At 44.5% G+C, this 144,179-nt stretch overlaps 1 protein-coding gene across 4 annotated transcripts; it reads right to left on the bottom strand.

Moving 5' to 3' along the window:
- Positions 1-73,314: 73,314 nt before the first annotated feature.
- On the bottom strand, positions 73,315-126,986 carry MAPK6 (mitogen-activated protein kinase 6). 4 transcript variants are annotated; one of them, XM_044979434.1, is made up of 7 exons: positions 126,692-126,986; positions 125,995-126,098; positions 85,752-86,957; positions 84,161-84,305; positions 77,995-78,159; positions 76,393-76,594; positions 73,315-75,568 (listed from the first exon to the last, which is right to left on the bottom strand). In XM_044979434.1, the coding sequence occupies exons 3-7, from the start codon at positions 86,304-86,306 to the stop codon at positions 74,470-74,472; spliced, it is 2,166 nt and encodes a 721-aa protein (XP_044835369.1). In that variant the 5' UTR covers positions 86,307-86,957; positions 125,995-126,098; positions 126,692-126,986; the 3' UTR covers positions 73,315-74,469. The 4 variants fall into 4 exon arrangements, with proteins under 4 accessions (XP_044835369.1, XP_044835368.1, XP_044835370.1 ...); XM_044979433.1 differs by lacking the exons at positions 125,995-126,098; positions 126,692-126,986 and adding an exon at positions 96,121-96,265; XM_044979435.1 differs by lacking the exons at positions 125,995-126,098; positions 126,692-126,986 and adding an exon at positions 95,920-95,991.
- Between the last annotated feature and the right edge of the window lie 17,193 nt (positions 126,987-144,179).

Genomic DNA, 144,179 nt, shown 5'->3' with positions numbered 1-144,179 from the left:
ATGCTGAGAATTTGGAAATCAGTTAAAGTACGGGATGGCCTTCTTTAACCTAGACCATCACACAACCCCTCTTAGTTTCCTTTCTTGCCATTACCCTAAGCCCTCTGATGTGACCTCTAACCATCTTAGGCCTGATTTACACATCAAGTTTTGCTAGCATAGCTATGTAGGCTAGGAGTGTTAAAAAATAATAGTAATCATGCACCCCAACCAACCCCCAGTGTAGACACAGCTGTCAGCATAACTATATCATGCGAGGAGGTTGTTTTATTATGCAAGCAGAACTCTGCCTTCTGTTGTGTCTGTGGCAGCACAGGCTGTGTGGTGTAAATATGGCTTTAGACTCCTTTATGTACTCAGATATCATAGTAGTGAGAACAATATAAGAACCTGAATAGAATTTAGACTTCTTTACGCTCAGATTCAGCAGCCTGATTTTGAACTCATTTACAGTGTTTCAGCATTGGTGAAATGCCATTGGCTTCTATGGAATTATTCCAATTTACACGAGTGCCAGTTAAATCAGAAAGGGGGCGTAAAGTCCGTATTCAGAGATAATGCATAAAGGTGGCTTTAAGTCTAAATGAGTCTAGAGATGGAGTTGTATTGATGTGGAATGCATGCTGATAGGATCAGAAGAATGGGTACATTGTACCAATTTACTGTCCTTTCAGTTCACTTAGATTCACCTCTGAAGTTGTCTCACTGGCCTCCTCCCCTACCTAATTGCACCCTGTGAGAACAGTGGAGACCATGTTCTGCGCTACCCCAGAGTTACTTTCCTAGAAAATAACAGGTCAGGTTACCAAAGAGCACTAAGTGAATGAGTCCTGGGACAGGAGAAAGCAGCACTCCTCAAGAGGTAAGAAGTTTTTAGCATATGTATTTTAAATAAATAAAGTGATAGCACCAAAGAGATGCCCGTCAATATAATTACATCCCACACACAGACCTTCACACACTTCACACACATGCTGAGGGCCCAGTCCAACTCTCAATATCATGAATATAAATTTGGAGTAATTCCCCTAACTTCAATGGAGTTGCTCTGGGTGAACATGGAATCAGACCCATGAGGCTACATTCAGCCCTGGGTGTAAGTTGGTGCAAGTTATGGCAAGGCTTCAGTCTGGGCTTAACTGAGATCAAGGACTGTCTACTTCATTGGAAAGGTTCATTGGGAAATGTTTGATGTTAGCCCATGACCATAGGTTTTGCAGGTCAGCTCTACCACAAGGAAACACTGAGATGAAAATACATCTGAGATGGCTGGACTCACTTTTAAGTTGGGAAAAAAATGGAAAAACACCCAAAAAGGATTCCCAGTGTGAACTAAAGGCCCTGGGACAGGGGACCCTTGATGTTGAAATATGAACGATGTGCAGAGTAAGAAAAGCTATGCTGATGTTCACCTTTCTGAATACAAATGATCTTCTCTTCTTTCAGGAAGTATATAACAGATTACAGTGGGCCAGATTGTGCCCTTACATATACCCTGTGCAACCCAACTGGCTTTAATGGGGTTGCATGGGGCGAAAGTAAAGGCAGAACTTGGTTTTCTTTATCTTTTATAGCTTGTCATCTCTCCATCATCGCTGATCATACATAGCACCAGCATGGCAATAGCAGGAAAGAGGCACAAGTAGAAAGAAATCCTAGTGATGTTCTCCCAAATTACCCATTAAAACCAGGTCAGGCCAGTTTTCTTGTTTCCTCCCCACATGGAAAATAAGTAACAAGAGAGTGAATCCAGTAATCAGGATGAGAACTCTATGTCCTGCAGCCCACTATTGTTAGCTTACTGGTCTTATTATTTTCTCTTGGATATATGGCAAAGCTGGAGGACTGAAATTCACCCCTTTGCAGAAGACCAGCCAGAGGCCTACATGCTACTTCAGGCCTCAGATTAGGGCCTAAATGGAGCACAGAGCTTATACAGGGGTGAATGTCATCCTAACTCAGGGTTTCCAAAGCATGGGAGGAGCTGCCCCATTGTGCAAGAAGGTACAAAGGTGCAGAAAATGTGTAAATGACGGGGCAGAGGCAGACTTTAACAACACACAGTGGGGTGGAGGTTGGGTGCGTGTGTCATTTCCATTTCCCGGAAAGGGTGCTCAGCTTCCAAAGTTTGGGAAATGTCCAGAGTGAAGGCTTTGGCTGTTTACATGTGTGAGACAGGCAAACAGCAACCATCACCTGAGACATTTAGCACAATTCTGACTAGCTTGGCTGAGTAAGGGGGCTTCCTCATTTTACAGTGCGTGGCGTCCACCGGGCACGTTGATCTAACTTGCCTGTGCCATGCTCAGGTACTACAGTGGAGGGGGCTAGAGAAAAGCAATAGACAACGAAGGGGGTCTGCTCCTGAGTCTTTGCTATGGTACTGTGCAGAAATCACAGAGGGCCAATGTTCTGGGCTAAGTTAAACCACATGTCATTGGAAGTCAATGGGGTTTAAGATGGCATGGTATATGGCTCAGATTGTTCAGCCAACCATTCTGCTACGTGGTTAACTCTACTCAACTCTTGGGTCAGTATAGGTGTGTCTGCATCCCCTCGTAAACCTGGTCTGTGGGACTGGGTGTTTCCAAGCCTGTGCTTGAGCATCCATACTTCACTGTAAACCTGGTCTTACAACTGCTTGACCCATGCTAACACGTCCATACTGCACTCTGCAGATCTTCTGACCTGGCCCCGCAGCCTGAGCTGCCTCCACAAAGCAAAATGACAGGACCTGGACCCAAGTCGCAGTGGGACTCTGGCTTTGACCCACATTCCTACCGGGTGCTTGGAGACCCACGTCAGGCTGATTTGTTTGGACAGAAGAGGGGCTCAAGCTCAAACCTGTGTGTGTGTGTTTGTGTGTGTGTGTGCGCGCGCGCGCATGCAGATTAGGCATAGCCCAAGTTAACTGGCCCTAAATTAGAGGAACACAGCAACAAAAATCCTACAGCACTTTGAATATATATGTTATATAAAGTTGATTGGATAGGGTTGATTGCACTAGTGAAATGAAATTGCCTCTGGGGTACAAAGGGACTGATGATTAGTAGACAAAATATGAAGAATACACCGTCCAGTTGGAACCTCAGGGCAAATTGCAGATATAATTACCCAAATGGAATTTGTCCAGCTGAGCACTCAGAGTAGATAGGGTTGGTCTTCCAGAATGGCAATATCTTATCACATTTGTTTTTCACAACACCAAGATGAGATATTGGAGCGCTGGAGATTGCAAGCCCAGAAAGCCTGTTGAATTTTGTTTGCCTTAGATGGTTGATCCCAACAGATACAGGAGGATACTGAAAGGTGAACTCTTTGTAATTTTCCATAATCTTACCTGAAGCCCTCAAAGTGACCTAGACATTCATCAGGTGGTTATACTAAAAGACAAAAACATAATTTAACAGCATTACTTTATGAAGTTGCAGACTTGGGGGAGCAATAAGAGTTTCCTGGGGGGTTGCGGGTGACCCCATTTGTCAGGAATGGGCAGCAAAGGAAACTGAATACTCCACTCACCCTGTTTGAGAAGCTAGAGAGATGTCATCAACTTACCATTTACCCTTCTGCCTGAACATTTTTTACCCACCACTGTTACCAGGAACATCTAAGACTGCTACCACTGAATGAGATTTGAGGAGGAAAAAAGTATTTTTCTCTTTTTTTTTTCAGTATTCTTCCTTTGTGCATGAGACAGCATTTCGCATGTAGTCAATTTCTTGGTTTCCCCTGTGTTGTTACTGTGTTTTTTGCTCTAGTTTGTGTAGTTTTTTTGCAGGGCTATGGGAAACAGTGAAACATTTTAAAAATAGGAAAATGTTTATAAATCTACAAAAGTTGGCAGCGAGAGATAGGGGTGGAGCTAGAACCTGCACCTGCTTTTGGTTTGTTTCTTTCAAATGATTGGCTTTCAGCTTGAGAGTCTCTCTTTAAAATAATGGAAACAAATTCTACAGAGGCAAATTTTCTGTTACATGCAGCCTAGAGACTTCTTACTGAAAGTGAACTTAAAGAAAAATCTCATCCCAAGGTGCCTGTTAGAACCCCTACTTACTGGCTGGAAGTGCATGGAAGGGCTGATGAAGATGTGATTCTGGACCTTAAAAACTGCTGATCTGGCTAAGAACTGAACAAAAATGGTACAATGGCAGCAGGACACGTAAATTCAGCTCTCAGAGAACTTGAAGGGAAAATTACATGTGCTGGAAGCTACAGCTGAGTCCAGCCTAAATAACATGAGGCAGACATAACTATGTAGAGTTCCTAGAAGCTTTGCATCTCTTTATCACTATATCATACCTGCTGCATTCAACAGTAGAGCCCCAACTCCTGCCAGGAGACACCATCTTTGTGCTGGTCCACCTGAGCTTGTCCTTAGATGGCCCTGCTTTGGAATGTAGTTTGTGAGACTTTCAGGAACACATTCAAAGTTCCTGAGACACAAAACTTTGTCATCAGGGTATAAAACTGGATCCACCAGTGTCCAGACCTGCCGGAAGAAAGTACTGCACTTTAATTAGTCCTCACCAAAGAATGTATTTTGTGCATATGTCGTGGACTAGTAAACTTCCTTGAGTGACAGGTTTCCTTTCAAATACGTTAGGTGACAATTTTCAGGTGCCAATTGCTTTTTGTCATGCATGTTTTTATATTGTCCTGAAAAGCCAAGAATGACCTTTTTTTTTTTTTTTTTTAAAGCTATGAGCCGTTTTAAAGGTATATGCAGATAAGATTATGGCAGAAGAGGGATGTAGCCACCCAGGTGTAAGCTAGTGCGAGTTAAAGCCATCTGCCATACAGATGTGTGCTGCGGTTGTCGTACAATGACCTACTGGAGGCTCAGATTGTGATTATCTCACATTTTGTTTAGCTACAGTTTAAATGAGAACAAGAATTATGGCAACATTTCCATTAAAAATAGATCAGACATTTCAGGTGTCCCCAGACATACAATGTGGTTTTAATTGATCTGATTATAAAAGACTTTACATATAGGCCGATAATTGATCACACCATCTGTAATAGTTTGGTTGGTTGGAGCAGCTGAATAGATTGTGCTGTCACCTGTTGGACATTTTGAAGCTTCAGTTGCTCAGGCTGACAAATCCTTGCAGGAAGGGCAGTGGTCAATATCACTCTGATCACACAAGCCCTTTGTTACCTGAAATTGGGCCAGCTAGTAAACTTAGGGAGGACTAATGACCCGCCAGAGTTTGGCAGAAAGCAACACGTTTATTATACTGATCGCTAAGCTCAAAAGCAGGGGGAAGTCACATTCACACTTTCATACTCACGCTCCCAGGACAGGCACGGCACTGGAGATGTCAGGATCCTTCAAGGTAAGTGTCCCCCAGCACAGCAATGGATGGTGCGATGACGGTAAGTCTTCCCGAGGCAAGATGGAATGCAACGCAGCAAATCACTGGCCAGGCAGTCTGGGCGAAGGGCCTTCATGGGAGGTACAAACTTATGAGTGCACTCCTGAGCACATGGCCCCTTCCCCTTTTAAGGACCTTCTCCTCATGGCCTGTGACTAGAGATAACTTGGCCGTGTCTGGTTGGTCACACTCCACCTCCGGCAGTGTCCATGCATTGGGTGTGTGATCACTGCTTAATTAGAGTCCCAGACACCTTGTCTACCTGGGAGCTCTTCTGATCTTCCAGCTGTTCAACCAGCCCACTCATCCCACAAGGAGGGGGAGGGGGAAAGCCACTTCACAGGTATTCAAAGAAGGAGAGAAGACAAAAGGGGGGGCGGAGTGTAACATCTTTTGAGCATACAGTTTATACATAGCATAGTCATACAGAGCATACAGATCACTGCTGCTCCTACAACACCCTTTGGGTCGTTTTCATATCTTTTTTCCCCACAGAAAATATAGGCTTCTCCACGCACTTCAGCAAGTCAAGGAGTGGAATAATGCCACTGCTGTAAGGCCTATGAAGCCTTAAACCTTTTTCCTAATTATTTAATCAGGAAACACAGTTGGGGAAAGGACTAAGAACAAACCCTAAAGATTCCTACTATGTGATTTCATAGATTATAAGGCTGGAAAGGACCTCCTGCATAATATACTATAGGACTTCCCCAAATTAATTCCTGTTTGAACTACAGCATGTCTTTTAGAAAATCATCTGATCTTGGTTTTAATATGTTGAGTGGTGGAAAATCCAGCACAGACCTTGGTAAGTTGCTCCAATGGTTACTTACCCTTATTGTTAAAAAGTTTGCACCTTATTTCTAGTCTAAATTTGTCCACATTCAAGATTCTGCTGTTATTACATCCAAGAGCTAAATGAGCTTGTTTGGCCCTCCCAATCTTTGTGTCATCTGCAAACTTCATCAGAAATTATTTTGTTTTCTTCAGGTCAGTGATAAATAGCATAGGACCAAGAACTGATCCCAATGGGACCCCACTACAGACTTACTTGCTCAGTGATGATTCTCCATTTATAATTGTATTTATATCTATCAGTTAGCCAGTTTTGATTCAATTGAATGTGTGCCATGTTGATTTTGAATCGTTCTCAGTTCTTAATCAAAATGTCATGTCGTGTTAACAAGTCAAATGCCTTGTGGAAGTCTAGTCCTATTGCCTGTATCAACAAAATTTGTAATCACCTTTTTTAAAAAAAGGTGATCAGGCTAGTTTGACAAGATCTATTTTCCTGTTGATTGGCATTAATTATATTACCCTCCATTAATTCTTTATTAATCTAGTCCTGTATCATTATTTAGCCCAGGACTGACATCAGGCTGACCGGCCTATAATTATCTGGGTCACTCCATTGACCTTTTAAAAATATTGGCACAACATTAGCTTTCTTCAAATCTTATGGAACTTCCCCAGTGTTCCAAGACACTGAAAATCAACATTAATTGTTGAGCAAGTTCCTCAGACAACTTTTTTAAAAGTCTTGGATGCAAATTATCAAGACCTGCTGATTTGAAAATGTCTGACATAAGTCGCTGCTGCTTAACATCCTCCTGAGTGACTTTTGTAATGGAAAGCATTTCATCATGATATCAGGAGTGTTGGAACAATTTGTATTATGGGGGTTGGTGAGAGTCATTGAACTGAACTGTAAACCTTGTATATGGTGGAAACCACTTCAAACCAAGAGGTGCGGCTGCACCTCCAGCATCCTTTGTTCCAGCACCTATGCATATGATATGAATATATCATCTGGCTTTTTCCCAACCACAGAACCAAAACATTTATTGTACACTTCTGCCTTATCTGCATTATTATGACAATTTTTCCCTTTCCATCTAGTAACAGGACCAATACCATTGTTAGGATTCCTTGTGGTCTTAAAATACTTTAACGGCTCCTTATTGTCCTTAACACTGCTGGCCACAGCTTTCTCCTTGTGTTATTTTACTTTACTTGTCTATTTTCTACAATCTCTAGCTTTTAATTTATATTCATTATTATCAACTTTCCCTTTTTTTCCTGTTGGTTATATATTGTTTATTTTTTATAGTTGCTTTCACTTCCCTTTGAGCCAGGTTGTTCGTTTGTTTTTTTTAAACCAGTGTAGCTCTTTGTCTTGATTTTGAGTGTGTGGCTTTTGGGGCATCTAATAAGGTGTTCTTAAACAGTTCCCAGTGATCGCTCACATTTTTCTGTGGCAATTCAACCCATCACATCAGTTCTTCTAATTCGCAAAGCCATTTTAGACTGGTGCTCAATGTGGTTAAAAGTCAAGCAATGAGGGCTTTAAAAATCACAGAATTGGCTTTAACAAATGAAGGTAGGGTGTATGACTGCTTATACACACATTACCTGATGCCATTTCCCATGACAAGGTGTAATCAGTAAATCATGTGCATGATAAGTTATACTGCAGGCTAAAGTATTAGTTTTGTATCTCACTGGACAGGTAGTTGCAGGATGTTTGTGCATTTCTATTGTTGTACCTTTCCTTTCTTTACACCAATTTATGAGCCACTCACTAAGCACTTAGTGTGAAGTAAACAAACTACTTTCTTGTTAAGAATTTTGCATTATTTGCTTGTCAGTGGAAAGGGTCAGATTGAACCGAAGCCACTTTTAACTTCTCCTGATCCTAAACAGTTGATTAGCATAGGGCGAGTCCAGATCAATTCAACAGAAGAAATTCTTTTCAAGGGACAACTAAATAGACACAAATAATATTATTAGGATGCTGCAAGATGCAGAAAATCCATAACTCTAATTGACTGCAGTGAGATATGTGGCTAGGTGCCAGGCCTCAGGATTAGGCCCATGATATATACAAGTTCATCTACAGATACTTTAGAATAACAGTTCTCAAGTGGGGGTCCGCAAGCCCTTTCGGGGGGGGCATGGAGCCCTGCCACTGAAACCCAGTGCCCAGAGCCCCAGTGCCCCCCATGGGTCTGGAGCAGGGCGTGGTGTGGGGCTGAGGCCCCGAGCCCTAGCATCTCTGTGGGCTAAAGCTGGGAGCAGTATGGGGCTGAAACCCCAAACCCCCCCCTCCTGCAGACGGGAGCAGTGTGGGGCTGAAACAGAAATAGAAGTCAACCTACACCTATGCCCCAGGGTCCCACCCCTGGCCCAGAGGGCTCCCCTTCACCCCCACCTGCCTGCTGGCCCCTGGAGTTTTTCTAGCATGTTGAGGTGGGGGCCTCAGAAAGAAAAGGTTGAGAGCCCCTGCCTTAGCATACATACGTCTTTATGTACAATGGTCTTAAAGGATTTGAACGACAACTACTCAATTGTTTTGTCCATTGCACTGACTATGGTCTGGCTGCTGATGCGGGGTTTGAACCAGAGTTCAGTCTGGGGGTTATTATAGTACAAAGATGGGAGCAAAGATTGAGTGAGACAGGAAAGCAAAAGGCCTTACCTAATGTGAACAGTCTGGAGTCAGAATGGGAAAACAGCTTAGCAAGCCTGGTCAAGTATCAGCCTTACCATTTGCTCTGACATCATTCATTCCAGCTTGGTTCACAAGATCAAAGAACATGTGCCTTAAAGAAGCAGGACTCAGTACAAAACGCAGACAGTAAACACACATGAATGCAGGCTAGGGTGCGTGCACCTGGCTGCCTGACATATCTGCCCTCCCCCACACCAGTGGAAATCCATTACTTTCTGTGGGGATACTCCTGATTTACAGGCATGTAAGATCAGAATCAAGCCCTTTGAATTGCACAGGGAAAGTAAGGGAAATCCTTCATTTTAAACAATATCACATTTCTTCTTGTCAGTATGTGAAACAGATTCATGATGCATGCTCTGCTCTGTCATGTGGAATTGAAAAACCACTCCTGGCAGATGTTTCTTTTTTCCTTCAGAAAAATTATACAAGGTCATAAAGTACTTGGGGTTGGGGGAGTTTTTTCAGTCGCTTAGTAGCAGTGACTAAATCATCCCCTAGTACTCCAAACTATTTTACCAGAGCTAATAATGTTAACATGTGTGGATAAAACAATAGACTGGAGGGTTATTTCTATGTGTGGTTGTGCAATTTAAAACAAGATGCTAGAGTTTTAAACAATAGTCCACCAAAGGTAGAATTCAGTGTCACACAGGCAAGCTGTGAAAAGCTAGAGGAAGAGAAAAGACAAGACATTTAAAAGAGATGAAAATGTGAGTTAATATTCTTCCAGGTAATCCAGTCCAGAAGGTACGGCATAAGACTCAGGAGCCCCGATTTCTATCCCCGCCTCTGCTGTGTAACTTTGGCTAGTTATTTAACCTCTCCATGGCTCAGATTTTCCAGCTGTAAAGTGGGGATAATGATACGTACATAGCTTTGTAAAGCATTTTGGGCCAGAGGAGGAATGAGAATGACCCTACAGCCTAGTGGATAGGGCCCTCATCTGAGATACCTAGGGTCTAGTCCTGCGCCAATGAATATTTATCTGTGGGGCAGATAAGAAGTATTCAACCCATCAAGCAGATGAGCAAGCTGAAGCACCCAGCAGTTTGAAATCAGTAAGCCAGTCTGATACAGTCACGCTCTCCTCTTCTTCCTGACCCCAGACAGACCAGGTGTCAGGGCAAAATGTGGAGGAGCAGAGCGCATAGCATGCTGCTAATCCTGGGCAACACAGAGAGCGCTGGGGAAAACCACTTCAGCCAGTGTATTTTAGAGTAGCCCTTAGGCTGCTCTAATTTAAGACAGGGGCCATTTTGATTGGCGGAGTGGAAAGCTGGCTCCCCTCGCACTCTCCACAGCTGTACCGAGTCCAAACTGGCAGCCCTTGTGTATTTAAGGACTTTATGGTCTGATTAGGAAAAACTGCTGACTGACTCAGAAGCAAAGGCTGTAGAATTAAATGGCAATGGCTATCAATCAACATCTGTTGCGGTGCTCAGAGGATTCTAGACAGTCTTGCCACTGACACTCTTTCATCTGGTATAAGCCTGAGCCCTTGGGAACATGGGTTTGGTAGCTGTATTAACTTTACCACAAACTAAGAATGCAAGCAGAGACCAAGGTGCCTCAAGTAGCAGCGCTCCATGTGCTTCTAACACCCAGTGAGTTCATCCAAAAATAACAATCACACGCAGAGGTCATAAAATGAAAAGAACTCTCACTCTGCCGGAGATAAGCTGGCATGAGGGAATGCGAGATATGTCTTCTACCAATTTTGTTTCTTTCTGTGGTGACTGTTACTGCTATTTCCTTATCTCTGATGGAGCAAGAGCTGCATTCAGACCTCGGGGATACATTTAGACAAGGGTCTAACTGCCACACACACAGTAGGCATAAACCAAACAACTGAACCCAAGCAGTGGTGGATCACCAATATAGGGGCCCGGCAGAAGCACCTGGAACTTTGGCCCTGTCCCCCTTCTCCTCCTCTCCCCGCTCCTCTTCCCCCTGGCCCTGCCTCCAGCTCAGCCCGCAGGCTGTGGAAAGGTGGTGAGCGACACATAGTCCCACTGCCCCCAGGCAGAGCTGGCTGCGCTGCTCACCTGAGCCCCACACTGAGCTAAATCTGACCCCCCCTCCCCCGCCCAACACCAGACTGAGGCCCCTCTTGCCCGTACTGGACTGAGACCTAGGAGCCAGAGCGGGGACATGCTGTGGGAGGGGTTGGGGGCAGCTGAAGGGTTCAGTGTGGGAGGGGACTCATGACTGGCATGTGGGGGGGATGAGGGCTGTGTCTGGGTGCAGGCTCGGGTGGGGATGGGGGGGTTCAGGCTGCTAGAGGGGACTCAGGGCTGAGGCAGAGGGTTGGATGCAGGTGGTGAGGGCTCTGGCTAGGGGTGAAAACTGTTGGGTGGGGCCAGGGATGGGGGGTCTGGGAGTGCAGGCTGTCCCAGGGCTGCAGTGGGGAGAGAGGCCTCTCCCACCCCAGCCCTCTCTCACCGCAGAAGCTCAGGGCCAGGGGAGAGGTGCCTCTCCCTCACTTCAGTGGAGTGATGCCAGTTTACATCAGCTGAAGCTGTTTCCTCAGTTTATAAACTCTTAGCTGTTCAAGACGTCTGGGCCTGAGTTTATGGGCACACAAGCTTTAATGTTACTGTTAATTTTATACATGCAGAGAGAGAGAGAGAGATGAAACCTTTTAACATGGAATAGCATGCTAGTCACCAGCTGACTTCCTCAGTCTCTGGCATAATGCACTCCAAGAGGAATGGCATCTCAGCGAACACTTCACATGTGCAAACACTTCAAATGGCAGAAAACCTTGGTTACTTTCACTAGAACAGTGAAGATCTTTCACTAGAACAGTGTCTTGGTCAAACTCATTAGCTGGATGGCCTTTTGCTAAAACCAGATGGTCATCAACTGGTTGAAAGAATAAAGCACCATGCTGGGTAATTACATCACAACTACCTCCCTTACACATAGGGAGCAAGGTCATCAGAGTCCCAGGGAAAGGGAACATATTTAAAAATAGTGAGAAACTATGCAGAACAAATCTCAGTAGAAATATATAAGGTACCTGACTATATAGTAAGAGACCTAACAGTAAGAAGTGTACTATAAAAATACACTAGATAGTCTTTCTAGAGTTAAAGTAGTATATGCACTGCCTCTCAGCTAGGCCTTGCAAGTCTAGAGAAATTTAATGAAAGTTAAATTAGCAGGCAATCAAATATCTTCCAATCACAAATACTTCCTTATAACCCCACAACCTGCTTTACAGAAGCATCACTTCCAGAAATGCCATGACAGCGCCAGTGAACTGGCATTTCCACCACTGATGGGGCTCACCTTAGTCACACTGAGTAAGATGGACACCTGCAAGCAGCATCATGTGAGTTAGCACTACTTAGCATGAGAAGGGTGGAAGAACTGTTATCCCACTTTCTGCTGTGATCCTATCAGATATTACCAGTCAGGCTGTCAGATTGTGGATGGCAGACCTTTAAGGAAGTCTTGGAGGAAGCTGCGTTAGCTGTGTAGGTGATAACAATGGGTAGCACTGTTCCCTCTGCATCCATCTTGAATCAGCACCCTATAGCTGTTAGGGGTGATCTGCTGGTGGTGCTAAAACCCAGGTTCTGGCTGTTTGTGGTCATGTAGCCAGTAGTGCGATTCATAAGAATAGGGGGATTAGCACTGATGTCCTGGCCAAATTCAAATTTGGGTAAATATATTTAGCACACACAGATTCATAGGACTTAGTGAGCCATGACACAGTGTGTCCTTTATTCCCATAGCATTAATGGACATTACACAGATACAGCCAAAGGCTAATAGATGGTGTTTGTTCCTACGTAAGGGCTGCACAGGCTCAGGATATTAACTGACTGTTGTAACTCTGGTGGAGGTAGCATTTTATTGCACTTGTTTACAACTTCATTTTCTTCCTAGAAAGATAATACCTGACAATTATTGACCATTCATTCCATGTGTGCTGCACTTAGCATTTCCTAGCTGCTGTTTAAAAACTATGCTGAATTATTAAGCTAAACCCTAGTGGTTAGTTAACCCATGCTGCATTTTTATATAGTGGTAATTGCCTGACCAGCTCACTTCACCTTTGCCGGAGCCTTATACAGTTATCCATAGCTGAGGATGCTGAGCCTTTGATGAAACAGTCTGCATCTGTGCTACTTGCACAGAAAGAAGGCTGCGATGCAAAGGTCAAAGCTATTTGCACTGCATGGCTGCAAATGATTGTCACCACAGGAGCACTAGGTGTATTTGTGGAGAAGGGAGTTGGTTACAATACCTGAACAAACATTTAACGACAGGGTGCACCTTACAGATTACTGAAACAGTCCCATTTATGTTTAACTTCACATATAAGGACCTAGAGATAGTCTGTCATGAAACTGGCCCGTAGGGTGAACAGACACACCCTGTAACACAGGCGGCAGTGTGATCTGGTGGTGAGAGCAGGGGGTGTCTAGAAGTCAGTACAGCTGGGTTCCAAACCAGTGGCTCACTGTGATTTAACCTCATGGCTGTCTCCCTGACTGGCGTCTCCACAGTACTCAATTACAGCACAGTGGTTTCCTGATCCAAGGTACTCATGCTTTGGTCTTGTGGATGGGTCCTAACCACGGGCCAGCCTGTGGAGCCTTCCCCTGTGGCAGCTTTCCAGGTGGTTCAGGCCACTCTCAGGAGAGAAGGTAGCTGACCCCACCCCTTTGTGTGTGAAGGATGAGCTGCACCAGATCCCTTCCATGTTCTAATCCAATGGCTCTCAAACTTTTTTACTGTGCCCTCTTTCACATAGCAAGTCTCTGAGTCTGATCCGCCCCCTTATGAATTAAAAACACGTGTTTATATATTTAACACCATTATAAATGCTGGAGGCAAAGTGGGGTTTGGGGTGGAGATTGACAGCTTGCAACCACCCATGTAAGAACCTTGTGACCCCCTGAGGGGTCCCAACCCCCAGTTTGAGAATCTCTGCTCTAATCCTAGGGAGGCCACATCCCTGATCAGCGTTACAGCCCTGCTCTGTCCAAGGCCACAGCATGGAAAGGGAGAAGAGTTAAAACAGTTTCATTCCAACGACACAGCAAGACCAAACCATGCTGATGGACGGCCAGGCTATAACCTAGTCTACTGACACAATACAGTGCTTCCAACTGTTGTGATTTCATCACAAAGCCAGCTCCAGGAGTCAAGTGACTATGTAAAAAATCCAATCTGTCAGCTGGGGGCAGATAGTACTTATTTCACAGGGGTGTTGTGAGTGTTCAGCACTTTGGGGGGCAGAAGACATGCAGTATTATTGGTACCTATATTGGTAGGAAAAGCAGTTCTAAGGAGAGGCTCTACCACACAACACAGTCTGTTGCTGATACTCTGTTGTGTTTCGTACTTAACGGGATGGGTTTCTGCAAGGCTGGCATAGTGAAGCTGAACATTAAGGGCCTGATTACACTAGTGTTAGAGTTTCAGTTAAGAATTGGGCTTTAGGGTCATGTAACTGAATCAGACTACAGGGTATATCAGGTTAGATTCCCCCCTCCGCTCCCCAAGAGTTTTGATTTTGTCTATTATTCCAGTTTCAGGGTTTTCTAGTCTTTACACTGGGAAGTCAGATTTATGTGACTCGTAACACTTGACATTATTGTAATTGGCACCATTTGCAACGAACTCCAGTGCTATGATTTGCATTGTGTTTTAAAGTATAAAGTCTACAGCGAACCGTGCAATCTTTGGTGCTGATCTTGCTAAATTAGCCACGTCTCACCCTGCTATCTGAAACTTTGTTTTCAGTAGCCACTATTTGAACTGCTTGACTAGATCCACATTACATGCGGTGTAAACAATCCTATCTTCTAATTCTGCCCTGACACAATCATTAATACATGAACGGAGGACTTATCATTAAAGTGCATCTTTTCTGTTCCCATTGGACTATGTCACCCTGCTCATCAGTTGTATGGCAGCAGAATTAAATGATTAGTATATTTCATTTCAGTGCTTATAGAGACAATTCAAGGAGTTGCTTAATGGTAGATTAATAAGATTTTAAACACCTCGCCTGTTATTTCAAATTCCCAGGGCTGATCAGCCTTTTATTCTCAGAAGGCAGATAACATTGTTCTGTACTATCTACTGTGCATGGGGCTTTGGATGAGACCTTAAAAGCCTAAGTCTTGGCTGCTCTGCAATGTAACACATTTCTAGCTGGATAAGTAGAAGAAAAAAATCCCTCTTTCTAGGCACTTCTGCCCTCATGTGGTAGATCAGGATGATGCCACTCCAAGAAGCAGACGTTTGAGGTACACCAACATAACTAACTTTAATGGCCTGGCTGTTAATATGCCTACAGAATACATTCTTAATTTTCTATGGCAAATTTTATATTTGTTTCCATAGATTAAATCAGTGGCCTTTCCTAGACCCAGTGTTCTTAAAATCTGAAACCCTACTGTTCATAGGGTGACCAGATGTCCCGATTTTATAGGGACAGTCCCGATTTTTGGGACTTTTTCTTATATAGGCTCCTATTACCCCCACCCCCTGTCCCGATTTTTCACATTTGCTGTCTGGTCACCCTAACTGTTCATCTTTTTCATCCTCCGTTGACTAGCTCTTGGAACCTAGCAGTAGATGGAATTAACTATAAAGGCAGAACCCGCAAAATACTTTGCGGTTGATTCTCTTCTCACTCACACTAGTTTTATCGCTGTATAACTCCCCTGATTTCAGTGGGTTACTTCTGATGTTTACTGTGTATATTTTAACATGTGATATTGACAATTTGTGTTTTAACAGTTATTAATAATTATTGTCTGAAATCCCCACATACAGTGTCTGGCCTGCCCCATAATTTCCTGCAACTGTGAATATATATATATATACTGATAATTTTGCATAACTGTAAAAATTGTAATTGATAATAATCTACAAAAGCTTTAAAATAAACATTGATATTAACTTTCAAAATGATCAAGAATCAAATGCTGCCAACCCTAAATATTTGCTAGCAACAATAGAATTTTTTGGCCACCAACAGGTGTCACTGTTGGCTGAAATAATCTTTCAAAGACTGCTGGGTTTAGAGGTCATTATAACTATACACCAAGCATAAAACTATGATTAACAAGCAGTTACAGTCAGGCCAATTCCTGCTGGCATTGAGATCAATAGGAGCTCGCCTTTTCTTTCAATGGGAGCAGATTTGGCCCCTACGTTTAAACAATGTGAAGGGTGTGACACAAACATACAAAGCCAGGGACTTCAAACTGAGGCTGACTGCCTTTCGCTCTGTTATCATGGGGAAAGGGCCTAATAACCTCAAGTAAAGCCAGCATAAGAGATTTCTAATGCCATTCCCTGCCTAGGAGTGAACTGTTTCCTGTTGGAACCTTACATATCAGTTTCACTTTTAAGGTTACTGACTATGTTTGTTTGTAGCACTAAAGAAAAGTAGGGGGGGAATATTAGGAGGAGATTTAAAAAGAATGAGGGGAAACATGCAGAGAAGGGAAGGCTCAATCCTGACAGGTGCAGAGTGCTGTCACCTCCCACTGAAGGTGCTCAGTAGCTCATGGGTGATGACTCCTGCTCAGGAGCAGGCGCTCAGTACGTGGGCCCATTCAGCCAGCATTCAGTGTGGCTTTTGCTTGACTCAGGTTTTCAGGCGTAGCTCTCTGTATATTATTTGTTGGAGGGTTGGAGCAGAGTTGGGTGCAATCCTACAGTTCTTGTGCATCCAATGAGGGCCGCAGCCATCATTCCAGTCCCTTGAGTAAATAATGGAGTCTAATGTCACTCAGTTATTTCAAAATTCAGAACTGTAATCAGCCTTTCAGGGCAATGACAGTCACCGTGGGCCAGACCGTGCTCCCCTTACTCACACTGCCTAGCTCTTCACGCCGCACGGCCGTCAGTGGGATTACTGAGGCTGCCAGGTGATATTCAGCAGGGGGAAGGGCAGCACAATCTAGCGCAGGAGCTAATGTTAAAATGATATAATACACAGGTTGAGAAAAGTGTGTCTGTACATCTGGGTATAGCACTTAGATTATCCACAAATATAAAAGTTCGTTTAAAAACTCATAAAATACATTTAGTACATAATCTGGTACTACAGCATCTCCTTAGCCTTGTTTACCAAGGTGGAAAACAAATGACTTTCCGTCTTCAATGGACAGTTTTAAACTGGAATACCCCGACGACGGATTATGAATAGAGCTGGGCAACATTTTTTTTGGTGAATAGTACATTTGTGAAGAATGCATTTTGGGGGGCACTGAAACTATTTGTGTATTTGGGTCAAATTGCAAAGGTCTGATCCTTTAGTAAATGTGGTAAGAACCTGCTGGGGCAGAGCAGAGGTCAGGCAGGAACTGGAGAAGACAAAAGTTAGAGGTAAATAACAGTGATGCAAAGAGGGTGGAGCATGGAGAAGCGTAGTGTCTATGTTTGGCAGATGGGATCTTCCAGAGAGGTGGATGTGCGCAGAGGGGAACGAAACCAAGAGGGAATCAGTTCAGAGCAGCTGAGGACAGAAAGAAAGATAAAGGAGAACAGTCTGGTTGCATCGGGAGGTCAGAGGCTGGGACAAGGCACTGACATACGGCATGAGGAGGAAAAAGCCCAAACCTAACCTAACAAACAACACTGCTTTCAGCTGTTATATAAAGATCCTTCCCATCTTTTCTTTCCCAGCTGGGTATCAGTGTTTAACACAGCACTTTCAAAGGCAAAGCTTCTTAACATTACAAGATCTAAATTGAGGCATCCACTGGTAAATCAGATGGACAAAAAATATACCTGGGCCCAGGGCAACTGTCTGTAACACTGTGCTGGAGAGTGAGGCAAAGAATCGCTGCAAGAAAGTACCGCTGTAAAATTTCTTCTTCCTGTTAATGAAAGAAAGGTCAAGGCCAAAACCTTCCAGTCACTCAGGCTAATATGCCTCTCCTGAGAAATTACTAATCTTTATGCAGCTTGACCTTTCTCAATACAGAAATTCAGCAAATTACAAAGCTCCACTCTAATTATTAACCCTGAAAGATCAGAGATTACTCAGAGTGTACACTGCAAATTCAAGCTGAACATGACACACAAAGTTCAGATGCAAACCTGTGACCAGATGCTGAGACAAACTTTCCCAAAGATCCAGGATTTTGGTGCAGCCTGTCTCTGTTACTACTGTGCCGCCCCGCCCAAATCCAGCCATCTCTATACAGAATTAGAAATGCTTCCACTGGTGATGAAACTGTCTCACTCTTCCAACTCTAGTTGCTCTGCAGCTAAAAACCAGCTTCCCTGGCAGTCATTTTTATGTGGTATCTATATCCCTGTGAGCACCTCAGCTAGAAGGCCTTGCCTGAGCACCCTTTTCTAGCCTTCCAACCATGATTATAGGCCTGATCTAATGTACGCGGAATTCACTGGAGAGACCACTGCTGACTTCAATGAGCTTCGGCTTAGGCCCCAGTTGTGCATGTGGCATGGAGGTCCCTTTCTGCGTGTAGTCGCTACAAGCTTTTGTTCTAGCTTGTAGGCAGAAATTAAATGAGCTTGGAAGCCAGAGCACTGACGCAGCACAGCTCAGTTTGAAACTGTTTTTTAATTTAATGTGTTCCCACCCAGCCACATTGTCAGAAGTGGCCACCAGCTGTGGGTACCTCAGCCTTTGGGTACCCAATCTGAGCTGCCAAAAGCCTGGTTTGCAGGGCTGCAGCTGAACCAAGCTCCCATTGACTTTGGTTAGGTTCAGCTATTGGCCTCATGAGGCATCACTCTTCTCCACCAAAGACCTCAGCATGATCTTCCTGCAAAAAGAAGGACTAATATTCCGCTTGGTTTCCTACCTTCACGATATCAACCATATCAAGTTCTCACTGTTAGGCTAGATATAGTAAATAAAACGAGAAGACTCTTTTTTAAACATTGAGACTATTTTTATAAGTACTTAAAAGGAAGAAACTCCTTTTTCATATAGTTCAGTGCCCTACTAGGTGACCTTGGGCAAATAACAGCATTTAAACAAGACTTTGACAGGCACTGAAATAGATGAACTACACAGACACATCCAAAATATACAATCAACTCAACTGGTATAGACTCATAGGACTGGAAGGGACCTCGAAAGGGCTTCTAGTCCAATCCCCTACACTCAAGGCAGGACTAAGTATTAGCTAGACCATCCCTGACAGGTCTAGCTATCTTGCTATTAAAATCTCCAATGACAGAGATTCCACAACTTCCCTAAACAATTTATTCCAGTGCTTAACCACCCTGACAGTTAGGAAGTTTTTCCTAATGTCCAACCTAAACTGCCCTTGCTGCAATTTAAGCCCATTGCTTCTTGTCCTATCCTCAGAGATTAAGAAGAACAATTTTTCTCCCGCCTCCTTGTAACAACCTTTTATGTGCTTGAAAACTGTTATCATGTCCCCCCTCAGTCTTCTCATCTCCAGACTAACAAACCCAATTTTGTTTTTAATGGAATGGGCATAACCAGCGCCCTTCATGTAAGACAATTGTAAGAAGCCATTAAGTTCCTTTATGGCACCAGGTAGCTGAAATAATAAGAGCTTGCACCCAAAACACAGGCATATGTCATGACCAAACAAAGACACAAACGAGGGATGTGTGCACAGTGGGGTTTTGCTGGGGATAGTTTTAGTAGGCAGGGGGAAGGAGGGAGATAGAGAGACTGAAGCAGAGGGAAACATCACAGAGAAAGAGGGAAAGGGAGCAGAAATCCAAGGCCACACCTACAGAAGCTTTGACAATGAGCTAAGAGTTTTTGGGCTGCAAGCTGACTAGAAAAAGAACTTGGACCTGTGAGCAAAGACTCTGTCTCTTGCTGGGACTGTGTATATTCTTTGTAAATAAATAGGGTTGCATTAAACGTTCTTGACTCAGTCACCAATTTGTGCTCCTGACTGAAAAAAACCACACAACCTGAATTTTTGGCTAACTGCTTGAGTTAAAAGGGGTAACAATACTATAGAGAACACATCTGTACTGGCAGGTGAATGGACAAAGTGACCTGAGAGAGCTTTTTCATTTTCAAGTCATATGATCCCCACAAAATGATACTAATCACTGAACATAGCTCCTGGACAAGGAGTTTGCTCTCTTATAGGCAGGAGGTCTACATCAAAAATGAATTTTCCCCAGGAATTCATTAACACAACCTGATTCATCAATCAATCAATCAAGATTAGGCCAGATCTACATCATCATGGCTTACTAAGTCAATGGAGATGACTACTAAGTCAATGAGAATCTGGTTCTAAAAGCTTACTTCAGTTTCTAGGGACCAATGTCTCTGCAGAGTTCTCTTCTAAAGGGTCAGCTGAAGTTTGAGATTTTTTTAAGCACTTGAAAGCTGGAGCACGTCGCCCCCTGAACGGCAGTATTGAAAATTCCATGTGAACATTTTACGAGACATGACCTTGTGCAAAGCAGGTCTGCAAACAATTTTCACATGTGAGAAGGAATAATGCAAAGGGTATAATTAATGCACTGTTTCTCCCAGTGACAGAATTCTGAGACAAATCCCTTAAGCCTAAGGAGTGTGAATCACTGGACTGAATTAAAGGTTTCAGAAAGCTCTTAAATTGTGCCGCATAGTGAATACATTGCTTCTCCCTTGATGGGATTTAATCTTAATGCAACTCATTAGCCCTAATGGTGGAAGTCCTGAACCTGCTGGTGCCACAGGATTAATTTAAATCTAAATTCCCTCAGGTCTAGAATCACGGAATGAGAGCTGGAGGTGGCTTAGTGAAGCATGCACATTAACTCCATCTCACCTGAAATGCCATTTTGCTCTCCTGCTAGGAAACCAGACTAATAGTCTCAGGTTAGGTCTTACTGGCCAACACACAGGGTAAAATCCAAGCCCCACTGAAGCTGATGGCCAAATGCCTATTGTTTGCAGTGCGGCCAGGATTTCACTCCGGGAGCCTAATCCTGCTGTTTACATAGAGACCTCTCATAGAAATCAATGAAAGCTCTAGGCCAGGAGGACTTGAGAGTGAAAATGAGCCTGCAGGGAAAATCTTAGGAACAGGCAAGTTCAGGAGAAAGTTCAGGCTTGGGGGTTTTGGTTTGTTTGTTTTTGCTGATATTTAAATTGACAATAAAGGCAAACTCCAGCAAGCGAGTAAGTTTGGACAAAATGCAGTGGGTGGGTGCGTTGTTAGCAGAGGTTGGGAAAGCCACCTCTTTACAGAAGCATAACTGCAACAGCTCAGCATCAAGGTGCACAATGTAGAAAACAAGATACAATGCAGCTCCTAAATTTCACAACGAAGAGCCTTCTGGCGTGACACGGCCTGACTGTGTCCCTCCTTAACAGGTAACCTGGACACAGCCATCCTAGATCAAAGTCCTTGGAGCACCTGGCCAATCTAAGACCTGTGAAAGCAAGGTCTCTCTTTTTCCCTTCCAGGGGGTGAGGGGCAAGGGCAGAACAGGATAATCATGTTTGCTTCTGTTTTACTGTGCCCCATGGTAACATAAAGTCCAGCAGGTATGTTCAGTCCAATTCTTTGTTAATTATGCCTACTCTCATTTGATGTTTTAGATCTGAATAAATAATATAAAACACAAAGCAAGGAATAATTTGAACAGGAAATTAACTCCTGGGAATATCCAGCAGAACTGAAAGATTAATTGACTGGAGTATCTCATGGTCGAGGGTGCAAAGTGAGCCAGGTTCTGCCCTCCTTTACACTAGTGTAAATCCAAAGCTCATTGGGTTCGATTGCCCTCTGCCTTTCATGGTCGTTTACACCAGTGCAAAGTGGATGTAAGTGCTACCATTCCCACATGGCAGTGCTTTACACCCACTTTGCACTGGTGTAAACAAGTACACAAGGTGTAGAGCAACTGAGCGTCAGGCCCATTGACATCAGTGGTGTTACTCCAGATTTGCACTGGTGTGGCTAGGATCACAATCTGGCCAATTAATATTTACAGAATCTATTGTACATTTGTTATGTTCCGTCTGGTCTTATGTACCTAAAGGGCAAGACAATAAACTGGCTGTGTGTCCAGTAATCAGCTTTAGTGCTCTATCCTGCACTTACCTGGATATCATGCTAATGGGAAAAACAGGGGTAGATGGCTGGGCTGCAATGTTTTTGGCTACTGTGTCTTTTAAACCAATGATAAATTGGGATTCCTTGTTAGGCCACAAGGTGGTATATGACTGAGTTATAGGGGAAATTCCAACAAAGCTATAGGCCTTTTGCTCAACCCAGCTGTTTGGCTGTTCACAAGAGCTGAAGCATTAGTCACCACGACCATGAAATAAACCCTGAAATGATCTGTGGGTGCAGGATCAAGCTCAAACGTTTTAGTTGCAAATATTAAGGGGGATTTGCAGCTGAGCTGGTGCCCAGTCTCCCTGTCTGTGGGCACAAGTCTGAGTAGCAATAGCTCTATCTGGTGCCTGCAACTGGCTAGTCACAGGCAGATTTGCTCCAATGGTTTCATTGTGGGGATAAATTCTGTGGGCACAACCTGTGTCTGCTCCAGGGAGACCACCTTTCTGGCCACGTGGATGAATATTTCTGTCCTGTTTTTTGTATGCAGGTGATTGCACCTGCAAATCAGCCACACACTCCTTTGGCTTCCTCTCATACAGGGATGTGAATTCCAACCCGGGGCCAGCTTGCCTGTCTACTACTCTGTGTTTGTACAGTGCCTAGCACAGGGGTCTCAAACTCAAATGACCCCGAGGGCCGCATGAGGATTAGTGCATTGGCCCGAGGGCCGCATCACTGACACGCCCCCTTGCTGCCCCTGGCCCCACCCCCAATCCACCCCTTCCATGAGGCCCCGCCCCTACCCTGTCTCTTCTCCACCTCCTCCCCTAAGCGCGCGGCTCCCCGCTCCTCCCCCCTCCCTCCTGGAAAGTGCTAAGCGCCACCAACAGCTGTTTGGCGGCTTGGCGGCAGGAAGCGCCTGGAGGTAGGCAGAAAAAAAAATGAAGAGTAATATAGTAGTATAGTATTAAAATATAGTATGCTATTAAAAGTTAATTTATTAACTTTTTTATTAACTTCTTTAACTGTAATGTGAAACGTCAGTGCTAATTTTGACAGTCATTTCATTTTTGGCCACTTAGCTGGCAGCGTTTTGCATCAACCAGAGCATCAATATTAGGTTTGATATCCTGAGACGAAACCAATCTCAGTGTTGTTTGCAAATGTTCATCAGTGAGCCTTGACCTTAACACAGATTTGTTAATCTTCATGGAAGAGAAAAACTGTTCACATATATATGTACTTCCAAACATTGCCATTATCCTTGCAGAAGCAGAGAATAACATGGGAAATCTTTCTTGTGAAAGAAACCTGTAGAATTCTGGAATTCCAACATCTGTATACTTCTGCTTCAAAATCGTGTCACACTGAAGCTCCATTAACTCCATCTGCATTTCCTCTGCAACATTGTCAATTTCAACAGCAAATGGTGTGGAAAAAAGTTGAAAATGTGGTTCAAGTGCCTTGAAATCTTTAAACCGCACATCAAACTGTTTGTGTAAGTTAGAAATGAACTCTGCATATTCTTTCAAGGATTAAGGAATTCAGAGTTGAGAAATGGACCAAATTTCCAGCAGTCAGCTGTTTCCCCCATAAAGTAAGCTTGACTTTGAATGACTTAATACTGTCATACATCTGTGTTATCACCTGTTTTCTACCCTGAAATTTCAAGTTCAGTGCATTCAGGTGATCAGTTACATCTGTTAGAAAAGCAAGGTTGCAGATAAAAGTGGAATCAGCAAGCTGTGGAACCTCCTTGTTTTTCATTTTCATGAAGGAATCAATCTCCTCTTTAAGTGCAAAAAAACGCTTCAAAACATTTCCACGACTCAGCCATCTAACTTGAGTGTGATACAGAAGTTCCCCATATTCACTGTCCATACTTGCTAGAAAAGAAGTGAACTGTCTGTGATTCAGCCCTCGTGCACGTATAAAATTAACAGTTTTAACAATTACATCCATAACTTCTTTCATTTGTAGACTTTTACTACACAGGGCTTCTTGGTGCAAAATACAATGTATACTGGTGAAGCTAATTCCTGGTATATTGAGGCTGTTCAGTTTGGTCTTCAATAATCCAACCACACCAATGTTTTCAGAGCACACTGATGGCGCACCGTCCGTAGCCAAAGATACGAGTTTGTTCCATGGCAGCGCAGCTTTTTCAATGCACTCTTCCAATCCTTGAAATATGTCCCGTCCCGTTGTGGTACCCTTCAGTGGCATTAAGTCTAGCAATTCTTCAGTTATATTCAAATTGCAGTCCACACCTCTAATGAACACTGCACACTGTGCGGTATCTGATACATCTGTACTCTCATCAAGAGCAATTGAAAATACTTCAAAGTCTTTTGCCATTTGAATCAATTGTTTTTGCACATTATCAGCTAAATCCGTTATCCTGCAGGCAACTGTATTTGCAGACAAGCTTATGCCTTCAAAAACTTTCTTCCTATCAGGACATAAAATTTCACTGGCCTTCATAAGACATTCTTTTATGAATAAGCCTTCTGTAAAAGGTCGCGATGATTTAGCTATCATTTCGCTTATCACAAAACTTGCTCTTACTGAATCTTCGCTAGACTTGTTAATCCCTGAAAATAAATTTCTTTGCTTGGCAAATGCTGCTTTAAGTTGCTGAACTTTTTCCTCTCGGATTTTTCCGGTGAATGCATCATATTTTTCACGGTGCATCGTGTCATAGTGCCGACGCACGTTATACTCCTTGGGAACAGCAATCGTTTGCTGACAAATAAGGCATTGAATTTTATCTTTTACCTCTGTGAAAAAATATAAATTCTCCCATTTGTCTTGGAAAACTCTCTTTTCTTCCATGAGTGTTCTTTTTTTTGACGAAGTCATTTCCAAGCAGTTTTAATAAATATATACACTCAGTAATGCACCTCACTCAAAGGACAAAACACGCACTTAGATTTACTGCCTAAGGCTCTGGGAGGGAGTTTGGGTGGGGGAGGGGGTCTGGAGTACAGGCCCTGGGCTGGAGTTTGGGTGGGGGAGGGGGTCTGGAGTGCAGGCTCTGTGCTCGGTGCAGGCTCCAGGCTGCGGCAGGGGGTGGAGTTGCAGGCTTTGGGACGGAGTTTGGGGATAGGAGGGGGTGCAGGGGTGAGGGCTGTGGGGCTGAGGGTGAGGGGTTTGAGGCATTGGAGAGGCTCGGGGCATTGGAGAGTCTCAGGACTAGGGCAGAAGGGCAGGGGAAGGGCAGCCTGCCCTGGCCCTAGTGCAGGGGGGCGCTAGGACCCTGCGGCAGCAGGTGATGCCGGAAGCCGGCATAGCGGAGGAGTGGAGTCAGCGTGAGCTCCCGGGCAGGCTCCCGGGCGGTGAGGGGGCAGCAAGTGGGGGCCGGGAGACACTGAGGGGAGGCGTGTGGGGGCGGCAGGTGGGGCCAGGGGAGAGACCAGGCCCCAAACATTGGGGAGCAGCGCGCGGGGAGCTTAGGCACAGAAAATAACTCGGGGAGGGGGGCGGGGGTGAGGGGAGTTTGGCGGCGACAGGAAGTAACTGGGGGAGCTCCGCGGGCCGCAGGGAAGAGCTCCGAGGGCCGCATGTTTGAGACCCCTGGCCTAGCACAATGGGGCCGTGATCTTGGCTGGCCCTAGGCACTACCATAGGAAACATGATTAATTAAGGGGGTGGGGGGCTCTGGTTAGGGTATTATACATTGGCAATGTAGTGACTGCTTTGCAGTGAAGGAATGTAAGAAGGAGGGTTAGTTCATTTCCAGCTATCTCCATTTTGCCAGCCCGCTCTCCTGGACACTGCAGAAGGTAAGTCAGACCATTTGCTATTTTAATCCTGAGCCTTTCCAGCGCGGAGACGGTTCCTCAAGACAAATTGAGTAGAATGGTCTGGTAACGCAGCTGGGCACGTGTATATGTAGAGAGCTGCAGCGTTGCAGCTATCCTGCTGCAGTGCATGTAGTGAAGACACTCTATGCTGACAAGAGAGAGCTCTCCCATTAGCAAAATAAAACTGTCTCAGCGAGTGGCAGAAGCTATGTCGGTGGGAGAAGCGCTCCCACCGATATAGCACTGTGCATACGAGCGCTTATGTCACTGTAACTTATGTCACTGTGGGAGTAGTTTATTCCCACCCCTGAGCGACATAAGTTACGCCGACACAGGCTGTAGTGTAGACCAGTGGTTCTCAAAGCTGGTCCGGGAAAGCCCCTGGCGGGCCGGGACGGTTTGTTTACCTGCTGCGTCCGCAGGTTCGGCCAATCGCAGCTCCCACTGGCCGCGGTTCGCTGCTCCAGGCCAATGGGGGCTGCTGGAAGCAGAGAGGGCCGAGGGAAGTGCTGGCCGCCCTTTCCGCAGCCCCCATTGGCCTGGAGCAGCGAACCGCGGCCAGTGGGAGCCGCGATCGGCCGAACCTGCAGACGCGGCAGGTAAACAAACCATCCCGGCCCACCAGGGGCTTTCCCTGAACAAGTGTCGGCCCTAGTTTGAGAACCACTGGTGTAGACATAGCCTCGTCTTTATGCTGAGATCAACTTGGTACAATGCCATCTAATGTTTTTACATTTGAACATAGTGTTCTTTGTACTGTGTGCTCTGCAGAGTTCAGACACAAGCCCCTACCAAAGTGCATGTGTTACTGTATTAACTGAGCATGCATCAGCTGCATGTGCCTTACAGACACTTATGGGGATTGGCCGTTGCTAAGGCGTAGCAACAGGGTGCTCTCCAACATAAACGCGTGCAGGAGCCCCAGAAAGCACTAGCTGTTGTAATACCACATTATTCTATGTGAATATTGTGTTGGCTTTAAAGCTTGAGGAACAACCTCCCTGAGAGACTCTGAAACCTCTGCGTTCACCTGCATGACATGTGCTGGCAGATGCCCCTAATGTGCCATCAACTGCTACAGCAGCTTCTCCTTGAATCTGACTCAGCTGCCATTCTATTCGGTGAGAGCTGGGGAGGTTGGTTAGTTACAAAAATAAGCCACTAAGGAAACAGAAAAAATGATCATGTGACTTATGCATTAGCTAACATAGCACAGACTGAGACTTTTACCATTCTAAATTCACTGTGGGTGAATAGTCAAGCGTTCAAGCTAAACATTTGCTTTTCCAAGCTGTCTGTGCTAGCTAAGCTCCACCACACCCTTGAATATCTGCGGAAAGTGAACACCAAAGGGCGCTGCTGGAAACGCAGCTGAACAGAAATTCACTTTGTAATTCAAATGAATATTTGCAGAATATTTTCCCGCACCATTCACTCAGCTCTGTACAGCACGTTTGCTATTTCACCTATAGCACAGCACATGAAATGTTTGGGGTACATTGTATGAAGGGCAGTATAGACATAAACTGCATTTCATTACTTAATAAGCTCAAACCCTATTGAAACAAACACAGGCAGGGTTCTGAGAAATTTTCTTCTCCTAAAATTATTCAACTTTGTCTTACCAAGCACTGACACATATCCAGGACTGCAGACCACATGTTGCCACATTTCCAGAGGTAATTATTGCTGCTTGTTATTGCAAGAGAAACATGCAACTCAGTCCTCTTGCAAAGAGTTTATCCCTAAACAGGGGTCACCTCCCTCTGCAGCTCTCTTGTATTCAGCAGAGCTGTGTGTCTCCGGAACCTTGCTGTCAGTCCTTCCCGGGCACTAAATTTGGATTTCATAGTACAGTCAGAACACATTGTTACAAAGTAGTGTGCATTCCAAATCATATATTAAAGATCTCATAGCACCCTTTTATTTTGTGCATGCAAACTACATTTGCATCTAAATATGCACAAACAAAAGTGGGAGTCCACTTACCTCTTTTGTGCTTGCAGATGCTACATGGGTTCAGGTGCCATTTTGCAAATACAAACACATGTATGTGCAATGTTGCTGACACAAAAAATGAAGTCCACAGCAGGAAACTTTGTCCTAGTAGGAAACAACGAAAAGGTTGGGACAAGTTCTAGGTAACATACAGGTTTATTTATTTGTGATGATCAGGTCGCACAACACCCTTGAGAGAAAGGAGGAAAGAGAGATCTGAAAGCGAAAGAGCTATTTGAAAATTTTGGTTTTCCACATTTAAAATGAACGTAGCACAAAGTCTTCTAAGAGATAGTAAACCGCTGTGACAAGTATCATGCCCATTACTAAGAATTTGGAGAGCTGTGGCAGCTTCCCTTGTTAAATTTGTCTCAGCAGGATCTAGAATTGCCAATGGTGCCGTGTAATTTGTATCATGGGATGGAATGTGAGCTGACAGGATTCAATACTGTATGTGTGATTCATCAGTAGTGCCTGGTCGCCACATGGAAGGAAGCAATGCTTATGTTTGACCTAATCACCCAAAGATAGCCTGAACTCTGCCATTACTCCCTTCTGACACATCTTTAACATTATTGTGCAAAGACAACGGCCTGATTCCAAATTCACTGAAGTCAATGGAGCTACAGCAATGTAAATCTGATGTAAGAGAGAAGAGAATTAAGCTGTCTAAAGCTTTCATGCCATGCATGAGTATAGCTCCTATTAACATTAATCAGAATTACAGGGGCACATGTTAAGGGCGAATCGACCCTTCTAATGGAACCACTGGAAGACTGGTTGTCATTATTGATAATGCTCTGAATGTAAAGTGTCCAAAATGTTTTGCTGATTTAGGGCCTGCTCTTGAGAGGTGCAAAGCACTCTCGATTCCTACCGGGTTTTGGGTACCCAGCACTTCCCCGGAGACAACCAGCACATTGCAGGATTGAAGCAGTATGAGTTTCTTGCAATGGCACCTTTGTGCTGCTTAAATGCCAAATGGGAGGTTGCCATTTAAAGAAACAAATGCAATATTGAGACGCGTTACAGAAAATGACGACGTAACCACGTAAGCCATGGAATTGTGTCAAGCTACAAATATATGGGGAAAATAGACAAAGGATGAACTATTGGCACTGGATGAAAATTCTCCCCTGCAGTCAAGGACTGTTCTCTTGGGTAACCTTCCTAAGAGAACTCTACTTCTTTTCACAGAATTTCTGTATATATTTTTGTCTTGTGCACTTTTCTGTATCCAGCGAGATCCCTATGCTATGTGAATGGATTTCAGAAATTTCACATTGTGACATCAGTGAAGAACTAGTTTGCAGCCTGAGAACTAATCAGATTTCTAAGGGATTTGGAATCCTTAGTTAGATGCTGTGTTTTGAAGAGACTAGTGCCTTAATTATATTTCCTCTGGGCACGATCGTGCAACTGTAACCCACACACCTGCTGGGTGTGGTGTTTTGTCCAATCTAGTGACACTGAGACCACTTAGAGGGTGAGATAAAATGAGTCTGCTCTATAGCCTTAGTTACAAGTTAGTGGATTTTCAGCTCATGCAGGAGTGGCTTATGCACTAAGCTCTAGAGGTCCCAAGTTCAATCCCACCGTCTGGGGTCTGTTGCTGTTACACAACTACATATACATAATTTTACTTTAGGGTGTAAAATCACACGTATGTGCAAGCATTTGTAGGCTAAGAGCCCACGTTTGTAAAAACTGAGGCTTTCCTAGCTATAGCAAGAATCCCTGTGATACTCCTCGTACCCATTCATTTCAAAAACAAAAAGAAGTGGATTGCTTTGGTCTTGTGCTTAAAATGCACAGACATATTTCTGAGTTTCTCCTCTCTCCTTCTCTAGCCCTATTAGAGCGCGTATAATTAAGCAAAAGGGACACTCAGGACCATGGTGTTGTCATGATTAATATCCTGAAAAAAGAGGCATGGGGCTTTTGATTTTGTGAGCACAGGTCCATAAACAAACCATTTACTTCAATAAAGCACAGCTCTAATTTGACTACAGGAAGTGCCTGTGGTTTTAAAAAAGAAATATAAAATGATATTCAGCTGATCAGCCACTTCAAATTCCAAGCAATGGCTATATCAACAGAGAGTGTGGGGTAGTGGTTAGAGTAGGGAAACACTGTTAGGCATTTGGAGAGGTTGAATTAGGTAAGCCTTGTAAAGTACTTAATAAATAATAATAATATGGTGCATCTTCCATATAAGGCTTTCAAAACCCTTCATCACAAACAACTGATTATGTCTCTAACATCCCCGCAATTTACATAAACATTATTATCCCCATTTGGAAACTGAGGCACGGTGAAGACGAGTGACTTGTCCGAGATAGTTACAAATCAGTGTCAGAGCTGGCCTGGAATCCTGGTCTCCTGACGCTGAGTTCTTTGTTCTAACCATAAAACCAAACTGGCTCCTTATGATAGACGGACCATTTGCAGGCAGCGCTATTTGAGCAAATACTCAATTATCAAACTGAGCTGAAGGTTGAGTACAGACACTGAAATGGCTCACCCCACGCAGCTGTAAAATCGTAGCTACACTGACACTCTGTTGAACCTGCAGACTTATCACAGGTCATTACTCTCCAGTGTGCACAAGGATGCTCTAGAACACAATCTCCATGGATGGCAGAAATGTCTTCCTGGTTCCAGACCTCCTTTCCCACAGTCCCACTCCTTGCTACTCCTCCTCCTCGGTGCCAGACAACTCCGCCCACATCCTCCGCTTCTTCTTGCAATCTCTCCCTGGTGCAAAACTCCCCACCCATTCGCTCCCAGCGTCCCTCCACTACTCCTTCCCCATGCTAAAGTTCTCCCAATCCCCACCACTCATCTTTATGTTCCTACTCAGTATTAGTTAAGTACTGCAGTAAAATATCCAGTGCACACCCAAAAAGATGGCCTTGCCTTGCCACCTCCCTAGCTGAGATTCTTGGATGAAAGGCGCTACAGGAAGAGGGTAAATTCTTATGAGAAGTATTTGCAGCTTGGAGCCAACAGCAAATATGTCCATGCCCTCTCCTTGTAAAATCAGGGGGCTGCTTGTTTTATCAGCACTAAGCTCATCCTGGGAGTAGTTACACTGTCTAATCTCACTACATCTAAGGCGGAAACCTCACACCTCGCACTCCATCCTACCACAAGTGCAGCAATATTAAATGCCATCACTCCTGGAAGCAGCGATGCTAAGTACATACAATTACTGTGAGGACCAAGACAGCAAAAGCAGTAGACATGCAGCTGTATTGAGAGGAACATGAACAGCACGGTGAAGCATTGTGGGGTGGTCCACTGTTTCCCTCCATTGTTTGGCTCTATGCACTAGAGGGCCTGCTAGCATCACTGTCCTGAGGGGAACACTGCATGAGCTAGTACTGACAGGGTTAGGGTGCGCAATATTATGGAGAGGGATCCTCCCTAGGGCCTTGAACCCTGGTACTCCAAGGAGCTGTCACTTGTCCCCCACATTGTACCACACAGAAAGGGGTGATAGCACCATGTAATGGGCACTTCTGTGCCTCTGGGTCCCCGTCCCTCACACACGCAGAGAGGACAATCCAGGCCAAAAAGAAGATTTTGTTTTCTCTAGTCTGTTAACCTACTTTAGAGGATGACTCTGCAGTGCTGTTAATCTACTTGCAGCCTGCAGTTCATTAACATGGCAACTGTGCTCCCAAGTCCCTGAACTCCTTCCACTCAGCTTGCAAAGACTGAGATTTTAATATAGATTTATAATATCTTGGGTACTCAGCCCAACAGTGCTGCCTTTGTTGTCCGAAGTAACACTCGTTCAGACCCAGTGCCTCACAGCCTGCCAAGCATTTCAGCTTTCAATACCAGACATGCAAACTCTGAGCTAGAATAGCCTTCAGCTGTTATAGACCATTTAACCTTCCATGCTACTGGTATACAGGGCATCAGCTAAGCAAGTAGCTAATCTAAAATGTGCATGTGAATTCAGTGACTTTTTTACTGCCTATGATGAAAAGAAGAGCTGTAGAGCACTTGGCTAGAGCTGGACACAGGACACACCGGAGCAAGGCGAGCTTCCTCACAGCATTGGCCAGTCCTTACCTCTCATTCTTTTCTGTTCCAGTTTCATGGTCCCCTGAGCAATCATGCCAAGTGTGTGGGAGGGCAATACAAACCAACCTACAATACCTATTGGCCTGAGACTAGCAGCCAAGGTGCAATCCAGATTTGAAATCAGGGGCTAAGGTGAACAGCTGTTTCATGAATTCACGGGGACACTTCACCTTTAGGCAGTATAAATAGGGAAATAAACCAAAATAAGTTAATGGCCAGGCAACACCCTAAATTTCCTCCGAAAAACTTGTAGGGCTAGTTGTGTGTAGATAGGGTTTTACTTACAAAGTGCTGGGTGTTACGATACATCACTAAATGAATGGCTCGACGCCCCAAACTGATAGATGCACGTGAACGTGTAAAAGAATGAATTAGAAATGCAATGGCCCTGATCCTCAGGGCTGCAGGGATCAGTTATATGTGCCAGCTGGTAACAGTCCCCAAGGGGCTCTGTTGCCAGCTGAGGACTTCTGGAGCAACAGCCGTGCTCTGGCCACACTCCTCCCTGGCACCCCCCACGTCAGCAGGGGCGGATCTAAGAATTTGGCCGCCCCCAAGCAGGGCGGCATGCCGCAGGGGGTGCGCTGCCGGTCCCGCGGCTGCGGGGGACCTCTTGCAGACACGCCTGCGGAGGGTGCACTGGGAGGGCGGCAGGCGGTTCCGGCGGACCTTCCGCAGTCATGCCTGCGGGAGGTCCACCCGAGCCGCGGGACCAGCGAACCCTCCGCAGTCGTGCCTGCGGGAGGTCCGCTGGTCTGGCGGCTCCGGTGGACCTCCCGCAGGCATGACTGCGGAAGGTCCGCTGGAACCGCCTGCCGCCCTGCCGGCAAAATGCCGCCCCAAGCACGCGCTTGGCGCGCTGGGGTCTGGAGCCGGCCCTGCACGTCAGAGGGACTTCATTCTGTGCCAGCTAAAGGTTCCTCCATCCCAGCTGCCCAATTAGGCCATAGGCCCAGAATCTGGCCCTATATGTCTATTTTTTATGGTTTTGTTTGTATTTCATAGGAGTATTTTAATAGGTAAGTACGCATGTAAATATTCACATAAATGCCTTGTCCAGCATTGTTCTACTTGGTTAGGTAGCAACACAGGGGTGAAATATACAACATTGATAGGCACCTAGGCGTTACATGCAGTGTTTTTAGACACAGTTACATAACTGGGACCAAATCCTGCTTGCTATATTTAGACAAAGCTCTCTTTGACCATGCCTGGTGAGTAAGAAAAGCAGGATTCAGCCCCGGTTACAGAAGTGCAGTATACAGATATCCATTCATCATACAAACAACATCTTGCTGGCTATTGTTTAGTATAGATTTTTGCCTGAGGATGTTGTTTGTCTTTGCTTTGCTGTAAGCAACCTGGTGCAAGCTATGATCGTAGAACCATAGAATATCAGGGTTGGAAGGGACCTCAGGAGGTCATCTAGTCCAACCCTCTGCTCAAAGCAGGGCCAATCAATCCCCCCGCCCAAGATCTGTTAGGTATCCCAAGATTGCTCACGTTTTGTTTAGCCACATTGTAATACCAAGGTTTTCTGTTGTGGTAATACATTTCCTTGAACAGCTGTTATTGATATTCTGAATAACTCTCTTTGTGGGGTTAGGCTGGGTTTTTAATCAAACGTTGAGCGAGAGGTTTTCTGCAAGCCTTCATAGCTGTATGTGGGTGGTGAATTACAGGCCCATATCCTCTTCAGCAGAGGATGAGGCTCTACAGGGTCGTTTCATTGATGGTAACTGGTCAGTAGAAGCAGCATGTGATTACTCTTCATCAGAATTTTCTCCATGCTGGGGAGGAGGCAGAGTCTGTAATGTACTTCTGTACCAAATATGGACTGGCAACATAGCTTGCGTTCATCATAAGATCCCTTAACTCTCTGCCAGGTATAGATGAGGTTAGCGTAAATACAGTATTTCACACTGTTCAGCCACTAGGTGGAGCTGTGTATAAAATAGTTTAACAGTCCATTACATCTTCCCCTTTAAGTTACACATTTCTACCCTTTATGATATTTACATTATCACACACTGTCTTTGAGGTTCAGTCTGCTAAGTGTCTCTGAATCTTACTGGCTTTCTCATTACATGACCTGAACGCATAACAGCTTGGTCATCTGGCTGTCAATCAGTTGCAACAACTGGCTCTGGCTGGCTTGAAATCCTTGAGTCGTCTCTTCTTGTTCTGTATCTGCCATCTGTAGAGTTTGCTCTGTTGATTGTGCTTTCTGAGGAACAAACTGTAAACGTAGACAATTTCTGTGGAACTCTCCATTGTTGGTCTATATCACATACGATCTGGGTGCTGATTTTTTTTTTCTTTATGACAGCTGGAGTTGTCCATTCTTTTTCTCCGTCCAATTTGACATGAACAAAGTCACCAGGGTCTAGAGCTGACATCTCACAGCTAATTGAGTGATGTCTGTTGTGAAAGTGTTCATAAGCTCTTTTAGCTTTTGTATCTGATTTGGCTACTTTCTTCATGTCTGACCACTGTGGAAATAGCTTCTTTTCCAAAGCTGGAACCAGGGCCAGCTCCAGGCACCAGCACAGCAAGCAGGTGCTTGGGACGGCCAAGGGGAAGGGGCGTCACATCGGTCTCTTCGGTGGCAATTCAGCGGCGGGTCCCTCGGTCCCTCTCGGAGGGAAGGACCTGCCGTGAAATTGCTGCCAAAGAAGAAAGCAGCGTGGTGGAGCTGCTACCGATCGCGATTGCGGCTTTTTTTTTTTCTCCGCTGCTTGGGGTGGCAAAAACCCTGGAGCTGGCCCTGGCTGGAACAGTAGTTCTGAGTTGTCTTCCCGTCATAGCTGTACTGGACAATATTCAAAAGCCATTACTGGCGTTGATCTGAAACTCAGACGAGCAAGGAATGGATCTCCCTTTTGCAGATTTTCTTGTCCGTCCGTACAGCTCTCTGAGTGTCTCTATTTGCTTGTGCATAATGTGGGCTGCTAGTAATATGATCAAAATCATATTTATTCAGAATGACTTAATTCTGCTGCAGTGAACTATGGTCCGTTGTCTCTCATTCGTTTTGGAATACTAAAGTGAGCAAAAATGCACTTTAGTTTCTCAATAACATTGCAACGTGTTATGTCTTTCAAGTACATTATTTCTATATACCTGGAAAAATAGTCCATAATGACCAGGTAATGATGTCCTCTGAATTTGCATACATCTGCGGCTAGTCTCTTCCAAGGTATGTCTGCTAGAGGCATTGTTAGCAAAAGTTCTTTGTGTTGTGTTGGTCTATTAGTTCTGCAATGTTCACATGCAGATACTATGTTCTCTATGTCCTGGCTGATGCCTGGCCACCGTTCTGAGTGGTTGGCCTATTCATGGCATTTAGTTAATCCTTGGTGTCCTTCATGGATGAGGTTTAGGATTTCTCCTCTCATTTCATTTGGAATTACAATGTAATTACCTTTAATCATGAGTCCATTTGACTTGTTTAATTGTACATGCACCACAAAGTAGTAGTCTCTTGTCATTTCCTTAGTATCCTCTAGATACTTGGGCCAGTTACCCTTAATGTAACTTAGAACTTCCTGAAGGTACGTGTCTGTCAAGGTTGTTTATTATAGCTGGAGTAAGTCTCTTTTCTGACACTGGTCTGTATGTGTCTACAGCATTCATGTGTGCCTTTATGTCATCTTCGCAGGGCCGGCTCTAACTTTTTTGCTGCCCCAAGCAAAAAAGAAGAGTGCCGCCCCGCCGTACCCACCCCCGCGAGCGCTGTGCCGCCGAACCCCCCCCAGTGCCACGGCGCCCGAAGACCCCGCCCCCCCGAGCACCATACCAAGCTCCCGCCCCCCCCAAGCGCCACACCACGCCAAGCTCCCACCCCCCCTCCGAGCGCTGTGCCGTGCAAGCCCCCACCCCCCCACTGAAGTCCTCGCCCCCCTGAGCACCATGCAAGCCCCTGCCCCCCCAGCGCCACGCTGCCTGAAGACCCCGCCCCCCCGAGCACTGCACCAAGCTCCCGCCCCCCCGAGCGCCACTCCGCCCGAAGCCCCTGACCCCCTCCAAGTGCCACGCCGCCGAAACAATAAAAAACCCCTCCAGCGCTGCCCCAACGAACCAAAAAAACCCAAACAAACCCGAGCGCCGCCCCACCCCAAGGTGCTGCCCCAAGCACGTGCTTGGTGGGCTGGTGCCTCTACATCTTCGAACCCGCAGATAGTTGAGTGTGATGCTGGGCTCCATTTTTCCCAGGAAAATATAAAGCAATTGGGTTAAATTGCATTAACCTGAGCAATAGACGTTGCCATCTCAGCGGTGCTCACTCCACGTCTTTTCCACTGATGAGGGTTACAAGCAGTTTATAGCCTGTTATCACTGTAAATGAATCCAGTTCATGTTGTGTAGGTGATGCCAGCAAAAAACTAAATTATTAAATTGGTGACAATCTAATCCTTTACGAGTAAAAACTGGGCACATAAATAAAATACAACAGTGAAAAGAGAAGCATATTGAATTGTAAGGGCTGGTTTTCAGTGATGGCTTCTTTTTATGGAAGGTCAGGGGGAATAACTGTCCTTGCAGATTTGCGTCTCTCATGAATTGTAGGTGTGAAGATTAGGAATTGGACATCTAGCATATGTGATTATGATATTTGGTAGGTGAAAAAACAGCCGCCATCAAATTAGAGGCTAGGCTGATGTCCTGCTAAATACCAGGCCCTAAATGTCACCAGACCCTTCAAACTATTTTTATAAATGATTGCTAAGGCCCTACCAAATTCACAGTCATGAAAATGTGTCGCAGACCGTGAAATCTGGCCTGCCCCTTGAAATCTGGTCTTTTGTGTACTTTTACCCTACACTATACACATTTCATGGGGGTAGGGTGACCAGATGTCCTGATTTTATAGGGACAGTCCCGATATTCAGGGCTTTTTCTTATATAGGCGGCTATTACCCTCCACCCCCTCTCCCGCTTTTTCACATTTGCTATCTGATCACCCTACATGGGGGAGACCTCAAATTGGGGGTCCCAACCCAAAAGGGAGTTGCTGGGAGAGTCACATTGTAGGGGGTTGTGATATTGCCACCCTTACTTCTGTGGTGCCTTCAGAGTTGAGTGGCTAGAGAGCAGCGGGTGCTGGCCAGGCGCCCAGGTCTGAAGGCAGCAGAACAGAAGTAAGGGTGGCAATACTATACCAGGCCATCCTTCTGCGCTGGTGCTGGCGGTGGCGCTGCCTTCGGAGCTGGGCTCCCAGCCAGCAGCTGCCGCTTTCCAGCTGCCCAGCTCTGAAGGCAGCGCGGCCGCCAGCAGCAGCACAGAAGTAAGAGTGGCAATACCGCAACCTCCCTACCATAACCTTGCGATGCCTCACCCCCCTAAAAGAAGCACCCTTTTGGGCCAGGACCCCCACCATTACAATACCATAAATTTCAGATTTAAATATCTGAAATCATGAAATATTTACTATTTTTACAATTCTATGACTATGAAATTGACCAAAATGAACCGTGAATTTGGTAGGGCCCTAACAATGGCATACCCAGGAATTAGGGCTGTCAATTAACTGCCGTTAACGCCTGCGATTAACGCACAGCACAATTAACATGCTAATTTTTTTAACACACGTTAATTGCAGACCCTCTGGGGGAGAGGGCAGCATGAACTGCTCGAAAAACCTGTCTGGTCAGGCGCAGTAACACGAGCCGCCACCAGAGGGCAGGAAAAGAAGCGGCCCCCACACACACTAGGGTGACCAGACAGCAAGTATGAAACATTCGGGACAGAGTGTGGGGGGTACTAGGAGCCTATATACGAAAAATGCCCAAATATCAGGACTGTCCCTGTAACATCGGGACATCTGGTCACCCTAACACACACACCCTGTGCCGCCTGCATCTGGGGCTTGGGTTGCCTCCCCCCAAGCTCCACAATGTCCAGGGGCTGGGGCTGACCCCCCTTCCCAAGCCCTGTGCCATCTGCAGCTGGGGCTCCCCCCCCCCGAGCCCCATGTGGCCTGGGGCTGACCCCTCCCCACCCCCCGAGCCCCACGCTGCCTGGTGATGACCCCTCCCCACCCCTGATCCCCGTGCTGCCTGCAGCTCAGGCTCCCCCACCCCCCGCCATGACACCCATGGCTGGGACTGACCCCCCCACCCCCCGAGCCTCATGCTGCCCTCAGCTGGGGCTGATCCCTACTCTCCAGCTCTGCACTGTCCACGGCTGGGGCTCAGTCCCCGCCCCCCCTCGTCCCCAGTCCTGTGTCGCCCACAGCTGAGGTTGATCTCCCTGCCCCCTGCTCTGTGCCTCCCCTGGCTGAGACCGATCCCCCTCCACCCCCGTCAGCTCTGCACTGCCCAGGGGTCAGCTCTGAAGCCAGCTCTGCCTGCCAACAGCAAATTTCTCCACTTTCCCCAGGCAGCAGCCGCCTCTCTCTGCTCTGCCTTGCATCTGGGACAAATGCCCAGTTTTGGTGACGAAGTAGGGACGGCCGGGGCAGAACTGAAAAAGGGGAGTGTCCTGGCCAAAATGGGACGTATCGTCACCCTAGCCAGCCGGGGCCCTACTGTTCCCGGCCAGCCCCTCACTCCCGGGACCAACGCCCCAGAGTCGTGCCCCATTGCCCCTAGTCGGCCACTCACTGCAGAGGTACCCCACAGACAACATGGGCCTGGCGCCTCCCTGCACCAGCCTCTCCTCACCTGCAGTATGACGAGACCCTGAGGTAAAATCTACCCTCCCTTGCAAACAGGGGCTCACTCAGCTGAAGGGAGCCCACCTAGCTCAGTAAAAGGCGGAGAGACTGGCGAGCCCAGTACTAGAAACCACCCTTCCAGGAGCAGCAGCAGGACACCTCCCTCACCCTCCTCCTGCACCAGTTATTGCATGCTCCTCCCAGTGTCACCCCCTGTCCTCCCAGGCCCGCCTCCTGCACAAGTCATTGCTTACTTCCCTCCTCCCCTGTCGTCCCCCAACACTGAATGCTTGTTTGTCCGAGTGATTGGCTGAATGAGAAATAGGACTGAGTGGACTTGTAGGCTCTAAAGTTTTACATTGTTTTATTGTTAAGTGCAGTTATTCTTTTTTACATAATTCTACAATTGTAAGTTCAACTTTCATGACAAAGAGATTGCACTACAGTACTTCAGTGAGGTAAATTGAAGTTTCTTTTTTACAGTGCAAATGTTTGTAATAAAAAATGAGAACTGCACTCTTTGCATTCTGTGTTGTAATTGAAATCAATATATTTGAAAACATAGAAAACATCCAAAAATATTTAAATAAGTGGTATTCTGTTATGGTTTAACAGCGCAATTAATCGCGATTCATTTTTTTAATCGCTTGACAGCCCTACCAGGAATCATTTCACATACCTCAGAAATGCAGCAGCCACCTCTGGAATGGACCTCAGCAGCTGTTTAACAGGGCCTGGTGCTACTACAAAACAATCTTAGGCAGGAAGTGAGAAAGAATACTATATCCAATTGACACCGAAAGGAAAAATGACATTAGAAAGAAAGAAATATCTTCCCTAAAAGGAGCTCTTGAAATCTGCTATTCTCTATGTCTCTGTCTACAGTACTTAGAGTCTTGATACACCGCACCACGCTCACAATACAGCTGCTTCCTTCTTCATGGTTTCATAATGAAGGAGTTTAGAAAGCGATCATTAAAATACATAATTATTAGTGCAGAAGTTTTCCATAGGCTCCAGTGTTTGAAAGGCACTGTAGCTTTCATTGCAATTTTCCTATACTTAAGAATTAGTGCTGAAAGCCCAAGACTGATTGGCACTAGCAATGCTACAGCCTTTTAACACTGATGATAAGCGGCTGCTGCCCATAGGACTAGGAAGTGCTGTGGCCTAGCATCATACTGGTACATTTCATCATTACTTTTTGCAAGAAAGTGCTTCTTGTTGTTAAGATCAAAATCACTAGGAAACCTCATAATGTGTGTAAGCTGACATGCCTCACAGCTGTGAGTGCCGATCAAGCTTTTCCGCTCTGTCCCCTCTGCCACGCTGCTACATGTTACACATAATGAACCAGAACACCCTAGTCAAGGCAGAAGTTTAGCTCATGGCACATAAGATGGCAAGAATCTTGCACCTAGCAGATGCTTTAAGCTGCAGCAGGCCTGACTAATAAACAGGAGAAGGGTCAACTCTTTTTTAATGCCTGGACTTAGAGCCAAATCCTGGTTGCATTGTCATCAATGGGAATTTTGCCACAGACTTGAACTGGACCATGATTTGGCCTTTGGAGCCCTGGACTAGTTACTCTAAGGCCTGGCTATACACAGGTGCGTACTGATATAGCTAGTTTGGTTGGGGTGTGATTTTTTTTTTTTACCAGTATAGTTATATCAGTACAAGCCCTCGCATGGACTCAGTTATACTTGTATAAAGGTGCTTCATACCAGTATAGTTTATTCCCTGCATCATACAGGAATGAGTTATACCAGGATAAGCACATTTGCACTAGTATGACTGTGCCCACACTGAGTGGAGGAGGGAGAGGTTGTGCCAGTAAAGCTATACAACTTTGTGAGGACACACGTTCTAGCACAATTGCTAAAAATTTGACCTAAGGGTTTGAATGCTGATGTGGGGACTTCCTGTCTCAGCTTGCATTGCCTTTGGGAGACTGCTTGTGCTGAGTGTGTGGCTGTATCACTAGGAAACAGAGAAGCTGTTTTATACAGCCCCTTATAAAGAAAGCATAGCGTTCGCTCTATGTATAGCCAAAGAACATTAAGCCTATTTGTCTACACTAAATGACTTAGATGCAGTTGCATAATAGAGTACTAGACTTAGAACAGTGAGTTTAAAAGCCAGCAGATTGCACCCTCAGACCTTCGTAATAACCTAGCAAAGGATTCTTGTATATTTCAGAAGGTTAAACTCATTAGTTTCAACACCAGATGTCTCAGGCTATGCTCTCTGCCACATTGTCCCAGGCTATATTGTGGCAGCAGCAGCTGAGAATATGAAGATACCAGTTACCACGGTATCAGAAATGAGAGTCTCATGGGCACAAGTGTGGTAAATGACTTTGGGGCAGTGTGAAGTGATGACACCAGTCTGTCTCTGTACTCTAAGCACAGTCAGCGGCAAAAGGTGATGAAGGATAAAGTAAGAAGTAGACAGGCACAGTCAAATTTGGGGCTCCGAGTTTGTTAAGGGGTGAGATTAGAAATTGCTGCTGTTCTGTTGCCCATTTTAAAACAACAAAGCACTCTGGGCCAATTCACCACAGCCAGCACGTAACAATGGCAATATTCTGGGCCTGGTGTTCCTCTGCCTTGCACCTTGCAGAGTCACGTATACCCGCATAAAGTTAAACACCTGCTTAAGTGCTTTGCTGGCTCCTGGGCTATATGACTACACAAGGCAGTGCAATATGAAGCATATGGGCCCAAAGGAAGTTGTAAGCATGATCTTATTACTGCCAAGGCACTTCTGAGGTAGGCAGGAGCCCCATTTTAAATAGAGGCACTGCTGCACAGATAGGTGAAATGAAAGGTCTCACAGTGAGTCAGTGAACAGCCAGGGCTGAAGGCAGGAGCAGCTGTGTGACATGGTGAAAAAAAGTTTAATAAACACTGGAGTCAAATTGTCCAGAACTTTGTTGTGCCCATTTTTATATTGCTGAAACGTCGTGGTTTTGAGAAAGGCTGTGAAAAGATGTTAATTTGGCTTGAAAACCATATGAAATGGTGAAGTCTCATGTCTCACAGTGCACCATCACCTTGATATCAGCCAGGGCCTATTGCTATATTGGCTCCATCCCAGCAGGAACGAATAAGGGTGAGCCAGTGCTGGTAAGTTGTGGGTAAAGCAGGCACTTGCCCCTTTGTGGATCTGTTTCATATCAGCAAGGGTTTTACAAAGAGAAAATGTATTGTGTGACTCTTTCACAGGCTGACTTTTTAAGGGGGAAAAATAACACCAAAGAAAAGAGTTTGCTTATAAACGGCTGTATGGTCTCCCCAGCTCTTTGGTGCAGGTCTAAATAGCAGTGAGATGAGTTATGCTTTTTTTGATCCAGGTCTTTCCACAGCATTCTAGAGAGCATTTTCCATTAGTGGAAGTGAGCATAATATAGACACGGATGAACGGTTCATTTCCATGCAAACAGACTTTTATTAAAAATTGGATTTGGAACACAGCCTAAAGCCAAAAAGGCAAAGGTCACCTTTGGCAACCAGTGTTTAAAGGTCATAAATAAAATTTGGTTTTGGCATGTTCACCTTTTGTGACTGGCAAAAGCCACTTAGATTATGTGTCTTCCACGAGGCCTATATTAAAAGGAAAGTAACATTATCCAGAGAAATGACAGGCCCTACAGGACACAATGTGAGCTGCTGACAGTTCTAGCTATCACAATAAAAAGCATATTATTGAATCACTAAAAGAAAATCTTCTAGATAGGACTAGAGAAGCATTTATTTATTAGAGAATTGTAATTGCTCACAGAGGTAAATCTTATTGCTTCATTGCAAAAATATACTTTGAATTAAATATGTATTCTTGGGGTATGTCTATGCTTAAAATATGCTACAACAGCGCAGGGGCAGTACTACAGCTGTGCTGATGTAGCGCTTCAGTGTAGACACTACCTACGGTGATGGAAGGGGTTCTCCAACCTCTCCCTCCTCTGCATAGGTAATCTACCTCCCTGAAATGTGGTAGGATTCTTCTGTTGACCTAGTGCTGTCTACAGTGGGGGTTAGGCTGGCTTAACTACCCCGCTCACAGCTGTGGATTTTTCACACCCGTGAGCGATGTAGTTCAAGTTAATTTTCTAGTGTAGGCCAGGCCTTGTATCAGATATGTATTAGACACGTATATGTAACTTAAAATGTTTAGCTCTCAGAAGCTCTCAGGAAGAATAAACATTTGTTATGATGTACCGTGTAACTGTTGTGCAAGTTCTTGCCAAAAATGTTTTATAAACATGACAGCTGTAACTTGGCAACCATTGTTTAATGCACAGCAGCGAATCTCTTACAGATAGTTGTCAATGGACTTAATAACATCTACCACTATGGCTCTTGAATGAATATGTAAGCAAGAAAACAGGCCCTGAGACTTTACTCAAGGGGAAATTTGACAGAGCTGGACATCAAAGAGATAGCAATCACAGAAAAAGAGGTACATTTAATGCTTTGAACACACTTTGGAAAGACATGATTATTGTATGCTTAAAAACAAATGTTAATCTTGTTACCAGATGCTAACATGTTCAAAACTCCTTTCTGTCATTGAAACCTGGCTACATTTAGTGAAAGCGATTATCACTTGTGGAAAGGTTTGCATCACATTTCATACAGAACCTGAAAAATTCTGCTTTGAGTCTCAGGAAGATTTTCAAAGCAGAGAGAAGAAGAACGCCTGTATGTCTTTATATGCTGTATATACAACCAAGTGTATTGGCAGAATGTAGGATTCTAGTTTTTAGCTTTCTAACGAGTGGATACAATAGCACTATTTATTTAAGAGGCAAGGTTTCTACCAAATTAAACCAAAGTGACTGGGTTTTCAGCATTCAGACATTCATCCTGCAGGATCAATTGTACAAACAATACAAATTATGGGCCAAATTCCATTCTCCTTACTCACACAGAGCCTGATTCTGCCGCCATGTCTTATTCTGAGGAGCAGCCTTCTCCATGAATAGCCCCACTGATTTCAGGGTAAGATACTGCCCAGTGGGAGAGCTGGCTCACAGTTAGCCCCTTGATGCTGCTGGGAGTACTCACATGAATAAGGTGTATTTCTTGTGTACAGCAGAGCATCGACTAGCACTCAAGGTGGCAGCCAACAAGCGCAAAGCCTGCTGCATGGGTGTGCGGGGAAAATGTGGCCAAGGACACAGGAATAAACCCCTACTTGTAAGAAAATTGCCACAGAACGTTGACTATCCCTGCAGGTCTAATAGGTCCTCAGTTTGGTAAGCCTCACCTGAAAGACATGCAAACTTATCTCCTTTATCCTGGGCGAATGGGCAAAGGGGGGAGTTGCCTCTGCCAGGATTTTGTACTTTAGATATTTCAATCTGATTGATGCCAAGACCATTAAGCTACCTCCTCTGGCTAAATCACACAAGGCCACATCATGCCTCCCACAGGAAAAAACTGCAGGGCAGGATTCTAGGTCAGGGCAAAGAAAATTCTGTGATGTTTCCCTCCACATTCTGTCCACTCAGGCCTTGGTTGAGACTGTTCATCTGCAGGCCAATTGTGAGGGCAATTCCTGACATGGCTACCTGCCAACTGGACAGCACAGTCAGAGAATGCACCGCAGCACACAGAAGGAGCAACATGTGTATCAGGAAAAATTAAACAGCCTTTTCCTGCAGACAGAGAGGAGGAACAGCTGAGGAGCAGCAACACCCCTCCTGGAGAGGAGTGTGCTGCTGGGCTGTGCATAGGCAATCTTCCTAGAGCAGCAGCAAGCCTGGCTGGCACCACCTGCTGCTGTGACAGCGGAGAGTCAGCAAGTGACAAGTCATCTGGCAGGGGACGTCATCACGAGAGGGATCCTGAGTACCAGCAACAAGGGAGGGGGAGAAAGGGCAAAGAAAAGGGCTGTGGGGAGGAGAAAAATGGGGCCCAGAGACCAGTGTGGGAGAGAAACAGGGGTGGGGGACTGGAGAGGGTGAGAGAAGAGGGAAGGAAAACAAGACAGACAGGGGCAGGTGGCTGTGTGGTAGAATCCCTGACAAGATGCAAAGGCACGTACCATAATTCATGCAGTAAGAGAAGTAACTGGTGTACTCCCTGTCCTTTCTATCATGACTGCTCCAGCCTGGGGAGGTTGTACTACACAGAGAAGTGTCAAACACCAGCTGTGTGGAGTTGAGGGAGATTTGCCAATGGAAAAGAGTGAAACAGGAAGGCGAAAAAAGCCTCTGTCTCGACTTTGAATAGTCTGGGGAAAATATATATAAAAAATAATAAAGTAAATGATTTTCTTTTCTTTACTCAATAATGCTCTCTGGGCTGGGCATTTCCTGTTAGTTAATGAACCAAGCCAGCCATTAGCTGCCAGGAAATGCCCAACCCAGTGGTCGTTACTGCTACATTAAATCATTAAATGGAAACATTACCTTGAAAAGTGAAAAGTTGCCAACCATCCATTGTTCTCTTTACAGCACTAACTGTCAACTGCTACTGCAGTAACCAATAGGAATTCAGGACTTCAGACTCCATGTTCCACTGGATTTATAATTATTATTAAAATTGATTAATTTAGTGAACTATTTATTTCTACTCTAGAGCCCCCTTCTCCCCTCAGGACACCTATTCTTGCAGCAGCATCACATTCCAACAGAAAAACCTTATGTCTTTAGATATTGATACAAATATACCTTCCAATAATATATAAATATATGTAAATAAAAACTTGCAATAATCTTGAATCACTACCATGGTCCTAGGGAAGAGACTGATAGATGCCGCTCTTATTTTTATGGTCAGAGATTTCTTAAATGATGAGCGCATTAGACGAGTATCCATATATGATTACATAAGAGAAAAAGCACTTTATATAAGACCGTTCTGCCTTCACATTATTTATACTTAGAATAACTATTCAAACTGAGAACATAAGAAAACATATTATGTAAGATCCCTTTAAAATCCTTTGGTTTTAAGTCGGTTTAAAAAAACAGTACATTTGAACTATGTTCTAGAAGCAAATCCTTAATATATTCTCAGTGTCTGGTTGCATAAGCCTTTTGACTCCATCCAAAAATACAGGGACGAGAAAAGAATGCTTAGCTACAGGGCAATTCTAAACTGACTTGATGTTACTTTCATGTTCTGAGCTTTTCATTTGTAATGCTCTGGATGCTTGGCCAACATACCAGAGATTGCCAGGCAGTACTGAGGTATGAACTTCTTAAAGTATGTAATATTACAACAATTGGAAATGCTACTGAGATTGCTCAGATAACGTAGATATAGACCAAAATCTATTGTACATTTGGAAAACTCCTGCCCGAAACAGGCATTATTTACCAGTCAAAGGACAAAGAAAGGAGCTGATTTACCTCTTCATATATTTAACACATCGGGTTTTTTGGCAAATAAATTTCCCCCCAAGCCCTCGTGAAGCCCTATGAATAAGCAAAAGAAGGTGAAAAATGAAATAAAATTATGTAATTCCACCACGTCAGTTGCGCTACTTTGGATTTACATCAGAGGAATTCGGGCTCTGGCCTGTATTGCAATTCTGTAACATAGTTAGAAAAAGATTCACTTCCAGCCACACTAAAAAACAACAGTTTTATGACATGGCTAAGGCTCTCCTGTGTTGTATCACACTGTCCCATCATGGTAAAATCTGTGATTACATGGACCCATTGCCTACATTATGCTTTTATATCAACATCTCTCAGGGAAAATATCCTTGTCCACCCCAGTCAGAGAAACTTTGGTGGCAGCTGTTAGCAACAATGGGTACACCATTGTTGTAAGCATATCTCCAACCACAACGTGTCCAGGGTTCATTCTGTATTATTTGCATTATGATAGGGCATAAAAGCTGCATTTAATGACTTGGATCACATTGTGCCAGGCTGTGTACAAACAGAACAAAAAGACGGCCCTTGCCCCAAGAAGCTTACAATGAGAAAGGGGCGGGTTGGTTCAGTATGTTCTTTCTAATGTCCATAACTAAGACAGTGGAAACAAAACTTTAATAAAATCAGATTCAGTGATTTTTTTTCACCTCTCTTATTATTAAGACCCAAATTAGACCCTGAGTTCCTTTATAGTTCTCCAGCTTGTAACTAAAGCAAGGTAATAAATCACTTCAATTATGTAACCAAAGAAAAGAAACAGACCAGCAGCTGTCTACAGCAAAGTGCTGGACAGAGGTCTAGTAATGTCACAAAGAAAATAGTGAGCAATCTTGGTAAACACCGCTATGAAAGTACTCATTCACTTGGGTTCTGGCACGGTCACAGAAAGGTGTCAGTTTCAAGAAGGATAGGTGCCTGCAGTCTGCTCTGCTCAAACGTCAGTATCCACCGGGACTTGATTTATTAAACTTTCTCTTCCTCTTTCTCGGACGCACAGTGAGAATGCCAATATTTTCATATTTTTCTCTCTTTTTTCTTTGCTGCTTCAGCATGTTCCCTGCCCTCTGTCTAGCAGCTAAGTGCAGAAACAGAGACAAAGCTTAAAAGGCACATTTCCTCTCTCTGAATGGGTCACTGGGCATTTGGTTATAGCAGAGGCAGCAGGTTTCCTAACTCACTTAAACAGTGCATTCCAAACAAAACTCCCTCCAAGTTACCATGCTCCGGTTGATACCGTAAGGTGTCTGGGATGATGAATAATGTTCTGGCTGGATACATGCATGGACTCTGACACAGTAGCACCAATACACTGTAACAATTCTCGCTTGTGAGCCTTGAACATAACTGGCTAAACAAGAAAGCACTGTTATATTAATCATAGAACTGGACGGGACTTCAAGAGGTCATCTAGTCCAGTCCCCTGAACTCAAGGCAGGACTAAGTATTATCTAGACTATTCCTGACAGGTGTTTGTCTAACCTGCTATTAAAATCTCCAATGATGGAGATTCCACAGCCTCCCTAAGCAATTTATTCCAGTGCTTAACCACCCTGACAGTTAGGAAGTTTTTCCTAATGTCCAACCTAAACCGCCCTTGCTGCAATTTAAGCCCATTGCTTCTTGTCCTATCCTCAGAGGTTAAGAACAATTTTTCTCCCTCCTCCTTGTAACAACCTTTTATGTGCTTGAAAACTGGTATGTCCCTTCTCAGTCTTCTCTGCTCCAAACTAAACAAACCCAATTTTTTCAATCTTCTCTCATAGGTCATGTTTTATAGACCTTTAATCATTTTTGTTGCTCTCCTCTGGACTTCTTCAATTTGTCTACGTCCTTCCTGAAATGTGGCACTCAGAACTGGACACAATACTCCAGTTGAGGCCTAATCAGCGCAGAGTAGAACGGAATAATTTCTTCTTGTGTCTTGCTTACAACACTCCTGCTAATACAGCCCACAATGATATTTACTTTCTTTGCAACAATGTTACCCTGTTGACTCATATTTAGTTTGTGATCCACTATGACTCCCAGATCCTAATCCTTAAGGCCTGGTCTACACTAGGGAGGGGGGTCGATCTAAGGTACGCAACTTCAGCTACGTGAATAGCGTAGCTGAAGTCGAAGTACCTTAGCTCGAATTACTTACCGTCCTCATGGCGCGGGATCGACGTCTGCGGCTCCCCATGTCGACTCCGTACCGCCATTCGCGTTGGTGGAGTTCCGGAGTCGACGGGAGCACGTTTGGGGTTCGATATATCGCGTCTAGATGAGACGCGATATATCGAACTCCAAGAAATGGATTGCTACCCGCCGATCCGGTGGGTAGTGAAGACGTACCCTAAGAAAACATGCTAGTTTCCAGGGGAGAAATACCTGGAATCTAGCTGTCACCACTAGAGAGATGGGGGTGCAAATGTATGTAATTATTGGGGTTGCTCAGTACACCACACCGCTAGTGAGTCAGTAGCACCACAACTCAGAGCCAAGCACTGTAGGTGCTTTAGCACTTAGACCTTGTTGGCACAGGCCCTGCTATGTCTCAATAACCACTCAGATCTATGGCTAAAGTGAAAGGGGATTTTACTAGCACTAGCAAGAAGGGGAAGGTTGCAAGTATGGCGGTTTAAACAGTGATAGTACAATGTGAGTGACGGGGTAAGCGACTAGGCTCCTGGGGCAGTCCAGCTGAGAGTCAGCGCTCTTCAGGCCTGGTGCCTGGGCTGCCCTCTCCAGTCCAGCCTCTCTTCCAAGTACACCTCTACCCCGCTATAACGCAACCCGATATAACACAGGTTCGCATCTAGCACGATAGCAGCAGGGCTCCAGAGGTGCTTTAGAGGGTCAGGGACTCCGGCTGCTGTGGGGAGCCCAGGGCCCTTTAAATCACCACTGGAGCCCTGCCGCTGCTACCCTGGGGCTGCGGCAGCGGGGCTTCACTGGCAATTTAAGGGGCTTGGGGCTTTCCGAGGCTGGAGCCCTGCTGCTGCTACCCCGATATAACAGCGTTTCACCGATAACGCGGTAGGGATTTTTGGCTCCCCACGACTGCGTTATATTGGGGTAGAGGTGTAAACATTTGTGGATTTCCAAGACAGGTTCCATTATTGTCTGTCATTGAAGCCCCTCAGCACTGGCTCCCTGCCCAGCCACTGCTGCTCCCCCTAAGTCCCACAGAGCTGTAATGTCTGACACTCAGCCTGTTCCACATGTGTCTCTGTCCACAGTTCCTAGGGCTTCTCTCCAGCTCCCTGCTTGCCATGTGGCTCCTGTTTCACCCTCTCTGCAGCTCCTAGCTCTCCATGCAGCCACCACACCACGAAGCCTGGCAACGTCCTGTGCAGGAGGACTTTCCCTCTAACCTGGCAAGGGAAAGAGACGTGCAGTGGGAGGGAGCTGATGGGTGATGTAGTCCCCTGCTAAGCAGATCCATCTACAAGTAAATCGGTGACAGGTTCTTGCAGCAGGAAGGTGCGTGAATTAGAACTCTTGCCTCTGCTTCCCTGCAGCTGGAAACATTCACTGACATCCAGCCAGCTTTCCCCACCCAGCCAGCTTCCTGGCTGCCAGCCCACTACCTGGAAATCAATGGAGGTTAAGTGGACTGCCTTAGAATACATGTCTGTGGTTATCAGGAAGTGATCCACCTAGGAGGCAAAGTGAGGCTGTGTCCTGGTGGCAGAGGAAGGAAATCAGCCTAGTCTCATCTTTCTACTGCAGTGGGGTTTTGTTGGCTTTTATGAGTTTTCACATACACCAGAATCCTGATCTTATAGAAAATTGGCCAGTGCTTTAACTGAAAGAATTATGTATAATACGAAGTATTTGGAACAAAGTTTGTGTTGTATCATTTCAAGCTGGTATAAAATTCTCATTTTAAAAACCAGAGCTAAAATTCTAAGGCAGACAGAGGTGAAGGGGAAATGGCACAGATGCAGATAAAGAGCAGGAGGAGGAGGGGAAGAAACAGGTTTTCAGCGGAACTTTGGGAGTATGCTGGGACAATTAGTGTTGGCAGAGCATAACCAGGGCCAAAAAACACTGGCAGGGTGGAGTGGAGCAGGCAGACAGCCAATGTTAGCAGCAAATGTTCACACAGCTATTAGGTATAAAAAAAAAGGGAGGGAGAGCACTGGTGGAAGTCATACAGGTCTAGGACAGTGCAACAGACTTGCATTTTCACTTAGCACAGGAATCATTGCACAACAGGAGTCACTATCTGTCCCCAAAATACTTTGCATACACAAGCTTTCAAGGTTCTTGAATATCAGCTTCTCATGTGGATTTGCTCTCCACTGTTCTGATAGTGTCTCTTGACAGATGGCTAACATGGATCGTCATACTCCCTGTCAGTACCTGGCCCAAGCAAGGGAAGCTACTGAACCAACCAGGGGACCAAATTTGGTGATGAATCCTGGTAAGGTGCCATCTGAAGCATGTTGCGCATATGCTAAGAGACTAGCAGTGGGGTGACCATTAGCACTGATGTAGGGATCTTGAGCCAATTGCTGATTATACTAAACTCACCTCCTTGCAGTTACACAGTTAGTATCCTTGCTGCCTACTACATCCTACCCTATCATCTGTAAGCTCAAACAGCTGTCCTTAGTGCTTAGCCTTCCAGAGCCGTAATTAGCATTTCCCCACAAGATCAAAAAATTAAATCAGACGATCTGACCTTTTTATTTTTAATTCTCGTCCCCAAGCCACACTTCACAATTATTTTTACTTTGTGAACCTACCCTGCAGAACCATCATTATTGTAGCGCCTAGTCATGGGCCAGGAGCTCATTGTGTGAGGTTCTGTACAAACATGGAGCAAGACAGTCCCTGCCGCAACGTACTTACAATATAAGTATAAGACAAGAAAAAACAGATATATACTGACAGATAGATGGGGTAGTCTTGAGAAGACTGCAAAGGGGTCTAAAGTGCACCTTGTCCTGTGACTGTGACATCTTGTCTAATGGTATCAGTGCTAATTCACTTCTAACTATTATGATGGTGCTCACTTATCAGCAAACAAGCTTTTGGATGGACTCCACCAATTATAGCATGGCTTTCTGAAGATCTCACACTATGCTCTAAGAGGGAATCATCTCTAATTTAGTGCTCCTGGCTCATCTTATGCACAACCCATGGAGCAGCAATAACCAGACATGCCAAACCTGTGGTGGGGGAGAAGGCAGAAATTGGGCTTGTTTTTGGCTTAATTGGTTTGTGAGTTGCTTGTTGGCTAGTTATTGGCTTGTAACTTGTTGCTTATTGGGCTCGTAGCTTGTTGCTTCTTTTTTTTTTATTGGCCCCCAGCAAGCAGGGGCAAGGAGGGGGGCAAGGGGCAAGCAGCGGAGAGAGTCAGGGGTGCACAGCAGGCCCACCACAGTCCCAGACTGCACACTGGGGGGAATCTAGTCACATAGAGTGTTGGGGTTCTTAGGGATTGGCTTGTTTTGGCCTTGTTTTGAAATGGGATTAGCTTGATTTTTGCCTATTGTGAAAGTCAGGGTGCTTATTTACTGCATGAAGGTTGGCAACCGTGGTAATAACCCTTGCAGAAGACACCAATCTCCTTCCTCAGTCCCCTTCCTCATACCCACTGTGGTCTCCTGAATCAAGTACTGGAGATATTCCAGGCACATTAGGTCTTTCTGCTCATTCCCCGGCACTCCACTTTTAATCAAACTTGTAATTTCAATCCTCTCTGCTGCTATTCTCTAATCAAATGACATGGTTCATTAGATGCTATTAAATGACCAAAGCCTCTCGCCTGGGAAGTTTTTAGGGACCAGAGACATACATAAGCCATAGATGATCTTGTTGTGGATGCCCCATGACTTGCTCTGTGGTGTTGGTCAAGTCACTGAGGCCCAAAATTCCAAAAGTAGCCTCTGATTTTGGGTGCCCCACTCGAGATATCTTGGTTTCAATTTCAGAAGTATTGAGCACCCGCAACTCCAGCTGAGTCAAAGGCAGCTGCTGGTCTCAACACCTCTGAAAATCAAGCCCAAGGTCACTTAAGCTGAGCACCAGAACTTGAGGTATCCAGAATCAAAGGCCTCCTTTGAAAATTTGAGCTTTAATCTTTCTCTGCTTCAGCTTATCCAATTGTAAAATGGGGATAAATCCTCACCAGGGTGTGGTGAGAATCAATTAACGTTTGAAAAGACACATACACGCGCGCGCACACACACACAGAGCGAGAAAGAGAGCACGTGCTAGCTGAAAACAGTTAGCATCCAAAAACCTTGCAAATGCTTTGTCAAGAAGCTTTCACTGGACTGAGAAATTTCAGCATCATCTATTACAAATGATGTTCAAGAACTGTGCTAGGAGTCAAGTGCTGCTGGCGCGTGACTGAAGATGGGTTTGTTAGGCTTTCGTGTGGTTACACGACTGTGTGGAAATCTTCATTTTGGAGAAGACAAACACGGATAGTATAAATCAGCTCCAGGTATGAGCTTTGAGCTGTCCAGATTTCTTGCATCTGATTTTCTGTGGACTCGTTTTTTTCAAATGACAAATGTGGAAATGTGTGAATGTTTTAATTTGCCATCCAGCTGTCATTCTGGCTTGATGTTCCCTGTTTTTAGATGGGTCACCGCAGCCAATGTGCTGTGAGGGTTATGTGTGCTATTGTATGATGTTTTCCAAGGCACTAATGCCACACATGGCACAGCCCACAAGCATGCGCTTTCAGAGTTAATCCATTCCCAGCCATTAGCCAGCCGAGCTGACCTTGGGCTCATAGTTTTGTGGCCTCAGTCAGGAGGGTTTTCTGGCTCAGTGCCACTCTTCTGTCATGCCCTAATGCACAAGTCCCCATCACTTCACATCCTGGATCAAATAGCTTCAGAGCATTCTTGTCATACTTCACTGAGCCAGACCATTGTAAATTGGATCAGAGTGGTGCCGGAAGATATTTCTGGAGCCAAATATTTTTAACTAACTTTACTTTTAACTATTTTATCACTTTTACTGGGAATGCACATGTCCCCTCCCCACATGTTCAGCGGGCTCATGCAACTTTCACAAATGTTTGAAGCCAGTTCTGATTAAGATGACATAATATTTAGCATCTACAGATGACTCAACCCTAAAAGGCACCGGTATTTGCAAAGTAACTGAGGCTACTTCAAAATGTCAGCAGTGCACGGGGGCGTTTGACCTAGTTCCATCTTTATTGAACCCTTCTCTGATGTGAGCATGTGCAGGTTCCATCACAAACCCCTTTCAAATCAGGACAGGGCACCTGTTACATATGGTCACACTGGAAGTGCACACTTCTCTGACATACTAGGTGTGAGATGCTCTGTCCTTGCCTTCCACTGATTTGAATGGATGTTCATCTATTAAAACTGGTGCCAGGACTCATTGGCAGTCCCGCAATAACCTCGCCTTCCCTGCCAGCTGACGTACCTTCTGAGCCTGATTTTCTGTGGTGCTCAGCACCCACAGTTCCAAATGAATTCAATGGGAGCTGCAGGTGAAAGGCTTAAACTGCCTGAACTTATGGAGAGGTAAAGTTGCTGACACTAGCTAACCATTTTATCTTTAGATAGAGCAACACTATAGCATATTTTAATAGTACATTGTATTCCTCACTTGTCATAAAAATCAAGTGATCTAGTCAACATCTGTAGAGTACCTTGACTGTTTTATCGACTTGGAGCACAGTGTTGTCATACTATGTTAACATGGCACCTGTTAAACTGTTAGCATGACACCTGGATGAAATATTGATAATAGCTGCCTTTCGAGAATCAAAACTTCCACTGTCAGAAAGCTACTTAGAAAAGTAACTTTTGCCTAGGAAAAACACTAGAAAGAGCTGCTTCTCAAATAATTCATAGAATCATAAAATATCAGGGTTGGAAGGAACCTCAGGAGGTCATTTAGTCCAACCCCCTGCTCAAAGCAGGACCAAACCCCAATGAAATCATCCAAATTCAATAATGTCTGATAGCACTGGGGAGGAGATAGACATTTATTGAACATTTTTCTTTCCCATTCATATGATATAATCAGGGAATATTCTGTATATGGACACTGAATATTCCTTTTTAATCTGTAATTAGGGAGGACAAGATGACCATGAGTGAATTTGCACTATGCTGTAGTTAATGAAGCAAAACTATGCATTATATTAGCATATTGCACTATATTATAGTTATTAAAGAAAAATGCACAGCATATCACCACCAAAATATGAAGCCCTCTCCTGAGACATGTGCTAACCTTGGAGTGGACAACAGTGCATTGCAACATACAGCAAGGCAACATGCTCAATCATACGGGTTTGATCTGTGTGAGACGATACAAATGTCCTTTGAGAATGGAGATCTAAGAGGTATGTAGGATGGAATCAAGAAAGCAATAGGCCTTCAGCCAAGAAGACTGCCCCACTCAAATCTCTTAATGGAGATACTATCACTGACTGAAGCAAACAGATGGAACACTGGGTGGAACACAATCATGAACTCTATTAGTGTGGAAACCACTGTTTCTGACGCAGCTGACGCAGATTTGATGCAGATCCCCAAACTATCAAAGAGCTTGATACAGAACCATGTATATGTGAGCTTGAAAAGGCAATCACCTGCCTAGCACAAGAAAAGGCTACAGGAAAAGACAGAATTCCAGCTGAAGTACTGAAACAAGGAGGACAGGTGGTCTCTTAAACATATTCACAGTGTCTCGCTTGCCTGCTGGAGGGAAAGCAAGATACCACAAGACATGAAGGATGCCAGCATCATAATGTTGTATAAAAACAAAGGAGATTGGAGTAATTGCAATAACTACAGAGGAATCTCTCTCCTTGTGTTGCTGGCAAGGCATTCACGTGGGTCATTCTCCAAAGACTGCAAGTTCTTGCTGAACATGTAGATCCAGAGAGTCAATGCAGCTTCCTTACTGACATAGGCAGCAGGTTTGTATAATTTTTGGTGGTGCCCAAAATGGTGGTCGTACTCCCCCGCTCTCACCCTGTAAGCCGATATAAAATGAAGCTACAACGTGTCGGCACCACAAGATTACAAGGGTCAATTAAAAGTGGAAAGTCAGAAGCAGCACTTGCCTGCTTCAATATACGGTATTAAATTTTGTTGCACCTGTTGTGACAAAGTGGGAATGTTCTTAATGTTTTCTCTGAATACTATGTGGGTGCCTCAGTTTCCCCTGTAAGGTGCCAACTGACGGTGTTGGGAACAAAAAGATTAGGTGGCCTCCTTGTCCGGAAGAGACACAAAGGCCAGAGGAGGGAGTGTCAGTTTGGAGCTGGCTGGGGAAATGGGGAGAGGCCCAGAACTTGGGTCTAGGCTCCCCACCCTCCAAGATGGACCTGACTGAGGGGTCGTGTTTTCTGTACCTACAAGCTCTGTTTTAGACTGTGATCCTGTCATCTAATAAACCTTCTGTTTTTACCAGCTGGCTGAGAGTCACGTCTGACTGCAGAGTTGGGGTGCAGGGACCTCTGGTTGCCCCAGGACTTGCCTGGGCACACTTGCTGTGGAAAGCGCATGGTGTGGAAGGGCATGCTGAATGCTCCGAGGTCAGACCCAGGAAGGTGTAAGCCTCTTGCCCTGGAGACAGTCTGCTCAGAGAGAGGAGGCGCCCCCAGAGTCCTGACTGGCTTTGTATGGAGTAGTTCCAAAGCATCCCAGCATCCCCTTCCACACCATGTGCTTCCCGGAAGTCCGCACAGGCACTGACACTCCCTCCTCTGGCCTTTGTCTCTTTTCCAGGAATTAGGAGGCCACCTGATCTCTTTGTTCTCCAACACCTTCAGTTGGCACCTTGCAGGAGAGTGGCCCAGGCCATCAGTTGCCCGGAGACAGGGTTTTGGCCATTCTCTGTGCAGAAGGCATCACACTGGCATTCTAGGGCTCTACAACAATCACACCCCCTTATCCCACCATCTAGATCATTGAGAAATGCATAGAGGAAACTGAGGCACCCACACAGTATTCAGAGAAAACATTAAGAACATTCCCACTTTGTAACACCTGTATACGACTAGTTATATACTTTAAAGGGGTGTAAAATAATCAAGTATTGTGCTAAACACAATGATACTCCAAACTGACCACCAAACTGACCACCAAATTTAAGTTGCACGTTTTTCCCCTCAGGTGAGGGCTCTGGGGTGGGGCTGGGGATGAGGGGTTCACAGTGCAGGAGGGTGCTCAGGGTTGGGGTGCTGGGGGCACAGGCTCTGGGGTGGGGCAGGGCTGGGGATAAGGAACTTGGGATGCAGACAGGCTGCCCCAGGGCTATGGCCAGAGAGGACTCCCCCACCCCCACCCCGTTACCGGCAGCAGCAAGCTCCAGGGGAGGGACCCCTCCTCTCCCCCCTCCTCCCACCCCGCAGCACACTCACTCTGCACCACAGTCACTGCACATGCTCCTAGGGACTCTCTCAGGTCCAGAAAGCCCACTCGCCTCCCCTATGGTGGGTACCGGGTGTCACAGAGTCACCGGGCGATGCTCTGGAACTGCTCCCCACCAAGCCAGTCAGGACTTTGGGGAGCCTCCTCTCCCTTGGAGCAGACTGTCTGCAGGGCAAGAAGCTCACACGGCTTCACCTCCTGGGTCTCTCCTTGGAGCATTCAGCATCCTCTGCCCCTCCGTGCCCTTCCCACAGTGAGCCTGCCCTGGCGTTGTCCTGGAGAAGCCACAGGGTCCTGCCCCCCCACTTTGCAGTCAGACGTGACTCTCAGCCAGCCAGTGACACTGAGGTTTATTCGATGACAGGAACATGGTCTAAAACAGAGCTTGTAGGTACAGTGAACCGGACCCCTCAGCCGGGTCCATTCTGGGGGCAGTGAGCCAGACCCCCCCGTCTGCACTTCACTCCTCATCCCCAGCCAGCTCCAGACTCCCAAACCCCCTCCAGCCCTGCCCCCTCTCTGCTCAGTTCCTTTCCCGGGCCAGGAGGTCACCTGACCTCTTTGTCTCCAACACCTTCAGTTGGCACCTTTGCAGAGGAGGGGCCCAGGCCATCAGTTGCTAGGAGACAGTGTCAGGCATTTAGGTGCACCGGCCCTTTGCTCTGTAGCAATCACACACCCTGATCCACCACCTAGATACTTAAGAACTGCATAGGGGACACTGAGGCACCAACACAGTATTCAGAGAAAACATTAAGAACATTCCCAGTTCGTCACACCGGGGTAGGGGGTTGCCATCACGTGTGGCCTCCCCACCCCTGCTGCTGCCCCTGGGTGCCAGGGGCGGGGGAGAGAGCTCCCAAGCACCTGTGTGCCTCCTTCCTCCTCCTCTCTCCCTCTTCCCCTCCCCTGGTGCTCCAAGAGGCTGCCGGCTGCTGATCTCTATAGCTTTAGGCAGAAGCAGCACAAACAAAGGAGAGAGGCACTGGCTGTTTTCTTTCAGGCAGGGAAGCTCTGAGGTGGGGGCAGGGGAGAAAACCAGCTCCAAATATTGGTGGAGCAGAGCCTTCAGCCTTGAATATTCCTGGTGCTTAAGCACCTCGAGCTCATATAAGATGCCGCCCCTGCTTGCTGATAGATCACATATTGACACACTTTGGTCTTCGCACTAAGGCAACTACAGGAAAAGTATCAGGCTTCATCCTTTGGCCCTGTCCTTGTGCCTGCACTATCTGTGGCAAGGACTGTTGCTCAAGAATTGGATTTTTTAGCCACAGATCCCGACTTTCCAAAGTGCCAGGGGGTGCTTGACCCCTGGCTCTGCCCCAGACCCTGCCCCCACTCCACCCCTTCTCCCAAGGCCCCACACCACTTCTTCCCGTCCAGTTCCACCCCTTCCCCCGAGTGCCCCACATCCTTGCACCCCCGCTTCCTCCAGAGCCTCCAGCATGCCGCAAAACAGCTGATTGTGGCAGGCAGGAGGAGTGGATCTGCGGAGCCCACTGGTGGGCGGAAGGCGCTGTGGGGGAGTTCATGAGGGGCTGCTGGTGGGTGCTAAGCACCCACCATTTTTTCCCCATGGGTGCTCCAACCCTGGAGCACCCACAAAGTCGGTGTCTATGTTTTTAGCTACTTGAGATACTGCAGCAAGTATAGTAACTGAACTGCTTTAGGGCTTCCTGTCACGCTGTCTGGAGTGACTCAAGTCCATGCATGCCAACCTCAGGGCAGCCTGTCAAAAGGCAGGGCAGAAACCCTAAACTGGGTTTATGTTCTACAGTTAGGTTTCACCAACCCAGTAATAAGTGTGAACACCTAAAGCATTATAACAGCCTTATCATGGAGTCACAGACAGTCCCCCTGCAAGGCAAGCTGGACTATGTGGTAGAGGGTCACTTTATACCAAAAATCCTAACAATATTCAGGATACTCCCAGTCCCAGAGGACCAGTCACTTACTCCAAGTCAATTGTACTCAGATCTCACACCAAATACAATGCCCGTTGCCAATCCTGTAATAAACTAATTAAAGATTTAACAACTGAGGGCTTGGCTACACTTGAAAGTTGCAGCGCTGGGAGTTACAGCGCTGGTCGTGCAGCTGTGCAGGGCCAGCGCTGGTGTGTGGCCACACTCACAGCTACCAGCGCTGGTGTGTGGCCACATTTGCAGCATTTACAGCGCTGTTGGGAGTGCTGCATTATGGGCAGCTATCCCAGCATTCAAGTGGCAACAACGTGCTTTTCAAAAGAGGGGGGTGGAGGGTGGTGGACTGTGACAGGGAGCGGGGAAGATAGAGTGAGTGGATTTTTGGAGCCAACACTGTGTGTTAGCTTCCTGGATTTAAAAATCACAAAATGTTCGCGAACCCTTAGTCTTAATTGCAAACAGCCTGCATCCAACGCTGTTTCTCTGTCAAGCAAACTGCTTGCCTCTCATTTGATCGTTCACAGCCAGGTACAGATAGCTCCTGTTTGCTGTGATCAGTGTTTGTTTTTTAGATAAGCAGTTCAACAGAGCTCCGATCAGAGTTCACAACAAAACAAAGAGAGGCTGCATAACAAAACAAAGAGAGTAATTTAGTTAAAAGCATTCTGGGATATCTCCTTATTCCCTGGAGGCCAATAAAAGCGCTGGTGTGTGTCCACACTTGATGAGCAGCGCTGGATCACCAGCGCTGCAATCGCTACACCCCAACCTGGCCAGGTGTACAGCCAGCGCTGCAGCCAGGGAGTTGCAGCGCTGGATGTGCCTTGCAGGTGTGGACGGTTACTAATTGCAGCGCTGGAAAGCCTCTACCAGCGCTGCAACTTGCAAGTGTAGCCAAGCCCTAAGAAAAAAAATGAGAGTTCTTTATAAGATCAAAACAGGACACATACATACACAAATGAGTTACAGTCTTGGATTTAAAAAGGTAATATAAGCTTCTAAAATAAGCAGCTGTATATGTCCTTTAGGGCTGGCCCATGCCAAGCAGCACAGAATCATGGAATATCAGGGTTGGAAGGGACCTCAGGAGATCATCTAGTCCAATGGCCTGCTCAAAGCAGGACCAATCCCCAGACAGATTTTTACCCCAGATCCCTAAATGACCACCCCCCAAGGACTGACCTCACAAGCCTAGGTTTAGCAAGCCAATGCTCAAACCACTGAGCTATCCCTCCCCCGTCATGGGGATCTCTTGCTTATGTATAGGAATCTTTGCCCTTCAGAGTCCAGAGCGCATTAAAGATCCAGTTTCTCCTTGTCAGGGATTTTTATCCCCTCTCCCCCAGAATCCAAGCTGATGGGACAAGGGCTCAACACCTCTTCATGGGTGAGGGGAGCAATTGACAAAGTCTTTATTCCACAATGGCCCATTTGGGTTCAAGCCTCCTTCCTGATGAGCAGGAAATAACATCTCTTGGGGTAAACTAATATTTCTCACTTGGTAATGCTTCTCCCTGACTCTGGGGAATTTACAGTCTTAAACATTTTTATAGTTACAGAGCAAACATTTAAACCTTACCTTATAACATGGGGCTACAGATATTGTAAGCAGGATTAATACATGAAGCATCCTACAAGTGTCCCATAAAGTTTAAACACTAAACACATTGTTATAACTGTAATGTCTATTCTGATAATGCTAACACACAGGTGAGCAAGACTGGTTTCCAGCTATGCATTTGTAAGTGTTCAGCGAGGCCTAGGGACCTTGGCATGAGCTGGCACCTTGTCTACCATTGTCTTTTAAGACACAGTTGCCATTCCTATAGTTAATAGGTGGAATAAAAAGAAATATTTATTCCCCACTCATGGAATATTTTGCTTCTATCTTTTTCTGAATTTTATTGTGAAACTTTCTGCTAACAGACCGTAGATTGCAAGTAAAATTTGACTGTACTGCTTATATAAGTAAATTTAGTAGTTACAATTTGCATTGCTGGAAAGCTAGCTGTTATTACACAAGATAAAATAATATCCATTTGTTTTTGGACATCAGAACTTTCAGAATTTTAGGAACATGAGTCTGATTCTTAGCCTAAGAAAAGTTTATTTTCCTGTTGCACACAATGGAACATATTATGCTGCTTTCGTATCTTGCACTTTGATGATAATAAAAAGCTTTATTATTTATGGATTTGGTTTGTCTCTAGTATGTTGAGATGGCTACAGTAGTTGGAATGCAGGTTCAGAATCCAAAATGTTTTAAGATTCTGAGAATGATGATTCACCAGTCAATGATGATTCAGCTAATGTAACATCTCAGAATAGCATCACACCCAGGAGTCAGGAGATGTATATTGAATTCAGCTCTGCTTGAAGCCTTTTCAATCTGGTTTCCATGGGTGAAAATAAAGATTTTGCTAAACGTGTATTGTAAAAGTCTTACCGTATCCTTATTCATCTGCTATACAGCCCTCAAACCAGAAACCTGCCTCCAGCACCGGAACTGACTCTCACTTCTCATGAAGAGGTCTAGATATCACAATAACTGGTGGAGAAAGGATTAGATTAGATTGGCAATTGTGAAATCAAAAAACATCTGAGAGTGAGTACTCTGACAGTTCTCAAATAGGCCTTTCATGATGAAAAGGAGCTTTTCCACTGGCTGAGGGGACTCAACTCCTCTGGAGTAAATGCAAGATGGTTACAGAAGACCATGTGCTGGCATCAGACACTTAAAGAGAACCAGCTATTGGGGGAAATGTTGCTTGCATTTTATTTTGTTTTACACTTGAAATCAGCTATAGATCACAGCTCTGGCAGCAGGTTTAGATCAGTTCCCAGGGCACCAGAGCTGTGAAACAGATCTTAGTTTTGCTAATTGACAGTGGGGTTTAGATCATATAAGTTAAATAAACATAATGCCAGACTGAGATATAAGAAATGGTTTATGACCTTCATCATATCAAAAGGGAAGGGAACAGGCAAGTGTTATTTTGGGAGAGAGAGCACATGTGTGTAAATAGGAATAATAAGCAATAAAACTTTGAAAAAGACAATACCCCAAAGTGCAGGGCCGGTGCAAGGATGTTTCGCGCCCTAGGCGAAACTTCCACCAGGCGCCCTCCGCCCTGAGGCCCCCCCCCGTGGCAGCTCCCCCCCCCTCCGCCCTGAGGCGCCCACCCCTGCCCACCTCTGCCCGCCTTCTCCCCGAGCACGCTGTCACTGCTTCACTTCTCCCGCCTCCCAGGGTGCGGCGCCAATCAAGCCTGGGAGGCAGGAGAAGTGAAGCAGCCACGACGTGCTCAGGGAGGAGGCGGGGCAGGGGTGAGCTGGGGCAGGGGGTTCCCCTACGTCCCCCCCCCCTTACTTGCTGCAGGTGGCCCTCCCCAGCTCCCTCCGCCTAAGTGCCGGCAGTGGCCGAAGATCCAGCCGCTGCGGTCGCTGCCAAAGAAAATGCCGCCCCCCAAATCCTAGCGCCCTAGACGACTGCCTAGGTCGCCTACATGGTTGCACCAGCCCTGCCAAAGTGCATTTCTGGGGGATGCAGTGGTGCTGCCTAAGGGCTTTTTTGGTGGCCCAATAAACATTCAAGGCAGCTTCCCCCATCTTACCCTCCCAAAAGGCTGTATTTCCAGGTCCTCCTGTTCCCAAGCCACCTGCTTTCACACAATATTCAATTGTCTCTTTGTAATGAGGTTTCCAAGAGCCCCTTCTCAGGGCAGTTGTTCTAATCTCTCTGTTTCTCATCTTTTATTAATGATTACTCCACCACATGCAATGCACTGTCTCACTTCTGGCTGGTAGGATGGATGTAGCATCTGCTGGCTGCACCAACAAAATTTTGAACAACTAATTGGAATCCCTAAGGCTAATCCACTGATTCCACTTTACCACAAGTCCACATGCATACCACTAACCTGATCACTATGCACGCTGGCCCTCTTCCAGCAAAGTATCTAACCATACACTTAACATCAAGGATATGAGCAGTACCAGTGAAGTCATTCAGACTTCATTCGGTCAATGGGATTACTTGTGTGTTTAAGTATTTTGCTGGATCGGGGCTCGAGCATCAATAAAAATCCACTTTGTTGCTTATGATTTTATCAAGTCAAGGGGAATTATGTTGGCAGCAGATTTGCTGTCAAAATTAAAGACATATAGCATTAGGGTTGCCAACCCTGCCGGATTGGCCAGGAGTCTCCCGGAATTTATCTCACGGTAGCTACTGAAACCAATCCAGGAGATTTTAATATGCAAAAAATCCAATCGTTGGCGCATCAGGGCTAAGGCAGGCTCCCTACCTGCCCTGGTTCCTCGTGGCTTCCGGAAGCGGCCGGCATGGCCCTGTGGCCCCGCCTGGCCACCCCTGAGCTAGGAGCTGGACATGTCAGTTGCTTCCGGGAGCTGCCTGAGGTAAGTGCCACCCAGATGGAGCCCACACCCCTCACCTGCTCCCACACCCACCCACCCTGCCCCAGCCCTGAGCTCCCTTCCACACCCAAACTCCCTTCCAGAGCACACACCCTGTCCTGCACCCCAACCCCGAGCCCCCTCCTTCACCCTAAACCCCTCATCCCCAGCCCCACCTTAGAGCCCACACCCCGTCCTGCACTCCAACCCCCTACCCTAGCCCTGAGTCCCCTCCCACACCCAAACTCCCTCTCAGAGCCTGCACCCCCCTGCACCCCAACCCCCTTCCCCAGCCCTGAGCCTCCTCCTTCACCTCAAACCCTCATCCCCGGCCCCACCTTAGAGCCTACACCTCGTCCTGCACTCCAACCCCCTACCCTAGCCCTGAGTCCCCTCCCGCACCCAAACTCCCTCTCAGAGCCTGCACCCCCCTGCACCCCAACCCCCTTCCCCAGCCCTGAGCCTCCTCCTTCACCTCAAACCCCTCATCCCCGGCCCCACCTTAGAGCCCACACCCCGTCCTGCACGCCAACCCCCTATCCTAGCCCGTCCCTCCCACACCCAAACTCCCTCTCAGAGCCTGCACCCCCCTGCACCCCAACCCCCTTCCCCAGCCCTGAGCCTCCTCCTTCACCTCAAACCCCTCATCCCCGGCCCCACCTTAGAGCCCACACCCCGTCCTGCACTCCAACCCCCTACCCTAGCCCTGAGTCCCCTCCCGCACCCAAACTCCCTCTCAGAGCCTGCACCCCCCTGCACCCCAACCCCCTTCCCCAGCCCTGAGCCTCCTCCTTCACCTCAAACCCCTCATCCCCGGCCCCACCTTAGAGCCCACACCCCGTCCTGCACTCCAACCCCCAAACCAAGCCCTGAGTCCCCTCCCGCACCCAAACTCCCTCTCAGAGCCAGCACCCCCCTACACCCCAACCCCCTTCCCCAGCCCTGAGCCTCCTCCTTCACCTCAAACCCCTCATCCCCGGCCCCACCTTAGAGCCCACACCCCGTCCTGCACGCCAACCCCCTACTCTAGCCCTGAATCCCCTCCTGCACCCAAACTCCCTCTCAGAGCCTGCACCCCCCTGCCAATCCTTTGCCCCAGGCTTAGCCCAGAGCCCCCTCCCACACTCCAAACCCCTCAGCCATTCCCCCCAGCCAAAAGTCCGCACCCCCTCCTGCACCCCAACCTCCTGCCCCAGCCCAGTGAGGGTAGGGGAGAGCAAGCAACGGAGGGAGGGGGGATGGAGTGAACGGAGACAGAGCCTTGGAGAAGGAGTGGGGCAGGGGCGTGGCCTCAGGGCACTGGTGTTTGGGTTTGAGCGATTAGACAGTTGGAACCCTTTATAGCATATACAGACACATTATGCAGTGGCCATGTTTTCAATATTGAAGCTGCAAAGTATGAGCCTACTAGGTCACCAGTAAGTTTACAGCACCTAAGCCTAGTCTTCTGGTTTGTTTTTAATATTGTTGGTTTCTGTCAGTACAGGATGACACCTTTAATCTTCCCTCCTATAGGGCCCTAAGCCACGTGTTCTGAGATTTCGTATCTTGTCTTTGTACAAAAATATTTCAGACGTTAGGTTATCCAATTAACAAGGTCATTAGAAATAAATGAAAAACTCTGCCAATGATATGCAAAGATCATTCTCTCGAACCCACCCCCAGCCAAGAGCTGTGGAAGATGATGCAACATTACATTTAGAACTTTGTACCTTTAAGGGAGGATTTGTACTTTGTATCTGGGCTTGCAGGCATATGAGAAATGCAAACAAAGACACAACAGCAGGAGCGTCTCTGAACAATGGATCCATAACTAATGCAATAGCATATGGCTAGAGATGTACTCTTGCATATTTGCATACAGCAAATTAAAGCCGACTGTACTATAAGTTTAAGGATTTCAGGGGACTAAGTTTCAGTGACCACAGGTAGGTGCTTCCGGTTGGGACGAACTGGTACAATAGTGTGACGCATGGAGACGGAGGAACATGGACCAGAGTCATCACAAATTCAAGTTCGGTGACAACACTGTCCCAAGACTGCCACTGCCTCCTGCTACTTTCTAGGAGGCTTGCTGTTGACTCAGGCAATTGCCCCTTTGTTTGCTTGTGTATCTGGACTCTTATTCTGATATGTCTGCTTTGTGTACAGCCTGTTTCTACTCTCTCATGATTGTGTTTGCTTGTGTATCTGGACTCTTATTCTGATATGTCTGCTTTGTGTACAGCCTGTTTCTACTCTCTCATGATTGAGTCATAGCAATGAGGCAGCTGACTGCTCAGTTGCTACGCTATGGGATAGCTGATGCGCAGGGGGCTACTCATGTTAGCGTACCTACTGTGGTATTGCTTGCTATGGTAGGGAACGTTATGTATGATGGATGACCAAATGGGGTCCGGACCCTTGACTTTAGCAATGCATGAAACATTTACAAAAATCAAAACCGAGTGCTGAAGTAATGCTCCATTCAGATGTGAGGGGAAGTTCAAAACTCTGTTGGAGCTATGTTGCTTCAGCCTGTTTAGCTACAAAGCAAACAGAACAGCAGTGCATTGACTTACTGCAGAAAAGCGATTTTTACAACAAGAAGAGAGGTGTATTTGTTAAAAGACAGCAAAACAGGAAAGTCTGTGGAAAGAAGCTAGACTCCAGCATTTGCCTGCACCTATGACCCTCCATCACCTCAGGCAATGACACACTAAAGACTTTCTCAGTTCAGTTTTGCTCTTCCATCACTATTGTCTCAGAGCAACTTGGACACATTCCATGATGGAAGAACAGTTTTTGTTTTTCTTGGTCTCACTAGTTCAAACACAGACCGGCTGCTACAACAGGGTTAGCTAATTCACCGCAGAATGTCATCTGGAGATTGTGGGCAGGGAGGGCATCCAATGATGAGGACTCCTTCAGTGATTCCTTTGGGGACTCCTCTTCCTCTCCACTCATTTCAGATGTCCCTATAGGATTCCTCCCTGGCTCCCCTGCCCCACCTCCTGTTTCCTGGGTGACCTGATCCAGGTACACAATTCAGCTACACCCATGCCAACAGCCAGATTTACTTCTCGCCTCCTCACCTTCCCCCTAGGTTCAGGAGTGCGTTTCTGCCATCTTTCCAACTCCTCACCCTGGATGGCTGCTGCCAACAGACTAAAACTACTCTCTCTCTCTCTTTCCTCCTAAAGCCTCCTCTTGCCCCTTAGATCACCCGTGGTAATGCCACCGTATACCTCATTCCTCAGGCTCAAAACTAGGGTATCATTTTTGACTCTCCTCACACTGGAAATGTTGCTAAATCGTGCAAACTCCATACTGAGCATAGGAGAGGGGAGTCTCTCCTGTTTACAGGCAATCCGGTGGACCCACTCCCGCACATCCACAATTGTGACCAATAAAGACAACCAGCCCAGCTCTAAAGGGGAGAGAACAGCAAGCGAAAGGGAGGCAGAAAAACCTGGGATAGTAGAGGGGTCACAGCCCCACGCCAGGCTGCCTCTGGAAAACTGACAGGGAGACAAAAGGAGACTGCAAACCCTGGAGTTTAAAGGCTGATAGACTCAGTTTAAGTTAGGAGGTTGTAGACTGGTCTAATCGTAGATGAATTGAAGGGAACCAGTTAGGAGAAAGCTGGGGCCCCAAGAGAGACTGCACCAAGAGCAGCTGACAGTGCTATTTCACTTACACACTTCTAACTCTGCCCATCGGCTCTATCCCCACCGCCAAACCTTTGAGCAAACCCTGACCCTCTCATGCCTCGACTACTGCAACTTCCTTCTTTTTGGACACAGATACTCACCTCATTGCCTTCAACCCAACCAAAATGTTGCTTTAAATATTATCTACCTAGTCCACTACTTTCTCTCCAGTAGCTTCCCACTACCAACCGGATACAATGTGAGCTCCTTCTCCTTTCCTTCAGTGCCCTGCTTAACCTGGCTGCTCCCTGCCTCTGGGCTCATCTCTTTCCATTCCCCCTCACCCCCTTTATCCCACCAAGCTGTGTGACTGTAGCCTCTCTGTGGTGTCTTCCCACTGTGCTGCCTTCCACACTGCCTCAGGCATGGGGATCTCCTCTGGACAGCAACTCCACCCTCCCTTCCTAACACTCTTCATCAAAGGAACCTATGAGCACTAGCCTGTCCCCAGCGCACACACATCCTGCAAATTGTAGAAGTGAGCCCACACATACAGCCTAACTCCTTCAGTCACATGGCTTGCATTGATCCCTTTCTCCAGTTCCCTGGCTCCGTGTTGTCCGCAGAGATTATTAGCTCCTCATGGCAGGAACTGTAACTTTACAGCTCATGTGAACGATCCAGTACACTGTTGCTGCGATGCAAATAAATCATAGCAGCAGCATGGTGGGGTGACCAAGCTTTGGGAGGCACATTGGCAATTTGCCAAGAGTCACACCTAAGTTGTATGTACATTTTATCAAAAACTAAATGCATGCAATCTTACAATTTGCTTGTGCCTGTGTTTTCCTCTACAGGTGACTAGGAATTACTGGTTGACACAGTTCAGTAACAATAAAAGTCTGCAGTTAATAAGCTTTCTTCCCGCACTGGAGTTACCAGCAGTGGGTAGGTGTGGGCAGCACATATCCCTCAGGTTATGTGATGGGCATCCCTGCACTGAAGTCAGTAGGAGTTAAGGATGCTCAGCACCTCACAGAACTGAGCTCTTAAAGTGTTAGTGATCTGAGTCAGAAGCTGATTCGGCAAAGTGCTGCACCCCACTGAATGCTGGGAGCATCCTGCACTTCATGAGGAGGTGCCTAGCACCCTGCAGGCCTGAACTCTTGAAGGCTACTAGAGTTTTCTACCTCAAGTTGACTGATTGCCTGCCCTAGAGGGTATGAACTTCTGGAGCCTGGCTCAAACGTGTGCCTTTACACACTACCCTTCACAAACATTTTAAACTCTTGAGTTAATTGGCAACCAATTAATTCAAGATATAAACATCTAGTATAGACAAGTTCCCAGAGAGTGGGAATTGGGGGGGGGGGGCCTAACATTGACTTCAATATAAACTTTAAAGAAAGATACCCATACTGGTTTCCTGAAAAGAAATTGTGGATGAAGTTGGTTGTAAGTGTGGGTCTTTTAATACAAAAGTGTATCAATTAAGAAGAAAAAAAAGAATCAGGTTATAACTATAAGTATATCCATAAGTGTCCAACAGGACCTTTTAGCATATAAAACTACCACGATCTTTCAGTATGCATAGACACTACTGAATTTGCTAAGAAACACATGTAATACAAAAACAATTGCCCCCCAAATAGGGTGAGAGATGGACAAAATTTAGAATAAAAACCAAACTCATGTGCTGTCTTAATCATAGTTTTTGGAAATGTGCCTGTGCCAGTTATCCAGTCTTTTCAAGAAATGTACTATATACCTCTTTGTCCAAACAGAAACATGAGTCATATTAAATCTGTCATTCAATTGTTCGGTCTTTTTTTATAGCTTTGAACATATTAAAAATCTTCTACCGACCCATAGCTTTGGAATACCGCTGAAGGGACATACCAAAATTCAAATGCAAAAGAAGGCTTGTAATTTGATTAAATTTATTATCTGTTTTATTATCTGTTCTGCTATAGTCCAATTATATTAAACAAATCAAGGAAGAGACCATCTACATATTCTGGGTTGTATACAACCATACCAAATTACTGGAAAAAAGGTACTAAATAAAATAGAAGTTTTAATGAAAGTTGAAACAAAGTGTAGTTGAAAGCATCACTAACCTGAACAGAATAGGTAGCAAAGGGACAGAATGGATAATCATCAGCCTTCTATTATGAAAAGCACTGGAACATAAGGCCAACAATCCAAGAATGAATCACAACAACAAAAGCAGCCGTATGTGAAAGACTAGTGTTCAGAACATAGGATAGAGAAAAACCTTCAGGGCAGAAGCCATTTCTGGACCACAGAGAATCAACAGATTCAACAAACATCACAACATTCACCCTTCAGCTTCCCCTTCTCCATCTATCTACCCATGCAGCCCATCCCTCTCAGTCCTTCCTTCACTTGAATTTGACATAGGGATAAAAAAAAATGTTTTAATTAAAAAACTTCATTTCTCCTTGCAATCTATGGTTGGGAAGGAAATGTAGTGGGAGTACGTAAATATCTGATGTTTAAATCACCTTGCTTTATTTAAAAAAATCCATTTTTGCATGTGTTTTAGGGATGTCTAAATACATGTGACTGGACAACAAAGCTGAATGTAAGTCACTTTGAGAATAGGAACAAAGTTGTGATATTATGTAGCTAATTCAAATAAGTGAAAAAATCATTTATATGTGGCATAGTTTTAGAAGAAGTTATTTTGTTACATGAGGAATACTAGGAAACTGTTAGGAGTCACTCTAGAAAGAATGCACATAAAGAGAATTATAATCCTAGTCAATGTTTTATGTTGCGCATCACTTATTACTGTTGGCACAGCAGTGAAATAAAGCGCTGGCTTACAACTTGAATGGTTAAATTCTAGATGGTATGGGTGAGGAACATTAACTCAGGGGTCAATACAACGCCCATTAGTCAATAAAAAGACTCCCACTGACTTCAAGGATGGGGTCCTAAGTGGCCAATTGTACCCACTGGACAGCAAGAGCAACACTCCCATTAAGGATTAGGAATGAATTTGCTCCTGATACATGCCTATAATACGGGGGAAATACAATAAAAGCACACCAACACTGTATGAAAATCATCATGCATAGTGCTTATATGTTCCTCACCAAAGCACTTACAAATACCAGCTATGGGATCCTCATAACATCAGCATTACGGGGATGTTCTCTCTATTATATTAATAGGGAAACAAACACAGAAAGGTTCAGTGCCTTGCCAAACAGCACAGTAGGATGCTACATCAGGATCAGCAATAGACTCCAGGAGGTTTCTGGCTTCCATTTCTGCATCCAGACCACGAAAGCTCACCTCTCTTATACCAAAACCTACACTTTCATAAACGCCATCTTTCAGCCTGGGTGACACACAGAGATTAACTGTAATTTTGGCTGGCACTGGAACATTTTAGTTATAATAGGAATGTTAGCGTCTGAATTCACTATAAAAGGTCTGCCTTGACTGCACCCAGCCAAATGACAGAGAACAACATTTGTACCTCGTAGCAGCCTTAGGCAATCATTAACAAAACTATTTCTAGAAGATGGTGGTACCTAATTATCAATGCGTTTTGAGAGCGCTATCATAGCAGGACTTTCACCGCATACTGATTCTTGTATGTAAATTACACTATCATTAGCTCTGATTCTTTGAAAAAAATTGAGGTCACTGAACTTTTTAGTTAATTAATGTTTTGAGCAGCCGTTAAATACCACTCAGAATAAACAGACACGCATTTCAAATGTAGCGCCACGTGTTTGAAAGAGTAAGCCTTGCAGGTACGAATGGTTTTGCTGATTCCCTGGTTTGTTACTACACATGGGGAATTATTATTCCACAGATTGTTAGACCTAAGCCTTATGTAAACAGATGTAGAACAAGCCAGAAACTGCAGGACTAAATAAGCACAGAAATAATTCAAGGACTAAAACGCAAAGGGAGTTAGGACTCCTGACATCATCCCACGATAGAGATGAACATTGAACATACTGGGAGTTACATGGTGGTTCTGCCCTTTCTTTATCCCTAACTTATGGATTTAAAACAATCTCTTTGCAGAGGAAGAGCAACTCAGAGACACAGCTTGGGGGAAAATAGATTCAGGACAGCAAATGTCGTTAAGGCCTTTCTCTCTCCCTCCTTCCCCCCCCCCCCACCCACACTTCTTGCTTCCAGGAATGATCAATTCAGCAGTTCTATCACTTGACTCTCCAGGGAGTCCCAACTAATTCTTCATGCGTTTTGTGGCCCCAGTTGCACAGCAAAGAACCTGCTCTTTCGCTTGCTCTCTCTCTCACTCTTGACTTTCCCCTCATGGCCATTTCTTGTGTCTGTAAAAAGTCCACCTAATATGTAAACTGGAAAACAAAACAAAAAAACAACCCTCTCTCTCTTGCTGACTACAATGAAGTTCAGAAGTGGCAGAGAAAAGAACTCACTGATGACACTGAATGTTCCTAACACACTGGGAAGAAAATTCTATGAACCAGGAAACCAGTTAACTAGAAACTGTGTGTAGACGCAATATACTGGTTTTAGGCAATGAACTAAACCCTGGGGAAAAGGGAGAATCCGCCATGGTAATTAGGTCCCAGGCAAGGTTCAAGTTGCTTTCCACAGCAGAGAAGGCTACGATTTTTATTTTTTTTAAAACAGGAATATGGAACAGGAAAGAAAAGGAAAGGAGTATGTATGTGAGGACACATCATACCATTATGAACAATTAACTATGTTACCATTAAGTCATGGGTCAGTGTTGTTAAGTGTAAACCAGAACAAATAGTGATCAACTCAGTGCCAGCTAACTGTGATTAAATCTCTGGTGCACAACAGAATGCTCAACACACTTTGTCCTGGTTGATGTTATTAAGCTGTGGTCAGCATTATCTCATCTAGTTCACCTATCGTTAATCATGTTCATTTTTTTTTTTAAAGAGAAACCCAGAAAACCCCTCAGAAGTTGGAAAAACAAACAAAAAATGATTAGCATTTCTCTTCAGTGATCTGTTTTCTCTTAAAAGAAACAATAGAATTTATTTGAGTTGGCAAGCACCTTGGCATTTACCAGGAGCCTTCATCTGGCTTATTTTTAACTCTACTCTATAGTTTGTTTTTAAAAAAGATGCAGTTGCCAGGTCACAGCTGAAGAACTACTAATTTACCTGTCATTTTTATTTTTGCTTTGGTGATGAGCCTTAGTGAAACCCAGGGCAAAAAGCAATCTTTCATCCAGAATGAACCAGTCTCAGACCTATATAAGTACCCTCTGTTCACCTAAAGCGGGATTTTTGCAGGCTGGCAAGGAAGGACCAAAGACCTGACCAGCCTGTTGTCCGTTATTAGCAATAGACTTAAGTTTGCCTCTTACATCTGATGCATTTCCACCTCCTTTAATTATCTGCCTTGAGAGGATTTGTTCTGCTGACCAAGCCACTGCATTGGCGCCTCTGCAAGAGCGTAGACCAGCTGGACACTCCAGGTTATCACAGACCCAGGCCTCTCTCAGAATACTACTTCCCACCAAAATAAACCAGTCATGTCCATAAAGCACTCCTTTCTACACAGAGCTCCTGGAGGTCTACAGCCATGAAATACCATACTCCATTTAGACTTGGCATCAGATTCTTCACAAAGTGTCTTATTTATGGGTGTAAATGCTCATATTCTGAGATGGTAGTATTTTTGCACTCACGTTACATACGATGTGAGGCAGTGGAGAATCAGCCCACACTGACAGTAGTGAGCTTCTGGGCTGAATTTGGGGTTTGCAATTTCTTCAGACCCACTCTTCTCATCCAGTTTCAGAATGACTACTTACCATAGTTCATTTCAAAACAGTCTCCTCCTCCCACTCTCCATCCTCGGCAAAGAGAGGTCACAGAGGGGTCCAGCACACCAAGATGACAGTTTGAACTCAGGACACAATGCGTCTTTGCTAAAAAAGGCTTTACACTAGCTAGCCCCAAATGGCCATTTGTCTGCCATGTTCAGCTTGTCGCGCCATCATTGAAGGAGCTCTACAGATGGGACTGGACAAGCCCTTAAAGGAGAAGAGTGGAGAGATCTGGGAGAAGGGCTAAAGCTACAGCATCAACACCATGTTAGTTTTCTCCACATGCACATTATGAAGTGCTGCCTATTTGATATGCAGTTACAAAAAGGGCTAGATGCCTAGTTCCTAACAATTTGTAAAACAATGCTCATTTGTGCCATGTTGAGGGTACATCATGCCAGAACTGCAGGTAGGACTAGCTTTCAGGCCGCACACTCTAGTCAATCTAGCCAATTTTGCTGTCCCATGCATTTGGGGGCAGACATGGCTTAATTTCTTCCCTGTGCCTACGTGCCTCAGTGAGCATAGGCTATGGTGATAGGGCAGGACATGGGGAGCCCCTTCCTTCCCCACCATGTGACCTATTTATGCATGTGGAACAGGAGGGCATAATCTGACCCTGTATAAGCAGGGCTCCAAGCAGTGGCCAAAACAGAAAGGGTACCTTGAAAATTTGCTGGTACTCTTGGAACATTATGCTCATAACCATGCTGTTTTGTCGCTGTGCGCTGCCAATTAAAGCAGTAATACTTTAATTTATAAATTAAAGATCTTCACCCACAATAACTGAATTTTCATTGATCAGATGTATAGAAGCTACTACTCATCTGCCTCCAAACATTATAGTCTCAATACAGCACATTTGTGAACTTCATAAATGTAATATTACAGAATACTGCTGCAGTAGGAGTTCCAGTAATACATCACCTAGGGTTTGTTTCCACTACAAAGTGAGTTTTGTTTTGTATCTGGGCAACACTCAAGTTATCATAGGCTGAGGGTGCAACAGAAACCATTTAAAACTGGGGGCAGGCACACAGGCCACAATATAAATGGTTACAGCTACTTAAGTTACAATGCAGCAGGTAATTCTCATTGTACAAGTAGTGAAACGAGAGTCATTTTTTGCTGGCCATGTTTTATTTGTCTTTCTTTAAACAGGGGAGCCAATAATACATACAGTGTCCCAAAAAACAAAAAAAAAACAGAAGGTAAAGCAAATTTCCAGAAGACCGAGATGCTACATGCTACATTTAACCTAATTTTATTCATGCTTGTTTTGGGGCTGGGAATTATTCAGTAAAAACATACAGTAAAAGCAAAATGTCTCACCATAAAGAACTTTTAACCTACAATAATAATGTACCTTAATTATTTCCATGCACACAACTAACGTTACAAAAAAATTTTAAAAAATGAACACAATTAAGATTTCTAGGAGCATTTTATAATAAAGCAATTCCTAATTTTTGTAGAGAGATCAAGCACCCCCAAATTACAAATTCCTATACACAGTGAGTGCTTTACTTGAAATGAAAACTTAAAAAAAATATATAGATGTATTGGACAGCCTCAGAATAAGCCAATGTTATTATATATTCAGCTATGTAGGCAATAAACCATAGTGCTAAACAAAAACCTTATCTGCCAAGTAACTTCAAAAATTAAGTTGACTTTCTGTAATTACAGAAAACATATTTATTTGTTAAAATAAATAAAAGTGCCACATATTAACACTTCACTATAAAGAATGCATACCAGAACATTTATAAATATTGAATGATTTTTCAGGAAAATAGCTACTATAATAATGCTGGCTAAAGAGAAGTGCATAATGAGAAGCACTATGGGTGGTTAATGTTTTGCCACATACTGCTGTTACCTTGAGGTAGATAACACATGCGTACCAAATTCTGCATTCATTTTCAGTTGCTGCTGGTATCATGTGTTTAAGAAATGTTTACAGTATGAAAAACTAATACACGAATGAAAAAATGTTTCAGGGAAAAAATAGATATTTTCATGCAATTATGTACAGTCTCACTGTGTAAATTTCAAGGCAAGATTCTTTTTTCTGCAAAACATGGACAAATGTTTTACTGACAATGTTTTTACTTGGTTTAGTGCATTTTTTTCTGTTTCCTCCTACATTTTGCATTATTCTGCTCTATTCTTTTATTTTGTGTGCAAACGACATGCCAGTTTAAAAACAAAAAACTAACTCATGTATAGAAATTAATTCTGGATTGTAAAAATGATGGTACACAGAAAGCTAATGAAATCCATACCAAAATTACACCATCTGATTCAAGTAAAAAAAATTACTTACACTAGTAATAAAAAAGACAAAAACATCTCATGAAGAATACAAAAAAAAAATATGTCTGCTGAGTGTTTTAGTTTAGATGTTTCAGAATGCTGCTGTATGTTTTATGGGGAATTTGGGGAGATGATTTCATAGCAGAAGGTGTTAATGTGGCCTGAATTGATTTAAGTGGTGAACCAACAGGACTGTGAAACTGAGGGATACCTATAGCCTCTAACTGCTTGTTAAAGAGAAACTCCCCACTGTTACTAAGAAAGCTCTCTTCTCTTTCCTTCTCCCCAAGCTTCCCATCTTCTACTGGCTCAGTTTCTAGCATTTCTGTATCTTCTTTCTTACTAAAGAACTTGTCCAAATAACTGGTGTAAGTGTTTTCTTTTTCAATTTGTTCATCTTTCCTGACTTCGCAACAAAACTGATCTATGAGGAAGCACTCCTCCCCACCACTTACAAACTGGCTATCCCAAGAAGTTTGGTACAGAGCTTCCAACTGTGCCAAATTGGCCATTCCTTTTTCCTGTTTCTCTCTGCTTACTGACTTTGATATTAAGGCTTTCAATTCCAGTTGGGACACTGAGCTATTCAAGTCATTTAATTTATCAACATCAGTAGACTCATGTTGTAAACTAAGTTGAATGGTTCCTGCTATAAATGAATCAAAGTCAAACCCTTGATTCTTCTCCCTTTCTTTTTCAACAAGCTGCTGTGATGCTTCCTCAAGAGCTATCTGAGCTTTCACCAATCCATTCCTTTCACATTTTGACTTGCCTTTCTTATCAGACTTCTCCTTGCTCTGCTCCTTCCAGTTAGAAAGATCTATAATAAGCTTGGGCTCATAGTAATGGTTAACTTCACTATCTCGCCAAACTAAGTTATCTAGGTATGAAGATGACCTCATTTTGTAATTACAAGTGTGACTACATTCCAGATCACAGTACTTGTTTTCATGGTGATCGGGATATTGCCAGCAAGGCTCAGTAGAGAAGTGCGTGTCAAAAGCAGGATCCTCCAGATACTTTTCACGATCTCCATCCAAATATTTGCGAGGATCTACTTGCACTTCTTCCTCATCAGTGACATCAGAAAGAGCCCTTGGATCACGCTGAACTTCATCAGCTTCAAAGTTATTATGAATAGGCCAGTCATGATCTGAAAACTGACTTTCATGGTATCTGTAATAATTAATTTCCTAGAGTTAGTGAATGAAAAAATAAACCTCCTTGATTACAAATTATCTGAGACCAAAAAAAACCACCGCTAGACCATTTACAATTCAACATATGCAAGTTATTTTCTTAACTGAACTGAGCTGTATCTGTATTTTAGATTTTTAAATGCATCCTGAATATGGTAATTTATACATGCATGTCTAATAATTTTAAATCCCAGAATATAAATCACTAAAATATGGGATTTAACCCAAATTAAAAATTCCCCTACCCCCCAAATATTCTTCTATCGGAAATGCTATTTTAAATAAAGATATTTTTTAATAGGACTATTGCAATTCTATGCTTTTACTAGTATATTTACTGAATGTAGACTATGGAAAATTTGCATTCCTGACCAATTTGTCTTACTGAAGAAAGTTAAAAAAAAATTAATTTTAAAAGCCCAGCAGACTGAAAAATAGTCATACATCACCATATCCAAGTCAGTCTTTGTTGTGCTTTATATTGCAGCGGACAATTATAAAGTGCGTAAAGACTAATTACAGGGACAAGCTGTGGGAAAATTCTTATCCTCAAGTTAATTTAGAAAAATCAATTAAAATGCAGTTGGGGTTCCTGGGGACGTGGAGGGGGAAGGAGGAGGAAAAACTTCTCATCATGGGAATACTTATTCCTGCTTTCTGCAGAGTTCTACTGCTCTTATAGTGATGTACTCATAGCATCTCAGATATAGCCTCTTACTTTAGAGTTAAGGAAGATGTCATGATTCAGCGGCACAAGACAATTCATTAATATCTAAACAACAACATTTGAAATAAATTTACCTTTCCCAATTGTAAATATGGCTGTGACTTTCATCCATGAGCAGAATATCATCAACCTCATCTTCAATGTGAAAAGGATGACTTGAAATGGGCTCATCCGTTGGAAAGGAGTAAATGCTCATATAAGGATGGGACAAAGCTTCTTCTGCTGTCAATCGATCCATGGGACTAAATGTCAAAATTTGCTCCAGGAAGTCCAGTGCTGTAGAGAGTACAACCATATCAGTGATCAGTAATTAGAAGCTGAAAATCTTTATTCCTGAAACAATTACACTTGGGGATTATAAACACACCGCTTTATTTTACATGTGTATGTCTATGTCAAAGATTGTTGAAAACACTGAGACTTAAAGGCTACAGAATGATTTTAAGACAAATGAACCAGGTGATAAAATCAATGTGGACAAAAACCTATACTGTAACCTAAGTTCCCTGTAAGCTGCGTGGCCATGCAGCAAGCTATCAAGGGTTCTGTAGGCAGGGAGAGGCGCCTCTCCCCTGGCTCCAGCCCAGGCCCAGAGCTGCCGTGGCTGGGGAGAGGCACCTTTTGCCCAGCCCTGGAGAGGCACCTCTCCTCGGCCCTGGGCAGCAGTGGCAAGAGAGGGCTGGGGGGGGGGGGGAGAAGTCCTCTCTCCCCACCACAGCCCTGGGGCAGCATGCACCCCAACCTCCTCATCCCCAGCCCAACCATAGAGTTCACACCCCCCAGCACCCCAACCCTCTGCCCCCACCCAGAGCCCCCTCTCGCACCCCAAATCCCTCATCCCCAGCCCAAGCCCTCATCCCCCCTGCACCCCACCCATCTGCTCCAGCCCTGAGATCCCTCCCACACGCCGAACCCCTTGGCCCCACTCCCACCACACATCACCTCCATATTGGTGCACATAAAATTCATTCCGCACATGGATGTAAAAAATTAGAGGGAACATTGACTGTAACTATAAATCTGGAAAGGCAGAATACAGCAATAAGTGGTGATTTTCAAAAGAGAATTTCTTATTAGTTTTAAGTTAGTCGAGTTAGCATAGTCTAAATCAAGTTAGCAAGTGCCACTGACTTCTACCCAGGAATGGTCAAAAAAAAAAAAAAGATTCAAAATGGTTTGTTCAAGCAGGAATACTTGAACCAAAACTTTTCTATTTTGACAAAATAGTCCCTAAAATGTTTTCAGAACAATTACTGTATACTCCTGAAGCAATTACATCATTCACATGCTCACATTCACATCCTTAGAGGATTAACGTCTCAACAACCCTCTCCCCACCTCCCTATTATTTGAATTGTCACAAAGATGCCCATTATCCCCTCTTTCTACGACTCCCTGCAAAGCCATGTAACACTCCTCTAGGACTGACGAAGTAGCTATATAAAGTGATACAAGATGCTCCACTTCTCACAAGGGCTGGAAACAACTGCCTCCACAAAATTCCTATTCTGGAGAATGACCAGGAGTCAAACATGTGACATCATATATAGTATTGACCCTGCCATCCATGAAAACGTGCTTAATACATAACCAAGTTGGTGCCAAAAACGTTCACTGTAAAGTTGTCTGCTATGATTTTTAAGGTTTTTAATTAGATTTTTTTCAGAACCACTTACCTTCAGGACTGATGCCTGGAAGCAGCTGTGTTAAAGGTTTGTGCGGCTCTGTCATATCATTTTTAATGTAAACTGGGATTACACTGAGAAGCTCCTGACGGTCCTCCTCATGCACAACAGGAATTGACTCTAAAATCAGCTGCATCTGTTCAAGTTCATGTGCACCTAAAAGTTAAGCAGACAAGACACAAGAAGTCGGTTATGTTCCAAACAACTTTCTTTAATTTCTGATTTCAGAGCAGCAGCCGTGTTAGTCTGCATCCGCAAAAAGAACAGGAGTACTTATCACTACCAACATTTTTCTCCTGCTGACAATAGCTCATCTTAATTAATTAGCCTTTTAGAGCTGGTAGGGGAACTCCCACCTTTTCATGTTCTCTGTGTGTGTGTGTGTGTGTGTGTGTGTGTGTGTGTGTGTGTGTGTATATATCTCTCCTCATATGTTCCATTCTATGCATCAGATGAAGTGGGCTGTAGCCCACGAAAGCTTATGCTCAAATAAATTTGTTAGTCTCTAAGGAGCCACAAGTACTCCTGTTCTTTTTAATTTCTGACAAATGAGCTCAAAAGTAGTTTAGTACACTTGGAAGGAATTAGTGTAGTATGGCTAGCTAGATATTAGCCTATTATGCCTTACAGTGTCCAAGAATAGGTCTCACCACTTGTTTTTTGCCAATATCCTGCCCCCCCAGCTGTTCCATTTTGCTTACTCAATAGTACATTCACTATCTGGAGCACTTTAGGTTCTGTGCTCCTCTACCATCAGAACAGTGATGATTCATCTCAGCTTTTAATTACTTTAACGTAATTCACGGACCCACCAATTGATTCATTTGAAGTACAATTCAGATCTCAAATCTTGCAGTAATGTCAGGAATACTATTACAATACATCAATATCAGTTGATTAAAAAGAAAAGTGTTCCACATACAATTTGTACAAATATTGTTTTTTATTTTTGAAGTGCAGTATTAAAATAGTTAAAATACTTAATGAAGTGTACTTATGCATATTAAAAAGGCAGCCATGCAACACTGCCTTTAAGAAGACTATAAATATGGGACAGCAGGCATAAACACAAAACGCTTACTAAATTAGAAGGGAGCTTTTCCACTGATCAGCTGGCCATGACTGCGAGAACGATGATAAGCCCCTAGCAGGAGCCATTCAGCAGTAGGGTGGCCCCCCTGCGGCCAGGCCCAGGGACGACTACTCGCGGTCCTGGCCAGGATCTCTGCTCTGCCCTGCCAGAACTACAGCCTCCCTCCTGCACCTTCACAGTTTGGGTCAGGTGTCAGCAACACCCTGGCTGTGCAGGGAACCTTTTGCAGCCCTGCTACCATGGAAGTGAGCAAGTAGGTCTTGGTGGGACAGATCAGACACTCCCAGCCAGGACTGCAGGACACATGCTGCAGGGGAGGCTACCCCACTGCTGAATGGCTCCTACACAGGACAGCCCCCACACACTCCCAGCTGATGAGGGAGCGAGCAGATCCGCAGAGGACACCTTGCACTGATGCAGTGCTGCTGACACCTGATCCCTTTAGGCACAAGGTGCAAGAAGGAGACAGAGCACTGACTGCTACCCAGGACTGCAAAGAGGAGGAGAACCCCAACAGGAACCATTCATCAGCAAGGTGGCCTCCCCTGCTACAAGGGACTCATCCTAATAGTCCTGGCCGAGGGGGTGCTCTGCTCTCCCATGAAAGGACCGCAGCTTTCCCTGTACCTTGCCCCTTTAGGAATTAGGTGTTACTGGCTCTGCAGCAGTGCAGGGTTCCCCTGCAGCTTTGCTGTGATGGCCCCACTCCCTCACTTGTCAACCAGGAGTGTGGCACTGGGAGCTGTTCCCAGCCAGGAACTGTTCAGCAGTGGGGTGGCCTGCCCTGTGGCTGCAGGCTTGTCCTCCTCCTTGCAATCTTAGCTAGGGGTCTTGCTGCACTGAGCTGGGATGACTGCAGCAGCCACCCTGCATGTTGTGCCATGGTGTCAAGGGTCCCTTGGCCATGCAGGGATCTAGTCCCACTGTCAGTGCTGGGAGGGAGCTCATTGTAGCCCCACTGTCAGAACTGGTCGCAACTGCTGCAGTCCTGCTGCAGCCTCACGAAGCTGTGGTTACCACAGCAACATCTTCACAAAATGACTCCTGGGCATGGTAAGTTCCCATGGCAACAAGGCAGCTTCCTGAAGCAGTTACCTAAACCACAATTTGAGCCCCACCCATATTTTCGTTTTCTGGCATTACATTTCACTATGGAGATTGGGGGGAAGGGGGAGATAGGAGTGACAGATTTATTTAAATCAAATCACAAGCACTTCTTGTGGAGTTATGAGAGCTTATTTAAATGTATGCATGTTTAACTGTCCTTAGCATATTTGTATATATACAAAAAACTTAGCTTTTGGGAATTAGTTTCTGAATTCTTTGGTTAGGCTGTACCTCACTTGCCTGGACTGATGAGCAGCAGATGCTTTTGTTTCTCTCTCAATCTATTTAAGAATCTGCTTAAGAAAATGAAATCTCTTCTCTTTTCCCCATTCAAGATGAACTACTTATTGTTTAAATATTTGCTTGGAAATGTGAATGTATAACTGCTGTTAAAAATCTATTACTTCTGTATTTTACACTACTCTTAAAAAGCCTTCTAAAAATTCCTTTATAGTTATGATCGACTTTCTTCCCAAGCCCCAAGTATTCTGGAGTGTCTACTATTTCCTCTTTCATTGAAGTTGCTTTCTAGTAAGCAGGATTCTGAGGGATAACTTGGAAGCACAGACAGGCAATAAACATTAAAAACCTCAGAAGAACAGTGTTCCAATCAGAAAAATCAATTAACATGTCTTGATATTAACTGTTAGATACCCCGCTGGATTTTCCCCTCCTCCCACCTATCTAAAGACATTACAAGTTTACTTCTCTTTTTCAGGAAGCTAAGATGATACTAAATTAGCTTTCTGAGCTAAGACTTAGCATGAGTCTTTTCTAGTTGCTTCTTTATCTGATATCACATGTAAACAGACATGCTGAACTTGGGATTTTCCCTATAAAGGGTGAATCAAAACTTAAAAGTCTGGATGATGGATGTATGTTTCCAGATATACAGGCTTACAACTTCATCTTCTTATGATTTACTCTTGGCTTTTTTAAGCTGACACCACACATGAAGAAAGGATGTACAAGTATCCTACTTGGTGGCAAAACAAGAGACTCAAGTATGCATTTGTATAGCCTGTGACCACAGGATGCATTAGAGACAAGAATCCCACACCTGCTGACAAAACTGCATAGAGCTAGAAAGAAAAGTCTTGACCAAGAAATTAGGGTCAGATTTTCAAGCAAGCTCAGCTACTTCCCCTTCAGACACCTAAATGAAGTGGCCAAATTGTTAAAAGTGCTCAGCTGCCAACAATTTTCCATTGAGAACAATTAGCTCTCAAAAATTTGGCCCCAATTGTGGACACTAAGCACTTTTGGAACTTTGGCTTGTAGTGGTTTTAATTTGGACATTACTGTATTAGAGAGAGAAAAAACCTGCACAAGCCTTTTGCAGTTACCCTCATAGCACAAGCAATTTCACAAGATGTACTTTACAATTTTGTACAACACACACTCATCTTTCTAGCTACAGTGACATTTTCCATTAGAAGTCATTGGCTTTTCAAGGAAACCACCTCTTAGCAGACCGCAAACAGACAGCATTAAGCTCTCATTAATGCACCAAACTCTGTGCATCCCCAACATAAGTGCATCCTATATTTTTTGTTATACCTGGTAAATATGAAAGAGGTTTGCAAGTACTTCTGTCAAACTGCTATTAAATATGAATTTCAAAGCATCCCCACGAAGCAAGTCTCTTTATACAGCTATCCACACATATCCTTGTCAACAGCCCAGCCTAACTCCCTTTCCCTGTAAGATAAATTGTTGAAGCTACCACGCGTTCGGCACTCAAAATTAAGCTGTACTGTAGCATTTTAAGAGATACACAGCAGCCAAGCTTTAATCTAAATACTTTTTTTAGCCCTCTCTTCTCATGTACCGTAATAAAACAAATGTCAGGATTAATACTCAATCTTGATATTTAAATCAAATCAGTCCAAGATAAAGAACAAGTCTCAGTCTATGGGCATAGCGGAGTGTGTAATGGTGAATCTGTCTGTAATGGGAGGGCATGATCTCCAACCATGCCTAGAGGGCAAAACAGAGGTGAACACCTGAAAAACCACCTCTATGGAGGGTAGAGTACATTGAGCTTGCCAGTCCATAGACAGGGGAGGAGGAAAGCATGATACAAAGACAAAATGCAAGACAGTGTCATCTAGCCAAGAGGAGTGGGGAAGGGGTAGGGTGTTCTGAAGCAAAGTAGAGTCGTTTGGCCCATATGCAATGGGGTTTGGTTCATTGGTCAGTAAGCAGAATGTGGATGGAGGCAAGAAGTGGTTTGCAGCCCATAAGGAAGATGTAAATAAGTTAGGGTGGACAGATAAAGTAAAGTGGATGCAGTCTATAATCCATAGGTGGTAAGTGTTCAGAGGCCAGGTTAAGGCTACAATTGAAACTGCAAATATACACAGTTTGTCCTTTGATTTTTCAAGCAAAATTGAACAGACAATGGAACGAACATGTAAAATTAAGCTACCATTATGGAAGACATCAAGACAAAAGAATGGAAGCATATGAGTACATGGCTTTATGCTTTTATTTATGTAATAGTTTGACATAAAAAAGGGCCTGAGCATAATCCTAGGATCAATGTATATTAAAAATGTAATCTAAATGCTAGTGATGCAACATTGCTACTAAAATATTTTAGATTACATTTTTACCATACAGAGATTCGATGTTTGTGCTATATTAGAATTGCATCAATGCACCCATAGCACCAAATTTCAGGACTTTGTGTTACTGACTTAGACAGCTCTGATGGAAAAAATGCTACATTTCTTTCACTCACTCTCAATAAGCTAGAGGCACATTATATTTCCATTTTTTGAGTATTAAATATTTTGCTACCAAGAGACACGTCAGTACCCACTTCTCAGTGCTCACTGGAAGATTTAATACATCTACTAATTCCAGGACAACCTTCTGGAGAGAAGCAGATCTCTATGTAACTTCAAGTTCCTAGCGATTTTCAAAGATATGACATCCAATTAATGGCATTTTAAAGCACAAAATGCTCTCAACTTAACTTTTATATTGATGCCTGAAGTTAGGAATTTCCTTACAGCTTTTTTGTTGTTGTTGTTTTTTAAGTGTATGGAAAACTGTTGTCACACACTGAACTCAAACAGCTGAATGGATTTTGCTTGTACTTTTGTGAGACCTGTATTTCATTAATTGTACACGTATTAGTTATAGTGACAGAAGTTCTCTCCCTGAGAACTACACTAACTCAGGAGTTAAGTAGTTTGCATCCCATGTGATCGGAAACATTAATGAAGGTTACAAGTTTTGCTGGCACAACCACAAATGCATAAGGGCTGTGAGCCCCATTAAAGTCAAAGGGACATATCCTACCCTAAACAATGTCCTTTCTGCACCAATGGAGCACTAGAAGTGGGTTATAAATAAGGTTACGTTTTAGTCACGGGTATTTTTAGTAAAAGTCACAGACAGGTCAAGGGCAGTAAAATTCACGGCCTGTGACCAGTCCATGACTTTTACTACATACCTCTGATTAAAGCTTGGGGTGGGGGCAGCTTGGAGGGACAGACTAGGGCGCGCCAAAGGTGCTGGGGGGGGGGGGAAGGCGCATGGCTGAGGGGGGAGCCATGTGTGCTGGGGTGGGGGGGAGGCAGACGGGGGCACCACGGGTGCTCGGGGTGGCAAGACTGGGGCAGGCTCCCTCCACTGCTCCTGAGCGCCACATGCTCCCTCTGCTCTGCCCCAGTTCTGCAGCTCCCATTGGCTGGGAACCGTGGCCAATGGGAGCTGTGGGAGTTGTGTCTGCCAGCAGAGGCAGCCCATGGAGCTAGGAAGAGCTGAGGGAGGGAGTTCCTCTTGCCCTTTCTGGGGAGCGCCCCCTAGGTAAGCACCTCCCTATGCCCCAGCCCTGAGCTTCCCCCTCAAAATCCTGCTGCTGCAGGGTGGGGTGGGGCAGGGCAAGACTGCCCCAGAAGCAGCCGGTGTGCCTGGGTGAATGACAATCAGTACGCTACCAACCTGCAAAGAGGGTTTTCCCAGTCAGCATTTCAGCAAAGATGCAACCTGCAGCCCACATGTCAATGGCTTTAGTGTAGTTGTTAGGAGAAAGTAAGAGACGGGGTGATCTGTACCATTTAGTAACCAATCCCTCAGAAAGATGGCCCTAAGGAAGAAAAAAGAAACCACAAATAAGATTTCCTTAAGACAAAAAAAAATATTTTAATCCAAGCCTCCAGCGATAAGGACAATATTAGACTATTTGATCAGATATATCATCCTACCTGTTACATTTAGTGTACCATGCATACCAATGCTGTATATTTTATAAGCACACTAAACGAGTTTAAATACTGTTTGCAATGAGCTCCAAGTTTGATCCTGAAAGGGCTATTTTATACAACCACCTTTAAAACAGAGTTAAGTACAATGGTGATTGTATTTAATCAATCACTTGCAACTTGATTAGTCAAATGAAGTATAGCTCCTAAAAGTTCCTTATTGCCAAACATCAAGTTAATGGAGATAATAAACAAACCACTTCTGAGACATGAAACAATAAACAGGAAGATCACACTACTACTAATAAATCCCAGTGAGTAGTCTCATTTGTACACTGAGGATGCACAGATATTTTAAAGTAATCTAAAGTTCCTGTAATTCTACATCTATGCATTGCTCTTAAAACCTAAGTTGTGCATTTGTTCATCTAAATACTGCTTTTATAAATACTCAGGAGTTAAATTCCCTTCCTGGTTATTTGCATGCAATCTCCCCTTGGAAGTAAACAAATTGTTTGAGGGCTGAACCTGCCCCCAAATTATTAAATTTATGATTAAAAAAAGCGCAGCGCTCTCATCCACTGCATTTGCCAAAATTTTAAACACTGCAACTCTAGATTCTCTCCCATGGCAAGGTTACAAGTAAGTTAGTTAACTAAAGTAGCATGCGCAGAACTTTCAAAAGGCCAGATGAGACACAATGCCATCAGAGGTGAAAAATCTCAATGTTTTGGGGTTGAAGGCAAGACATTCATGGTACACTAGCAGTCATTAATGCCTACCTATTGAGATAATGACATTTTAACTTCAGCTATATGTCGATACTAGCACTTTCATCAAAATTTGTGTCACTCAGAGGTGAGAAAGAACACCCTCTCCTCCCCCAACGACAAATGTTTTAACAATACCGCCAGTATGGACAGCACTTCATCAGTGGAAGCTGCACGCCTGGCGACAAAGCTATATTATGCTATATTATATTATTGCGATATTATGTCGCCGGAAGACAGCTACGCAGTGCACCTTACAATGGCGCAACTGCAGCGACACAGCTGCGCCGTTGAAAAGCACGAAGTGCAGACACAGCCTTACTCTGCCAGCATTCTTAGCTGAGCGGCAAATGCTGCAACTCTGTAAAATACTGGGAGGGAAAGTTAGTTACCAATCCAGGATAGGCTTCGGAAACTTTCCACTTACACCAACCCTGCCATCAAGCACTTATATTATAATGATGAATACTATTAAAGTATCTAGACAAAGAGAGACCATTCTAAGATGGATAGGCTATCAGGATATCACTTTTTAAAAAGTGAATCCATCTCTCCACAAACCTTATGGGAATAATGAGGATCCATGATCCGTGCAAGACCAAAGTCGCCAATCTTCAGCACCAAGTCTTCAGTATTAATGAAAAGATTAGCTGGTTTGAGATCTCTGTGTAGAACATTTGCAGAGTGAATATACTTGAGCCCACGTAGCAGCTGGTACATGAAAAGCCTGGCATGTTCTTCCAGTAAAGGGCCCTGCTCTAACAGGTTAGCCAGATCCGTCTCCATGTACTCTTGAACAATGTAAACACAGTTCAGTTCCGTAAGGGAGCCCACATCATCCGTTAACTGGCTTCCATTGGGACCAAGAATTTCAAATACTTTCACAATGTTATCATGGTCAAGTCTTCTAATAATTTTAATCTCACGTAGAGCATGTTTAACACTCTGAGGATCTGTGAGGACAATTTTCTTGACAGCCACTCTTTTATCACAGTCATTATCGACAGCAGAAAAAACTAAGCCATTTCCACCACAGCCCAGTGGTTTCAAGTCCATATATCGAGAGCCCAGATCAAAACCATGAATGTTCATGAGACTTTCAAACTTTTCTGCCATTTTGAAATTCTTCACGTTTCTTTTTCCTCTTAAGCTACCAAGCTTCTGTAAATATGTAGACACTCTTCCACTGGTATCTGAAGGAAAGATCTTACAGAAAGGGAGAAGAAAAACTCGGCTTTGACTGCAATATGGTTTTTTGACACTCTCATTGCATTATTAGCCAACCAGGCCTGTTGTGTCCCCTTAAATTTAGAGCTGACAAACGCTATAACTCAAACTGAGCATAAGATAGAAAGATTGCAGCATTCATAGTTCAAGAAAGGTGCAGAATCTCTGCAGACGTTAAAGAAAATACTCACAAGAAACTCAAACGAAATGAAATGACATACTATGCACTCAGCTCTACCATGCAACTGGGTAACATTTAACAAAAATGTGAATAAATATGCACATAATAGACTTCTATTAACATCCTCCTCCTCACAGTGCAGATACATTCAGTGTTGGACTGGTCCTGAGCAGCGTCATTCTATGGTGCTGGTAAGCACTATGTTTTTTTCTTCCTTTTCTTCCTCCTTTGTTTACAGTCTAGTTAAACAGGAAACTGGCAGATCTTGATTTACAAAAGATGCCTTCTGTTAATGATCAGGTGGCTCCAGCTCACCACAATCACAATCAAAGCTACCATCCATTTTATTCCGTGACAACCTGGAGGGGAAATAAAAAAAGAAAGAGAGAGAGAAAGAAAATAGGTCAGTGTTTCTATACAAAAAAGACTTTTAGACTGCTTCAGACAAGTTGTAGGTCATTATTTGAGCATATCAGGTAACCACCACCTGTAACCACAAAAAGAAACACCACCATAATTGTAGAACTAGAAATAATGCATACTTTTTATGCTCTTTGAGGATGAAGTGACATTAGCCTCCCCCCGCAACCTGAACCCCTCCACTGAGCCCCAAGCACCCAAACCCCCATCCCACTGAAGCCTATCCCCCCCAGCATCCAGACTCCCTGCCGAGCCCCTACACCCTGCATCCAGACCCCCACCCTGCACCAAGACCACTCTCCGAGCCCCAACCAGCTGTACCCAGACCTCCACCCTGACAAGCCTCAACCAATTCTAACTGCACCCCAGACCCTCACCCCACCAAGCCCCATTTCCCCCACACCCAGACCCCCACCCCACTGAGCCCCACTTCCCCCTCACCCCATCGCAGAGCCCCCCACACCCAGACCTGCCAAGCCCCATTCCACCACACTTAGCCCCTTCCTGCTGAGCTCCAATCACCTTCACCCAGACCCCCCTGCACCCAGAACCCTGCAACAAGCCCATGCACAGATCCCTCTAAACCCAGACCCCCCACCGAGCCACCAACACCCAGATTGCCCCACACAGAACCCTCTCACTCCATAACTGGATCTCCCCACACTAAGACCTTCCACACTTGGATCCCACTGGGCTGAGCCTGCTTGCTTTCCTCACACCTGGATCAGGGGCCAGAGCTGGGCTTGCATATGAGACACTGTCCCTCCTCCTTACTATCTTGATGCACCTAGGGTGGAGAGTCAGGCCCTCAGGGTGTTTCTGGGACTTGCACGGCCCTTCTGCTTTGTCAGGTCAGGTGCAGTCTCACAGCTGAATCTGTGTGTTGGGGGTGGGGCAGGCTGCAGGGTGATCTCCCACCTCACTGCAGCCAATGGCCTGTGCTCCCCACTGATATACTGGAGCATCCACATTTACTGACAAATAAAATATGCAGAATTTTAAATTATGCCCAGAATTTTTATTTTTTTGGTGCAGAATTCCCTCAGAAGTATCCCTTATTCGTTTGTATCATTTGCCTTTTTGGAATGTGTGATCATTGGATGACACGTTCGTGTTTCTTGGGCTCTTACAATGTATTGGATCTTTTACAGCACTTGAAATTTCTATCTGACACGGTATTCATATATAGAGATACGGGGAACTGGAACAGGTGAACCAGGGGACCATGGCTCCATCACTTTTTCTTGCCTTGAGGGTGAGTGAAGGGGGAGGAAGGAGTAGAGAGGAGTGAGTTGTGGGCAGCAGGGGCCTCGGGGGGGAAGAGGCCACCGTCCGGGAACGGCAGCCCCCCTGACTCCTAAGGAGCTTCTGGCGCTCGTGTAGCCTCCCCAAACGAAAGACTCCCATGACGCCTATACCTGCCAAGCATAACAAGCCCCTTCCGAGTACGGGCCCAGTGTGGACAGCATCACGGGCAACCCGGTACCGAGCATTAAAGGCACTACAACTGCTAAACTGAATGTATTAGAAGTAGGGCTGTCGATTAATTAAAGTTAACTCAAGCAATTAACTAAAAAAAAATTTGAGATTAATCGCACTGTTAAACAATAGAATACCAGTTGAAATGTATTAAATATTTCTGGATGTTTTTCTACATTTTCAAATATACTGATTTCAATTACAATTACAACACAAAACACAAAGTGAACAGTGCTCACTTTATATTATTTTTTATTACAAATATTTGCCTGTAAAAATGAGAAAAGAAATAGTATTTTTCAATGCACTACAGCACTTGCATGAGGTAAAATCTCTTTATCATGGAAGTGAAACTTAGAAATGTAGATTTTTTGTTACATAACTGCACTCAAAAAACCAAAACAATGTAAAACTTTAGCACCTACAAGTCCACTCAGCCCTACTTCGTGTTCAGCCAATTGCTAAGACAAACAAGTTTGTTTACATTTACAGGACATAATGCTGCCCACTTATTTACAGTGTTACCTGAAAGTGAGAACAGGCATTTGCATAGCACTTTTATAGCTAGCATTGCAAGGCATTTACCTGCCAGATATGCTAAACATTTGTATGCCCCTTCATGCTTCAACCACCATTCCAGAGGACATGCTTCCATGATGATGACACTCATTAAAAAAAAAAAAGTCAATTAAATTTGTGACTGAACTCCTTGGGGGAGAATTGTATGTCTCCTGCTCAGTTTTACCTGCATTCATATTTCACGTTATAGCAGTCTTGGATGATGACCCAGCACATGTTGTTCGTTTTAAGAACGATTTTACTGCAGATTTGACAAAATGCAAAGAAGGTACCAATGTGAGATTTCTAAAGATAGCTCAACCCAAGGTTTAAGAATCTGAAGTGCCTTCCAAAATCTGAAAGGGATGAGGTGTGGCTTTCATAAGTCTTAAAAGAGCAACACTCCGAAGCAGAAACCACAGAACCCAAATCACCAAAAAAGAAAATCAACCTTCTGCTGGGGTCATCTGACTCAGATGATGAAAATGAATATGCATCAGTCCATACTGCTTTGGATCGTTATCGAGCAGAACCCATCATCAGCATGGACACAATTCCTCTAGAATGGCATTTTTTCTTTTTAATCGCGTGACTAAAAAAAGTAATCGCGTGACAGCCCTAGTCAGAAGGTATTTATATATTGATGCAGTTGAATTCTGTGAGGGTGGTGGGCTAGTTTTTGATGACATATTGTATGGTGTGTGAGTGTAGCCTTAAAATTATTTTAGTGAATTCTGAGGAAGTTCATTTGAGCAACCTTAACCGTAAACAGATTAAGTGTTTTTAGGGGCTCACTATAAATTGAATGGAATACTAAGAAATCATTCAAGCAATATGTATGTTAATCCTCTAAAACAGACCTGCTGTATGTAACATTTCTGAACACTTGTTCTTGTGCCCCAAAGTCCATTTTTAGTTTATAACAGAAGTTATTACCTGAACATATGAGGGCCTTTTCTATGGAGATGACACCTTTTACATGTAGGAAATATGTTCTATTCTAGGATAAATTGGCCTAAGATGTAGTCAACTACCATCAAGCTCTTCCTAACACCTTGACTGTTAATTCAATTTGCTTTTATCTTAGAGGAATCTGTGATGTACATCAGTAATAAAATGACAGTCATTTGCAAAGACAGCTTCATTTTGTCAACAGGCAATTCATCTACACAATCTAACATGAAATCTCAGTCAGATTACTCCCTGGAAATCAATTCAACTCACTGAATGTTATCTTTCCTTTAAATATTTCTAAAATTGTTATGGAAGGATCATTTTTAAACTTGAATTCATTCAAATCTTTCATTAACTCAATATCCAAGGTCATCTACATATGTATTTCTAAAATTTTAATATTATTTCCATTCTTTAGGGTCTTTTTTCCCCCCATAAGTAACACCGTTGTCATGTCACTGCTCCGATTGTTTGATACTGCGTCCAGAGTCCATACTTTAGTATATTTCACTGAACAGGAATAGGAAAGAAGATACTTGGTCAGTCCTTTAGCAGATTTTGCTTGCTACCTCTATTTCCTAGCTAATCTTCCCATCATCATTTCAGGGTTTGCACGGACGTGACAACACTAAAGAAAGTCAAAAAGCAGCAAAGGCAGCTGTATTAACTTTATGTGAAAAGGAAGTTGCAGTCCCCATTCCTTCTCTCCCCAAGTCTCGTTCCTAATCCCATTAAAAATATATCAGGTCATGCAATATCCTTCCTCTGCATGACATATTAAGACAATTTTCATAAGAACTCTGTTAAAATGAAAACAAAGGAAATATAAGTCGGGCTACCTGAAAAGGAAGTATGGAAAAACACTGGAGAGTTAGGTTTCAGAGTGGTAGCCGTGTTACTCTGTATCAGCAAAAACAATGAGGAGTCCTTGTGGCACCTTAAAGACTAACAAATGTATTTGGGCACAAGCTTTTGTGGGCTAGAACCCACTTCATCAGATGCATGAAGTGAAAAATACAGGAGCAGGTATAAATAAATGAAAGGATGGGGGTTACTTTACCAAGTGTGAGGTCAGTCTAATGAGATAAATCAATTAACAGCAGGATATCAAGGGAGGAAAAATAACTTTTGAAGTGGTAAGAGAGTGGCCCATTACAGACAGTTGCCAAGAAGGTGTGAGTAACAGTAGCAAGAAATTAGTATTGGGGAAATTAAGTTTAGGTTTTGTAATGACCCAACCATTCCCAGTCTTTATTCAGGCCTAATCTGATGGTATCCAGTTTGGCACATGATGGCATATATCACATTGGAGAGTTAAACATTAATACACAGACTTCCTCTGTGACCATAGTCAAGTCACTAGACTCTCTAGGCCTCAGTTCCCCATCTGTAAAATGGGAACAGAAATATTTCCCTACATCAGGAAGTGTTGGGAGGAGAACTATATTAAAGATTGCGAGGCACTCAGACACAACAGCAATGGCAGGCACGGAAGCACTTCAGATAAATAGATATACAAGCATTCAACCATTTGAAAGGTGTCTTGCAGTTAGTGTGCCTTAATAGTTCTTTTGTAGGAACTAACTCACTGGACTACCATGTTATAACTCTCTTTGTCCTACAACTGCAGTGGTGTTAACTGCCCATGTCACCTTGAATGATCTCTTACAACATGTTAACTCCTTATGCTAAACAATATGTTCAACCTTGTATTGAGCTGTGACACTCTGGGTACCTTTTCCCAGATGTGAAGAAGAGATTATGTAAACTCAAAAGCATGTCTGTTTCACCAACAGCAGCTGGTACAATAAAAGACATTACCTCACCCACTTTGCCTCTCTAATATTGCGGGACCAATATGGTTACAATAGTGTAAAATATACTATAAAAGTCAGTTTATTCACCCTTGTCCACAATGTAAAAAAATAAATACAGTGGCTTCTAATAATGTGGTGGAGATACTCAAGGTCTTTATCATCACCTAAACATAGTTCACACCAATGAGTAAGAGGAAAATGAGCTACAATTCCTACTATAATAAAGTTTACAGAAAACAAAAATAAAAAATTTTTGCCCTTAATTCCCTATTATCTTCCACCTAGAAGGTAAATACATTAAGGACTAGCTTGATAGCTTTTTTAATAGTGCATCACTGTGCTCAAATTCTGTGATGTGCTCACTGCAATCACCTCTTGGATTGGCTCTGGGTAAAAACTGGCAGTTGAAAGCTGGATTCCTGGAAGAGAATTGCTTGCATCATACTTTTGCCTCCTCTAGTGGCTGGTTAAGCAGCAACACCACATAACTGTTTTCCCAGACAAGTTAATAAGTACAGTGTTTATGATTGCTACTAAGACCACAATAGTTTTATTGGACCATAAGAAGTGAAGGGGAGGAAAAAAGATTAAGGGTTTAAAGTCATTATTGTATGCTCTTGTTAGAGTGAAGGGACAACAATAAGTTATCTGGAACTTCTTATTTGGCCCTTCCCACTCCAACCTCAAATAACCTCAAATGGTGACGCAAGTTTGTTTTTCTCCGAACGGTAACGCATTTACAGTTTCAATCGTGCGTTTTATGTTTTTATAAGAGTTCAAACTTGCCAAGAATGACATTTATTAAACATAAGTCAGTCAAACCTGGATCTCATATAAAATACAAGGCCTACATTTTGAAGAGTCAGTCCAATTCCCTGTCTTGGGACTCAGTATAAAAGGATAAATATAAAAAAGATAGCTACTTGAAAAGCAATCTCTAGCTACTAATTCTTTTTCAAGTTGTGAGACACATACACTGAATAGCTATAAATATTTGAGAATGCTGCATGTATAACATATCTTCATGCTAAATATAGTGCAGTATAGGACACAGTACAGTGCACTCTATTTGTAAGTATTACTGATATAAGGATCAACCCACATAGTGATCAAAACCACTGGGACAAAAATCATTCCTATACTAATCTATACTCTGCTTGCAAGAATCAACCGCTCATAATAATGAAATCATCCAGGACAGATGCGATTCTTATACAAGGAGTGCATTGCATACGAGACTAAGGGCCAGATTCTGCCCCCTTACACATATTGAATAGAACTACTTAAGTACAGTACTGTAGTTTTTAGTTAGACTATTTATGATACCTAGCACCACGCAAGGTAATCACTCTAAGTAGGACTCTTACAACTCCAGCCCACTCTCGCCCCAAAATAAATTTCAAGTAAATGAACGAAGGGGTTACCATCTTTGTACAGTCATGTTTTACATGAAGGTTAGTTTTGGCCAAACAAAACTTGCTTTTTTCAGAAGTCACCTGCCAGATCATCTTCCTTGAAATTGTCAGCCCAGCAGAACATTAACACAAGCAACATCATGAAGCTTAGTTCAGTTTGCAAAAGGTCTTTTAAATATCTCCAATTTCTCCCCAACTGCACATTACATAGATCTTTACATTTAAATATAATAAATACTACAGACAATAAAACACTGCTGTAAACTATTACACTAGATATTTGGTTTTTTTTCCAGGGATCCCAGTTACTGAAAAACATAGCTAATTTTAATTATGTAATCATTTGGTTACAGCTAGAGTAATTACTCATAAGGAAAATACAAGACTAATAAAGAGTCACTAAAGAAAGCTATTACACAACCTGATATGCCCTGTCCCTTAAACTATAAAAGATTTGGTGCACATATATATATTTTTTTTAGATCAGCCACGTTGCAGTCAGTAGGCAGAATGAGTCATCATGGAACTGCTGCTTTTGTAAACCCTCCTACTTACTCTCTACACAGTTTAAGGAACTGTATGCTGAGAGTCAGCAGATGTTACTATTAGTTTACTCTCAAAACTAAGGGACAGATAAAAAAATGCATTTTTCTTTTTCGCACAAACACCAATATTTAGAGGTCCCATTATTGTAATTTCATGCAATAGTCAACATTTCACACACACAAGCTTCATTTGGTAAACTCTGATAATAGCAACTTTGCAAGGTGGCTGTAAATTCGTTGCTTCACTGGGACATGATTTTCAACCAGAGTCTCGAAAATAAATATAAAAAGACTGATCACAAGAGCTTATATTCAGTCAGGCTTCTGGCTGCTCATCTAAATTCTAACTGTAGTTTCCACTATTCTTTTTCAAAAAGTATCAGGTTGTATTACTGCTCCTACCTAAAGTCTATTTTCATTATTAACCACCACCTTCTGGAATTTATAGCTAGATTACAAAACTTGTTTCATGTAATAAAAATATAATACATTATTTGCTGGTGGTAGCGCCTAGCATAATGTTTGTACTAGCTCGATCACAACGTTTTTTCACAACAGTTACTTTAACCATTGCAAAGTTGATCAAAAATAATACTGTATTAATGTAACAAAAAGTATTTTCACCATTCACAGTTGCTTTAAACATTACTGTATTTTGCTAGTTTGATCAACTGTGCCCATTTCTTTTAATAATTCACAACCATGTAAATTGTGCTCTTTTGTTCTGTAATTTAACTACTTATAAACAAATAAAAAAAATCAAATAACTTCTTTCCCCTCACAGGGTCATCTAAGGTCCCCTGGGAAGATCCATGAACACTTCTCACCTCAAGACTGTACCTGCCATCATCCTTCTGAATATTGATAACTGGAGAGGACTCCTTTTAACTGAGTGATGGTCAGTGGTACCAGAAGGATTTCCTCAGCTAACAAAAGGCACTGTTAACTTTGGAAGCAAAAGACCCTAGGCAAAATCCTAGTCCCATTGCTGAAACCAATTTACTTCGGTGAAACCAGAATTTCACCCCTAATATCCCAAGTGGTAGTACAAAGCACTATGATACTAATTTGGCCCCTCAATGTTACCAACTGCAGGCCAAAGCCTTTGTAGTGTATTTTACTTTTAAAAGAAAAGATAAGCCACCAAGAAACTATACATTTTAGTTAAACTTTTTTGGGGGGGTGGGAGGGGTTGGTTTTTATTTGCTCAACTGATCCTTTCAAAGAACAACAAGCAAAACTCATTTTCCTAACGGATTGCATTTTTGTACCTGTTGAACAACCCACCCATCCCGTTTCCATGAGTGAAAGATAAGATTTGTATTAAAAACCAGGCACTATACATAGACGCGCAGCCTTCCAATTTGGTAGGTCCGCAAAAAGGGAGCCGATTCTAACTACCAGTAACATTACTTCTGCCCCGTTCTATTGGCTCTGCCATGACTGAAAAGTGTTAAGATCGGTGACAAGAGTAATGTCCGAAAGACAATTCAGCAGTGACCTTGTGCCTGCCACCTATTACACCTGACTCGATAGTTGACAAGCTATCCTGCCAGCGAGCCACTCCAGCACAGAAGAGATCTACCTTCAAATGTCCTTCGATTCATTTGCAGGCAGAGACAAAGCCCTACAATTACACAGCATCCTCCGTCTCCAGGGCCCCCACAGCGCACCACACACTCAGTAGCGACCCCCGGCTCCTTCCCTCAGGCAGCCACCTCCGGGCAGGAGCCCAGCCGCTGTCTAGCAGCGCACCCTGGGCTCAGGCCAGGCGGCGGGTGCGGAGCGCCCTGGGGGCCAGGAGCAGCGGGGACAGCCCCGGTTACTGCTCGCCAACCCTTCCCGTAACTGAGTCACCGGCTGCCCACACACGGAAGGCGCAGCCCCGGGCAGGCTGCGGGTGCCCCGTGGCGGCAGCCGAGCCAGGCTTCCCCGCGCCGCTTGGCCAGACCCTTCCCCCAGCGCTCAGCCGCAAAGGAGAAGCCCCCGGCCGGGGAGCGGCCGCCCGGCCGGCCAAGCTGCCTCAGCCCGGCGGGGACCACGTCTCCCCGCCCCAGGGGCCCCGCGCAGCGCCGCTGCCCCGGGGACCGGAGTCCCCGCCGGGGGTGAGGGGAGCTGGGCGGCCCGACCTACCCCAGGGCCGGCGGCGCCCTGCCCGGCAGGGGCACGTGCCCGCCGCACTGCGGAGGCTCCCGGCCCGGTACCGCGGCCCCGCAGGGGGGAGGGGGACCCCGGGCAGCGAGGAGGGAACAAAGCGCCTTTGTGCGGCCAGGCCCCGCGCGGCGCGCGCGCTGCGGCCTGGCCCCCGCCCGCTCGGCCGCCGGCCGCACTCACGGGGCTTCCCAGGCTCATTGAGGGGCTGCGCTGCACAGGCTCCTGGACCGCCCGGCCCTCGCGGCGGGCTCCGCTCCGGCTCCGCTTCCCGGCTGCCTCGCTACCGCTCCAGCCGCCGCCATGTAACCCGGCTCCAAGGGTAGAGAGGGGCGGGCGCCGGCTGCCTCCGCCTTCCTGGGGCGAGGGGCGGGGCCCAGGCGGCAACTCCGCCTGGCGGGGCGGGAGCGAGAGAGGGTGATTGGGGGAGGGGGCAGGGCCTAGTGAGGGGCTGCGGATGGGAAGGGCGCGGGTATAGGCGCAGGTGCGGGGGGCGGACCCGTGGGGTGGGAACGGATGATGGGCGGGGGGCGGCGGTGGGTTACCCTGGATTGTCATGAACTGGCTGGGGCACAAATGATTGGGAAGGGGGGCGTGGATTGTGGTAGCAACAAGGGGGCAGAAACAGGAGAGGAGGCAGGTTGTGGGGATTATGAGGGACTGGTGCAGATAACTGAGTTCACAGGCACGTCTCTATACGGATTATAATAAGAGCAGGGCAGGCTTGCTAGAGGTGACTGGGGAGCAAGGAGAGGGACTGCACCCCAACTACAGTATTGAAGCAGGAGAAGGATAGTGCTAGAATAAACTGAACAGCAGTAAAGCACTTGACCCAGCTGGGATAAAATCAAAAGCTCAGTAGAAATTTAAGAATAAAGTAAATCAGCTGATAAAAACTCACAATCTTTTCATGAAACTTGGTTGTTCTAGGTGCTGTACAGAGCCCCCATGTCCCCTTCCCACCTCCATAAACTCCTTCCTATAATAATCCTTAGCAGCACCTGGCTGGACCCATTTACTGTTCTCCAATTGCTTAGCAATGTTTGTATTTGAATCTCCTTCCCCAAATCTGTGTACTGTACAAGATTGGCTGACTACTCCCACATCATTATATACTTTCCCACTCCAGCCCTCAAACTTCATGTTTATTACTTGAAAAGAACAAGTGTCTCTTTATTACACATTGTGGTAAAGACCGATAAAAGGACATATTCTTGAGCCTTGTTTACAGTAGAAAAAAAGTTTGTCCGCCTACTGTGGAGGCAGGTATAACGGCCAAAGCCCTTTGGTGGGTGTCAGGCCTCTTTATACCACTATTACTGCATCCACACTACACTAGGGGTGTCCAAACTTACTGGCCCTCCAAGCCACATATGACAGTCTTCAGAAGTTCGAGAGCCGGGGCACACCTGCCAGGGCTCGGGGCTTCAGCCTCACAGGAGATGTCTGATGGGGCTTCAGCCCCACTCCTGCTGAAGCTCCAAACCCTGGCAGGAGCACCCCACAGGGCTGAAGCCCTGAGACCCCTTTCCCCACTGGGCAGAAGCCACTACCCCACCACCACCAAGATACAGGTCCCCAGGCCCCGTACCCTGCCCAGTCTGGTAAGTGGAGAATGGGGTGGGGGGGGCAGGAGGGTTCCGCCAGCCGCACTTTAAAAGAGCCGCATAAGAATGGCCCTACTGGGTCAGACCTAGGGTCCATCTAGCCCAGTGTCCTGTCTTCCAACAGTGGCCAGTGCCAGATACCCCAGAGGGAATGAACAGAACAGGTAATCATCAAGTGATCCATCCCCTCTCGCTCATTCCCAGCTTCTGGCAAACAGAGGCTAGGGACACCATCCCTGCCCATCCTAGGTAATAGCCACTGATGGACCTATCTATAAATTCATCTAGTTCTTTTTTGAACCCTGTTATGGTCTTGGCCTTCACAACATCCTCTGGCAAGGAGTTCCACAGGTTGACTGTGCTTTAGGTGAAGAAATACTTCCTTTTGTTTGTTTTAAACCTGCTGCCTATTAATTTCATTTGGTGACCCCTAGTTCTTGTATTATGAGAAGAAGTAAACACTTCCTTATCTACTTTCTCTATACCAGTCATGATTTTCTAGATCTCAATCATATCGCCCCTTAGCCGTCTCATGAGCCACAGTTATATAGCAGGGCTGGCAAAACTATATCAGTTTTAAAAAAAAGTCACAGTCCTACCCAGCATAGTTATATAAAAACTATGCTACCGTACCAGGGCTTAAAAGTTATCCCTCCTAGTTTCCTTCTTGCATAGTACTTGTCATAGTTTATGCTCCTTTGTAGGGCCTAGATTGGACCACCACCTACCAATTCAGAGTACTAGCACCTCCATGAAGGTGCTCTCTTGCTTGCTAGAAACTGTTTTCCTTTTTTGAAGTGAATGTTGAACTTAGACCAGTTTTAGATTAGAAACTTTTTTTGGTATAGTAATGGCAATTGGTGGAGGGCTTGCAGAATTTCAGTATTAGTAAACTTTTTTAGTGTAGCTGAAGCTCTACCTGCATAAAAATGCATTTGTGGGTACAGTTTATTTTGCTTGGGGCAGTGGCTAGCTAATATGCATGCTATACATACTGCACACCATATTAATATGTATTATACATTATATATAGATGTTAGCCTAAAGTTTTATATTTGAATCATACTTACTTGGAGCCAGGTTATGTATTTGAATCATACTTATTCTAGCTACATATCCCATAAAACTCTGCAACGCTGAAGTCAGCTTTGGAAAATTCAAAATCTGTCAAAATCAAAATACGTTTGTTCTGTGTCCTAGTATAGTTGGTCTGGAATGTAGTATCCAGACCAGAGACAAGAAAAGTATAAAACTGAGCAACAAGTTAAGGAACTGTTATGGACTGGTAGGTTGGATTTTAGTGTCATGTAAGGACTTTTGTAACTTGTAAACATACTATAAATAGCTAAAATGCATATCTTTGAAACATACTTTCTGTATAATGCGAACATGGCTGAGAGATAAGAATTGCTTCCCGGGGGATATATATGTCTCCTTTTCATAGTGTACAGCTTTGTCTTTAGACAATAGATTTGGTTAAGTGCTTGTGTACACTTGAAATGCTTCAGCGTAGACGAGGGGTAGGCAACCTATGGCACGTGTGCCGAAGGCGGCACATGGAGCTGATTTTCAGCGGCACTCACACTGCCCGGGTCCTGGCCACTGATGTGGGGGGCTCAGAATTTTAAATGAAGTTTCTTAAACATTTTGAAACCTTATTTACTTCACATACAACAATAGTTTAGTTATATATTATAGACTTATAGAAAGAGATTCTAAAAGCGTTAAAATGTATATCAGCAGGGTTTTCTTGGGCAGGCTTTTCCGGGGCTGGTTTTTTGGTTGCAGAAGTCTTAAAAAAGGATTTTATCGATGGCTGCACTCTTGAGACTTTGGCAGACCATTCATGAAAAGGATCACTGCTCTGTATGATTTGCGTCATCTTATCCAGCAATCCAAAGAAACGGGAGAGATTCTTTATTGTCAGACTCCTGGCTTCCTGCCTTATGTCATCATCATCCTCCTTGCTTTCTTTGGATATCCGTTGTTGGTCCAGTTCAATCAGTTCCTCATTTGTCAGTTGCTCAGTGTGAGACTTCAACAACTCCTGTACAGCATATCCTCCTCCACCACCTCCTCGAAGCTGATGTCCTTCACCAACTTGACAATTTCTTGCTCGAGAGCAGGAATGGCACCAAATCCCACAAAGCTGTGGACAGCATCTGGCCATGCACGACGCCAAATGCCATTCATACATTGCAAAGTGACCTCTTCCCATGACACGCCAATGTTTTCCACACAGTTCAAGATGTTGTAGGACTTCCAAAACTCATTTACACTGGGCTTTCCTTCATCTGCCGTCTCTGTAATCAGCATGGAGAACATCCTCTGTAGGTAATAACTCTTGAACGTGGCCAGCGGACACAAGTACAGTACAATATGGGAACATGTTCCAATTCACGTTGGTCCCAATCCATATAAATGATGGATATACAGATCAGAACCAACGTAAATCAGAACATGTACCGTTATTGATGAGCGACGGATATCCAAAACAACGAATAAAGGGGAGATGTATATCAGGAACCCTCTGTACCTAACATTGTTGTAGAGTCTAGTGTGAACTCCCCACACTTTTTGTGCAAAAAGTGTCCTGAATTATGTCTCAGTTTGGTGCCACCAATGGGGGTGGGGTTTGAGACACACCATATAATCACTACCCCTCCCCCAATTAAGAAAGAGACAACAAGCCCATAGGCAAATTTATGCCCAAGAGAGGCTAAACTAGGCTCAAGGAGCCCGGTGAAACTTTGCACAATATCCTATTCTGAACATCCACAGATCCTGTGAATAGCATCTCATTTTGATTATTCATCCGAGCAAAGTTGTTTATAATTAGAGCTAGGAATAGTAATACCCCCTTCCCTCCATTTCAATCCCTGTTGGAAATCTATTTGGCTCACTTAACTTCTTGAATTTTGTCATTTTGCCACAGTGGTTTACCTCATATGTTCCAACTTCTTTGTTTTGTTGAGGGGTATGCCTGCTTTCTGGGACAGGGAGGATGAAACCTAGAAAATTGGTTATTATGTCTGTGGGGCATAACAGGACAGGACAAGACAGGAGCTGAGGAATAAAGGAGTCAGCTGCTGGAAGTGTTGCCAACTCAACATAGCAGGAAGTCACCAGACAAACCCCGAAAAGTCACTAAATGTAGCTGTTTAAGCACTCAAAAGGAATTAAAAAATGTCACTAAATAAAACTTCCAGAGAATTCAACAGAGAATTTATGTGTGTGTGCGCGTGTGCACATGTCCAGGCAAGTATAGTCACAAAATCATTCACAAGTAGCTCAATAGTGATAATAAAATCCATTGTTAAAATCCATGTTGTTCTTACTACATTCTGTTGGACACCAAGACAATGTCATTACCTCTTAATTGAGCAAGTCCTTGGTAGGAATTGCATTCAAGGGCTCCTTGGACTGAGATCACTATAATCTGCCGGCGAGGAAAAGAAGTTTGTGGAGGCCAATTAAATATTTTTCTAAAGCCAGGTGCACTCTGGAGAGAGCAGCACATTAGCCAGGGCTTGTTTTTAGCCAAATGTGTTCTTTCTTGCTGCTCCATGGTTGGTAGCATGTCCTGTGATGCAGGGAAAGATGGCTAATGAAGTGCTCAGAGTGGGGGAGGTAGGTTGTTGGTGAATGCCCTCCCCCGCCCCCCGGCTCTGGGCCCTCCCTTTCACTAACCTGTCATCTCAAATCTAGGCTGGCAAGAAAGAAGTTAACCAAACTCAGTCGTCCTTCGGACACATTTGGCAGCTCATAGTCCCAGCACCTCTGGGCAGCGCTTAATTTGTGCCAGGGCATGCCAGAACTGAGGGCAGCTGAGCCCTGGCCCCTCTTTCATCATAAATTAAGCGCTGGGCATACCTAAACCTGCAAAATATCTTTGTCCCACTGCAGCCCAGGTCAGCTGGGGCTGGTTAATTTCAGCCTCGCCTTTCTTGCCAGCCTGGATTTGAGCCGACAGGTTAGTGAAAGGGAGGGCCCAGAGCCAGGGGCAGGAGGGCATTCGCCTGACCTGAGCTCGGTGCCAGAGGGAGCCAAGAAAGTAGATTTAAAAACAAAAATCCACTAGCCGGATCCCTTCGCCCCCTTCCAGGGTTTGATTTCTGAAAACAGATAGGCAGCTAATCCCAGGCCAAGCCAGGGGAATAAGTAAAGGGGAGCCAAAAATCAAGCAAGCTCCACCTTTGATCCTGAGGCAAGGGCTTCCTCCCTGGAGGCATGGTGCCTCCTACCCCATTGGGGCACATGGCTCCATCTCATCCCACCTCATCTTCCATCTGTGCGGCTCTCCTCACTGACTAACCTGCCTCCCCCACCCTGCCCACTTCAGTAGCCATCTTTCCCTGCATCACAGGGTATGCTACCCACGCAGGGAGAAATTAAAAACATTTGGCCAAAAACAATCACTGGCTAACACACTTCCCTCTCCATAATGTGCCTAGCTTAAGCAATTAGCCTCCAGAAACCTCTTTTCCTTTCTTGCAGATTATAGTGATCTCAGCCCAAGAAACCCTGAAATGTGATTCCTACTGATGACATAATCCCAGCTGAGATGTAATGACATTAACTTGGTGTGCAAAAGAAAGTAGTAAGAAGAGCATGGAATGGATTTTATGAACACAGTTGAGTTGCTGGTGAATGATTTTGTGACTATATATATTGGTGACTTCTTTCTCTGAATGTCACTGTAATTGGCAGTGAAAGTCATTAGATTTGTCACTGGTCACTTTGACACGTCTTTTTACGCTAGGAAAACCAGAAAGTCACAAAATCCAGTGACAAAATAGCTAAATTGGCAACAGCCTTTGCTCCCAGGCTTTTACCACAGGAATCACGCCCCTTACTTTCCTCAGCAAGCAGAAACCAGAGTGACAACAGTGGGGCCTACAAAGAAGAAAATGAAAACAAAAACAAAACAAAAAATCAACCAACCAACCAAAACAAAAAACAAATGCATATAACTTTGAAACTAGCAGGAGGAAAAACGAGAGTGGTTTTGCATACAAAACCCAGGTATGTTGACTTTTCGTGCAGCGTTTTATACAGTCTTAAGGGTGAGGTTTCTAGCAATGTCAAAGGTCACTGGGTTTTTCCCCCTAATGCTTAAAAAAATTAGAAAACTAACTATAGCATAGCTGTATGGATGTGTGTTGATGATCATGAGATTGTTGTGGGAATTAATATACAACTTTCGAGATTAGCCTCTATATTCATTTTTATTAATGAAAAAAGTCTCAGTAACAACGTTTAGCTTCTGCATACAATATTGCATACAATGTCAACCAAGCCAGACACAATAGCAGCCCACCCATGGGGATTGCTGGGTCTAGCCCAGAGAGAGAGTCTAGTTTCCTTGCAGTTCAGCTCAGCAACATGTAGGGAGAGCAATGGTCAGTCTTCTGCAATCGTTTTTGACCTGTTTGCTTTTAAGGCTGTCAAGCAGCAAACTTTCAAAAAACTTGCCAGGCCCAGCCTGAGATCTCCATAATGGAAAGTGGCCAAAGAGTCATCTGGGATTCTTAGGCAAATCCCACAGTCTTGAATAGCAGTATGGGAACATCTTGGAAAACCCCCATCCAAAATCCTATGCACCAGTGGAAGCACTACACCAGGGGTTCTCAAACTTCATGGCACCGGGACCTCCTTCTGACAACAAAATTTACTACACAACCCCAGGAGAGGGGACCAAAGCCTGAGCCTGCCTGAGCCCCGCTGCCCTGGGTGGAAGGGCCAAAGCCCAAGCCCCACCGCCCTGGCTGGGGCAGCGGGGCCAAAGCTGAAGCCCAAGGGCTTCAGCCCCAGGCAGGGAGCCTGTAACCTGAGCCCTGTGACCCAGGGCTGAAGCCCTCAGGCTTCGACTTCAGCCCTGGGCTGTGGGGCTCACGCTTTGGCCCCAGGCCCCAGCCAGTCTAAGCCAGCCCTGGTGACCCCATTAAAACAGGGTCACTTTGGGGTCCCAACCCACAGTTTGAGAACCGCTGCACTCCACAATAGCTGCTCAGATTTTCCCACCATGCACCAATGCATATCCATTGTTAGGCAGCAGCATAGATTTGGATGTGAATGCATTGTTAGCACACAGTTTTGGCAGACAGAGAAACTTCTATGTGGACTAAGTTCAATAATGCTTGATTTGGTTCAGATCTCTGTCACTGTGTGGTTAAAAAAAAGCCATGATTGGAAACTAGTGCGGACAGGCTGGGAGACAGGCCTTTCTTGTTTAAATAAAAGCAACAAAAAAAACCAACCCCAAAACCATCTTCAAATATAGCTACATTGACTCAGATTTCACATCTGCATCATGGTCTGCAGTTTTGATATCACTATTGGTCCCGAGTCCGTTTATCACCGCCTTCCCCCTCTGCAAAAATGGTTTTCTTTTCTCTCGCCATGACATTGTCTCCCTCCTCACAGAAGAAGCTGAGGAACAAAGATTCCTCACAAAAAATAAAAATAGAGCAACAACTAATGTTTTTCAAAGATTTCTTCATGAGGCTTTAGTGGCTCAGAACAATTTAAACACAATAAATCATGGGAGAGAGAGAGAGAAAGAACACTCTGATTTTCACTTGTTCCAGATAGAGACATCTGTAAGTACTGGGTCTACCTGTTACAGGAAGAAATATGTTTGCTGCTCAGTTTCAGTATAACTCTTCAGGGCAGTGTGGAGTTCCCCCTGTTTTGTTCTGTGTGTGAACTCTTTAGTATAACATGACTAACGAGGTGGAGGCTGTGGGATCCCCCCTGTGTTAAAAAAAATAAAAAAAACTTCAACCAATTAAATTAGCTAATGGAACAGAAACCAATATAAACAAATGTTACACTAGTACTAGCTAAGGGCGTTGTGCGTGGAGAGTGCAGCCAAATTTAGTTTAACTGGGTCATGGCAGCTAAACTAAAATTTTGACCGGTAATTCAGAACAGTCAGTCATAGACCAGCCTCCACTGAATAACTATTTCTTCCCTAACAACTTCTGGAAACTCATTTGGGCAGAATCAAAATCTCCATTCATAAAGCCAAGCATTAGTGCTCTAACTTAGCCAGATGTGTTATTAACTCTTCTACAGACAGAAGCTACAAAATAAAAAGCAACATCTTGCATGTAATTCTACTGATGTAATCCTGCTACTTGGTGCCAGCATTTCAAGTACGTAGAACAATGAGCCATATGCTCCCATGGCTTACGTGCTGAACACCGTAGCAACTTATTACAAATTCTACACGCAAGCTAAAACCTACTACTTGGTATGCTGCCACTTTGTACTGACCTGCAGCACAAAAATGGTCCCACGCAAACGGGAGGGGGAAGCATTTGGGGGATGGGAAGTAGAGGAGGTGTGGCAGGAATCAGAGTATTACCCTGAAATATGAGGAGAGATTAATAAGACTGGGACTTTTCAGCTTGGAAAAGAGACGACTAAGGGGGCGGGATATGATTGAGGTCTATAAAATCATGACTGGTGTGGAGAAAGTAAATAAGGAAGTGTTATTTACTCCTTCTCATAACACAAGAACTAGGGGTCACCCAATGAAATTAATAGGCAGCAGGTTTAAAACAAACAAAAGGAAAAAAATTTTTTCCACACAACGCACAGTCAGTCTGTGGAACTCCTTGCCAGAGGATGTTGTGAAGGCCAAGACTATAACAGGGTTCAAAAAAGAACTAGATAAGCTTGTGAAGGATAGGTCTATCAATGGCTATCAGCCAGGATGGGCAGGGATGGGGTCCCTAGCCTCTGTTTGCCAGAAGCTGGGAAGAGACAATGGGGGATGGATCACTTGATGATTACCTGTTCTGTTCATTCCCTCTGGGGCACCTGGCATTGCCCACTGTCGGAAGTTAGATGGACCTTTTGTCTGACCCAGTATGGCGATTCTTATGAAATAGCAAAAGTAAGTTGCAGCAGGGAAAAAGGAAAAAATCCATTCCTCAGCACTGGAAATTATAAATGCTTCTGTGGCTAAGAGCACAATAGGCACCATCTGCACATGGAGAGGGATTGTGGACTTTGTGTATCAGACTGCCAGAGGCTTGGAAATTTGCGGCATGTATCCATGTGTGGCTCTGGCCTCTTATTACAGCTGAAAAAAAAAATGTGATCTGCATCCCCACAATCACATCATCAACTGGTATTTTATCGCTTTAATAGGTGTTTCTAGCCATGCTCTACATCAGTTAAAGACTTCTCCTCCGACCCACTCATGACTAGATGGCAGGACATGCATTGACACAGATCAGTTTTGTGGGAAGTGTCGGGATAGCCCAGTGCATCTTTTCTGCACGTCTGCAGAAGGAAACCTCTGCAGTGCCGCTCTTCTCTTCCAGAGCTCTGTCCCTTTCTTGCCCCAGCATCCCGACAATATCCCTCCATGGATGCTCAGTGCAAAAAGGGCTCTGCTGATTTATTATTTTTGGAGAATTGGAGTTATTCTAGATGTACTATACAGCACTATTGCCTGCAAACCAGGTGAGTTTCTGTGTAGAAAGCCAATTAGGAGTCATGTTCCATGTTCTGCTAACTCTCTCCCCGAGTCCCCTGAATGTGCCTGTTGCTCAGCAACCCCAGTGACCCAACCAACAACCACATCAAGAGCCATGCTACCAAGGTAGGAGAGGGGCTGTTATCCCTGCAGAAGGCACCTGCCTATCCAATGCTGGGGTACCCTTCCTTGTGAATCACCATGATCCATAGCATTGGGAGGCCTGCCTCTGTCCCTGCTCTGCAGCCCCAGAAACCTTTCCTCTCGAGGGGATACTGTACAGGAAACACAGAGGGGACTTGGTGGATACTTTTCCCCCCTGGCTACACCTTCCTGTGGGCCTCGTGGGGATGGAAGAACAGGCGATCTTAGAAATTCCTAGACCTTTCTACTACAGCATGGAGCCCATGACCCAAAATGCGTATGGAATCCATCAGTTAACCAGACATTTTATATTAAAGGTTCCATTAATAAATAATAGATGTTGTAAGCACATTCCAGACAGGAGCAGTATGGGTTATAGGTATGAACACAACAGTAGGGGTTATAACCAATCTATTGCCCCGTGGCACTAACAGATTAAAACATTTAACCCTTTATCAAATGGAATCTTAACATAAACCATGACCAGTGAACTCCCTCAGCCCCCAAGTTATTAGGAGGAGAAATTCCTGTCCCCATTCACATACATAAACAGATTATTCTTGTCCATCCCTGCATCCCTCCCTCCATATGGGTGCATGCACTTGGAAGGGCATAGGAGATAAGGAGCAGAATAATTGCAGTTCTTATGCCTAATTGAGCACAAGGACTTTGCCATCCCAAGGGGGCCCAGGCCTATATTTAAGTACAACCCCCCCAAAAATAAATAAATGCAGAATTGAGATATTTTAAAGACAGCAACACAGCAAAACATATGGGGTGGTTGTGGCTACTTGCATTAGAGAGAGATTTGGGACGCAAAGGTAGGAGGAGAAATGTTATTTCTAAAAGCCAGAGTGACTTTCATTATATTATAAGAATCCTCCCACCTACAGTCATTATGTTATTGCAGCCGTGGACTGAAAGGAACTAAGGACAAGAGCAAAATGTTCCTCATCGATAGCAACAGAAAGGAGAGCAAGATCTTGCAGCCTTAGTACAGTCCCCATATGGCCTTCCACTGCACTGTGTGGAGAGTGGCTCCATATCCATGTTTGCCATTTGAAGCAGGTGGAAAGGTCAAATGACTGACACTTTCTCCTTGCTAGTACCAGATCAGGTTATAAATGCAGTTTGGTGAACATGGCTGTCCATAAAGGGATGGTGGTAGGGATTATTTACCCTGTGCAGCATGGTCTCAGTCAAGTTACATGGCAATTTCCCATGTAAATTAGTGCTGCTTGTTGCACCATCAATTTCCTCTCAGTTCCTTTAACTAACCTCAGATGGGGAGGTATTGTGCTTGGAGGGGACCAATGGCAGCATTGCACCTGAGCCAAACACATTTCTAGTTCTGTTGTGTGGGTTTGGGAGGGTCAGAGAGGCAGGGCTGAATGGAGGCTTTCCCATGGATCCTTAGACACCAGAGACAAGCATGGTATAAATGCATACATAGATGGGGCTGTGCATGGCTAGATGGCAACATCTTATTTATTCTGTGCAAATGCCTACTTCCCCCTATCTTCCAAGAGCATAATGCATCAGGTTTTCCTCATGTCCTCTTAACACACGTGTTTGTATGGATCAGGTTTACTGGCCCAGCTCCAGAGAGCTGTCTGGCAGTTTGGTTGGGTATCGTCTAACTGCTGCTTTCTCCTTTTGGCCCAGTTATACACACATTCCTAACGCGGCCCCATTAAAAGCCAACTGCTGTTTCAGTTTGCAGCTTCTCAGGGCCAACGCACAGCATCCAGGGCAGATAGAGTGGGGTTTAACTGAGAACCTTGCAGTTTGGCTGATCTCATCTGCAAGGCAGGGCTGCTGGAACTGGCGGTGTGGCAGCACCCCCTGGCTTGAAGTGGTTCCATGATATACAAGATTTGCAGTTTTGTTCAGTGGCTTTCGACACACCCACTATACAAATTGTTCCAATGTCACTGCTGCAAGGTACCATTTTGCAGTGTATTTCTGCTTGGTGGAACAGGTCATTCTAAAGACACATGTAGTACCCGCACAGATAGGGCTTTGAATCCAAATATGCACTTCCCAAATCACAGCTCTCTGAATTCTTTTAAAACTTGCTAGGGGAAAACTATTTAAGGTGAAGAACATTTTACATAAGTATTAGTAGTGATAGAAAAGCTCCATTTATCAAAGCAAGTGAGTTTTATTCAGTTTTAAATCATACACAGGGGACAATTCAGTCGAAATCCTTTAGTTTTGTGTAGTCTGAAGGCTGTCTTTTCTGTACTGGGCTCCTACTGAAACAAGTGGGGATGATGCAAAACTTGATGGTCAAGCAAACAATTATGAAGCAGCACTGTATTATCTCCTCATTTGATGGAATTAAGCATAAAGAAGGGTACCAGTATCCATCTGCATTCTGATCAGGAAAAAGGATTTGGGAGATTACTGAAACCATCATCCCTATGCAAAATAGTAGAAGAATGGGAGAGCTCAAACTGTATTAACAAAGTGATGAATGCAGAGAAAAAACACAATTCATAAGTGCAATTTAAAGTGAAATAGTAAAAACTGTGAAATAGCTAAAATCATTAACAGAAAATGTTTAGCCCTCAAGTTACAAATCAATGCACTTTAGAAGTAAATGCACTCTTCTCTGCAAGACCTGAGAGATCAGGGGTTTGTGTTTCTACAGCAAAAATGTGATGTCATTAAACACCTAAAGCAGAACAGCTCAATCCTCTCCCACAATCGTATTCAACCTTTATATAAAGTTATTGGGACAGCCAGCATGACAACAGGTGCTGAAATGCCACCTGGGTGCAGACCACATCCAGCTCAACATCTTCTTTATGTCAAAGATATGGGACACCATCTCCCAGCTTTCTCACTGCCTGATCAAAATGAGCACCTGGAGGAAGAGCAGCTGGCTAAAGCAGAACCCAGGCAAGATCAGTAAAAGATTGAAACGCTTAGAAGAACGTACCTCCCTTTAATACTCTGGTATATATATTAGCTCCCAATTACTTCGGGTGGCATCCACCAAGGAACTTAGATGCCTATGTCCCATTTTCAGGCACCGTTGCGATCCGCAACACTGCTGCTTGGCTGCCACTTAACCTGTTAGGTGCCTAAACTCACTCAGCACCTACATTTTTTCCTTTGGGTATGCACATTGCAGCCTCCCTCTAGATTACCAGGCACCTATCCCCTGCCTGAGCATGCACACTATTGCCTGATGATATGCCGGAGAGAGGCAGGCAGACATCTGGATGCCTAAGCCCCAGCATGATTCACAAACTGGGAGAGATAGGCATTGGCCAGCCCAAGTTACATGTCGGGTAGTGGTCCTGATCCGGTAGACAGTCTCTGAGCACACCTATGTGATCGGGCCCTCAGGCTAGTTCACACAAAACAGGGAGGAGGAGACCCTCCCTCATGGTCTTTAGCTTAGTGGATAAGGTACTCACCCAGCACTTGGGAGACTCCTGGTTCAAGTCCTCCGGGGAGGGGGAAGGGATTAGAACAAGGGATCAGCCACCTCTCAAGGAGGTAGATTGACCAGAGTGATAGAAAAAACCCCTTCCATTGCTGTAGTAAATGTCTACAGTACAGTGCCATAGCTGCAGCTGTGAGGCGTAGCAGTTGTAATGGAGACATACCGAGGCCTGGTCTAGACTAGGAAATTAGGTCGGCTTAACTACACTGCTTGGGGTGTGAATTTTTCACACTGCTGAGCAATGTAGTTAAGCAGACTTCATTGTCTAGCATAGACCAGGCCTAGAACCGTTTTAGGTAAAAGGTAGTAAACATAGAATAATTTACCAAGGAAAGCTACTTAACGAAACAAAAAGATGGAGAGAAACACCAGTAAGTGAGTTTTAAAAGGTGACTAGTATCAAAATTATCAAGATGAGTGCCCTAAATTGTATGGGTCCCTCTGCACTCCTCTTGAAGTTCATAAGAGGAGTAAGTGCCTCAGTCCTTTTATGGGATGGGCGGGGGGCCAAACATATCTTTTAAGGTGCCTCAGTGAAGGCATCTACACTGAAAAATGGTGCTTGAGTTTATTTCTGGAGGAAAGGAAGGGGATTAAGAGTTTTGTGAAAAAGCAGGAAGGTGGGATTAAACAAACAAACGAAAAAACAAGCAATGGGACATTTGGCCTAATAGGTTTTCCTGTACCTAACATTTTATGTTCTCTCCCACATTTCGGGTTACGCTGATTAGGTGAAGCTTGCTCTCTCTGCTTTCAAAAAATCTTTAAAGTGACGTAGTTAAGAGAACATGACACTTTGCTTGCTGAGGTGATACTGGAGTAGTTGCTTAAGATACCTTCCTCGAGTTATAGCTGTGACAGCATTTACACTATAGTCGCAAAGTCAGTATAATACTGTGTAGACATTATTTATGTTGGCACACCCTAGGTAAATATTTGAATGCAGAGAGGTGCTGGGATGGCAAAGTGCTGTTAGTGATAAATGTAGTTGATTGTAGCTAATTACTGAAATGTTTCAGTTTGAGAATAATTATAGGGTCTGATGTTAAGGTTTATATATTTATAGAATAAATACTTTTATCTTTCTAGAGGAATGAATAACCTTCCTTCTATGGAGCAGATGCAGCATTGCTCAGCACAGCTGCATTTTTATTGCATTACACAGATGAAACCTTTGCTGCTCATCTGTAAATAAAGCTCATGTTGCAGTGGTTATCATATACAGAGAAAAGCCTCGTTTTTGGCCAAAGGACATTTTCATCAACATTAGAAATAATGTTTCCTCCTGGAAATAAGTTTATAGTGGTAAAGCTCAATATAAATAGCCACGAGCAGCAAATGTACATCTTCTGCAGTCTGAGGCTGCAGAATTGTTACATAATTTTAACTGCTATTTGCTATCTAAAGAGTTAAACAATTGGGGATGGGATGTGGAGGGGAGGAACAGAATGGGATGGGTATTACACTATCAAAAAGCCACTGCAGTAACTGTTTATGTAAATCAGCATATACCCCAGAATAAATCTTGCTTTTTGCCTCAGATTGAGCTGAGATCTGCTACTGCCAGAACAAATTAGGAGAGCAGAAAGTCTGTGCTAGTTTGCTATAATGTAATGGTCTCAAATATAGTATTACTTAGGAGATTCATAACAGATTGCAGAAGCCTCCTTGATTAGGACTCTGGTTCAAATCCAGCCCTGGCCAGCTATGGCTGAAAGTCATTACTGTCTACGTAAAGGCTGTTTGAGGACCTGTGTGTCATGGGTTGGTAATTTTGCTCTTTATCACATGAAACCATCATCATCATCATCAGATTATAAACTCTTTGAGGCAGAGACCAGATCTGTACAGCACCTGGCACAATAGGGCTCTGGACCATGACTGGGGCCCTTAGGCACTACCTCGTTACTTTTTATTATTTGTATCCTGGTTGGCCAGGTTGTTTTCCCCTTTGTTTCACTTTGTCACCAATTAATTGATATAAGGAAGGCAGAAGCACATCTCCTTGGAGCTGCCTCCATTTGTTTTAGCCAGGCCATATTCAGCTCTTTGTGCTGCATGGCTTTTAAAATCCTCAGAAGCTAAAAGTTTCAAAACAACTCTACTTTTAGCAACTGAGCAGCCGTGACACAATCTAGTCTCTATTATGTTTCTCAGTAAATACTACACAACCCATTTCTCAAGACTTTCACTTCATATAGGAAAGCATCTTCCTTCCTCCTCCCATTACATCTCACCAATATTTATAGAGCAGAGGACTGAAAAGTATAATGTAAGGGCCGGATCAGATGATAAACAGTCACATAAAAAAGAATCTGGCACATCAGAAAAAGGCAGGCTAATAAACAGGGACAAGTTTTTAAAGTGCTTGTACACAAATGCCAGAAGTCTAAATAATAAGATGGGTGAACTAGAGTGCCTTGTGATAAAGGAGGATATAGATATAATAGGCATCACAGAAACCTGGTGGACTGAGAGCAATCAATGGGACACAATCATTCCGGGGTACAAAATATATCGGAAGGACAGAACAGGTCGTGCAGGGGGAGGAGTGGCACTATATGTGAAAGAAAGTGTAGATTCAAATGAAGTAAAAATCGTAAGCGAATCCACATGTTCCATAGAGTCTCTATGGATAGAAATTTCATGCTCTAGTAAAAATATAACAGTAGGGATCTATTATCGACCACCTGACCAGGACAGTAATAGTGATGATGAAATGCTAAGGGAAATTAGAGAGGCTATCAAAATTAAGAACCCAATAATAGTGGGGGATTTCAATTATCCCCATATTGACTGGGAACGTTTCACTTCAGGACGAAATGCAGAGATAAAATTTCTCGATACTTTAAATGACTGCTTCATGGAGCAGCTGGTACGGGAACCCACAAGGGGAGAGGCAACTCTAGATTTAATCCTGAGTGGAGCGCAGGAGCTGGTCCAAGAGGTAACTATAGCAGGACCGCTTGGAAATAGTGACCATAATACAATAGCATTCAACATCCCTGTGAAGAACACAACTGCCCAACACTGTGGCATTTAATTTCAAAAGGGGGAACTATACAAAAATGAGGGGGTTAGTTAGACAAAAGTTAAAAGGTACAGTGACTAAAGTGAAATCCCTGCAAGTTGCATGGGCCCTTTTTAAAGACACCATAATAGAGGCCCAACTTCAATGTATACCCCAAATTAAGAAAAACAGTAAAAGAACTAAAAAAGAGCCACCGTGGCTTAACAACCATGTAAAAGAAGCAGTGAGAGATAAAAAGACTTCCTTTAAAAAGTGGAAGTCAAATCCTAGTGAGGCAAATAGAAAGGAGCACAAACACTGCCAACTTAAATGCAAGAGTGTAATAAGAAAAGCCAAAGAGGAGTTTGAAGAACGGCTAGCCAAAAACTCCAAAGGTAATAACAAAATGTTTTTTAAGTACATCAGAAGCAGGAAGCCTGCTAAACAACCAGTGGGGCCCCTTGATGATCAAAATACAAAAGGAGCGCTTAAAGACGATAAAGTCATTGCGGAGAAACTAAATGGATTCTTTGCTTCAGTCTTCACGGCTGAGGATGTTAGGGAGATTCCCAAACCTGAGCTGGCTTTTGTAGGTGACAAATCTGAGGAACTGTCACAGATTGAAGTATCACTAGAGGAGGTTTTGGAATTAATTGATAAACTCAACATTAACAAGTCACCGGGACCAGATGGCATTCACCCAAGAGTTCTAAAAGAACTCAAATGTGAAGTTGCGGAACTATTAACAAGGTTTGTAACCTGTCCTTTAAATCGGCTTCGGTACCCAATGACTGGAAGTTAGCTAATGTAACGCCAATATTTAAAAAGGGCTCTAGGGGTGATCCCGGCATTTACAGACCGGTAAGTCTAACGTCGGTACCGGGCAAATTAGTTGAAACAATAGTAAAGAATAAAATTGTCAGACACATAGATAAACATAAACTCTTGAGCAATAGTCAACATGGTTTCTGTAAAGGGAAATCGTGTCTTACTAATCTATTAGAATTCTTTGAAGGGGTCAACAAACATGTGGACAAGGGAGATCCGGTGGACATAGTGTACTTGGATTTCCAGAAAGCCTTTGACAAGGTCCCTCACCAAAGGCTCTTACGTAAATTAAGCTGTCATGGGATAAAAGGGAAGGTCCTTTCATGGATTGAGAACTGGTTAAAGGACAGGGAAGAAAGGGTAGGAATTAATGGTAAATTCTCAGAATGGAGAGGGGTAACTAGTGGTGTTCCCCAAGGGTCAGTCCTCGGACCAATCCTATTCAATTTATTCATAAATGATCTGGAGAAAGGGGTAAACAGTGAGGTGGCCAAGTTTGCAGATGATACTAAACTTCTCAAGATAGTTAAGACCAAAGCAGATTGTGAAGAACTTCAAAAAGATCTCACAAAACTAAGTGATTGGGCAACAAAATGGCAAATGAAATGTAATGTGGATAAATGTAAAGTAATGCACATTGGAAAAAATAACCCCAACTATACATACAACATGATGGGGGCTAACTTAGCTACAACGAGTCAGGAAAAAGATCTTGGCGTCATCGTGGATAGTTCTCTGAAGATGTCCACGCAGTGTGCAGAGGCGGTCAAAAAAGCAAATAGGATGTTAGGAATCATTAAAAAGGGGATAGAGAATAAGACTGAGAATATATTATTGCCCTTATATAAATCCATGGTACGCCCACATCTCGAATACTGTGTACAGATGTGGTCTCCTCATCTCAAAAAAGATATTCTAGCACTAGAAAAGGTTCAGAAAAGGGCAACTAAAATGATTAGGGGTTTAGAGAGGGTCCCATACGAGGAAAGATTAAAGAGGCTAGGACTCTTCAGCTTGGAAAAGAGAAGACTAAGGGGGGACATGATAGAGGTATATAAAATCATGAGTGATGTTGAGAAAGTGGATAAGGAAAAGTTATTTACTTATTCCCATAATACAAGAACTAGGAGTCACCAAATGAAATTAATAGGCAGCAGGTTTAAAACAAATAAAAGGAAGTTCTTCTTCACACAGCGCACAGTCAACTTGTGGAACTCCTTACCTGAGGAGGTTGTGAAGGCTAGGACTATAACAATGTTTAAAAGGGGACTGGATAAATTCATGGTGGCTAAATCCATAAATGGCAGGAGAGAGATCACTTGATCATTGCCTGTTAGATTCACTCCCTCTGGGGCACCTGGCATTGGCCACTGTCGGTAGACAGATACTGAGCTAGATGGACCTTTGGTCTGACCCGGTACGGCCTCTCTTATGTTCTTATGTTCTTATTCATTAATATTTTCTGAGTTATTTTGTGATTTCTCAACAATATCATTAAGTGTATTTCCCAACTACTTCTTCCCCTCCCTGACATAGTCCCTTGGAATTGGTCTCTATGCCACAATCAGTAGTCACTATGGGTTGGCCATTTGATGGCCTATGACAGTGTTTCTCAAACTGGGGCCACCACTTGTGCACTGGCCAATGGGAGCTGCTGGAAGCAGTGGCCAGTACGTCCCTTGGCCCGGGCTGCTTCCAACAGCCCCCATTGGCCTGGAGTGGCGAACTGCGGGCAGTGGGAGCCGCAATCGGCTGGACCTGCGGACACGGCAGGTAAACAAACCGGCCCGGCTCACCAGGGGCTTTCCCTACACAAGCAGCGGCCCCAGTTTGAGAAACACTGGGCTATGAGAAATGAGTTTGAGGTCTCAATCCATTTCATAGATAGCACTTGTCTAAAGGAATACTCATGCCACTTGCCCCAGATAGTATTACATGCATTTCCCTTAAGTCCTAAACATAGCATGCATTTTTACTCCATACTGCATCAGGACTCCAAAATAGGCCAGGTTTCTCCCCCCGCCCCCAGTTACATGTCAGCCAAGAGTCAAATTTACTGGCAACTAAGCTGCCACTAAAATGAAGGGGAATGAATTATCTACATACAGCAAAACTGAGTGGAACCAGTTAGACCAATGTTTGTTCCTCCATTCTCCAGGAGTAGTAACTGGCCTTCTTACTGCCTACAAATGGTGATGGATTAATTGGGCTGTGGAGGTTCCCATGATGCTGATGAAGATTAGGCACCGTGATCATTTTCTCACTTATACTAGAGTAACCTCTTCAATTTCAGAGGAGTTACTCTTGTTATCAGAATCAGACAATGGCTTTTTAGGAGTTCGCCTCTGCCTGTTCATTTTCTTCTGCTGTTATAATATAGGATTGGGAATCTCTTGGCATAAGCTTATGTTTCTTTATGAATAAAAGTTTGATGATTTGTCTCTAAGTAATAGCAAAATCTGGATTATAGGCAAACTCCTGGCTCCATTGAAGCCCATGGCAAGACTTCCATGGACTTCAGTAGGGCCAGGATTTCACCATATGTGTGGAAGACACTTCCCCCACAATAACTCCAACCTCAGTGCAAGTGGTTTCTCTTCACAGTAGCAACAAACACCTCCCTTCCCTGCCTATTCTGCAGCTTCTATTGGGCACTGTGGGGGCTTATATATTATTAACACTGAGGGGGCTTCACAAAAAGAGACTTCAATGTTGCAGTGCGGAGCATCACACACTGTCTAACTTTTAGGTGCCTAGAAAATCCAGAAACCACAAAGCCAAGTGAGGTGCCTAGATTCCTATGCAATGAGTCGGGGCAGACAGCGCCTTAGAATGTGATACACAAAGCACCACATGGTAGGTGGGGAGCCACCTAAACTAGACAATGGGAGATGCCAACACTATGAGTGTGTCCTAAATCCCTCCCCTTTCTCACACATAGGCATGTAAATCCAGGCTGAAGGGATCCAGGCTACATCAAATTAGCTATGCTTGAAGACACCTGTGGCCTGGAGTCAGATGCCTTAGGCACCTCCTGCAGAAATAAGATAGGAGCCTGTCTCTCCCTACACAAAATGATAGAGGAGTCACTGCTGCCTGTGGTGCCTACCTTATAACATTTAGCCTAGTGGTTAGAACCCTCACCTGGGATATGGGAGACCCAGGTTCAATTGCCCCCTCCCTGCCAAAGGAGGATAAATGATTTGAACAGGGTCTCTGCACCTCTCAGAAGAGTTCTCTACCCTCTGAGCCATGGAATAGTCCCATGTGGGGCTCCCTCAGTCTCTCCTGTTGAAAATAAATAAATAAAAAAAATATCATTTTATATATATACATAAAATGGAGATATACCCATCTCCTAGAACTGGAAGGGACCCTGAAAGCTGTTTCACTTGAAGCTGTTTCACTCCGGATAAACAACAAAAGAGTGATTGGATCAAGGGGACTGGACCCAGGGCCGGCTCCAGACCCCAGCACGCCAAGCGCATGCTTGGGGCGGCATGCCGCGGGGGGCGCTCTGCCTGTCGCCGGAAGGGCGGCAGGCGGCTCCGGTGGACCTCCTGCAGGCGTGCCTGTGGAGGGTCCGCTGGTCCCGCGGCTCCTGTGGACCTCCCGCAGGCATGCCTGCGGATGCTCCACCGGAGCCGCAGGACCAGCGGACCCTCCACAGGCACGTCTGCAGGAGGTCCACCGGAGCCGCAGGACCAGCGACCGCCAAAGCGCCCCCCGCGGTGTGCCGCCGTGCTTGGGGCGGCGAAATTCCTAGAGCCGCCCCTGCCAGGGCCTGCCACCTCTCAGGTGGGAGCCCTAACCAGTGGGCGACAGAGTCATTCCCTTGCTCTCTCTAGGCCAGTGTCAATGAGCACCAACTGGATCAGGCCCCACAGATGACTTAGGAGGCTGAATGTCTGTTTCCTCCCACTCCATGGATCGCTCCCTGGCTTAGGCAGGAATTAAGTGCCCAGAGGCCTAGAAGGAAGCAGCAGTGCACATGCCCAGAGGCAGAAACATAGGCTCCTAGGGAATTTTTAATCCTGAAAAACTTAGGCACTGAGTGAATTTAGATGCCCCAGGGTCCGGTGGGAGTTTTGTGGATTGCAGTAGAACCAAAAAGAGTACTTTCATGGAGCCCACCCTGTGACTTTCTGAAAAAGGGTCTTTAAGGCATTCTGACCAGTATTCTTCCATGTGCAACACACAAGTTTCTAGCTGCTGAGGTATAGTTTATTTCCTGTTTGCAATACATACTGCGTGAAGCCGCCAGCCCACAGAGCAACAAAACTCTTAAGTTCAGAGTGCTCATGGGTTCTAAATTAACTGTGGTACAGAAGTTAGGTTCTGAGGCCAGCTTGTTATATCATGAGAGCCATTCTTCCTCCTTCACCCATATTATATAAATAAAATAAATGCAATTAATAAATAGGATGGATGAAGGAGGAAGAATGGCTCTCATGATATAACATGCTGGCCCCAGACATCATCACCACCACAACAACCCAGCCGTCATACTCTGCATCCTGCTATCTGAGGAGACTAGTTGTAGGCTAGGGTATGATATTTTATTTTAACAAAGGATTCTACATTGGGTCTCCTTTATTACTGTACTTTGGAGCCCCTCCACTTCTTTCAGAAGTTTACCAATTCCTTCCAATCACTTATAAATGATCTATTCTCCTGACAGCCAGAACAGCGCAGGAGAAGCACTTCCTCCTTGTTGAGTGAGTGAGTATGTTATATAGGGTATAAGGGCACCTTCTTTAGAGTCTTTGTACTAGTAAATATGTGGATTTAAAAATGGTCTAAAAATGAACAATTCAACAATACTCTACCAAGTAAATGTTTAAAATTAGACACAAAACAACAAGTTCAAACAATCTTCTGCAACTATAGGATTTACCATATCCTGTGCCGAGACCAGTGCGATGGCCAATGTTGGAAGCTGGGTAATTCATGAAGCTTCTCAGAAAAGGCAATACAGATAAACAAGAGACATAATACACCTATCTACTCCCACAATTTTAATGAGACAGGATTAGGCTCACAGTTTAGGGGCCATGTTGTGCAGTGTGTGTGTGTGTGTGTGTGTGTAGGAAGGGGGAGAGGGGCTTGAAGGCAGGAGAAAGCTAGGGACTTCTTGCTTAACCCCTGTGGAGTTTAGAATAAGCCCTTAATTAGCATACATATTTTAAAAAAAGGGTGATTAATGACCATGTATTTTTAAAAGCCGGACAAGTTTTTCCCAAACACAGGAAGTAAATTCAAATAATATCCTTCTTGCCACTTAAAAGTACAATGAAAACCATCTTAAGTGCCTACTCATAGAATCACAGACATACTCAAGGGATTTACAAATAAATTGCTTAATGGGCATTCTCTTCTAATAAAGGTACAACAATTGTTCTGCTTGGACTGAATTCCTCTCTGGTTTAACTCCATCATCAGATGTAATTATTCTCTATCATACTGGGGATATGGTGTATTTTGGGTGGCATATCAGGACAGAAAGTTGTCTAATAAGGATAGTTATTAATACAATGTTCCACTGTCTGTTCATAGCTGGAGGTTCTTATCTAAGATCTAGATCAGGAGTCAGCAACCTTTCAGAAGTGGTGTGCCGAGTCTTCATTTATTCACTCTAATTCACTCTAGTTTTGCATGCCAGTAATACATTTTAAGAATGTCTCTTTCTAGAAGTCTATAATATATAACTAAACTATTGTTGTATGTAAAGTAAATAAGGTTTTTAAAATGTTTAAGAAGCTTCACTTAAAACTAAATTAAAATGCAGAGCCCCCTGGACCGGTGGCCAGGACCCGGGCAGTGTGAGTGCCACTGAAAATCAGCTCACGTGCTGCCTTTGGCACGCATGCCATAGGTTGCCTACCCTTGACCTAGATCTTAAGAGTCCATACTTCATTTGCTCGGGGGCAGGGATTTAAGTTCAATGTTGTTAAAAGTTTTCAGCTACAAGTAAGAGATTCATGTTTTTGTACAACTCTGTAGTATGAGTATTTCACTACACGGAAAAGTTTGCTAGTTTTAAACTCCAACAAATCTTTAGAAGCTTGCAACAACTGGTTTTCTAGGTTTTGAAGAGAACATTTTCCAAAAAAAAAAAGAAATATATTAAACTACGTTTTTCAAAGCAGCCTCGTTGACATTTTTGTTTTTTTGGTGAAACACTTTAGTGCTTTTTTGGTTTTTAAAAGAATATTTTTTCTTGATAAAGTTATTAAAAATCCAGATTTTAGTAAACAAAAAAATTCAATAACCATTTTGATAAAAAGAGATAAAGCATGATATTGCTCAAGAAAAAAAGCAGGTCCATTCCAAACAGTCCCATAATAAAAACAACTGAGATTATTCTCAAAGGGAGTTTTTCAATTTTTGAAATAAGTCTACCTAGAAATCTTTAATTCCAGGCTTCCTGCCATTTGCCAGCTGGCCTCATGGTCACTGTAGATTTAATATACTGTCCTCAACCTGCTTGTAGATTGGTTGTTGATGGAATGAGAGCTGCACTATGAACTGAGCACAATACATGGGCCTACAATTAGTTACCTTGACTGCATGCACAAAACCAGTTGATTGTGCATGCAAGTGAAGGTAATTAGCCATATGCATGCACAATCATGCAAGTTAGATGTGTAATTCCGTTTGTTTAAAAAAAAGTGTTCCTGTTAAGCCAATAGCAAGAGAAAACTTAATTTGCTGAGAATACCAGTGTGGCAGGATAGTGTGTTTTTCCACTCATACAGATTCTCTCATGATGGAAAAGTTAATCATCAGTAAAAAGGGAGAACAAGGAAGGACCTAAGGGGCTCAAGAGTTTACCAGTGGGATTAGGAACCTTTCACCTCTAGATAGCTGGTTCAAATCTAGCCCAGGTCAGTAGAAACCAAAAGTGGTCAACAATTGATATATGGTGGACCTCATCCAGTTATCAGTACATACTTGTTCATTATTACAACAGCACCAGTACAACTGGTTCTAAGTAGCTCAGAGGCCAAGGACGGAATGGGTATAGATACTGAACTAAGTCTCACCCCCTCTATCAGAGCTATACTACAATGCCAAAGCTCCTTCTATTACCACTGCCTGATCTCTACCTGCTCTAAGGATAAAATCAGGAGTTTAATTGTCCAATGTGCTGAATTGACACCGTTAGCAATTACTGCCCCTGGAATTCAAGAGAAGAGAACAGTCCAACAGAAGATGCAGCTATCCAGTAAATCATTCATTCCTAACCCTACCAAGATTGTGAGAGATGGTACCCGTTTTTTTAACCTGAGACCAGTTAAGCTGGCACTTCCACAACTGCAATGACTGTTTAAAGTCTTTCTAGCAGTACAGAGGAGATGAGATTATGATGGTTGGAGATAACAGGTCTGTTTAAATAATGAAGGCAATTCATTTGCTTGTGGTAAAACAACTCAAGGACTGAGAATGTACAATTTCAGATCAAAGTATCACACTGTACTTTGTGTTTATAATCCTAGGTCCAATGGTATTTGTTGGTAAACAATAAAAATGTAATCATTACGAGCCAACTGTAAATCAGTGGCAGGGTTTAAATGTTGTGGCATGACAAGGAATATTCAAACTAAGAACCTAGTTGGTGTAATTAAATAAGACAGCAAGAGGGACATGGAATTTTTTAAAAGTCTTCTTACAGACAAGCAAGAGAATATCAACCTGTTGACTGCTCTACTGTTTCACATAGCAGGAGTGCAAAGAAATAAGTGAACTAGTATATTTGCCAATCTCTTTTCTAAAGAACTATTAAGACACTGAATTTGCAATAATCAGCACATCTCCCACCATATGTCAAACAAAATGGATTAAAACCCATAATTAAGGAATATACATCTCAATCTCCCTCTCTCCTCCCCCCCCCCCCCCCAACATTAAAAGAATGTCCAGGTTGCAAAGTCAAGCACTCAGAAGTTAGGAAATGCCAGAATTAATTTGCCTATGCACCTTAATTTGGTCCTTTTGTGAGTATCCATTATGATACAGTCTTTAATCACATTGTTCCCCCACACAGGACCCTTGCCTTGTTCCGTGCACCAGATGGACAGTGCTCACTTAATGAGCAGCTACTCAATATTTTGTTTTCTCCTCATTGTTCAAAGTGTGGCCCTGTTCCTTGTTTACTGCATGCTATTTAAACCCAGTTATTAATTTCCAGATGAGTTTTTCTAAGGTGCTCATCACTAACTGATAGCAGTAGTAAGTTGTCATCTTCTCTCGACCAGCACTAGACACAGGGTTTCACAGATATATGCTGGCAGCAGAGGAGTGTTGAGACTCAGGGATGTTGGATTCCATTCCAGGCTGTAGAGGGGAGTTTGCTCTACTGGGCACAGACTCTTCTGCTCATTTCCTCTCAAACATGGCCCCTTTCTACCCTGTCCCAGTCCAGTCTCTTTCCCACCCCTGACACCTCACCCCACTCCCATTCTCCTCACTTAGATGACTGCAATCTTCACTCCTCAGGCTTCTTATCCCAGGCCCAGCCTCTTTGTCCTGCAAGTCCTAATGTCAATCCTCTGGACTCCCCATCCCAGTCTTTTTGCCCAGCCAGTCCTGTTCCTTCCTCTCCCTCCCCGCAATTGCATGGCTCATCATCCAACCCATCTCTCCCCACATCCTGGCTTCCAGTCACCTCAGTCTATGTTTCATCCCCACAAGGATGTCGGGGAGGAAGGGCAGGGTGCACACTCTGACCCAGCAGAAGTTAATACGGGCCTGGGTCTATATTACCTTTTCTAGGTTGTTCACTTCCTGCCCTCCTGGGGTTCTTAAAAACCATCTAAATCTACTCAAAGATTCAGAGAGTTCTCTTTTTGATACACTGCCATAAGAGATTACGCTTTTAAACAGGAAGACACTGTTCACTTTTAACACTGCAACAATTTAAGAACCCCTGCAGGCTGTTCCTGTGCCTTAGTGGTCATTCCAGATCACATGCAGCACATGAATGAGATGTGATAACATTCCTAGTTTCTTTGTGATCCTCAGATGTGGATCCAAGTACAGACTCGATGATGGCGCTCTCCCTCTGCAACCGCACATTTGTTCAAATAGCTCTCTTGCAAGACAAGAGTGGAAAAAGTGGGTCATGCACTTTGCCACAGTGAGCTGGCATCTGTAAATGCCTCTTAAAAGGACCAGGGAGAAGTGGAGGACTTGTGGGCCCATCTAATGCTGTCAAGCAGCCTGTGACAGGGTGCAGGGGTGCTCTCAGCTCAGCCCCTTGTGTACTGGGACCTAACTCTCGCTTCCCCTTTCCTCTGTACAGGGGATGGGATGTGACACAGGGTGCTGAACAGACATGATGAGGATGGCTGGAAGAAGGTAGGCCCATTCGCCAGGCTGCAGTTCTTTGTTAGTTACTTCTGTTATCTTGTTTTGATTTGCATGTAAAACAGATGCTCTCCTGCTGTACAGACCTGTTGTGGTTTGACCTCTGCTCAGACATCCCACTTCCACGGCCCTTTAACAGTAGTTTTTTTACTTTGAAGATTCAGATGACCTCGTCACCTCAGCTGTTGGCTGTTACTATTGGCTTGCAGAACTGGCATGAACGGTCAGGGGCCAGGAATACTTCTTCATCACGTGCAATATGTTGTTTTTAAATTGATCATTTTGTTTACATTGCCAGGTGCTGTTGGCTGAGGTAGGGGTGTATGTGAAACACACCCACCCCACATCGCAATGATTAGAGCTAGTGTCATTTCCTTTTATTTGCTTCCATTTCCATACTAGCCTGGGTGGAAAACTGCCTGGACTGCAAAACCTCAGAGCAGCAGGTCAAGGACAGGTTCTTCTCTCCTCCAGCATCTCGGAAGCATCCTTTTATGGAGCTCGGCTATTCATAATGCTGGTCCCCAGAGATTATATTTGACATGTTATGGGGGCATTTGGCTGATTTAAAAGGACCACTTTAACACTTAAGCACAATAAAATAAGTTACTGATCAACAGAAGGGGAAGGCTCAATGATCTGATCATCTTCCTTGGATTATGCAGGCTTCCTGGAGCCAAAGGTTCCAATCCTAGTCAGAGGCCACTCTAGCTATAGGCAAACGAGGTAGCCGCCTAGGTTGGCAGATTTCTGGGCAATTGCCTCTGGTGGCAGGTTTGGCCCAGAGACCCTTCCCTGACAAAGAGGTGGCTGGGCCAAACCTGAGAGGCACTGCAGCCCCATCCACCAAGGGGGCAACACCACTCCCTCACCTCTGGCTCAGCAGCCCCTCCAGCATGACAGAAAAGCGGCTGGGCCAAACCTGCAGCCCTAGGAGGAGGGGTGCGGCCCGCTCAAGTTTTGTCTAGAGTAGCAGATTGTTTTGAGTGGCCTCTGGTCCTAGCAGGGTGGATTCAGCCCTTTGTCATTCGGAGGTGGATAGATTGGGTGCCACAAAGTTCACCGTGTGAAGGTCCTTCGGAAGAAATCTCTACTCACACTACTACCTTATTGCATAAGTAGGTCCATTCATTTCATTAGGACTACTCAACATGAGTCATAGCTGTCCAAAATGAGGTCCTGTATACCCTGCAGGGATATTAACGATCCCGTGACACAGTGCCCTTAGCCAGAATTCCTCCCGCCCCTTTCCCACGTACACTGGTGTGTGAGCTGTGCACCGGTTGGCTGCATTTTAGTTATGCTGCTTGCATAGATTATGCAAAGTGCTTTGGGAGCATTAAAAAAAAAATCCACACCAACAACATACAAACTACAGTTACTAATGGCTTGCAGAACTGGCATGAACTCTCACAGCCCAGGAATACTTCATCATCATGTGCAATGTGTTGTTTTTAAATTGATCATTTGTTTACATTGCCAGTGGTGGCAAAAAGTTGTGTGTTTTTTTCTTTCCTAGGGAATCTAATCTCTCTTTTGAGTGTTTCTGAACTTCAGAAAGTATTTTCATCCCACGTTAATTACAGTATAACAATCCTCTTAGCACTGGAACATTTTGTTAGAGCTTTAAATTGGGTTATGTAAATTATTTGTAATTCTGGCAATGGGTTTCTCTTCTGCCCAGAAGGACAGTTGTTGCAAGATGGTAACAAATCAGTGGAGATAATCAACTGAAGGGATTGTTTGAAATGCGATTTTACCTCAGAGATACACTACAAGTTTAGCAAGATATTAAGGCATTTTGAAAAACACCATTGTTTTCAACTGCTCTGGGATACCAAAACTTTCATTTTACTTTTATAAGAAAAAACAAACCCTTGAGACAAACAGTGAATTTAAAAGATGGGAGCCCTTTCCTGTGACTCAATCCAACACCCATGGACTTCAGCAAGACCTTGACTCAGGGGAACCATCCTTTGCTATCTCAAGGTTAGACCCTGAGAGCTATTGAGCATCTGTGACTCCTATTGCCTGCTGTGGGAGCAGCAGATTCCCACCATTTCATTCTGTATACCCAGTTATGCTTGTCTCAGGAAAAGCACTAAAGGGAAAGAGATACACAAGACAGTGTCATGAAAACACTAGTGCTGCCTTTAATATTATAATAAAGAGCTCAGTAACTCTCCAACTACAAACACCCTTTTAGAAACAAGAAAAGCAACATTTTCATATCTAATCAGAAACATGGACCGAACTCTCTTTTAAGAAGCCAAAATTGATTCTTTTAAAGTCATAATTCCATGCCAATTTCACAGGGGAAATCTGCTTAAACAAACCAAACCAAAACCCTGTAGTACAATACGATCCTTAGAATTTAAAAGGCAGGTGTGCAAACAAGATTGCCTCCTAAATATTATTACTGATATTAAGTTCTGTGTCATAACTGCATTGAAGCCCAACCCAAAGTCATTCGTTCTGTAGTATACAATACATAAGACACATGCAAATAAGTTATATTTCAAAAAATCTTGCAGCTACGGGTTCACACAGCATAGAACTCTGAGACGTCTCTATGTTTCATATTTTTAAAGTCTTGATGTGACTTTCAAAACTTTCTAGTAAGAACAAAGATTTTACATTTGTAGTTCTCTCCATATTTGGGCAATTCATCATATTGAAATAATATTGGTGCTGCTTGGATTTTTCATCCCTCCCTTTTTTCACAATGGAAAGTCCAACTAGTCATCCTTTTATTTTTGTCCATGCATCATTACAGAAAATGCACTAAATACAATCTATCTAAAGAGATTACACAGTGCATTCGTTCTTCTTGGTGCAATGTGAAAACACACACCAGTCCAAATCAAACTCAAAACAAAATAACCCCATACATAGCTTATATAAAAGTATTAAAGTATTCTATATAACCAGGACCCCAGTCAGTATATTCCTGTTTAATTTTTAAGTTAAACACACACACACACACACACACACTCTTTGTTTCTGTGTTTTAATGTTAGACTACTAGGGTAGTTAGAACCCAAATTCTAGTTCTTTATACTAACCCCTTTAAACTAATGAACAATTCATTGGAGAGAGCACACGTGCGCGTGCACACACACACACACACACACATTTAACTTACCATTTTTTAAGCTGTCTTGTCTCTTCAGCATCATTGTATCTGGTGTCTTGTTTTAAGCAGAGGGAATAAATATAAATGACACTGAAGACAATATCCCTAAGGATCTACCAACCAACAGAATAAAAAAACAAAATCAACAGCCAGTGAAAACATCGACCAGAAGATTTCTAGTCAGAAATAGAAGTGATCTGATGAGAAGGGGAAGGTTACGTTGCTGAGATATGAGTACTGAGTACAGCTGTTACTCTAGTAATAATTCATCATATAAATATGTAAATGAGATGAGGAGGAGGGTGTGAGATTGCTGCTTAAATCACACACAGTCACTCCCTGCCCTTAGGTAGAAAAATAGACCATCCCTACAGAAAGTGTTTCAGAAAATACAGAGTAAAAGTTCTTGCAATTTATAAAGAATGAAGTCATTTAAATATTTCTTCAACACAGAGTGGGCAAATTCATCCCTGGGGTAACTATAGATCTAAATGGAATTACACCAGGGATGAAAAGGATCTAGGTTTCTTTCGGTGCTAAGTGGGGATAGAGACCAGACACAGCTGATCGATGTTACCAGGATACTAGTGTTGAAACATCTATGCATTGACTTTGCACTTCCAAGTACATTCCCACAAGATTTATACAAAAAGATGGTTTAGTGAACTCTGGCTGCCCCTGTTAAATCCTGGCACTGCAACTATACCTTGCCAAGAATACTAAATAAATGTCTAATGAGACATCAGCACTTGCAATAGACGTATCCTTGCTTCCATACGTAGTTCATCATCCTTAGCTTGTTGAAGGTCAGAGTGGTTTGGTGGAGCTTCAGAAGGTCCACAAAATTAGGAGAGGCAGAAAAGAGAGTCTGTAAGGGAAAGCGTTGATAGAGTAGCGCAGAGGGGAGCTCCAGAGATTAGTACAGCAACACCCAAGAATCGGAGGATCAGCATGAGACTAATGCTGAAGTACAGCTGACAAATTTGGGTGGCATCCCAGATGAAGCAAGGAAACCTGGCTATGTTTGGTTGCTTTCATGATTGCATAATTGCGTCCAGTGAGTCTGTATAAATATCACCTATCACATGTTCATTTTCGACATAACTCCTCTATTTGTTAGGGGAGAGACTGTTACCAAGACAGCCCTGGCTGACCCACTTGTGCTTGGTTTTACAAACAGTTGTTTATTGCCTTTTATATTTAAATGTGAAAAGTAAGACACACACCTCAGAAGTAGCCACAAAATGCAGAATAGTTATGATAGGAAACAATTCCATTGAAAATATTCAGATCAACATGGAGCTTGAAAAGCCAATAGTGTATACTAAGTACAAATCCTAAAAGCTAGTTAATATGCTAATGTTGCAACATCAGCTCCCACTGCATGAAGACAAATTCCATATCAAGGGTATTCTCTCTCAACACATAGACAACTACCCCTTCCATCTTGTTCATGAGAATTCCCAATTGATTTTATTTTTGGTGCCTCACATCGTGTGCATAAATTATAGCTGCTGTATCAGTTTGCATTATCAAAGGGAATCTCTCTTCAGAGCCTCTCCTTTTCCACTGTTATGCTGTCTCCCTTACAAGTGCCATTTCAATGGATCATCATAATAAACAGCTGAAACAAGCAATTCAAAAGTGTGTCGAATGCCAGGCCTGAGTGCTGGGCACTGTGAAAACCGGGAGAGGCAGAGAATATTGAACCCAACCTCCCATGAGATGGGATGAAGGAAGTCTCCAAGAGGATCCTTCACCACCAGTACCACATCAATCATTGTAAGGAGGGTGGGGTTTGTCCCCCCCATAACAGAAATGGTCACAGGGCCCACACCCAAACCTAGGAGAACAGTCCTCGCTATCCAGCTTCCTAGCCACAGCTGCAGAAGGTGTGTGCAATACAGAAGTGATAGATACAGGCTCAGAGTGTATCATTTTTCTGTCAGACAAGCCCCACCCCAGCCCAACTTCATACTACCAGCCCAGCCTCTGGCGCACCCAACCTTCCAGCAGCATGGACGGTGGTCTGCATGGACAGGTCTCTGTGGGATCCAGAAGCAAAGCCGAGGAGGGTAGAATGAAAAAGGTCACGGAAACAGCAGAGTCTCTTTCCACATATAGAACTAGAGGACAGTGGCTGGTCCAAGTTAGATTAGACAGCAGTGCAAGAGATTTGCTGCTTATGATATTATTGGGACCAAAGATGATTTAAGATAACAAGAATTAGGTGCAAGTTTGATTATAAATCTTCATCATCTACTACACATTATATACATGCACACACACGTATTTCAGGGCCAAACTCTGTTTGCCTTATTGCAGCAAATAGCAATACAGATTTCAAAGTATTCATTTAGTGTTGGCTTCAGTTCTCTTCTGCCCATTCTGCCTCCCGTCTTTTTAAAAGGGTATTAAAATGTTAATAAGCATTGGCAAAGAGAGGCGAAGCCTAACAAAATTCCATATAAAAAGTGGTGTGTAAGGGTTAAATAGCCTCTGCAGTCATGGAATGGGTAGTTAAGAGGTGAATGCGTGACAAGAGATAAAGAACATTTGCAGGTACAGATTGAGTCAGGTGACAGTTATTATAACCCCAGTAAAGTGCCAACCTTGCAAAAGCTCTTATATCATTGTTTGCAAGGGCAAGCATTGTTTCAAACTGGGCTAAGTGGCACGATGGATTAGTGTACTAGCTCAGATCATTTCTGGAGGCCTGGGCTCAGATTTTGTTTAGGCTACAAATGAAAAAGAAGTTGCTAATTTAGTCCAAATCTGAAGTCTCTGCTCAGGAGAGGCCTAGGACTAGATAATATCTCCTTTAAGGTCAAAATGGTTTGGATATTGCTTTATAATTCCTTCCTACATGATGCCTTGCTCTTGCCAATGCGGTTACTCTCACTGCAGTGAAAAGCAAATACACTCAAAGAAGTGATCAGCACAGGTATTTGAGAGATGGGACAGAATTCAGGGGAACATTCTCTAGTGGTGAGACCCAGGAATTGAACACAGGTATTCTGGTTCTATTCCTGGCTGCACTGACTTCCTGTGTGGCCACTTAATCTGTCTGCACCTTGAGTTCCTCCTCTGTAAAACCAGGCTAGTGCCCACTAGTGTGAAGTGCTGTGGCTCTTAATGGTGATGCTTGCCAATATAAAGAGGGAAAAGTACTACATACGGTATTTAATTCCAGCATTCCCCCGTTTGCCAGTGCGAGTAGTGGCTGAATGGCTACACTGCACAGCATCAGTCCAGAAGAAGGAAGTGTGGAGGAGACAATGCCACGCATTCATTTTCAACACCCCAAAGCAATGCTTTTTTGGAATGATTACTGGGCAATTTAGTAACCCCGCATTAACTCCCAGAGCACAATAGCTCTCTGGAATGAACAGCACTGCAGTTGCTGCAACATCCACCCTAACTCTGCGGAGGGATTAAGATTACATTTGAACTCTTTGTAAAGAGTCCCACTTACAGCTGGCCCACAAAAACCCTCAACAAGTCTGAATCCTAAATTAACCAGTGGCACTAGGATTTAAACTCATGACAGTCAGATGCAGATTACTGGGCACCTTGCCCAGCTCCAGACGGAGCCAGATGAGATCTGTACATAGTGACTTTTCCCACACAAGCAGGTCCTGTTTGCTTGGCCATTTTAGATGAAATAGATGAAAACAAGCAGTCACTTCAGCTGAAGGTCATGCAAGTGGAGTTACTCCACTTTGGGCACAGTTAACCTTTGAACATTATGGGCGACAGGGGCTGTTTGGCTAGTTAACGAATGCTCTGCTCAGAAGCACACGGCCTTTTTGCTTAGGTCTCAGTGTGCGCAGCTTAGGTTTTGAGTTACACAACACTGCAAGCCTTACTACTGCTTATCAGTCAGAAATGGCTAGTCGTTATTTATAGCACCAACTATATAAAGCGATAAAGCCTATGAGTCGTCTAACATATCATTTATCTAGAGGTATAAAAAGGGGCAGTTATTAAAACAGAACAGACGGTTTTATCTCATATTTCTATTCAAAACCTAATTTAACATCCTCAGAGCCATCGTACTGTTCAGATGATTAAAAGGCTGCTCAAGATACTGGGGAGAAGGCGGGCATGGCAGGAAGGGGAGGGAATGCAACAACCACTAACAACATTTTTTTTTTTTTAATTTTAGGGCAGATTTTAGGAACTCCCAAATGGTTCTTTACCATAATGAGGACCCAAGCATTCAATCTATTTGTGCTTAGTATTTCTCAGGGTTCATTCCATGACAATATAGGGCCAGTGCCTTCTCTGCTTGATTTCAGTGGCAGGCTTTTTTGGGCAGGATTCTCCCTCTCCCACACATTCCTCCTCCCGCCACCAGTTATAAAAGTTCTGTGCTTTGAAGAGCCTGTGATATAGTTCTTAGTTGAAAGCCCACTCTTGTCCTCTTTATTTAGACAAAAATCCCACTGCCTTCCAAGAATTTTCCCTGAGCAAGGATTTCAAGAGTCTCTCTTTAAATTAGTGAATAGTTTGTATTAAATACCATATCAACAGCATGTGCAAGACAGAGTGCCCTGTTTCAGACATTAGCCTTTGTCCAGATTCCATATTTTGTTGCTTGTGATCCGTGAGTGATCTTTTTATGGACTTGTTCATTTTCATTGCACACTCTTGAAGTTTGGTATTAAGTTACTGTGACAGAGACACCCTGTGGCAAAAGGTCCCCTGTTCCTTGCAAACAACTTGTCTTAGATTTGACAAACTCGCTACACCAAACACATATCTTGCAGGGTATTTATCCATAAGGGGTAACATGGGAGGTATCTACACAGCTCGTAACTTATCAAGACTAATAAACCATTGCAAAATGTATGCATGGGTAATATTTAAGGAATAATGTAACTATATTTAAAGTCTGTTTTATGGTCTTAGAGTAAAAGTTAATCACCAAGGCCCATTCAAGTAGGAGGGAATTGTCCTCTCCCCGGTTAGCATAGCCTGAGGTTCAATTGTCTAGCTTTGCTCTATCAAAGGAAGACTATCAATAAAAGATCATCCGACTACTTCAAACAATCAAACCTACTACAGATAGGGGATCGCCCTGGCTATGAATAAAGACAAAAGATTGTTTCAGTACTACAGAGGAGCGGGGGAAGCCCCTTTCATTGGGGAGACATCTTGGGAAGGAGAGATGTTCATGAAAAAAAAAATTGGCTTTGGCTCCTGTGAAGCCAACCAGCTCTGCAACAGACTGAACTTTGGGGGGGTGGGGGGGAAGCTTATTTCATTCGATAGGAAAGGTAACATTAGTAAATATATGCCCTAATTCACATTTCATGATTTTGTTTTGTATTGTAACCATTTGTTTCCATCACACCGTTTCTAGTTGAATCTCTGTTCTTTCCTAAATAACCCTTCTCTTGTTTGATTACCTTTGCTGTGGTGTAGGGGAAAATTAGTAAACTGGGGCACCACTGCTCCTTTGGGGGCAGAGGATCTGGGATTTCTGTGAGTAGCCAGTGTCAGGGGCTGGTTCTCATAGGAGAACAGTTCAATGGGACTCTTGTTTACCAGCAAGGCGCAGACAGGCTGGCCTAGCCCAGAGAAGAGTTCTTGAAGGGCTAACACGCTGGTGGTGTTACAGAGCCAGCACCTAGCCACCATGGGCAAAGCTACCTCTTGCTAGAGGCAGGGGGTTACAAGTGACTAACAGCCCTGGGTACCCCAAGAACCATCAGTCATTCAGCAGCTCTATATAAAGGACCAGATAGGAAAGTGACCTCTCTCTTCCTTGCGAGTGCACCAAGAGAAAAAGGGGGCCAAGAGAAATGGGGCACTATTGGTACCATCTCTCCTTCCTTCCAGGATGCTTTCGTCCCCTCTCCTCAACTCATTACCTCAATTTCGGCCATGTTAGTCACTTACGCTCATTTCATGTCCTGTGACAGGTTCAGCAAGAGGAGGAGGAAAAACTAGGGAGTGAGACGCCCCCTGCAGTAGGTACACAGGGTTGTTGTTTTTTTGTTACTAACAAAACAATACAGTCGTGGAGTTAACACAAGGTTTGCCACCATCACATTATTCACTCTGCTTGTGTGTTCAAATCCCACCCTCCTCCCCAAAACCTGTCTGATCTATTTAGACTGTACACCACATATGGTCCTTCAGACGGTTTAATCTAGCCTCAAGCTCTCTCGAGCTCTCGCTGGGGAGTGGGGTCCAGGCAGGGCCAGCTCACAGTTTTCTGCCGCCCCAAGCACTTCAGCGGCAGCTCAAAGAGGAAGAGAGGGACTGAGGGACTCGCCGCTGAATTCCCACCGAAGACCCAGATGTGCTGCCCCAAGCATCTGCTTCTTTAGCTGGTGCCTGGAGCCGGCCCGGGTCCAGGGCTTGCCCTGCTCTGCACGTGCCGTGGCTCCGCGCATCTCCTGGAAGCAGTGGCATGTCCTTCATCTAGCTCCTTTGCAGAGGCACAGCCAGGGGGCTCTGCACGCTGTCCCCACCCCAAGTGCCACCCGTGCAGCTCCCATGGGCCAAGGGGAGCTGCATGGGCATTACCTGCGTACAGGGGGGTACTGCCCCGAGCCTGCACCTCTGACCCCCTCCTGCACCCCAACCCCAGATCCCCTTTCTGCCCTCTGAGCCTCTTGAGTCCAACCCAGAGCACCCTCCTGCACCCCCAATCCCTCATCCCCAGCCCCACCCCAGAGCCTGCACCCCTAGCCAGAGCCCTTAATCCCCCCTGACTCCAATCCCCCTGCTCCAGCCCAGAGCCCCCTCCTATACCCTGAACTCCTCATTTCTGGCCCCATCCCATAGCCCTCACCCCCTCCCATACCCCAACCCCCAATTTTGTGAGCATTCATGGCCCACCATACAATTTCCATACTCAGATTTGGTCCTCGGGCCAAAAAGTTTGCCCACCCCTGCCTTAGACACTACCTTAACAAATATAATTAATACCAAAACTCCATCAATGGGGGTTTGGTTTGCAGGGTCAGGGACTAGAGACTTCAGCTTCACCACAATGGACTTCTCAATCCCAAACTTCAGTGGGACTGGCGTGTAACAAGCCAGGGTAGCTTCCACTGTGACTGGAGCTCTCATCCTGCCTGTGCGGTTGTGGATGAAGGGTGAACTGCACTCTGAGACCCCTTTTAGTCCCTCTCAGGTGCACCAGGCCTGGGGTGCCAGGCCTGGCTTCCTGAACCTCACTCTGGGCAGAACCACTTGGTCCTACGAGATGGCTCTCTGCAGCGGCGGCTCCAGGCACCAGCGCTCCAAGCGCATGCCTGGGTCGGCAAGCCGCGGGGGGAGCCCTGCCGGTCCCTACGAGGATGGCAGTCAGGCAGCCTTCGGCAGTATGCCTGTGGGAGGTCCACCAGTCCCGCAGATTTGGCGGCAATTTGGCGGCAGGTACACGAAGCCACGGAACCGGGGACCTCCCGCAGGCAGGAGGGAAAAAAGCTAGAGCCGCCCCTGGCTCTCTGGGCTGCAGCACCTATTTACCAACAGTGTTAACTCAACAGGCCCAACTGGTTTTGGCACCTGTAAGCTCTTTTCCTCTGGGAGCCTGTGACAGCAGTTGATTAAAGTGACTCAAAAAATGGCTTATTCAAAACAAAGCTTAATTGATTCATTCACTCCAACAGTATATAGCATGCAGAGACAAGTGTTAAAACCATAAATCCTACAGGCAAACCAATAGAGGCCTATAAGGATATTACTTAATCCTTAACCTTTCCTTGCAAGCTTTGGTAAGTTCCATTGAGCCCAGGAACCTTCCATTTCTGGACTAGGCAAAGCAGACTGCTCTGCTGCATTCTCATCGTCTGTCAGAGAGATCTCCAGCGGCTGCTGACAACCCACCTTTCAGACCCTTCCTTTCTAGGTCCAGGTCCTTTAATAATTTAGTATCCCTTTTGTTCCTAGGCTCATGCCTGGCAAGAATGAGCCTACTAAGCTGGCTGTAGCAATAGTATTGAACCCCTAATGTCATGAGTATGGGCACACTGTGCTGTTGGTGCTATCCCAACAGTTCAGTTCTCTAGAGAATGCAACACTTAAGAGGTTACACATTAAAACCATTATGATGTTTTCCTTCAAACCTCTGGAAAAGTGAATATTTACATGGTAATAACCCCAGAGAGTTCCTGCTGCAGTTGACTGTAACGAGACATTCCTTATTGACCCATATCATGATGGCTGATCACTAAATATTAAACTCGCCTGCAGTATAGCTGATACAGTGCACAGCAGATAAGATGGCAAACACTACACATACTGAATTGACAGGCATTTCCTTTTCTCTAATTGTTAATGTTTCCTTCAATGTAAAGTCTCCTGCTTTTCTTGTAATAAGGAAGAATGTAATTAGGAGGCCTCTTGTTGGCTGTCTTGGCACAAGATCATTCATCATTTTGAATGCTTTTCTTTAACTTCCTTGTAAATCAAGTCATCTCATTTGTAGCAGTTCACTGTGTCTAGTCATTTTTGCTCTCTTCCTTTTCTAAAGTCTTTAAAAACAAAATAAACGTGGAGTGTTTAATATGGAATGCAACATTGTAGCCCAAACACCTCTAGTCTAGTGTTTCTTTGCCTCCAGAGTTCTGTTCTGGACCTCAAACGCTCCAGCATTTGGACTTAGGACTGAATCAAAACCTCTGACATATGTCTAGGACATGTTCTAAAAATGGATATGATAATATTGCCCGCATATGTTCTTCATTCCTCTTTAATACAACCTAACATTTCCTTTTGACTTGTTTCTTTGCATTGAGATGTCATCTTAATGGACTGTTCACAGTGATCCTTATAACTTCTCCCTTCCCTAACCTTAAGATTTTACAGCCAGTTCAGAACTCATTGTTGTGCAGAAGTAGTTTAAATTCTGCTTTCCAGTGTTCATTACAGTATCTTCAATTTTTCTACAGTGAACATGGTCTACCATTCTGTTACCCAGTTACCTAACTTTGTTGGGTCCTTCTGGAGTGCCTCAGAAGCATAACCAATGAACACAAAGGGAAAAAACAAAACCACACAAATCTCTACATAGACTGCATTGTATTCCAGAATCAGGCAGCTTAAAATGCCATAAGATGCTTTATAGAAAATAAACGAGAAGCCAGTTTTTGTAGAAATAGATTAAAATAGCTGGCAGCTTTTGAAGACATTATGTCTTACTGTTTCCAGTGACTAGCTGAATATAGTTACAAAACACTGTAATGATCCATTTTTCATACTGTGTCTGCTGAGGTGACATTGGTGTGGATGTATGGGTCCAGTACACTGCACTCCTTAGATCATCTTGTCAAGTTCAAATGGAAGCTGTCTAAAGTCTACTCATACATCAAAGCTTTATAGGATGTTAGTCAATAAATACTAAGTTGTCATGCTGAGATAAGGAAGGAAATTTAATAAAGGCATCAGCTGTGAATCAAAACAAGTGTGTTTTATTCACTATCTTCCTTCTATATGGAAAATAGAGTTTAGTTATCCCTCTGCCAAGTCTTCCCCAGATTATCCAGTTAGTTATGGCCTTGCTCTCATGATGCTGAGTAGAATACTGCATGCTCCCCATCAGTTTCTATTGTCTCCCTTCCCCATTCATTCAGGGCTAGTCTACACTTACCGTCCGGGTCGACGCGGTGAGTTCGACTTCTCGGAGTTCGAACTATCGCGTCTGATCTAGACGCGATAGTTCGAACTCCGGAAGCGCCGCGGTCGACTCCGGTACTCCACCACTGCACAAGGCGGTGGCGGAGTCAACCTTGGAGCCGCGGACTTCGATCCCGCGGCGTCTGGACAGGTAAGTAGTTCGAACTAGGGTACTTCGAGTTCAGCTACGCTATTCACATAGCTGAACTTGCGTATCCTAGTTCGACCCCCGCCCTTAGTGTAGACCTGCCCTCAGTTTTATGTTTGCTACAAGCCGTTCTGTTTGGTACCGCATTTCCTGTTCTATTACCCTTGCTTCTGCCACAAATAGTGGCCATAATGGGCCTAAAGTCCTGCCTTGCTGATGCAGGACAAGCTCCCATTGTCTGCAAAGATGAATGGGGCTTGTCTCCTGGTTACTTCTCTTAGGACAAAGGCACACTTAATAAATCCACAAGTTACCTATAGACCAGATGCTCTCCCAGAGACTTACAGATCTACCTGTTCTGAGATGATTCCTGACATCTGGGTGAGTTCCACAGAGTGCCTGTTTAAACAGCCTAACCTCTAAACAGTCTGTTCTTGCAGGACAAGTGCAATGGCAAGTAACCAAAACCACACCTTATTGGGCTCCCACTTGCTAAGCGGGTCTTGCTAAGTATATTGGGAATGTAGAGCTAGTGCTTCAAGCCCCAGCTGGTGATAGCTAGGTAGCTGGTCATTACTAGTCCAGTGCCAGCAGTATTTGCAACTATATGGAAGAAGACTAGGTCCCTGCACCCATGAACTTAAAAACAGAGTCTGATCTAGACGTTTCAGCTAAGACATCAGCAAGTCCTGGCTCCTGCACACAGCCAAAGTATATTGGAGCAGGATCAAACATTTGGATTTTAATATAGATGTCCCCAAGTTCAGGGGTGTTAAGATTCAATGTTTGTTTCAGCCTCTTATAAATACAGGGACCAAGAGGAAACAAAAATTTAGACCCAGCTCCAGATCCTGAAGCCACTTTTGCCCTGACCCAAAGAGGAAGAGAAAAGTTCTGCGGTTTTTGTTTGACTTAGTTTTTCTTTATTTACAGAGTTCAGCCTAGACATTCCAAAGAGCCCAGGAGTGGTTGCCTGGGGGTAAAGGTGGGTTACACTAGCTTTAGGCCCAGAATTTGACAGTGGTGCAACACACACAGATACCACACTAGGAGTGGGCCTGTACGTTCAGCATACATTACCATGAAGGACTAACATGTTTATACTTTAAGAACATACAAACGTCCCGCATCATGCCCATATTGGCCTTTCTATATACGCCTCACAGAGACAAGCCCAAAGACACAGATGCAAATTCAAACATCTCCAAAGTGAAGGTGTATTTAGATCCAGGGTTTTGTTCTCACATATTGGAGATGGGGCTCACGTGCCAAGTTCAGGTCATGACACCTCAAAGGTCAGGGGATGTTTTGATCTAGGGTTGCAACTTGGGTTCAATTCCCCTTTTTTAAGATAGAAGATAGTTCTCATAGTGTGGCCGCTTCCTCTTCGTCAACCACCAACCCCAATCCTCATCCCCAGATAGGCTCCCCTTCACAATTACCAATAGACTCCCAGAGCTCTCTTTCCTTTGCCCCTAAAATCCCTTCCTCCCTTTCCACGACTTCCTACCCAACCAGCTCTCCTGGCCTCAACAGGTGATCCAGACCCCCTCGCCTTTGAGCAGCCCTGCAAGGCAGGCATTAGTACCCTGGCTTTTCCAGTTACTCCTCCCTCCCCACGTCCCCTCTACCTTTGCTGATCTTTGCAGGGCCCAGTAGGTCAGGTAGAATATTTCTTAGCCTCCTAAACCAGCATCACACTGGTGCACTCGAAGCTTTTCCAGTCAGCCACACCCCACCCTGCCCTGCAGGTTTCCACTTTCACATCATTTAGGTTAATTGAGAGCAAGCATCCTACATTCCTTTATTATGAGTGTACAACCTTTGGTCAAACAAACCAACCCAAATTTCTAATAGAAACCCTGCCCAGCTAAAATAGCCTTGCTGAAGGAAAACTTTAAAGAGGAAACTATATGGAGAGCAGGGAAATTTGCTGCCTAAAAAGCAGCCCACTCACACTTCTATTAATACTGTTGTCAAAATCCTGGCTATCAAAAGGCAAATGTGCAAAAGCTGAATGAATTGCAGTTTCAGCTTCCAGGGGCCTGTGTGAACTTTTCTCGCTGTTTTGTTTCTCACGGTTTGTGCCCTTTGAGCTACGTTTTTAATTCAAATTAACACCAAAGCTCAAAGCAAACCTCTGCTGAGCCACTTGAGTTGTGTGGTCTCCAGCCAAAACAAATGTGTCAATCCAGGTTTGTAGAGGTGGCACAAATTTTGGCCCGGTCAAGGAAGCAGGAAGGAACTGGTTACAAAAATAACTTCTCCCAGTTCTAGAATTCTCCAGGTTGTGATGCTCCTGGAATGGTGGATGAATGGAAGTGCAGGCAAACTGGGCACAGTCAGACTCCTTGGGCCTGATTTTCAGAGGAGCTGCACACCCACAGCGCTTATTGATATTAGTGCGACATGTGATGCTTGACATCAGCCCCTAAGGGTTTAGTTCTGTTCTCAGCTGAGAAAGAGCCTGCTGCATTAATGGGAGTTGCTGAATAAATCCTTGTACATCAAGATGAGACTATGCCTCATAATGGCTGCATCTTAAGGTCATGAGAGGGAGTGTTTCTATGCTTACCACACAACAGGAACAGGGGGAGGGCTTGCATCCTTTCTGAGTGCCTGCATCTTGTTTTTGTTTGTTTCTGCAGTGCTTGCCTGGTGCTCTGCACCTTCCCTACCCCTGGCTCTCTGTGCTAAATTGCCACATCGGTGCCTTTTCCCAGAGCTGTAGTCTAGCGTTTCCCTTCCAGAAACACTGTAATCTGAGCGAGGAATCTATTTCACCAATTCTCTTTAGCAGCCTGTCCTCCTTCTCTGCTACAAGGTATCGTGATGTTAGAAATCTAGGACACGAAAGCCATTTGTTTCTCTGTTATGACTTTTGAGCTTTCCTCAATAGCTCTCCTAAATCATGAATTGCTACTTTGGATCTCTTCACTTTCAAAAGTGAGCTCACTCGTGCTTCCCCTCTGACACTCCTGCTATTTCTCTTTCCCTCTGCCAGTCTCATCAGTTATTGTGAAAATGCACAAAACTTAACATGAACAACAAGAAGTTCATGTCAAAGCTTTATCCAGGTTCCAGTGATGTCCTATCAATCCAAATCTAGAGAGTGTTTTCCCCTCCATTTTGGCTCCCACTGCTGTTCACCTTTTGTCACCTCTGTTTCTTTCAACCACTTCGGTGGCATCATTACATTCTGATGCAGTTTCTTTTTTCTACCAACTTTCCCACTGATTTAAAAAAAGAATCCAGCTGGTCTAGACCACGGCAGCCCCACCTCTCTAGGGACACTTGTCACCCCAGTGCTAGGATTCAGCCACTACACTTGACTCATCTCCACTATTGTGCTGCTGTTCTCCTAATGCTCTTCACTGATGTCAGAGCAATAGCAAAATTAAGCATGTGCTTAAGCACTTTGCTGAATCAGGACCAAAATGAAAAGTACCTAGAATCTCCTTTGAATCAGTTGATTTTCCGTTTCAGCTATGAAATTCCCTTAACTTGCACGGTTGGGAGGACTGATTCTCTTGTTCATTCTTCCGATACCAGTATTTCTATAAGGAAGAATGAATATATTAACTTCTCCTGGTCAAAAAATAGATCACATTTTTCAGGACATATACATTTTTTGTTTCCAGCTCCCATTATCTCTCAGCTTCGGTTGCTTTCCAGGCAAAAAGCAAAAACTGCACAGGGTTCCCAAACAATCACACCAGTGGGGTAAAATGTTCAAAATCACCTAGGTGACTTAGGAGCCTACATTCTGTTTTCAAAAGCAACATTGAAAGTCAAAGGGACTGAGGTTCCTAAGTGTGTAAGGCCTAGTCCACACTGGAATACTTCTGCCAGGATTGCTGTATATCTACAGTTGTACTGGCAAACCCTCCTAGTGTAGACACAGCTTATCCCAGCAAAAGGGGGCTTTTCTTGGTATAGCTACAACTTTGGCAAGTGAAATAAGCTACACCCACACAAGCACTTTTATGCCAGTATAAAATACTAGCCCTTTTACTGGTATACAAATATCATTAAAAAATTACCCCCAACCAAACTGCTATACTGGCAAATGTTTCTAGAGAAGACCCTGCCACACGTTAAATCTACACTATGAGCTAGGGGTAGGATTCCCCTGCTGCTGTCCACATGCTTGCACTAGCTATAAATAGCAGCCTGGCTGTGGTAAAGCAGGCAGTGGAAGCACAGCTGAACCGTGCTGAATAAATACTCACCGGTTTCAGGCAGGGTTGTGCATGGCCTGGCTCAGCCATGCCTCTGCTACTTCTACCAGCGCTACTATGGCTACACTGTTATTTATACTTGCACTAGCTCAATGAGGGTTAGCGCGACTGTGGGTGCATAAGCCCGGGAATCACACCCCAGCTCATCTTATAGACATAGCCAAAGTCACTTCTGAAAATGGGATATAGGCTCCTTAGTCACTTAAGCTTTTGAAAGTTTTACCCAATATCCTTTTCAGATCTAGGAGCAAGAGCCAGCTGCTGCAGGGAAGTCAGCAAACAAAACCGTTTTTTTTCTTTAACAATATGGAAAAACAATACAGTTTTGCAGACAGCTTTTCAAAACAAACACATGAGGTCACACTCATCTGGAAAGGGTAGGAACAAGCACTGATTCACATAGCCAGGAAGTTACTGCTTATGGGGAGCAGGAAGTACCAATAATGAGAATTGCAATTCCCATGGAGCTCACAAGTTTAGGAGATTGACTGTTCAAAGCCCTGATCTGAATGGAACATGTTTGTAGCAGGTGGTATTATTTTAACCTTACAGTTTCCAGATAACTCCAACAATGTACCTTGTTAAGCCTACAACTTTAAAACCAGACCTTGTGGTTCTTTTTTGAAAATCTGTTCTATTATCAAGACCTACACTTGACCTATGCTCAATGGTGTATTTAAAAACTACAGGTATAATAATGTTAGCCCTTGTAGACATGCAGACTCACCCCTGCGGTGCCTCCTGCTTCTGGGAATTAGCTCATTCCAGCTAGGAGCACCCTCTACAGGCCAGTGATCTGCTTGGCCTCTGGTCCCAAGTCCCTCCCTGGGCCCCGGTGCCTCTTTTAACTGGGTCTCCCCCTCCCAGGGAAACCCCACCCCACTATCCCCACTTTGCCTTAGGATTAGCTACTGCCCAGTCTCCATCTAGCCCCTGTTCACTGGGGCAGACTGCAGTATCAGCCACTCATCAGCAGCAAAGGGGTTTGGACCTGCTGCCTTTGCCTACCCCTGGGCTGCCCCCTGAAACCCCCAATACCTCTTGGCCTCATGCTAGGCCATAGCCTGGGGCTTTCCAGGCTGGAGCTCCCCAGCTCCTCTGCCTTTCCCCAGCCCTGCTCCACTCTAGGTACCTTATGTCTAGCTCCCTGCAGCCAGGCCCTTCTCCTGCTGGCTCCCAGCCTCTTTATAGGGCCAGCTGGGCTCTGATTGGGGCGTGGCCCAGCTGCAGCTGCTTCCCCCAATCAACCCAGCTCTTTCCTTCCACAGCCCCAGCCCTCTGCAGGGCTGGCTCTAACCCTTCCCAGGCAGGAGCGGGTGACCACCCCGCTACACCCCTCTTGACCTGAGCAGTTAGCCAATATTCAGGGTCTTGTGGTTGTTTTCATTCGGAGAAACTGATGATGGAGTCAGATATTTCTTTGCTGTAATCTTGTTTATTTAGAATGTACACAAAGTCCTGTTTCCCTGAACACAGCAGGAATCAAACAACTGCAGACGGTTTCTATGTTCACAGTCCAAGCTTCTTTCCAGGCAGCACTCTACCCAAAAGCTCTCTCTCCTAGCTTTTTCCCAGGGTCACACTAGAATTGCTTCTTCTCTGGAGCTTCCATGATCCCTTTTCTGTATACCTCTGCAGTGCCGCTCTCTCTCTCTCAAACACAACTCCATCAACCACTACCCAGCCCCTGCTGCCTGCATCCAGCCCCCAGTAAAACACCTCTACCCCATAGCTCAGCCAGCGGCGTATTATTGCCTAGGCCGACAAGGCTTAGGCCTAGGGTGGAAAATTTGAAGGGGCAGCAAATTTGAGCACCCACGAAGAAGCTCCCCTGCTCCAGCTTGCCTCCTCTGTGAGCATGCCTCTGCGTCCTGTTTCTCTCCCCTCCCTCCCAGCACTTGTGCTGCAAAACAGCTGTTTCATGAGGGAGGGGGAGGAGGAGGAACGCGGCATGCTGGGGGAAGAGGTGGGGATGGGGCGGGGATTTGGGGAAGGGATCCAATAGGGGCAGGGCGGGGGTGGAGTTGGGGTGGGACTTTGGGGAAGGGGTTGGAATGGGGGCGGGGAAAGGGTGGAGTTGGGGCAGGGCCAGGGGCGGGCGGGGTGACAATTATTTCAGGGCCTACGGGCGGCAAAATCATTAATCCGCCACTGAGCTCGGCTCCTGACTGGCCGTACATGTTGCTGGAGGCTTCTCTGTTTTCAGCTATCAAGTCCACAAAAGAGCTTAATGGCTTCTTACATTGATCCTGAATGAAGGACTATTGCCCGCCAGTTCCCGTGAGGTTTCACCCAACTCCAAGTGTAGGATCACAGACCATTTAGATGGTTTTTTCAATGTCTGAGAAATTATCTAAGAAACAGCAAAAGCTGCCTCATCTAGATCTATATTAGTCTAAATGTCACCTGGTCACATAGAAGAGTTGTAGGTCTGTCTTTGTGTGTTTAACATCTTACATCCCCGTTGTTAAAATGTCTTTCATTGCATTCCCTACATTAAGACAGATAAGCAGAGCACTAAATTCTAACAGAGGCTATCAGTATATGATGCCTCCAGAATAGAACCACGCAGGAAAAAGCATTCCCAGTGCGCTGGATTCCTCCCTCTTCCCCAGGAAGTGACCTTTAAATGTATCAGATGCTCTAGGAGGAGACAATGTAGTGGCAGTAGCACAGCACTGGGGTGACAGGTGTCCCTAAAGAGGTGGGGCTGCTGTGTTCTGGATCTTTTTTTAAGTCAGGCTGTTCATTCCCAACTACAGGAAGTTGCCGCAATCCAGCCTGGAGGCCATGAAGTTGACTGCAAACCCTTTTTGGCCAAGACATTGTCATGGCTGGGGTGCAGCCTCATGGCCAGCTGAAAGTGAAAGGTTATTTTTGTTGTTGTTGGGTTTTTTTGGCAGCTATCACTACTTGACTGGTTGGAAGCAGTGAAGAATCCAGAACTCCAAGGTTACAGACACGACCATCTGAGGGTAGACTCACTGTGTAGTGGGAAATACAGGGGCAGATTCTCATAGATGTACTGAAACCAATGAAGCTCTGACATTTTACACCAGGTGAGGATGTGCCACCAGACTGTCCAAATGTTGCCCTCTTCCCCCCAGCTTCACCTCTGCCAGCCAGTTACCTTTCTTCCTTTCTGACCTTGACCTGGCAATCAGCTAGTAGCCCCATCCAGATGCAGATATTAGACTCAACTTCATGCTAGTGGTACCACAAAAAAGAATTGGCTGTAGTGAGGAGTGGAGAGCGAACCCAGAAACAAAGGAAGGGTCAGCACTTGTGTCAGAAATAGTGGAAACATTTTTTCCTGCCTGATCTCAAATGATACAGAATCCTACAATGACATTTTCATTTTCAAGACAGCAAATGACAGAAGGGCCAGAAATAAACAGGAAGGGTGAAATCCTGGCCCCACTGAGGGCAATGGGAGTTTTGCCATTGATTTCAGTGGAGTCAGGATTTCACCCCCAAAACCATATTACAACTGAATTACTGAGACTCTGTCAATATTTCTATTGGTATATGTGTTAGGCCAGGTCTACACTAAAAAGTTAGGGTGACCCAGCTATGTCACTCTGGGGTGTGAAAAATCCACCCCCGCCCCCCGAGTGAGTGACATAGTTAAGTTGTTAGACAGCGGTAGGATGATGGAAGAATTCTTCCATTGACCTCGCACTGGGTGCAGGGAGCAAGGTGGGGGAACCTGCAAAGCCATTTTGCCTTGGGCTAGAAAACCAGAAGTGCCATGGAGAGGAGGAGCAGGCAGAGCAGGCCTGGGATGGGAGTGGGCACCCCCATGTCTCACAGCCCGTGGTCCAAGAGGCTTTATGTGCCTTACCCGCAAAGCTTTGTGGTGCCTGCCTGGAGCACGCAGCAGCCTGCACTGATTGTTGCATAAATCCTCTGTTGCAGGGCTGGTGAGACTCTGTCTGCAGATGGGGGAGCCCACAGGTGTCTGCAGGTTCCCTCAGGCTCCTGGGTGTCTCAGACAGTGACTCCAGCTAACATGATTGCCCATCCCCCCTAAATTGGGGCCCACCCACATTTTTACTTCTAGCTATGCCGCTGGTTCTGGTCACGTTAGCAATTAACCCAGAGACTGCAGTTTGTCATCCAAACCCCCATCCTACCCCCCAACACAAAACCAACAACAATGTAGT

This window comes from Mauremys mutica, chromosome 11, assembly GCF_020497125.1.
Source record: "Mauremys mutica isolate MM-2020 ecotype Southern chromosome 11, ASM2049712v1, whole genome shotgun sequence".
Taxonomy (NCBI): domain Eukaryota; kingdom Metazoa; phylum Chordata; order Testudines; family Geoemydidae; genus Mauremys; species Mauremys mutica.
Note: the sequence above shows the minus strand (reverse complement) of the source record. Positions and strands in the feature narration are given on the sequence as shown.

What these genes read in the sequence shown, in the direction of transcription:
- MAPK6 (XM_044979434.1), bottom strand. Translation starts at nt 86,306, where the DNA reads ATGGCAGAAAAGTTTGAAAGTCTCATGAACATTCATGGTTTTGATCTG. An exon ending in ATCCTCATTATTCCCATAAG is followed by an intron (nt 84,306 to 85,751) that starts GTTTGTGGAGAG and finishes TTTCTTCCTTAG; the next exon opens with GGCCATCTTTCTGAGGGATT. An exon ending in CATATTTACAATTGGGAAAG is followed by an intron (nt 75,569 to 76,392) that starts GTAAATTTATTT and finishes TAATTATTACAG; the next exon opens with ATACCATGAAAGTCAGTTTT.